This window comes from Rhinoraja longicauda, chromosome 6 (genome assembly GCF_053455715.1).
Source record: "Rhinoraja longicauda isolate Sanriku21f chromosome 6, sRhiLon1.1, whole genome shotgun sequence".
Taxonomy (NCBI): domain Eukaryota; kingdom Metazoa; phylum Chordata; class Chondrichthyes; order Rajiformes; family Arhynchobatidae; genus Rhinoraja; species Rhinoraja longicauda.
In genome coordinates, this window is record NC_135958.1 from 1389878 (window position 1) to 1527964 (window position 138087).

The window sequence follows — 138087 nt, forward strand, 5'->3', positions numbered from 1 at the left end:
GCCGGCAGACGCTGAGCATGCGCAGTAATGCCACTCGGGCTGGGAGGTTGCCGGCAGATTCTGAGCATGCGCAGTAATGCCACTCGTGTGGTGATGCAGCCGGCAGACGCTGAGCATGCGCAGTGGTATTATTTGAAATTAAAATAGGACCCCCTGAAACATCACCAACTTTCATTCTCTGGTCATTTTAAAAGAAAATATTACATCCCTTTGATTTTGTTTCTTACATGGGTTCCACTTTATATTCCATCTTCCATTCTGTTAGTCTGAGGTCACTCTGCATCTTCTCCAGACAGTTCTGTCTCATCAGCAAACTTGGATATATTTCTTTCTTTCCTAATATCTTGCTTCGCCTGCATGTTAGCTTGTAGTGCTTTGTGTATAAGGACAAGGATATCTAGGTCCAGTCTGAAGAAGGGTCTCGGCCTGAAACGTCACCCATTCCTTCTCTCCAGAGTTGCTGCCTGTCCTGCTGAGTTACTCCAGCATATAGTGTCTATCTTCGGTTTAAACCAGCATCTACAGTTCCTTCTTACACATTGGATATATTACACCTCCTGTTTTGGTAATGAGACCAAAATAGTAAACAATACTCCAGATGCATTGTCACTATCTAATTGCAGTAAGACTTTTTTACTCCTGTACTCGTATCCTCTTGCAATGATAGCCAACAACTTTCCTTCCTAATGGATCGAAGGAACTGCAATTGCTGGTTTACAAAATGGGACACAAAGTGCTGGAACTTTCCTAATATCTTGCTTTTCCTGTATGTTAACCTGTAATGCTTTGTGTATAAGGACAAGGATATCTAGATCCTTTTGACTGAAACCTAGCCTAATCTATCATCACTCAGAAAATTGTGAGGTATTGCATTTTGATAACTGACAAACTGCATCACTGAAATAAAATCTTGGCTTCAATCAAATTTCCTCAAACTCAACTGCAACAAATCTGAAATCATCATCATTGGTCAAAAAACGCTCACGAAATCCACCCAAAACTTCATCCTCAATATTGATGGTCTCCCAGTATCAACCTCCCCTCACATCCGGAATCTGGGAATCATCTTCGATCAAACCCTCTCCTTCGACAAACACATCACAAAGACAGCCTTCTTCCACCTCAAAAACATTGCCCGTCTTCGTCCATCCCTCTCCTCCACAGCTGCAGAAACCCTCATCCACGCCTTCATCACCTCCCGTCTGGACTACTGCAACAGTCTCCTCTATGGCTCACCCTCAAAAATCATCAGTAAACTTCAATACATTCAAAACTCCGCTGCCCGTCTACTCACCCACTCCCCGATCCGTGACCATATCACCCCCGTCCTTTACAAACTCCACTGGCTCCCCAGCCCCCAGAGAATCCAGTATAAAATCCTCCTCATGACCTACAAAGCCCTCCATAACCTGGCCCCATCCTACCTGACTGACCTCCTCCGCAGGCACACTCCCACCTGCACCCTCCGCTCTGCTGCTGCCAATCTCCTGTCCCCCCCCCCCATCTGGACCAAACTCAGATCCTGGGGGGACAGGGCTTTCTCCATCGCTGCTCCCACCCTATGGAACTCACTACCCCAAACCGTCAGAGACTCCTCCTCACTCACCACATTCAAAACATCACTGAAGTCCCACCTGTTCAGCACTACCTTCAACCACTGAAGGTCACCTCACCTTCTGTCTCCTTTTTCTGTTTGTTTACTTATTTATCTATTTATTCACTTCTCTATGTTCTAGAAATCCCTGTAAAGCGTCTTTGAGTGTTTGAAAAGCGCTATATAAATGTAATGCATTATTATTATTATTATTATAACTTAAATCAGGGCAGAGCTTGCACAGTAAATGGTAGGCCCCTGGAGAGTGTTACTGAACAGAGACCTAAATGTACAGATATATAGTTCCCTCATAATGGTGGCACAGGTAGACGGGGTGGCAAAGAAAACAAAATACAAAGTGTTGGATCAACTTCTTGGGTCAGGTAGCATCTGTGAATGAGTGAATAATCCACGGAGAATAATCTTACCTGTCAGGATTGAGTTGTCAGGTGCGCACCAGACATAAACTCCAGATCACCTGTAATTTTTAGTGTTAGTAATGCAGTCTTTTAGTCAGTGAAAACAAAAATAGGATGGGATTTAATGCTATTTAATTGACCTGACCTCCCATCTGCCTCATTGGAGATCTTTAATCAGACTATATCTTGCACTAAATGTTGCACACTTTATCCTGTACCTATTCACTGTGGATGGCTTGATCTTAATCATATATTTTAGTTTAGTTTTGAGATACGGTGCAGAAACAGGCCCCTCAGTTCACCGACTCCATGCTGACCAGTGATACATGTGATACATGACCAGTGATACATTTGATACATGACCAGTGATACATGTGATACATGACCAGTGATACATGTACACCAGCATTATCCTGCACACTTGGGACAATTTACAATTTTTACCAAAGCCAACTAAAAGAAGGGTCCCGACCCGAAACGTCATCCATTCCTTCTCTCTAGAGGTGCTGCCTGTCCCACTAAGTTACTCCAGCATTTTGTGTATCTCTTCAATTAACCTACAAACCTGTACGTCTTTGGAGTGTGGGAGGAAACTGGACCTGCCAGAGTAAACTACACACAGTCATGGGCAGAACGTCCAAACTCCATACAGACAGCACCCATGATCAGGATCGAACCTGGGTCTCTGACGTTGCAAGGCAGTAACTATCGTGGTAAAAAATTATAGATTTAAAGTAATAATTTTAGAAATCAGATTTGGCAGTCGAGTAGACCTACTGGAAATTGATGCATTTTTGATTATAAATCGTTGAAAACATTAGTTACGCAGTGGTGCTGGTTTCCGACGGGCACGGTGACGGACACAAATAGATGCAAATAAATAACTAATTTCTCAGAATCTTCTATCATCCAGGTGCTTGCAATTTGACATTGTAAAAAGGAGCTGTAATGATGGGATTGATGGGGATGCTATCCGTTTCATTTCTCCACTTTTATTTAGCTTGTTAATTTATTGTTAAAAGGTTGATAAACTTCCTAATCCTATCATCAAATGTGCATTCCACAACCTCACAACATGTTAAAAAAAGAATCTGTTCCTTTCTGCTTTAAATTTCCTCTTCCCCCAATTTCTTACTTTTTAGTCCCTACATATTTTTACAATTACGTGTGGAGCTTACTTTACTCATAGATTAAAAAGTACATTTCTGTCTGTTCTGTCAATTTATTCCATAGCCACCTCAACTAAGAAGATTATAGCCTGAATATACCCAGTCATTTTATCAAAGGTAGACACAAAATGTTGGAGTAACTCAGCGGGTCAGGCAGCATCTCTGGAGAGAAGGAATGGGTGACGTTTCGGGTTGAGACCTTTCTTCGTCACCCATTCCTTCTCCCCAGAGATGCTGCCTGACCCGCTGAGTTACTCCAGCATTTTGTGTCTACCTTCAATTTAAACCAGCATCTGCAGGTTTTTTTCCGACAGTCATTTTATCATATGGATTAATGTGCTGCATAATTAAATACTCTCCAGGGCAACGGTATCCTCATTAAATAGGGTTGATGATTCTTCAGGGCTATTTTGGACAAGTTTCTGTAACTTCAACAGTTGATTTGTGAGAATGTGGATATATTATTAAACTAAACTTCCATGACCATCTACTGTCTTCATGGCAACTGAGTACTACCATTTGTGCCAGCGCTAAACATTAAGTTCATAACTTCATAAGTTATAGGAGCAGAATTAAGCCATTTAGCCAATCGAGTCTACTCCGCCATTCAATCATGGCTGATCTATCTTTCCCTCTCAACTCCATTCTCCTGCATTCTCCCCGTAACTCCTGAAACCCCTAAGATCAACACCCTGGCGGATTACTTTCATTTCCTGTGCAAATTTAAAAAATGAAAACACACTCTAATTTTGCAACATTTGTTTTTATGTTTTGCAATAAATAAATCCATGAAACCTCAATCATTGGTTGAGGTTCTTCTCCATTACATTTACAATTAAGGTCTTCCATCTATGACCTGTTTGGTAAAAAGGGCTGAGACAATTAAGTACACTGAGGACTCAGTGTTCGCTGTATATTAGCACTTTATTATATAAAATGTCAACAGATGTGGAATGAGCGATGGATTTAGTGTTGGCATGCCAACTATCAATAATGATTAACAATGTTCTGGGACCGATGTGACATTGTTGATGTGTCAGCCAGCTGTGATGCAAAGATGCACAAAAAAGAACATCTTGGTCACTTACCAGTAAGATCACCTGCCTGAATTCAGGAAAATACACATTTAAATTATTAAACATCAGCTCTCCTGACAACGTGACTCCTGTTTCACTAGATATTAAATAAAGTGTCTCACTGCAGGCAACTTCCAAACAACTATGATGAGAAAGAATCAACACAGTAATTAGACAGTTGATGTACATCATTAGTGGGAAGCAAGGATTAATAATTAGAACATAAAACATAGAACCTACAGCATAGGAACATTAAGATCAACTTAATGTTATCATTAAGATTATCTTAATTTCCCGTGTAAATTTAAAAAACAAAACTCTTCAGGGCGTTTGTTTGTGCCGAGTGATGCCAAGTTAACCTACTCTCATCTGCCTGTGTATGATCCACATCCTACTATTTCCTGCACTTCCATCTTCTGTACCTATTTAAAAACCGCTCAAATGCCTCTCAAATCATATTTGTCTTCACCACCACCACCTGTGACACTGCATTCCAGGTCCCCACTATTCTCTGTCTAAAAAACTTGCCCAGCATGTCGCTATTAAACTTTCCCCCACTCACTTTATGCTCTCTGGTATTAGACATATCCACCCTGGGATAAAGGCTCTAACTGTCTCCTATCTGTGCCTCTCACAATATGATATACTTCTATCAAGTCTCCCCTCAACCTCCCACATTCCAGAGAGAACAACCTAAGTTTATCCAGCCTGTCCCCGTAGCTGAAACCCTCTGCTGCCGGCAGCTTCCTGGTAAACCTCCTCTGCACCCACTCCAAACCAGCAACATCTATCCAGCAATGGGACACACAGAACTACAAACTAAATTTCAAATACACGCAATACTCCAAATCCATACTCCAAATTAATTGTAATTATCCTTAATATACACTTAAAGAAAACAGTGGGTGGCCATTCAGCCCATCGGGCCCATGCCTGATTCCAGATGCTCTTATACACATGCCCATCAATTCTTCCTGGATGTTTTTGCTATTAACCTGTACAAAGAGGTAATTAACAATGAACAATTAACCCACCGCTACTTTGAGATACAAGAAAAGACTGGAGCAACTGGAGGAGACCCACATTACAGCAGGAACATGCGATCCCTGCACAGATTGCAGCTCGGGTCAGTATTGAGCCCAGGTCCCTGGAGCAGTGTGGCAGCTGCAGTAACCAGTGCCCACTCATTGGGAAGTTCAGATGGTTGGGCATCTGGCATGGTGGCTATTCCGGACCGTGAGCTGGGTACAGCCTTGCCGTGTGGTTGTGCTCTTCCATGGCATTGCCATCTTCACATCCTCCCCCATCATTGGAAACCATGAACCAGATACATAAAGTGGTCAACCATACAAACACTGTGACTGCCATCGCAAATTAGAATCTGGGCATTCTGTTGGGAGAGACTCCTTCCGAATGAAAAGCATTTCCACTACATTCAAGTCACACGTCAGGAACACGGACTTGCCTGTTTGAGTGCAACTCCGACGACCCACAAGAAGCTCAACGCGAGGCAGACTGCTTTATTGTCACGTCAAGTGCACGTAAGCAAGCAACAAAAGCTGTTCGCTGTACCTCGGTACACGTGACCATAAACTAAACTCAGACTCAAACCTTGATCAGTCTCTGCTCCACCAATGTATGACGTTGTCTACAGGATGCATTGCTGCAGGTTTCTAAAGCTTCTTTGACAGATCCTCTCCCACCCCCTTTAATCTTGAGGCCCCAAACGTTTAGTTGGACCAAGGCATCTAAGGTACAGGAAAACCATCACCTCCAAATTCCCTTCCAAATCACACACCACGCCGATGTAGAAATATATGGGCTTTCCTTTATTGGTAACAGGTTAAAATCCCTAAAACATTGACCAAATAACAGCTTGGGTGCTTCATTTCCATTTAGATCACAGATTCAAAACAGCAGCCCATCACGATCTTCAAATAAGCTACCGGTAATATGGTCCATCCTCATGATGGCCATTTTCCATGTAAGTGCAAGACATAATATTGCAAAAGGTGAATCTGACAAACAATGTTTTCTTTAATGGATTTCATAATTATATGGTAGCTATAGAGTATTTTTTTAAAGATTCTCTTTCATTAAACACTAACTTACAAATCCATATCTTGTCGAAAATGTAATTGCCTCAATTGCATGTCAGAGAAAACAACCTCCTTTTTTAGTTCCAAATGGATTTCTGATCGGATCTTGTTGAACTGTTCAAACAGCAAACGTATATTTCTACAACCTTTGATCAACTAACCTTTTACAGATATACTTCTCTTGAATGAATAAAGTGCACTTACATTGCCATTAATTTGCTCAAGAAATAATCGTCTCCATACAGTTGTAGAGCCGTAGAGTCATACAACATGGAAACGGATCCTTTAGCCCAACCCGTCCATGCCGACCAAGATACCCCTTCTAAGCTAGACACAAAATGCTGGAGTATCTCAGCGGGTCAGGCAGCATCTCTGGAGAGAAGGAATGGGCGACGTTTCGGGTCGAGACCTTTCTTCAGACTGAAAAAGGGTCCCAACCCGAAACGTCACCCATTCCTTCTCTCCGGAGATGCTGCCTGACCCTCTGAGTTACTCCAGCATTTTGTGTCTTCCTTCGCTTTAAAACAGCATCTGCAGTTTCTTTCCTACCCCAGTACAAGATGGCGGCGCCTAACGGCAGCGGCTGATTAGCAGTCTGTCCGTCTTTTTTTTTGTTGTGTGTCGGTGTTGGGATGGTTTTTATATATTTCTTTTGGTTGTGTATGTGTGGGAGGGGGTGGTGGTGTGGGTGTGGGGGGGGGAGGGGGAACTTTTCTCTTCCTCACGGCGCGGGGTGCGGCTCGGCTGCGGGGCCTAACATCGCCCGCTGCGGCTCGGCCGCTGGGCTTAACATCACCCGGTGCGGCTTGGCCGCTGGACTTAACATCACCCGGTGCGGCTCGGCCGCGGGGCTTAACATCACCCGGTGCGGCTCGGCCGCTGGGCTTTACATCGCCCGGTGCGGCTTGGCCGTTGGACTTAACATCACCCGGTGCGGCTCGGCCGCGGGGCTTAACATCGCCCGGTGCGGCTCGGCCGCTGGGCTTTACATCGCCCGGTGCGGCTCGGCCGCTGGGCTTTACATCGCCCGGTGCGGCTCGGCTGCGGGGCTTTTCACCGCTGGTGCGGCTCGACTGCGGGACTTGACATCGCCCGGTGCGGCTCGGCCACGGGACTTAGCTGCGCAAGGCTTGGTCGCGGGCCTTTCATCGCCCGGTTCGGCCGCGAGACGTTTCAGCGCCCGGTGCGGGGACTGTGCGGGTCGGTCGGGGACGAGCTGTCTGTCCGTGGGCGTGGGGAAGAGAGGGGAAGTTTTGTTGCCTCCATCACAGTGAGGGGGTGTTTGGAGTCACTGTGATGGATGTTTGTGTTGGGGTTATGTGTCTTGTATTTTTTTTTTCTTTCTATGACGGTATGTAGTTTCGTTCGGTACTTCGGTACCGAACGACAAATAAAGCTCTGTTATACCTGTTATATCTAAGTTGATCCCGTTTGTCCACATTTAGCCCATGTCCATCTAAACCTTCCCTCTCCATGTACCTGTCCAAATCTCTTTTAAATGCTGTTACCGTACCTGCGTCAACTACCTCCTCTGTCATCTCGTTCCATATACCCACCGCACTCTGATTTTAGTTTCGAGAAATAGCGTGGAAACGAGCGTTTCAGCCCACCGAGTCCACACTGATCATCGATAACCTGTACACAAATTCTACCTTATCCCACTTTCGCATCTGTGGGACAAGAGGCAGTGAGTTCAGCGCATTTACCGGCATAAGTCAATACTGAAGCATTTTCAACCTCCTCCAGTCAGTGAATGGTCCTCCTTGGTTGCCTCGTGAGGTTCCAGAACAAGGGGCCACAGTTTAAGAATAAGGGGTAGGCCATTTAGAACGGAGATGAGGAAAAACTTGTTCATTCAGAGAGTTGTGAATCTGTGGAATTCTCTGCCTCAGAAGGCAGTGGAGGCCAATTCTCTGAATGCATTCAAGAGAGAGCTGGATAGAGCTCTTAAGGATAGCGGAGTCAGTGGGGTATGGGGAGAAGGCAGGAACGGGGTACTGATTGAGAATGATCAGCCATGATCACATTGAATGGTGGTGCTGACTCGAAGGGCCGAATGGCCTCCTCCTGCACCTATTGTTTATTGTTTCCACCAACTGGTGAAGCTAATCTTCAACCAGCTTGTTTCACTCAACGGGATATCAAACATTGTGTGAATGCACTGGTTACAACAAAGACGCGAGTCCTGACCACTTACTGGCTGCAGATCCACTCTCCAGAATTAATTACATCTTTCACCAAACTGCGTGGCATCCAAAACGTTAATTTGTAAACCTGGTCGGGTAAGTGCAATCCACAGGAAATGGAGGCTATGGATTCAGTCATTCATCTTACCCCAGCCCACGCTGGGCGAATGCCCCAACCATTCAGATTGTGCCGTTGAACCACTAGTCACCGGCAAACACTGCTTTACTGCATGATCTATATCACGACCAGCCTCTACAGACCATATATCTGGGTGGATTAGATCCCCTCTTCTCCCAACTGCTATAGTCAGATGTTCAGGTATCACAAAATGCTGGAGTAACTCAGCGGGTCAGGCAGCATCTAGGAGAGAGGGAATGGGTGACGTTTCGGGTCGAGACCCTTCTTCAGACCCTTGGTCAGATGTTCATGTCTCCAAGACCTCGGGCCGTCACCCTCTCTCAACGGATATATTTCACTTTCGGCTAAGGACAAAGTTCCATCTGTTTTTCTTAACAGTGGTGAGTGAGGCATGAATACTTGTCAGGACTCTGGGCCGAGGGCCTCAAACAATCCTGAGACCTAAAAGAGCAAATAGAATTTCAATTAAATGCTCGCACGAGTCTCGCTCTCCACCAGGGTTGTATTGAGGTGAAATGTTGGGACTTTGTGCTAAAACTTCTCGAGTTAGGACTGGAATCTACAGCTTCCGACTGAGAGTGCTATCCATTTAGCAAAGACTGACAATAGCTACGTTAATTGACTTTAAACAAATGTTGCTTGTGGTGAATGTGTGTCCCGCTCAGTGCTGTCGTCAGTGTGACGCTGAAGTTAATTCATCCAAGTCAGTATAAACCAGGACTCCGAGCCCTGCAGGTCAGAGACAGGTGGAAGCTCTGGGCAAACACTGACCAGGGGGAGGAAGAAAGGGTTGCTTCCATTTCATGAGCTGTTCTATTTTGGTAAATTAAGATTATTTCATCAAAGCGTTTCTTAAGTCAAACTTCAGCAGTTGCATTATGTTCTGATGATAGATGAAGTATGGGTATTGTTAATACAAGCAGGTTACTTTTGCAGGGCTGGGTTGCTGCTTCCAGCTGACTGTTGTGCCTCTGTCCTGCAGGTATCATGCATAACACTGCCGTGCTACTGTGCTGCTGGGCTATACAAGTGCTTCTCGCCTCCGGCACCACCAGAGCTGAATTGGATTCCAACGCGGTTGGCAAGGAGGCCGCACACAACAACCTTGCCTTCCTGAGCAGGGACAAAGCCCAGCTCTCCGCCACAGGTGTGTATTAACCATCTCTGCTTAACTCATCACTCTCTGCACTGTTCTTGGTGTGAAGCTCTCCGAATAAGTGTCTGAATCTGCTGATTAAACCACAACTAATTCTGCATTTTATCCATCGCGGGGGGCAGCATAATGAATGGGTTTGCGGCTGGTGGGAAAATTGGAGGTGAGCGTGGGACTGATCCAACAAATATATTATAAATGTTTTTTACCCATGAAGAGAACTGAATCAACGGCTCAGTGCTTTATAGTTAATCATATACACTCTTTCAGTATATGGAGGGAAGTTCTGACAGCAAACTCTTTAAACTATTTTCATTATCTGCCACCATCTCTGATGTCTTCATGGTCAGAGTCTGAAGAAGAGTCCTGACCTGAAACGTCACCCATCCTTTTTCTCCACAGATGCTGCCTGACCCGCTGAGTTACTCCAGCACTCTGTGTCTATCTTTGGTAAAAACGACCATCAGCAGTTGTGTGTTTCCACATAGCTATGTGTAACTTACGTTGGGATATCCCGACCACTTCATCCACAACAAATTCTCATGTGCTGTATCAGCTTCAGAAATAACAATTGCCAAGTTATCCTTCAACTTAATTTTACTGGTGGGTGAGTTTGCGGTGCGGCTCACAGGCGGATGGCGAGACGGTGAATCTTTCCCTTCTCTGTTTGACAACTTTACCCGGTCAGATTTTTAAAAAATGTTGTTGCTTCTCACTAATTCTTTTGGATCTTTTCTTTCATCCCTCATCTCCAAACCTTTTCCTGGAGAATGCTGGTGTTGTACAGCACGATTCCTTTAACTGTGCCTCATTCTTTAAATATGGAACATGGGTAGAGGGAAGGGAGATGGGTGGTTGGTGAGGCAGGTTTTATTTGTAGTTATTTGTATTACGATCAACCACGTTTTGAAAGTTCCGTTTGCACATCCAGCAGGATGGACATTTTATGAATGATATTCCTGTTAATAATCCAGATCCACTGACAGAACCCACACTGGATGAAGCAATAAACTTGTTGAAGGAAGTTCGCAGCTCAGGGAAGATGATGGCCAATCTAGAGGTAAATCAATGTTCATACATCGTGTCAACAGACAACAGACAATAGGTGCAGGAGGAGGCCATTCAGCCCTTCGAGCCAGCACCGCCATTCACTGTGATCATGGCTGATCATCCACAATCAGTACCCCGTTCCTGCCTTCTCCCCACATCCCTTAACTCTACTATCTTTAAGAGCTCTATCTAACTCTCTCTTGAATGCATTCAGAGAATTGGCCCCCACTGCCTTCTGAGGCAGAGAATTCCACAGATTCAGAACTCTCTGAATGAAAAAGTTCTTCCTCATCTCCGTTCTAAATGGCCTACCCCTTATTCTTAAACTGTGGCCCCTGGTTCTGGACTCCCCCAACATTGGGAACATGTTTCCTGCCTCTAATGTGACAAAGACGGCAATGACTGCTGTCTAGTGAACTGGTTTCGTTTTTTAATGACAGGCGATCCTTGCATTACAAGGGGTTGTGTCGCTAGAGAACAGTCCGTATTGCAATTCTCTATAATGCAAAGCAACAGCATTTGAACACGCATCAAGCAATGCGAGTTGTAAACAAATTGCGTTGATTTATTTACGTTTTTTACATAAATTCTGTAAAAGTGAATTTTTATTCCATATCTCAGATATTTGGTGGTGATTTGTGTGTTCCTTAGCAGCATATTTCCATGACCTCCACTAGCATAATGTAAGTGCCTACATGTCCAAAATGTCACTTTTCATATCAAGTGACAGGTTTTTAAATTCCACACAAAATAGCTTTAATGAGCTTTAATAGCTTGAAATTATGTTATCCTCCAATAGAAGTACACCTTCGAATTTAATATTAACATTTCCCTAATATAAATTGGTTTGTTTCAATACAGCTTCCTGGTTAAAATAAAGAAAAACTATAAATTACTCAGTATTTTCAGTGGGGGGGGGGGGGAGCTGGAAGAAGAGATGGGGTGGAGCAAACTCTGCCGAGTGATAGGTGGATAGAGGTGAGGGTTTTTAATTTTGGATGGGCAGGTAGTTGGACAAAGGTCAAAGATGAAGAGGCAACGAACCTACAATCACCCCGCTCCACCCTTCCCTCCCGTTGTCTGCCCTTCCACCTGTGTTCCTTCCTCTGGCTTCACATTTTGCACCGCTTCTATCCCTTACCTCCTTATCTCACACAGTTTGTCTTTTCACCACTGGTCCAGCTTTCTCTGCCCCCCCCCCTCTACAATCAGTCTGAAGAAATGTCCCGATCCGAAACATCGCCCATCCATGTACTCCAGAGATGCTGCCTGACCCCCTGAGTTACTCCAGCCCTTGGTGTCTTTTTTTTGTGAACCATCACTTGCAGTTCCTTGTTTCTGCAATTATCGGGTCAGTTGCCTTTCGTTGCATTGTAAGTGTTTACACAGAGTGATGTCAGACCTCAGTTGGTCAGGCAGCATCTGTGGAGGGATATAGACAGATGACGTTTCGGGTCTAGACCCTTCTGCTGAAGACTGGTCTCGACACGAAACGTCACCTATTCCTTCTCTCCAAAGATGCTGCCTGTCCCGCTGAGTTACTCCAGCATTACATACGGCGAGTTGTTCATATTGCGGTACTGGTGTCATGAATGAATGGTATGTGACTTTGACTTCAATGTTTATTCTTGCAGCTGGTGCCTAATGCAGGGGAGATGGAGAGATCAAAGCGATTGCCCAGGAGGTGTGTGCGTCACTTGGAATCTTGCTTTGGCCATGCACTGCCTTGCTGTGACCCATGTGCCATTTGTTACTGCAGGTTCTTTAATGCGATTTGCTACTGTAGGAAAATTGGCCATGACTGTCACCTGGACAAGAACTAGTTTTGTAGTTGCACTCTCTGCCGATTGAATTTCTGCTTAAGAGGCATGTATACGGATTTATATTGTAGTGCTTTCCACGTGTAACTTGTAATTTTGCTGTTGAAATAAACTTTTAGACCCTACTTGCGAAAAACAAACACGGAATGGTAGTTCCAGCTATTTATTTGTTGCAGGATTCCCCAAAAGTTGAAATGACAATATAGAATATTGTATAAGAAAATAACTGCAGATGCTGGTACAAATCGAAGGTATTTATTCACAAAATGCTGGAGTAACTCAGCGGGTCAGGCAGCATCTCAGGAGAGAAGGAATGGGCGACGTTTCGGGTCGAGACCCTTCTTCAGACTGATGTCAGGGGGACGGGACAAAGGAAGGATATAGGTGGAGACAGGAAGACAGTGGGAGATCTGGGAAGGGGAGGGGAAGAGAGGGACAGAGGAACTATCTAAAGTTGGAGAAGTCAATGTTCATACCACCGGGCTGCAAGCTGCCCAGGCGAAATATGAGGTGCTGTTCCTCCAATTTCCGGTGGACCTCACTATGGCACTGGAGGAGGCCCATGACAGAAAGGTCAGACTGGGAATGTGAGGGGGAGTTGAAGTGCTCGGCCACCGGGAGATCAGTTTGGCCAACGCGGACCGAGCGCAGGTGTTGAGCGAAGCGATCCCCGAGCCTGCGCTTGGTTTCGCCGATGTAAATAAGTTGACATCTGGAGCAGCGGATGCAATAGATGTGGTTGGAGGAGGTGCAGGTGAACCTTTGTCTCAACTGGAAAGACTGTTTGGGTCCTTGGATGGAGTTGAGGGGGGAGGTAAAGGGACAGGTGCTGCATCTCGTGCAGTTTGGGTAGGAAGGGACGAGTGGACCAGGGAGTTACGGAGGGAACGGTCTCTGCGGAACGCAGAGAGGGGAGGGGATGGGAAGATATGGCCAGTGGTGGGGTCCCGTTGTAGGTGACGGAAATGTTGGCGGATGATTTGTTGGATCCGCTGGCTGGTGGGGTGGAAGGTGAGAACGAGGGGGATTCTGTCCTTGTTGCGAGTGGGGGGAGGGGGAGCAAGAGCAGAGCTGCGGGATGTAGAAGAGACCCGAGTGAGAGCCTCATCTATAATGGAGGAGGGGAAGCCCCGTTTCCTGAATAATGAGGACATCTCTGACACCCTAGTGTGAAACATCTCATCTCGGGCGCAGATGCGGCGTAGACGGAGGAATTGGGAGTAGGGGATAGACTTTTAATAGAGATGGTGAGGTCCAGAAACGGGAGGGAGATGTCGGAGATAGTCCAGGTATATTTAAGGGCAGGATGGAAATTGGAAGTGAAGTGTATGAAGTCAGTGAGTTCTGCATGGGTACAAGAGGTAGCACCAATGCAGTCGTCGATGTAGCGGAGATAGAGTTAGGGGATGGGGCCGGTGTACGTCCGGAACAGGGATTGTTCGACGTACCCGACAAAGAGGCAGGCGTAGCTAGGGCCCATGCGAGTGCCCATAGCTACGCCTCTGGTTTGGAGGAAGTGGGAGGAGTCAAAGGAGAAGTTGATAAGGGTAAGAACCAGCTCTGCTAGGTGGAGGAGAGTGTTGGTAGATGGGGATTGGCTGGTTCTACGGTCGAGGAAGAAACGGAGGGCTTCGAGACCATCCTTGTGGGGGATGGAAGTGTAGAGTGACTGGACATCCATGGTAAAGATGAGGGAGTGGGGGCCTGGGAACCAGAAGTTATTGAGGAGGTGGAGAGCCTGTGAGGTGTCTTGGACGTAGGTGGGGAGGGATTTAACCAGGGGGGATAAGATGGAGTCGAGGTAGGTGGAAATAAGTTCGGTGGGACATGAGCAGGCAGAGACAATGGGTCTGCCGGGACAGTTCTGTTTATGGATTTTGGGTAGGAGGTAGAATCGGGCCGTGCGGGGCTGGGGAACTATGAGTTTGGAGGCACTGGAGGGTAGATCGCCGGAAATGGTGAGGTCTGTGATGGTGCTGATGATAAAGGTCTGGTGTTTATCGGTGGGGTCATGGTCCAGGGATAGGTAGGAAGAGGTGTCTGAGAGTTGTCGTCTGGCCTCGGTCCGGTAGAGGTCAGCACGCCAGACTACCACAGCACCTCCCTTGTCAGCGGGTTTGATGATTAAGTCCGGGTTGTTGCTGAGTGAGTGGAGGGCTGCACGTTCAGGAGGGGAGATAATTCTCCACTCCCCTGACTAACTCTAACCTCTCCCCTCCTGAACATGCAGCCCTCCACTCACTCCGCAACAACCCGGACTTAATCATCAAACCTGTGATTGTCTCATGAGTTTAGTATCGTCAGTGTTCCCTTAACAAAGCACCACATCATTTTTGTAGGAAGGAACTGCAGCTGCTGGTTAAAACCAAAGATAGACACAAATGCTGGAGTAGCTGAGCGGGACAGGCAGCATCTCTGGATGTCCCATATTAGCCGGGACATCCCGTATTTTGGGCTAAATTTGTTTGTCCCTTACGGAACCGCCCTTGTCCCGTATTAGGCCCGGGGGGGGGGGCACTATAGGCCCAGGGGCCGCTGTAGGCCCAGACACTGTAGGCCCGGGGGCCACTGTAGGCCCGGACACTGTAGGCCCGGACACTGTAGGCCCGGACACTGTAGGCCCGGGGGGCACTGTAGGCCCGGACACTGTAGGCCCAGACACTGTAGGCCCGGAGGCCGCTGTAAGCCCGGACACTGTAGGCCCGGACACTGTAGGCCCGGGGGCCACTGTAGGCCTGGACACTGTAGGTCCGGACACTGTAGGCCCGGACACTGTAGGCCCGGGGGCCGCTGTAGGCCCGGACACTGTAGGCCCGGGGGCCACTGTAGGCCCGGACAGCGTAGGTCCGGACACTGTAGGCCCGGGGAGCGGGGCGGGCGGGAGCGGGGCCGAGTGTGTTCACCTATCGGAGGTAGCATAGCACGTGGGAGTACGTGGCCGCTGGCTGGGCCAGGTCACATGGGGGCGCGGGCAGTGACGTCACCTTGTCCCGTATTTGGGAGTTAGAAGGTTGGCAACCCCTACCTCTCACCTTGCACCTATGTGCTGTGGTTCTTGAGTCCCGTGGCCTGGGTAACAGACAGTGCACACACCTTATCAATTCCCCTCACCATTCAACAATTTTTAACAAAGTTGGTTTCAAGCCAATAAAGCCCAAGTCTGGGGCCTTACAAGAACAAAGGGCTGATGAGAGGAACCAGGGTCTTATCTTCCGCTATTGTGTCTGGTCTCACTGGACTAATGTACACTTTGTACATAATCGAGAATTGTGCTTATGTACAGTAATAATTTATCGAACTGTATGCAAAAATAGAATGTCACTGTGCCTCTGAACATGTGATAATAAAGAACTATTGAAACATTGAACAACCAGTCTGAGTCATGCATGACACTTTGTGTAGGTGATGTTGTCATCAATAACCTTCTTGCAGTTGTGAGGATGAATTTTAGCCCACGACCAGAGGCACAGCAGTAATTGGAGGTGGGATGTTGAGAGTGAGGACTAGTGTTGAGGAAGTTTAGACTTTAGACTTTAGAGATGCAGTGCGGTTCACCGCCGACCAGCGATCACAGGACACTAGCACTATCCTGCACACCAGGGACAAGTTTTAATTTTACCGAACCCAATTAACCTACCAACCTGTACGACTTTGGAGTGTGGGAGGAAACCGGAGCACCCGGAGGAAACCCAGGCGGTCACAGAGAGAACGTACAAGCTTCGTGCAGACAGCACCCGAAGTCAGGATCGAACCCGGGTCTCTGGCGCTACCACTGCACCACCGTGCCATCCCAACTTAAGCAGCTTAAAGGAAGGTTACTTAAACGGGAGACAATGTTATTGTCTGGCAGCTCAGCCCACGGTCATGGAAACAGGCCCTTCGGCCCTGCTCAGCCATGCTGACCAAGTGAGTGTATGTGTGTCGTGCACACAGAGGACCAGCAACAAATCTGCAACCTGCCATTTGGTGACATCTCATTGCACATCTCTAAACAATGGTGCTTCTGAAACTACTTCAGTCTCATTCACCCTTGAGTCTTTAACCCAAAATATCATTCATCCTCAACTACATTTTCTTATGTTTTTTGGTAATTTTCGTCTTACTCCCTTATGTATAATTTAATATATATTAAGTCATTCACCCTTCATTCACCCCTCTAGTTTAATTCATAGAAACATAGAAACATAGGAAATAGGTGCAGGAGGAGGCCATTTGACCCTTTCAGCCAGCACCGCCATTCATTGTGATCATGGCTGATCATCCACAATCAATAACCCGTGCCTGCCTTCTCCCCATGTCCCTTGATTCCACTAGCCCATGGATCTCTATCTAACTCTCTTTTAAATTCATCCAGTGAATTGGCCTCCACTGCCGACTGTGGCAGTGAATTCCACAAATAATTTTCCCCCCAAAATACTTTTATTCACCCTTGGGTGAATCATTCACCAGTTTAAGAAGCCCTGCTCTGTAGTAGAATTACTAGCTGTCATAGTGAAAGCTTCCAGCAGGTGGTGCAGGGACACCTACTCCCAGAAACTTACTGAAGACCCATTTCTTGTAACAGATTACAAATAACTAGAACAAAGGGGAGTTGAGCAAAAGGTGACTGAATGAAGGTGGGTCTGGATCTTATTCCCCGAAGCCTCGACACAGTTTAACAAATAGCTGAATGAGTACTTGTAATCCAAAACCTGTGTGGTTAATACAAGCAGGTTACTTTTGCAGGGCTGGTCGCTGCTTCCAGCTGACTGTTGTGCCTCTGTCGTGCAGGTACTATGCATAACACTGCCGTGCTACTGTGCTGCTGGGCTATACAAGTGGGCTCTACTGAATTGGATTCCAACGCGGTTAGCAAGGAGGCCGCACACAACGACCTTGCCTTCCTGAGCAGGGACAAAGAAGCCCAGCTCTCCGCCACAGGTGTGTATTAACCATCTCTGTTTAACTATAAGAAAATAACTGCAGATGCTGGTACAAATCGAAGGTATTTATTCACAAAATGCTGGAGTAACTCAGCAGGTCAGGCAGCATCTCAGGAGAGAAGGACTGAAGTTTCTTCAGTCTGAAGAAGGGTCTCGACCCGAAACGTCACCCATTCCTTCTCTCCTGAGATGCTGCCTGACCTGCTGAGTTACTCCAGCATGTTGTGAATACATCTCTGTTTAACTCATCACTCTCTGCGCCGTTCTTGGCGTGAAGCTCTCCGAATGAGTGTCTGAATCTGCTGCTTAAACCACAACTGACCGTTGTCGACACAAAAAGCTGGAGTAACTCAGTGGGACAGGCAGCTTCTCTAGAGAGAAGGAATGGGTGACTTTTCAGGTCGAGACTGAAGAAGGGTCTCGGCCTGAAACGTCACCAACTGAGTTACTCCAGCTTTTTGTGTCTATCTTCGGTATAAACCAGCATCTGCAGTCCCTTCCTACACTGACTGCTGCATTTTATCCGTCGTGGGGCAGCGTGTGGAATATTGGGAGCTGAGCACGTACAGATTCAATACATATATATCTTGGCATCATGTTCAGCACAGACATTGTGGGCCGAGGCAGTGCCGAGGCACTGTTCTGTTCCTGACTTTACCAGCCAACTCTCTAACACCAGTTCTCGGAGAGTGTGCCGGGGAATCCCAGAAGAAACATTCAAACCACCTTTGGCTTTTTCAAACAATCTGCCTTCAACAGACGGGAGAAATATCTCAATTCCGAATTCCAAAATGACAACTTACGGAAGTGAAGTGTAATTTATTCCCAAGTGTAGGAGCATAATAACAGCGATATGCCAGCACAGTTAGATCTGCTGCCTTACAGACAGACAATGCCAGGGACTTGCGTTCCAACTTGTACAGCTTTTGGACGTCCTGCCTGTGACCGCGTGGGTTTTCTCTGGGTGCTCCGTTTCCTCCCACACTCCAAATATGAGCGGGTTGTAGGTTAATTGGCTTCTGTAAATTGCCCCGGGTATGTAGGATAGTGCAAGTGTGCGGGGGTCGCTGGTCGGCGCGGACCCGGTGGGCTGAAGGACCCACTCTGTATCTTTACACTAAACTAAACTAAAGCAATTGTGCTTCACAATTCCTGAAGTCCAAAGCATTGATGTTCCTAAATGCAGAGTGTAAATAGTGCAGTCCCATCTGAAGCCCTGCGGCTGATGCCAACTCGGGCAGAACCAAACCCTGCCTTGTCCTGAACCTATGGAGCACCTGGAACACACAGCCGAACCACAGTGCGGGCACCTGAAGAGGGCAGCGTATCCGTGGCAGTGTAAGGAAATAACTGCAGATGCTGTTACAAATCGTAGGTATTTATTCACAAAATGCTGGAGTAACTCAGCAGGTCAGGCAGCATCTCAGGAGAGAAGGAATGGGTGACGTTTCGGGTCGAGACCCTTCTTCAGTCTGACCCTTTTTCGACCCGAAACAATAGACAATAGGTGCAGGAGGAGGCCATTCGGCCCTTCGAGCCAGCACCGCCATTCAATGTGATAATGGCTGATCATTCTCAATCAGTACCCCGTTCCTGCCTTCTCCCCATACCCCCTGACTCCGCTATCCTTAAGAGCTATATCTAGCTCTCTCTTGAATGCATTCAGAGAATTGGCCTCCACTGCCTTCTGAGGCAGAGAATTCCACAGATTCACAACTCTCTGACTGAAAACGTTTTTCCTCATCTCAGTTTCAAATGGCCTACCCCTTATTCTTAAACTGTGGCCCCTGGTTCAGGACTCCCCAACATTGGGAACATGTTTCCTGCCTCTAACGTGTCCAACCCCTTAATAATCTTATACGTTTCGATAAGATCTCCTCTCATCCTTCTAAATTCCAGTGTATACAAGCATCCTTCTAAATTCCAGTGTATCACCCATTCCTTCTCTCCTGAGATGCTGCCTGACCTGCTGAGTTACTCCAGCATTTTGTGAATAAATATCCGTGGCAGTGAATGAATTTACTGTCTGAGATGGACAGAACAGACTGAAGAAAGGTCCCGACCCGAAACATCACCTATCCATTTTCTCCAGAGATGCTGCCTGGCCCATTGAGTTACTGCAGCATTCTGTGTCGATCTTTGGTATAAATCAGCATCAGTGTGCTGGCATATTGCATCACAGTGTGGTATACCGGCTGTTCAGCAGCAGACAGGAGAGCTCTGCAGAGAGTCATCAAAACTGCCCAGAAAGTCATCATCGGCTGCCCTCTGCCTTCCCTGAAGGACATCTCCAGCTCTCGGTGCTTCTGCAAAGCCAGGAAAATAATCAAAGACCCCGCTCATCCTGAACAGTCCCTGTTCAACCTCCTGCCCTCTGGCAGGCGGCACAGGTGCATCACAAGCCGGACAAACAGACTCTAGAACAGTTTCTTCCCTGGGTCAGCAGAACTCTAAATTCCTCAAATATTCACACGACATGAGAAATGCTGTCATCCATTCCACTATAAAAACAGCACTCAGCAAATATTGCTTTTTTTTCCATTTCTTTTAAAGTGTTTATTACATTTTAAAGTGCAATATTCTCCCAAGTGCAATATTCAACCTAGGTGTGATAAATATATATTCATTTACTACTTTAAGCATTTCAATGACGTATTGGATGTGTTTTTAACTTGTTTCAACTTGTTTCAGTTGCACTGATCAGGAGTATCTCTAAGTACAATGACAATAAAGGCTTATTATTATTATTATTATTATTATTATTATTATTATTATTATTATTATTATTATTATTATTATTATTATTATTATTATTATTATTATTATTATTATTATTATTATTATTATTATTATCTGTACTTCCTTTTTACTAGATTTATCTACTTCATGGGTGACGTAGGAAATGTTGGAAATAAGACCAAGTGTAGGTTTGTAATATGTAAACCCAGGAGCGAACATACTGGGGAAGTGTGATGGGGAAAAGCGGGCAACATAGTGGAGGTAACTTAGAGATCGTCAGGAGAGGCAATAGATATATTTAAGAGGCGATTAGACTATAAGGTATAGCTAGTTGGTAAAGGAAGTGTCTTTAAAAGACAGGAACCATCTAAACTGAGGAAGGACATGTGCGTTTTGCTAATGATCGTAGGAGTGTGGAAGTAACAATTTAGATTATGAAATACATTTGGATATGCTATCAATACTTGAGCACCTGGGAACATGAGCTGAACACAGAGACACAGGTGACCGCAGAGGAGATCAGCGGATGTTGTCCGTGAGGTTGGAGGAGGTGAACTGAACACAGATGCCGGGATATCTCGGTATCAGTCGGGAGGCCATTACCCCGTGTGCGTGGGGCATGAATTGGTCTGGCTGAATCTTGAGCCAATGTCAAACGTGGCAGGAAGCACAACACAAGTATTGTGCAAGAAAGAACTGCTGATGTTGGTTTAAATCGAAGGTAGACGCAAAATGCTGGAGTAACTCAGCGGGTCAGGCAGCATCTCTGCATGGGCGTCGTCAAACATTCCTTCTCTCCACAGATGCTGCCTGTCCCGCTGAGTTACTCCAGCATTTTGCAACAACACAAGTATTGTTGGGTATAAGCCACTTGCATTGGACATCCCCCGACCTTCATGGACGTTTAATTGATCCAGTGCAGATGGTAGTGATGGTATAAACATACAAGAGAACTTCACCCGATGCTTTTTTTAATGACATTTCCAATGAGAAGTTCAGTTGCCTGAGAATGTGCCCTTCACGTGGAAAATTGTCCCCTCGGCAAATAAAAAAGTTGCATTTTAATTCACCAGGAAGTTCCGTGCAGTGGGGTGTCTGGTAGAGCTGTTATATCACAGCGCCGGAGATCAGGTCTCATCCAAACCCCTGGTGCTGTTTGTGTGGAGGTTTACGTTATCCCTGTGATTACATGCGTTTCCCTGCGTGCTCCAGTTCCCACCCATATCCCAAAGACATGCGGGTTTGTAGGTTGATTGGTCCTGCTGTCTTGCCTTGTACACCGCTCCTAGTGTGAAAAACATAGAACTTGTGTCAATGGTTGTTCGGTTGGTCAGTGTGGACTTAGTTCAGCGATACAGCGTGGAAACAGGCCCTTTCGGCCCACCAACCCCACACATTAACACTATCCTACACCCACTAGGGACAATTTTTACATTTACCAAGCCAATTAACCTACAAACCTGTATGTTTTTGAAGTGTGGACCTCGGAGAAAACCCACGCAGGTTATGGGGAGAACGTACAAACTCCGTACAGACAGTACCCGTAGTCGGGATTGAACCCGGGTCTCCGGCATTGCATTTGCTGTCAGGCGGCCACTCTACCGCTGCACCACCGTGCCATGGGCTGGACATGTCCATGCTGTTTTTCTAAACTAAAGATTATTTTCTTCAAGCCTGCTGAGGGCACATCTGTGCAAACATATCTCCGAAGATCAAAAATGCCATTTTCCAAAGATCAAAACAGTGGCACAAGATAATCCCCTCCAACAAACATCATGACCCTGCCTGGCTTGGTGAAAAACTGTCAGCTTCTACGTGGGGCTTATGTTCTTGAAAAGCAGTGAGTAATTCAAAAACGCATAAATTGAACGTGTAGGACCACGTTGGTAGGCGTGAGATGGAGCTCTTTATCCCAAAATTTACCAGCGCGTAAATCAAGCTTTGGTATTAAATGAACAAGCCCGTTATTCCAAAAATATTTGAATACCAATTAAAATAGGACTTAAAGGAAAAGCAAAACTATCAGGAATTAATTTCTTATTTCCTGGATGGGAAAAGATACAATAAGTATCTCAAAGGGTCAACATGGATTTTAAGCAACACTTTGCAGGAAAAATGCTATTGGTTTTGTGTATCATTCATTGTTATCTATGACATTCAGTTGCCATGTCTCGGATGTAGGTCGGAAGCGACTGGACAAGGAGGAGAAGATGGAATCAAGGTATTTGGAGGGGATGTCTGTGGGGAATGTGGAATTCATTACCACAGATGGCTGTGGAGGCCAAGTCAGTGGATATATTTACGGCGGAGATTGGCAGGTTCTTGATTAGTGCGGGTGTCAGGGGTTATGGGGAGAAGGCAGGAGAATGGGGTTGAGAGAAAGACAGATCAGCCATGATTGAATGGTGGAGTAGACTCGATGGGCCAAATGGCCTAATTACACTCCAAGATCTTATGAGGAGCAGGCAGAGACATTGGGTTGGCCGGGGCAGTCCGGGTTGTGGATTTTGGGAAGGTGATAGAAGCGGCAGTATGGGGCAGCGGAACGATGAGTTTGGGGGCAGTGGAGGGCAGGCCACCGTATCAGGAAGCAACCTACATTAGCCCATCACATGTTCACAGAACACCAAAGATGCTAGAACCCTGACCAATTGTGCACAAAAACAGTACGTGTGCAAACAGCACTTGGCTAAATTGGGCACGGTGGCACACGGTGGCACGGTGGCGCAGCGGTAGAGTTGCTGCCTTACAGCTCCAGAGAGCCGGGTTCCATCCTGACCAAGGGTGCTGTCTGCACGGAGTTTGTACGTTCTCCCTGTGACCACGTGGGCTTTCTCCGGGTGCTCCATTTTCCTCCCACACTGCAAAGGCATACAGATTTGTAGGTTAATTGGCTTCGGTAAAATTGTAAAATGATCCCTAGTGTATAGTGTAGTGCTAGTGTGTAGTATGTAGTATGTAGTGTAGTGCTAGTGTGTAGTATGTAGTATCATGCTAGTGTGTAGTATGTAGCATGCAGTATCGTGCTAGTGTGTAGTATGTAGCATGTAGTATCGTGCTAGTGTGTAATATGTAGTATCGTGCTAGTGTGTAGTATGAAGTATCATGCTAGTCTGTAGTATGTAGCATGTAGTATCGTGCTAGTGTGTAGTATGTAGCATGTAGTATCGTGCTGGTGTGTAGTATGTAGTATGTAATATCGTGCTAGTGTGTAGTATGAAGTATCGTGCTAGTGTGTAGTGTGTAGTATGTAGTATAGTGCTAGTGTGTAGTATGTAGCATGTAGTATCGGGCTAGTGTGTAGTATGTAGTATGTAGTATCGTGCTAGTATGTAGTATGTAGCATGTAGTATCGTGCTAGTGTGTAGTATGTAGTATGTAGTATCGTGCTAGTGTGTAGTATGAAGTATCGTGCTAGTGTGTAGTGTGTAGTATGTAGTATAGTGCTAGTGTGAAGTATGTAGTATGTAGTATAGTGCTAGTATGTAGTATGTAGTATGTAGTATAGTTCTAGTGTGTAGTATGTAGTATGTAGTGTAGCGCTAGTGTGTAGTATGTAGTATGTAGTATCGTGCTAGTGTGTAGTGTGTAGTATGTAGTGTAGTGCTAGTGTGTAGTATGTAGTATGTAGTGTAGTGCTAGTGTGTAGTATGTAGTGTAGTGCTAGTGTGTAGTGTGTAGTATGTAGTGTAGTGCTAGTGTGTAGTATGTAGTGTAGTGCTAGTGTGTAGTATGTAGTATCGTGCTAGTGTGTAGTATGAAGTATCGTGCTAGTGTGTAGTGTGTAGTATGTAGTATAGTGCTAGTGTGAAGTATGTAGTATGTAGTATAGTGCTAGTATGTAGTATGTAGTATGTAGTATAGTTCTAGTGTGTAGTATGTAGTATGTAGTGTAGCGCTAGTGTGTAGTATGTAGTATGTAGTATCGTGCTAGTGTGTAGTATGTAGTATGTAGTGTAGTGCTAGTGTGTAGTATGTAGTGTAGTGCTAGTGTGTAGTGTGTAGAATGTAGTGTAGTGCTAGTGTGTAGTATGTAGTGTAGTGCTAGTGTGTAGTATGTAGTATCGTGCTAGTGTGTAGTATGTAGTGTAGTGCTAGTGCACTGTGATCGCTGGTCAGTGCGGACCCGATGGGCCGAAGGTCCTGTTTCTGCGCTGTATCTCTAAACTATACGAAATTCAAGTTTCCAGGACATTCGCCAACTTTCTTCAGATTTGTCATAACCTTGTATTTTTTGTATTTTATTTGTTTACTTTGGAAAGAAAAATAAGCAGCATGTGCACTCATTAATTTGCTGTGATGGTGATTTGCAACTTTGTAAAGAGCGCGCGTTGTTATCTTGTTGTGACTTTGTGAGGTTCATGGCAACCAGACGATATAAAACCAATCACCAATCCCTTGAAACACATTGTCATTTAAACCATGGCGTTCCTCTGGCTTCTCTCCTGCTTCGCCTTCTTTGCAGTCTCTCACGGTAATACTGATAATCTTGATCATTGGAATGGAGGATGTTGTGTTGGATAAGCAGACGTTGTTCATAATATCTAACTGCTTCTTTCTATCGAGGCACAGGTTGTGGAGTTCCAGCCATCGTCCCCGTGGTCACGGGCTACACTCGGATTGTCAATGGTGAACAGGCTACTCCAGGATCCTGGCCCTGGCAGGTTTCCTTGCAGGTCAGCTAATGTTATGGTGCTGGATACAAAAAGGAAATGCATTTAGACCTGTTGAAATTGCTACAATTAACCTTTTTCTACTGCATCATGTAGATTAAGAGCAGAATGTAGATTCAGTGTTAAATCATTCATAGCATCTTTTGAAATTCAGGGCATTTCTTTGAATTCATAGGAATAAATTCATTTTCCACTCTTTATTTGGAAGTCCTTTATTGGTGATCTAATGTTGCCTTTGCTGATTTCTTTGCCTCATTAACTGAGTCATAGAAACATAGAAAATAGGTGCAGGAGGAGGCCATTCGGCCCTTTGAGCCAGCACCGCCATTCATTGTGATCATGGCTGATCATCCACAATCAATAACCCGTGCCTGCCTTCTCCCCATATCCCTTGAGTCCTGGTCCCTTTCATCCAATTTGTAATAGGGCGTCATCACTCCCATCTAGTCCCCTCAGATCTGCTTTCAGTGTGAGGACAGAGGTTAGGGTGGTAATACTGCTTTCAGTACGTTAGGGTGAAGGCAGAGGTTAGGGTGGTAATACCCTGACCATGTTTCTTTGTGTAACAGAGTGGCACCGGTTGGCATTTCTGCGGTGGCTCCTTGATCAATGAAAACTGGGTCGTCACAGCTGCGCATTGTGGTGTGAGGTAAGTCACGTGCAGAACGAGAGGGAAATGCGCTGGTGGGTCATGGCTGATATTATTCCTGAGGAAAGACACACCTTTGGCTGATATTATTTTTCAAAATGAATTCCAAGGCAGCAGGTGGAGACCTGGGTTCAATCCTGATCTCAGGTGCTGTCTGTGTGGAGTTTGCACGTTCTCCCCGTAACTGCATTGGTTTCCTCTGGGTGCTCCGGTTTCCTCCCACATCCCAAAGACGTGCAGGTTTGTCGGTGAATTGGCCGCTGTAAAATTGCCCTGTGTGTGTAGGGAAGGGATGTGAATGTGGAATAACATAGAACTAGTGTGAACGGATGATCGAAGGTTGGCGTGGACTCAGTAGATTAAAGGTATAGGAAGGAACTGCAGATGCACTGAAGAGAGGCACAAAATGCTGGAGTAACTCAGCGGGCAGGCAACATATCATAAAAAAAAGGAATAGGTGAAGTTATGAGTCAAGACCCCTTCTTCAATCTCGCTTCAGTGGGTTGAAGGGCCGGCTTCCATGCTGTAAACTCTAAACTAAAACCTACAGTTGTGGGGAAGAACAGTAATCTCTTGAAGACAGGATCCTCACAGGGATAACTTTTGGGAAAAATACGACAGGAAAATGACTTTGACTAAATGATACCGTTTTCACTTTCCTTCAGAAAGTTGAAGCTTGGAAATGCTGAGGTTTTGCAACAAGCAAACTCTTTTTGTCACTTTTTGTTTTTTCTTTTGTCGTGCGCAGCACTGAAGATTTTGTTATTGTGGGTGCCCATAACAAAAGCACAAAGGCAGAAGCAAACCAAGTGTCCATGTCCATTGCCAAGGTACGTATCCTTCTGTAAAGCAGGATTATGTTGGGGTGTAGCTCACATTTACATTACCATGTTATGAGGATCCAAAACAATGTAGAGTGGTGTGTCACACAAACAGAACACAGCATCCTCATATCAGGTGTCCAACAGTGAAAGGTGTCCCAATCTCCAATACCAATATATATCTAAACATGATAACCATTAAACAAATTAGTATTGGTATCGGTTTATCATTGTCACTTGTACAGAGATACCGTTGAAAGCTTTGTTTGCATGGTACCCAATCAAATGATACAATCAATGAGGATGATCAAGTCATACTCAGGTCATGCAAAGAGAATGGAGATTTATAAGAGAGCAACAATTGAGGTGGTTAGGGTTGCCAACTGTCCCACATTAGCCAGGACATCCTGTATATTGGGCTAAATTTGTTTGTCCCGTACGGGACCGCCCTTGTCCCATATTAGGCCCGGGGAGCGCTGTAGGCCCGGACACTGTAGGCCCGGCCACTGTAGGCCCAGACGCTGGAGGCCCAGACGCTGTAGGCCTGGACAGTGTAGGCTAACGGAGTGTGTTCGGGGGGCGGGGCCGAGTGTGTTCACCTAACAGAGGTTGCGTAGCAACCCACCTCCCGGCCCGGGCGGCCGCCATTGGTGGAGCGGGAGCACGTGGCCGCAGGCTGGGTGAGGGCACGGGGCGATGACGTCACCTTGTCCTTTATTTGGGAGTTAGAAAGTTGGCAACCCTAATGATACATCCTCAGCTGGGACCAGCATGTAAAGAGGCATCTTGGATCCTTGGATAAACGCATTGGTGGGAACTGCAGCATTTTTAATAGTGCTTCAAATGCTTTAAAAAAGATACCATTAGTAATAATACATCACATAGCAATAGACATTGATAGCATGCAGAAGCAAGAATTATTTCAGGTTTTGACGAAGATAATAAAAGTAAAAAGTAAAGGCAAGCACAGATTTTTAACACGTCACATCCATTAGTTCATAAGTTCATAGGTTGTAGGAGAAGAATTGGGCCATTTGACCCATCAGGTCCACTCTGCCATTGAATCATGGCGGATCTACCCCATTTTCCTGCCATAACCCCTGACACCTTTTACTAATCCAGAATCCATCAATCTCCACCTTAAAAATATCCACTGACTTGGCTTCCACAACCTCTGGGGCAATGAATTCCACAGATTCACCACCCTCTGACTGAAGAAACTCCTCCTCATCTTTATAAAGGTACGTTCTTTTATTCTGAGGCTCCGGCCTCTGGTCCTAGACTCTCCCACGAGTGTAAATATCCTCTCCACATCCACTCCATCCAGGCCTATCTATCGCTCAGCCATGAAGGTCCTGATTACAATCCAGTCTAAAAAAGGATCCCAACCTGAAACGTCACCTCTCCACGGGCAAAGGGGTGCTGGCTGACCTGACCCACCGAGTTACTTCAGCACTTTGTGTCCTTTAGTGCAATCCAGTCCAGTTTGACGTGTGCCCTGTAATGCCCACCCATCCTGGCACGCAGACTTTCCAGCAATAAGTATTACTTGTAGAGAATGAAACGACAAGCTCAAAACACATCCATAAATATGAACCCAACAGAATTCGACCTTTCACATTAAAATGTGTGGCCTGTCTGGAAGTGTCAATGTTGAGATATCACTTGGATCAACGCTACACAACCAGAACAAAGTAAAGTAAGTCTCAACATTGTTAAATATTCATAGCTGAGAACCAACTCAATAAACTGCATGTTTATTCTTATCTCACTTCCATCAAGTGAGAAATAACTGGCTGTTCTGGAGTGACTCAGTGGGTCAGGCAGCAACCCTGGAGAACATGGATAGGTGACGTTTCACAGAGTGCTGGAGTAACTCAGCGGGTCAGGCAGCATCTCTGGAGAACATGGATAGGTGACGTTTCAGGTTGAGACACTTCTTCAAACATGTGAATAGCTTTCTCCTGTTAACCAGTAGGCACTTGAACACTACAAAACCCTTCTTCAGAAGGATCTCGACCCGAAGTGTCACCGATCCATGTTCTCCAGAGATGCTGTCAAGAGTGTTTAATGGTCTGTTTGTCATATGTACTGATAACGGAACAATGAAAGGCTTACTTGCAGCAGCATAATAAGTCTGTAAACACAATGGCTGGAGATGCAAGAAAGTGCCAAGCTGAAGTGTGAGTAAGGGGCACGCCCATCATCCTTGCCCCGTTTGTTGCAGGTCTTTACACATCCAAAGTGGAACAGATTCACCATTAATTATGACGTTGCTGTGGTGAAGCTGGCATCTCCTGCTCAGTTCCACAGTCAAGTGTCCCCCATCTGCCTCGCTGCGGCATCAGACAACTATCCCGATGGAATGATGTGCGTCACAACAGGATGGGGAAGGACCATAGCTTACCGTACGTTAGTACCCAGCTTCAGAAACTGTGCTCGTGTTTCTTGCTCTGCTGTAGTTGTGCATGTCTCCGCACACTGACTTTGATGGGGAACAGTGCGGGCGAGTGGGACGATTCCCAAATTGTCAACAGTGTTTAATTGTCGTATGTGCCATGAACAATACAATGAAATTATTACTTACAGCTGCATAACAAACCTGGAAACACAAAAATAACATATAATTAGGCAACATAATTCAAATTAATAACACCAAAAGTAGTGCCGAAAAAACTCAAAGCCCGAAGTGCAACCAAGACAGTTCGTCGTTTGGTTTAGTTTAGTTTAGAGATACAGCGCGGAAACAGGCCCTTCGGCCCACCAAGTCTACCCCGACCGGCGATCCTCATACACGAGCACTATCCTACATACTAGGGCCAGTTTTACAATTTTACCAAAGCAAATTAACCTTCAAACCTGTATGTTTTTGGTGTGTGCGAGGAAATCAGAGTATGTGGGAAAACCCCGCAAAGTCAGAGGGAGAAAATACAGCCTCTGTACAGACAGCACCCGTAGTCAGGATCGAACCCGGGACTCTGGGCTGTAAGGCAGCAAAATTACCGCTGCTCCACCGTGCCGCTCCTGAAATTAGTCAGTGTTAGTGTTTTGCAGTGTTCAAAAACCTGATGGTTGATGGGAAGCAGCTCTTCCTGAATCTGGTGTTCACCGTTTTCAAACTCCTTTACCTTATATTCAATGGTGGGAGTGAAATGAGAGTGGTCTGGGTCTTTGATGATGCTGGCTGCTTTAATGAGGTGGTGCCTCCTGTAGATCCCTCTGATGGTGGGGAGGTCAGCACCCGTGATGGACTGGGCAATGTTCATGACCTTTTTGTAATCCCCTTTGTTCCTTGGCATTCCAGTTGCCAAACTAGGCCGTGATGCAACCAGTCAATGTGGTCTCCACCAGTCAATGTGGTCTCCACCGATCAATGTGGTCTCCACCGGTCAATGTGGTCTCCACCGATCAATGTGGTCTCCACCGGTCAATGTGATCTCCACCGATCAATGTGGTCTCCACCAGTCAATGTGGTCTCCACCGATCAATGTGGTCACCACCAGTCAATGTGGTCTCCACCGATCAATGTGGTCTCCACCGATCAATGTGGTCTCCACCAGTCAATGTGGTCTCCACCGATCAATGTGGTCTCCACCAGTCAATATGGTCTCCACCGGTCAATGTGGTCTCCACCGATCAATGTGGTCTCCACCAGTCAATGTGGTCTCCACCGGTCAATGTGGTCTCCACCGATTAATGTGGTCTCCACCGGTCAATGTGGTCTCCACCAGTGAATGTGGTCTCCACCAGTCAATGTGGTCTCCACCGATCAATGTGGTCTCCACCGGTCAATGTGGTCTCCACCAGTGAATGTGGTCTCCACCAGTCAATGTGGTCTCCACCGGACACCCGAGGGAGAGAGCAATTATATCAACAATGATCGCCCTGGTCACGGAGGATGGTGATCCAACACATCACAGTGACTGTGTGAGCTCTGACACATTTGAGAGGGGACACAAAATGCTGGAGCAACTCAGTGGGTCAGACAACTTTCTACAGAGATGCTGCTTGAGGTACTCCAGCACTTTGTGTCCTTATTAGTAAACCAGCATCTGCAGTTCCTAGTTCCTACAATAAAAGGGGACGGTCCATCTGAATCCTGATTCAATCAGCTGACTCAAGGGTCATTGTAGGTTTGTAGGTTAATTGGCTTCTATAAATTGTAAATTATCCCTAGTGTGTAGGATAGTGCTAATGTACAGGGTGATCGCTGGTCGGCACGGACACAGTGGGCCAAAGCGTCTAATACCACACAGTATCTCTGAAGTCTAAAGGCCAGAATCCTGCTGCCAGTAGCCTGTGGGACAGGGTTCAAATCTTGCAAATGCACAACAACAAAGTAACTGCAGTTAAACCATCACTTTGTCCAGTGACCAACCATCCCTTTTCAGATCCTCTACTTGAACTTTAGCACAGATGTATTTTCCAAAAAATGAACTTAGTAGAAATGTGCTAATGAATTGATTGGTGTAGTAAAAACATTGTTTCTACTGGTTTGCAGAGAACAATATTGTCGGGTTTTTTTGCTTTTTAAAAATCTGTTTAGTGGAATCTTTTGCATCACAGGGAGACTTTAATCCTGACTGACCCATTTACAAAGAGCGGGCACAAGGAACTGCAGATGCTGGTTTACAAAAAAAGACACAAAGTGCTGGAATAACTCAGCAGGTTAGGCAGCTTCCTGGAGAACATGGATAGGTGATGTTTTAGGTTGGAACAGGTATTCAGGCTCAACAGTCTGAAGAAGGGTCCCAACCTGAAATGTCATCTGTCCATGTTCTCCAGGAATGCTGCCTGACCCACTGAGTTACTCCAGCACTTTGTGTCTTATAATGAGGATACATTCTGGGTGTGGAGATCAAAAACTCCTGCATTTTATTAGAAAAATGATCATATCTTGTTTTGCAAGATTTATATAGTAAAGTTTATTTGAGAGATAGAGGGCCCTTTTAACCACCGAGTCCAGGCCAACCAGCCATCGCCCATACACTAGTTCTATCCTGCACACTTGGGACAATTTACAGGAAGTAATCACATACAAACCTTCACGTCTTTAACATGTGGGAAGAAACCGGAGCCCTGGGGGAAAACCCATGCAGTCACAGGGAGAATGTACAAACTCCGTACAGACAAACACCGTATTCAGGATCGAACCCATGTCTCTGGCGCTGTAAGGCAGCAGCTCTGAACCACTCCAGGTGAAGTCTGAAGATGAAATATGTTATTTTATTTTCATTGTAACATGACCGTTAAAGGATTTATTATGGTATCAATATTGAAGGTATCAAGGCAGTTGATACACCTGCTGTCTGATGTTCTGCAGCTGCTGAGCGTCCTGACAGACTGCAACAAGCGGCACTTCCTCTCCTCGCCAATGCTGACTGCAAACACTACTGGGGTAACAAGATCACCGACCTCATGATCTGCGCTGGGGCAGCTGGGGCATCTTCCTGCATGGTATGGGTTGTTCAAACGTCCCCAAACCTTCATCATTTTGTGTGTTCTAGGAGCAGAATTAGGCCATTCGGCCCATCAAGTCTACTCTACCATTCAATCATGGCTGATCTATCTTTCCCTCTCAACCCCATTCTCCTGCCTTCTTCCCATTACCCTGACATCCATGCTAATCAAGAATCTATCTCCACCTATAAAATGTCCATTGACGGCCTCCACAGCCTTCAGTAGATTCCACAGCTTCACCACCCGCTGATGAAAGAAATTCCTCCTCATCTCTTTTCTAAAGGTACATCCTTTTATTCTGAGGCTATGGCTTCTGGTCTTAGACTCTCCCACCAGTGAAAACATTCTAAACATCCACATTCACGCTATCCAGGCCTTCCCTATTCGGTCTGTTTCAGTGAAGTCCCCCCTCATCCTTCAAAACTCCAGCGAGTACAGACCCAGTATCGTCAAACACTCATCATACGTTAACCCAATCATTCATTCTCGTAAATCCCCTATGGACCTTCTCCAATGCCAGCATATCCTTCCTCATCAATGGGGCCCACAACTGCTCACAATACTGCTCAAACGCAGCCTGACCCCGCCCATGCCTTATAAAGCCTCAGCATTATAGGCTTGTATACACTGGAATTTAGAAGGATGAGAGGGGATCTTATCGAAATATATAAGATTATTAAGGGGTTGGACACGTTAGAGGCAGGAAACATGTTCCCAATGTTGGGGGAGTCCAGAACCAGGGGCCACAGTTTAAGAATAAGGGGTACGCCATTTAGAACTGAGATGAGGAAACACTTTTTCAGTCAGAGAGTTGTGAATCTGTGGAATTCTCTGCCTCAGAAGGCAGTGGAGGCCAATTCTCTGAATGCATTCAAGAGAGAGCTGGATAGGGGTCTTAAGGATAGCGGAGTCAGGGGGCATGGGGAGAAGGAAGGAACAGGGTACTGATTGTGGATGATCAGCCATGATCACATTGAATGGTGGTGCTGGCTCGAAGGGCCCAATGGCCTCCTCCTGCACCTATTGTCTATTGTCTATATCCCTTCATTCAATTGTCAAAATGAAATGCAACTAAGTCAGTGGTTGTGATCTGTGTCCAGGGTGACTCTGGTGGCCCGCTCGTCTGTCAGAAGGACAATGTCTGGAACTTGGTCGGCATCGTTTCCTGGGGCAGCCGTTCCTGCTCCACCAAGCAGCCAGGGGTCTACGCCCGTGTGACCGAGCTGCGAAGCTGGATCGACGAGACCGTCGCTGCTAATTAAATGCAAACCCCGAATGTGAACCACAAACAAATACAAATAAATGAGTTCATTCAATCTGCATTTTAAACCTGTGTCATTCTTCACTGCTTCTGGAATTGAATTGAATTGAATTGAGTTGAATAAGTTTATTGGCCAAGTGTGTACACATACAAGGAATGTGCCTTGGTGCTCTGCTCGCAAGTGACAACACGAACATACAGTAGGCAATTGAGAATAAAGCATAAAACATTAAAACATTACAATACAACATTACGGTATAAACATGTGATTGAAATAAAAAAACAGAGCAAAAAGACAGCACAGACTTTTGGTTGTTGAGTAGAGCTACTACTCGACGAAGACAGCTGTTTTTATGTTTGGCTGTGGCTGCTTTGACAGTCTGCAGTCGCCTTCCAGAGGGAAGTGCTTCAAAGAGTTTGTAAAGAGTAAACCAGTTCTGGCTTTTTTAAAGGACTCTCTTTCATAACTTGGGTACCTTTGACCAAGCCCAGCTGACTGCCTCCATTCCTCATTGCACCTGCCACAGGAGCCAGAGAGATAGCATGGAATCAGGCCCTTCCGCCAATCGAGTCAGTGCCGACGCCAAGCACTTTATTTCCCACTAATCCAATCCTAATCTTTACTAGTTTCAGTTTAGTACCAGTTTAGTTTATTGTCATGTGAACCGAGGCAAAGCTTTTTGTTGCGTGCTATCAGGTCAGCAGAAAGACAACACATGATTACTTTACAAAGAATCATGATTCTGGCTTTGTTATTCCCGTCATCGTTATCCCCGCTGCCAGATTCCGCCAGGCATCTTCCCTACCCGCGGTTCACACACAGCTAGCTGTGTAAGACATTTGTTTGGGCTGCTCATGGACTATTCAAGTCACAGGTTAAACAATTGAAATGGCCATTTACCTCACAAAGGTACAACATTGCTCACAGTTCAGGGTCCCTGTGTGGACAACCACATCGGCCACTCTTCATGGGCTGGAAACTAATGTAAGATGCCCAAAGGCTATGCAAGTTCCTCAAGGAATGCGCGTTCTTATCTTCTCTGAGATCTCAGTTTGAAATCAGCTCTCGTCTCAGGAGAAACATCTATTATGACGGGGTGCATCCAAGTAGAAAGATAACTTGGTTAAAACAATCTTAACGATCTTACAAGAAACAAAAGTGCGGCGCGGTGGCGCAGCGGTAGAGTTGCTGCCGTACAGCACCAGTGCCCCGGGTTCCATCCTGACTACGGGTGCTGTCCGTACGGAGTTTGTACGTTCTCCCTGTGACCGCGTGGGTTTTCTCCGGGTGCTCCGGTTTCCTCCCACACTCCAAAGACGTGCAGGTTTGTAGGTTAATTGTCCTTGGTAACATTGCAAATTGTCCCTCGTGTATCAGATTGTGTTGGCGTTCAGTGTGATCGCTGGACGGCGCGGACTTGGTGGGCCGAGGGGCTTGTTTCCACGCTCCATCTCTAACGTCTAAAGTCTAAAGTAAAGTCTAAAATTTAATTAGGTTGGACTTTGTATTGATATTGGCTTCACAAATCGTCCGTTCTTTGGAAACTCAGACCAGTAAGGTTTTTAGAAGTAGTCTTATGCCTGCACTCAAAATCAGACCTGCATTAATACTGGCTGTGAGGTTTAGTACTTACAGAAAAAAGTCGTTCACGAGAAACATAAAATCTTTTTACACTTTAATAGCTGAATAAGTAATGAGCCTCATGTCTGTTTTCATCAAAGATAATTAGTTAATATTTCACTCAACAAAAGGTGAGATAACCTTGTGTCCGACTGTTTGTCTCAGGATACTTCCCACCTATTCCATCGTGTGCAGTTTAAGGGTAAGGGGGAAGTCACAGTTTAAGGGTAAGGGGGAAGTCACAGTTTAAGGACCGAGATGAGAAAGTTTAGGACCGAGATGAGAAAGTTTTTTTTCACACAGAGAGTGGTGAATCTGTGGAATTCTCTGCCACAGAAGGTAGTTGAGGCCAGTTCATTGGCTATATTTAAGAGGGAGTTAGATGTGGCCCTTGTGGCTAAAGGGATCAGGGGGTATGGAGAGAAGGCAGGTATGGGATACTGAGTTGGATGATCAGCCATGATCATATTGAATGGCGGTGCAGACTCGAAGGGCCGAATGGCCTACTCCTGCACCTATTTTCTATGTTTCTATGTGCCTCAGTGCCATTTGCTGCACTGATATCTTCACTCCAACGGTGATCTTCTTGTGCCAGTGAGCTCCGTTTACATTTCATATTTGGAAATGATCAGTGAGTACATTTCACACTTCTAGCGAGCGATGGGAAGTTGTAGCGTGACTCCTCGTGCGCACGTCACGTTTTTGAGCATCTTGAATATAGTGCATGGAACATAGAACAAAACAGAAGAGAGACACATAGTGTTGGAGCAACTCAGTGGGTCAGGCAGCAACTCTGGAGAAAAGGAATAAATGACCTTTCGGGTCGGAACTCTACTTCAGACCTGAAACGTCACCTGTATCTTTTCTCCAGAGATGCTGCCTGGCCCGCTGAGTTGCTCCAGCCGTTTGTGTCTCTCTTCGGTATAAACCAGCATCTGCTGTTCCTTCCTACACGGAGAACAGTACAGCACAGGAACAGCCCTTCAGTCCTGTATGTTCGTGCCGAGCATAATACCAAGTTAAACTAATCTCATCTACATGCACGTGATCCTCCATTCCCTGCATCTACATGTCCCTATCTAGAAGTATCCTCAATCCCACCAATATATCTACCTCCACCAACACCATTGCAACATGTTCCAGGCACCCACCATTCTCCGTGTTAAACAATGAGTACATCTCATTTAACTTTTGCCCCTTTCACTTTTCGACACCAACACCATTGTCAAGTTTGCAGATGACACAACGGTGATCGGGCTAATCACCAATGGTGATGAAACAAACTACAGAGCGGAGGTGCAGAACCTGGCAGACTGGTGCTCTGATAACAACCTGTCCCTAAATATCACCAAGACCAAGGAGATAATCATCAACTTCCGTAGATCACACAACGGGGACGATTCTACCATCGGGCAGACGATTCAAGGCCCGCACCTCCAGACTCAGGAACAGCTTCATCCCCAGGGCCATAGCTGCTATGAACTGGTCCTGCTGAGCCGGATGGTCACATCGCACAGCGAACCAGCACAGACCTACTTGAACTTTATTCTGTTTTAAAGCTATTTCTAATTTTGTTTCACTGGGCTGTCTAAATTTACACTGATTAGCTAATTAATTTATTGCATCGTATGGAAGTCGCATTCCCAATCTCGTTGTACCCTGTACAATGACAATAAAGATATATTGTATTGTATTGTATTGTATGTTCCAGGCACCCACCATTCTCCGTGTTAAACAATGAGTACATCTCATTTAACTTTTGCCCCTTTCACTTTAAAGCCATGCACTCAAGACTTTGATATTTCTACCCTAATCTCTCGTAGTTGTATAAACTTGTAGCAGGTCTCTCCCCAACCTTCACCTTCCCAGAGAAAGCAATCCAAGCTGTCTAACTTTTCCCTGTCCGATAAACTCTAACCGAGGTAGCGTTCCCGTAAACCTCATCTACACCCACTCCAAAACCTCCACATCCTTCCTATAACGGAGCAACCAGAAAATAACCCAAATATGGCCCAACCAAAGTCCCACAAAGTTGTCTCATGACCTCCTGACTCTTATACGCAGTGCTCCAACCAATGAAGGCAAGCCTGACATCTGCCTTCCTACCCAAGTTAAAATGCAGTCTGTAGTCACTCATCTCCCATTACGACCGCCCGCCCGCCCCATGGAATTGGATTATTTGCAGCTTTGTCACTGCTCTCTGTACTCCCTGTGAATCTGCTCCATGTCTCCAGAGTAGATTTGCACAAAGGTACCCCAGATAGAAACTGCAGTTGCATTGAACAACTGCTCAAATGCAGCCCATTGCCAAGTGATTGATGGCCGTGTCAGTCAGCATCTCCATCAGTCATCCACTTCACCAATCACCTCCACAGATGAGGTTTGCCTTCACGTCTGTAGAGAAGAATTATTTATTGGCGATACTGGGTTATGTTTGACAGCCCATGCTGTGTGAAGCATTCCTCCATGGTTACTCTCTACCTCGGCGTCATTGGTTTCCCTGTCCATTGGGCCCTTACACGCAGGGACTTCCCACAGAGGATAAATTCTGCATGCCGTGGATGGGAATGTTCAGTGAATCTTTGTAACTTTGTGAGTGCCAGATACACGGCCACACTTGTGCAGGGCCTCAGCCAGCACTGTAGTGTAATTCTACCGGGTTGTGTGCAAAACAAAGCTTTTCACTGTACCTCGTGCATGTGACAATAAAGTATCATTGAGTGGAATTGAAATTGCAAGTGGCTGAGACCTCTAGTGTTGCTCATCTTCATGGACGTGTCAATCACCTCCACTGTCTTCCATCACGAGGGTTGCCAACTGTCCCGTATTAGCCGGGACATCCCGTATTTTGGGCTAAATTAATTTCTCCCGTGCGGGACCGCCCTTGTCCCGTATTAGTAGGGTTGCCAACTGCCTCACTCCCAAAAACGGGACAAAGGGTGACGTGATTTTTTTTATGTACCGTATCTCCATCTGCACTGCGGCCTAAGATCGAGGAGTTGGCAGCCTTTGCTGGAGACCGACATTTGAGAGATTCACTGTGGGTGCCAACGGGACTTGAACATCGTGGAGCCCATGATCCCTTTGCCGGGGATCGACCTCGGAGCTCCAGTCATGGGTGCTTGCGGACTTAACATCACGGAGGCCACAGTCTCTGGTCAGAGACCGACTTGGGGAAGTCCAAGCCACAGGAGCTTCGACCGCCCCAACGCGGGGACTTCGACCGCCCCGACGAATGTTTCGACTGCCCCGACCGCAGATGGTTCAACTGCCCCGAGCGCGGGAGAATAAAGAGGAAGCAGATTGGTCTTTTTTGCCTTCCATCACAGTGAGGAATGTGGGGAACCCGCTGTGGTGGATGTTTATGGTAACCTTTATGCAGTTGTGTGTCTTGTGTTTTTCGTATGGCTGTATGGTAATTCGCATATCACTGTACCTTAATTGGTACGTGTGACAAAAAAATACCTTTGACCCCGAAGATAGACACAAAATGCTGGAGTAACAGCGGGTCAGGCAGCATCTCTGGAGAGAAGGAATGGGTGATGTTTTGGGTGAAGAGGAATCTCGGCCCGAGACGTCAACCATTCCTTCTCTCCAGAGATGATGCCTGTCCCGCTGAGTTATTCCAACATTTTGTGTCTATATTCAGTAAGTTGCACTTGAGGTAAGATGAGAGGAGAAGGGTGGAGAGGAGGAGAAAGAGGAAGGGGGTTACCTGAAAACGGAGACTCCAATCTCCATATTGGACTATGGACTACCCAGGTGGAATATGAGGTGCTGTTCCACTAGTTTGTGTTTAGACAATAGACAATAGGTGCAGGAGTAGGCCATTCGGCCCATCGAGCCAGCACCGCCATTCAATGTGATCATGGCTGATCATTCTCAATCAGTACCCCGTTCCTGCCTTCTCCCCATACCCCCTGACTCCGCTATCCTTAAGAGCTCTATCTAGCTCTCTCTTGAATGTATTCAGAGAATTGGCCTCCACTGCCCTCTGAGGCAGAGAATTCCACAGATTCACAACTCTCTGACTGAAATGTTTTTTCCTCATCTCTGTTCTAAATGGCCTCCCCCTTATTCTTAAACTGTGGCCCCTGGTTCTGGACTCCCCCAACATTGGGAACATGTTTCCTGCCTCTAATGTGTCCAACCCCTTAATAATCTTATACGTTTCGATAAGATCCCCTCTCATCCTTCTAAATTCCAGTGTATACAAGCCTAGTCGCTCCAGCCTTTCAACATATGATAGTCCCGCCATTCCGGGAATTAACCTAGTAAACCTACGCTGCACGCCCTCAATACCAAGAATATCCAAAACTGCACACAGTACTCCAGGTGCGGTCTCACTAGAGCCCTGTACAACTGCAGAAGGACCTCTTTGCTCCTATACTCAACTCCTCTTGTTATGAAGGCCAACATTCCATTGGCTTTCTTCACTGCCTGCTGTACCTGCATGCTTCCTTTCAGTGACTGATGCACTAGGACACCCAGATCTCGTTGTACGTCCCCTGTTCCTAAGTTGACACCATTCAGATAATACTCTGCCTTCCTATTTTTACCACCAAAGTGGATAACCTCACACTTATCCACATTAAACTGCTTCTGCCATGCATCCGCCCACTCACACAACCTGTCCAAGTCACCCTGCAACCTCATAGTATCTTCCTCACAGTTCACACTACCACCCAGCTTTGCATCATCTGCAAATTTGCTAATGGTACTTTTAATCCCTTCATCCAAGTCATTAACGTATATTGTAAATAGCTGCAGTCCCAGCACCGAGCCTTGCGGTACCCCACTAGTTACTGCCTGCCATTCTGAAAGGGACCCATTCAGGTAGACAATATTACCTCTACTTCGCCAAATGTTCCCTCTCGAGAGATGAAGGTCAAGGTTAGAGTTCCTTCATGCAGTTGCAATATTCGATCCAAAATTCCCTTGAGAGTTTACCTTCAAATCCCACATGTTATGCTTAGGTTTTATCAATCAGAATGTGAAAATTGACAGCTGAAATAATACTGGTGCGTTTGGCCTTCAGGGTAATTTATTCTGATTTGTTTCCTTTACATTGGCCTGTAAACATAGAAAACAGGTGCAGGAGTTGGCCATTCGGCCCTTCCAGCTATTCAATATGAGTATGGCTGATCATCTAAAATCAGTACCCCATTCCTGCTTTTTCCCCATGTCCCTTGATTCCTTTAGCCCTAAGAGCTAAATCTAACTCTCTCTTGAAAACACATCCAGTGAATTGGCCTCCACTGCCTTCTGTGGCAGAGAATTCCACAGATTCACAACTCTCTGGGTGCAAAGGTTTTTCCTCATCTCAGTCCTAAATGGCCTACCCGTTATTCTTAAACTGTGACCCCTGGTTCTGGACTCCCCCAGCATCGGGAACATTTTTCCTCCAATCTTTTATGAATTTTATGTTTGTGTCAGATCCCCTCTCATCTAAATTCCAGTGAATACAAGCCCAGTCGACCCATTCTTTCATCATATGTCAGTCCCACTATCCCGGGAATTAACCTGGTGAACCTATGCTGCACTCCTTCAATAGCAATAATGTCCTTCCTCAAATTGGCCTTGTCCAACTGCAGTAGGACCTCTTTGCTCCTAAACTCAAATCCTCTCGCAATGAAGGCCAACATGCCATTAGCTGTCTTCCAAAATCCAAATCCAAAATCCAAAATAGCTTTATTTGTCATTCGTTCCGAACGAGATTACTTAGCCAGCAGTACACAAAACACAAGACACAACCCGTACACAAACATCCATCACAGTGACTCCAAACACCCCCTCACTGTGATGGAGGCCAAAAACTTCCCCTCTCTCTTCCCCCATGCCCCTCCCACATACAGGCAACTCGACCCCTACCGAGGCGACCGGTAGGGTTGCTTTACCTGCATGCCTACTTCCAGTGACTGATGTACAAGCAAAGTCGACTGTTCCTATAAATAAGAATTACAATTATCTTTTAAGCACATATACATCAACATAGAACCATTGCTTTATGTCCTGTTAAATGCTTTGCAATACAGCAAGATTTTGGGACAGAATTTTCTTTCAGTAGATGAAATTTGCAGATTAGCAAATTTGCAGATGATACAAAGCTGGGTGGCAGTGTGAACTGTGAGGAAGATGCTATGAGGTTGCAGGGTGACTTGGACAGGTTGTGTGAGTGGGCGGATGTTTGGCAGATGCAGTTTAATGTGGATAAGTGTGAGGTTATCCACTTTGGTGGTAAGAATATGAAGGCAGATTATTATCTGAATGGTGTCAAGTTAGGAAAAGGGGACGTACAACGTGATCTGGGTGTCCTAGTGCATCAGTCACTGAAAGGAAGCATGCAGGTACAGCAGGCAGTGAAGAAAGCCAATGGAATGTTGGCCTTCATAACAAGAGGAGTTGAGTATAGGAGCAAAGAATTCTGCAGTTGTACAGGGCCCTGGTGAGACCGCACCTGGAGTACTGTGTGCAGTTTTGGTCTCCAAATTTGAGGAAGGATATTCTTGCTATTGAGGGCGTGCAGCATAGGTTTACTAGGTTAATTCCCGGAATGGCGGGACTGTCATGTGTTGAAAGACTGGAGCGACTAGGCTTGTATACACTGGAATTTAGAAGGATGAGAGGGGATCTTATCGAAACGTATAAGATTATTAAGGGGTTGGACACATTAGAGGCATGAAACATGTTCCCAATGTTGGGGGAGTCCAGAACCAGGGGCCACAGTTTAAGAATAAGGGGTAGGCCATTTAGAACAGAGATGAGGAAAAAAAAATTCAGTCAGAGAGTTGTGAATCTGTGGAAATCTCTGCCTCAGATGGCAGTGGAGGCCAATTCTCTGAATACATTCAAGAGAGAGCTAGATAGAGCTCTTAAGGATAGCGGAGTCAGGGGGTATGGGGAGAAGGCAGGAACGGGGTACTGATTGAGAATGATCAGCCATGATCACATTGAATGGCGGTGCTGGCTCGAAGGGCCGAATGGCCTACTCCTGCACCTATTGTCTATTGTCTATTGATAATAGGGTAAACTTGGAGCAAGTGGTCCAAAAATAACAGTCCTTACTTTCTGTTCTGACTAGCCGGAATGGTGGTTTGTTACCCAGTGTCGGTATATCATATACCATAATAGAATACATGGGGCAAGGTGGTCACTCTGGGCCTAGGTGGACACCCTGACCCGAGGTGGGGTAAGGTGTCCACTCTGGGCCTAGGTGGGGTAATGTGGCCACTCTGGGCCTAGGTGGGGCAAGGTGGGGTAAGGTGGTCACTCTGACCCTAGTTGGGGTAAGGTGGCCACTCTGGGCCAAGATGGGGTAAGTAGAGTTTGATGGAGCAGATTAGTTTCAGAAATAGGCAGAGAACAGGCAGATAGAGTTTAATCCGAGCAAGTGTTGCACTTTGGGAGGTCGAACGTAAAGGGAAAATACACAATTAATGGCAAGGCCTCAATAACATTGTTTTTGGGAGGGACCTTGGGCTCGAGGTCCACAACTCCCTGAAAGTGATAACGCAAGTAGAGTGGTAAAGACGGCATGTGGTATGCTTGCCTTCGTTGGTCGGGGCATTGAATATCATAGTCAGGAAGTCATGATACAGCCTTATAAGACTTTGGTTAGACCACATTTGGAGTAGTGTGTGTAGTTCTGGTCCCCCCCATTACAGGAAGTATGTGGAGGTTTTGGAAAAATTGCAGAGGAGGTTTACTAGAAAGATGCCAGGATTAAGAGAAATGAAGAGGGTGGATAGATTTGGATTGTTTTCCCTGGAAGGGTAGAAGCTGTGGGGAGACCTGATAAAAGTGATTAAAATGATGAGAGCCATTGATCAGGTAGACAGTCAGAACCCCTTTTCCCAGGATGAAAATATCAAATACTAGAAGACATGTCTTTAAGGTGAAAAGAACAAACCTTTAAAGGAGATGTTCGGGGCGATTTACTTTACACCGAGGGTGGTGGGCGCCTGGCACAGAATGCCAATGGTGATGGAGGAGCAAGTTATTTTACACTGAGGATGGTGGGCACCTGGAACACGATGCCAATGGTGACAGAGGAGCCAGATACAATAGTGCCATTTAGGAGACTGTTTGTTAGGCACATGGATACGTGAGGAACAGAGAGATATGGATTATGTACAGGGGTAGAGAAGTTGTTCTTAACATTATATTCGGCACAGATGTTAGGTGCCAAGTGGCCTGTTCCTATGCTGCATTCCATCTTCTATATTCCAACTGAAAATGTATCTCTTTAATCACAATTAAAAATACAGTCAAAATAGTGATTTGACCCACAGGTGGGTGGTCAGTGTTTGACATTTATTTTTCTTACTCAGCATAAAATTGGTTGTGAATTTATTGAATGGTTGATTAGACTCGACGGGTCACATGGCATTATTGTTTCTTGTGTCTTTAGCATTTTTTCAGATCTGAATGAAACCCCCCAGAAAAATGAAAGACATTTTATAAATATAAAGTCTAACTTCTATCAACAATCTGAGTCAAACTCTTTAAAGCTTTTCATGAGAAAAATATCCCTTCGGTCTTTCCTCTGCTTTTTTCTTGACGATATACAATCTGAAAACAATATTTTTTTTACTCCTTCGCTTAACAATTAAGGTTTTCCTAAATTGAAAATTTTGAATTTTCTCAATTCTTTTTCAAAATGGTCATTTGAAGTAAACAAGTTCTTCCGATGAATTTATTTATTGGCCAGTTTGATGGAAACTTGTCAAGGCCGTGAGATTACAAACACATTTGGATATCCATTATCTTTCAAATACCTTTGACTTACAATCAATCATTTATATTCCATATCTGAAACAGCATGAAAGTACCCACAGTTATTTTATCTAAAGATATTTATACTGATCTGTTTTTACACATTGTAATTAATGAGTTTACTTTGAAAAGAAATCCTGCCACATGTAGATAGTTTGAAATGTCATACTTTTACCTGTGAGACATGTCGACTATATAAAGGCTCCAGTACAACTGTTAAACAACAGCAATAGCCATGGCTTTCCTTTGGGTTCTCTCTTGTCTTGCCTTCATTGGCACCGCTTCTGTTCAGAGTAAGTGATGACAGGCATAAAACCCTTTAAGCTTTGTCTGTTTTAATGTGGACTGAGTGTGTGTGATATATCTCTTCATTCATGGGCTGAGTGTGTGTGATATCTTCAATGTTGTGCTGAGTGTGTGTGATATCTTCATTGTTGGGCTGAGTGTGTTTGATATATCTCTTCGTTGTTGGGCTGAGTGTGTGTGATATATCTCTTCGTTGTTGGGCTGAGTGTGTGTGATATATCTCTTCGTTGTTGGGCTGAGTCTGTGTGATATATTTCTTTGTCGTTGGGCTGAGTGTGTGTGATACTAACTCCTCATTGTCGGTTGCCCTCCATCCCAGGTTGTGGTGTCCCGGCCATCAGTCCCGTCATCTCAGGCTATGCGAGGATTGTGAATGGTGAGGCTGCCGTTCCTGGATCATGGCCCTGGCAGGTCTCCATGCAGGTAGGTTGAAGCAAAGTCTCTGTGTAACTCCAAGCACAGTAGCACAGTGGTAGAGTTGCTGCCTCACAGCACCGGAGACTCGGGTTCGACACTATCTATGGGTGCTGTCTGTACACAGTGTGTATGTTTTCTCCGTGACCGCGTTGGGTTTCTACAGCTGCGCCACTCTGCAGCCCTCTATTATCTTTCCTTGTCACGTAAAACCTACTGCTGTCCCATAAACTATTGACCAGATGATTTTATTCAAAACTTATTCCCATGACACGGGGGCGGCACAGCGGTAGAGTTATTGCCTCACAGCGCCAGAGACCCGGGTTCGATCCTGACGACGGCTGCTGCCTGTACGGAGTTTGTACGTTCTCCCCGTGACCACGTGGGTTTTCTCCGGGTACTCTGGTTTCCTCCCACACTCCACAGATATGCGGGTTGGTAGGTTAATTAGCTTCTGTAAATTGTCCCGAGTGTGTTGGGTGGAACCAGGTGCGGGTGGCCGCTTGTCAATGTATACTCGGTGGGCTGAAGGGCCTGTTTCCACACTGCATCTCTAAACCAAACTCTGGCCACAGTCAGTCAGAGACATTCCCTTTGTCCTATCCACCCTTTCCCACCCTCTCTTCAACTTAAAATTAACTTGTTTCCTCTCCTTCATCGTCTGAGCAAGCGGTTTGATCTGAAAGGTGATCGTACGTGTCATTTATGTGTAATTTATGTTTTGACTGAGTTTTTAACGTAATTTATGGGGGTTTTGTGTGTTGTCCCTGTTGCTGCTCCAAGCAAGATTTTCAATCTACCTGTACCTGTCTGTACCTGTGCCTTTGACAATATACTTGATTTTGACTTGACTGTTTATTTTTACACAATGCTGAATGACCTGCTGGGTACTGCCAACACATTCTGTTGTGATTTCAATAACAGCGATTTGAACGTTGTGTTTTCTGGACTTAATAATAGTTTCTCTTGAATTACTAGCAAAAAAATGGCTTTCATTTCTGTGGTGGCTCCCTGATCAATGAAAACTGGGTCATCACCGCAGCCCACTGCACTGTGAGGTAAGGCAACTGAGTGGACATCTTAAAAGCACATCCTCACAGCACAAGTGGTCACCATACTTATAGTGCCCCATGACGGGAAGGATGTGAAGGCTTTGGGATGCGTGCAGAGGTTTACCAAAAGGCAGGCTCGCTTTCCAGAACCAGGGGTCACAGTTTAAGAATCCAGAACCAGGGGTCACAGTTTAAGAATGAGGGGGAGGCCATTTAGGACTGAGATGAGAAAAAAACTCTTTCACCTAGAGAGTTGTGAATCTGTGGAATTCTCTGCCACAAAGGGCAGTGGAGGCCCATTCACTGGGTGTTTTCAAGAGAGAGTTAGATTTAGCTCTTAGGGCTAAAGGAATCAAGGGATAAGGGGAAAAAGCCGGAACGGGGTACTGATTGTGGATGATCAGCCATGATCATACTGAATGGCGGTGCTGGCTTGAAGGGCCAAATGGCCCACTCCTGCACCTATTTTCTATGTTTTTTGGGTATAGCTATAAGTAGGGAGGCACAGGTGGCGCAGCGGTAGAGTTGCTGCCTCACAGTGCCAAGGACCCAGGTTCAATCCTGACTACGGGTGCTGTCTGTACGGAGTTTGTACGTTCTCCTTGTGACTGCGTGGGTTTTCTCCGGGTGCTCCGGTTTCCTCCCACACTCCAAAGACATGTAGGTTTGTAGGTTAATTGGCTTTGGTAAAATTATAAAAATTGTCCTTAGTGTGTAGTATAGTGTTAGAGTTCGGGGTTGTCACTGGTCAGCGTGGGCTCGGTGGTCCGAAGGGATACTTTCCAAGCTACATCTCCAAAGTCTATAGTCTAGAAGCTAGACAAACTTCGATTGGTTACTCTGGAGTGTCGGAGACTGAGGGCAAACCTAATAGAAGTATATACACCGATCAGCCAGAACATTATGACCTGATGAGCCAAAACATTATGACCACCTGCCTAATATGCTGTTGGTCCTCCGTGAGCAGCCCCATACGCAGCACTGTGTGTGTGACACATTCCTCCCGTCAGTGGTCATAATGTTTTGGCTGATCAGTGCATAACTGAGAGAGGCCTAGACAGGGTAGAAAGTCAGAATTGTTGTTCCAGGGAGAAATATCAAAGACTAAGGAGCACAGCTTTAGGATGAGAGGGGAAATGTTTAAAGGAGATAAGCAGGGCAATGTTTTACACAGTGTGGTGGGTGTCTGAAACGTGGTGCCAGGGGGAATGGTGGAGGTAGTACAATTGTGGCATTGAGAGGCTTGTAAACAGGCACATGGACATGCAGGGAATGGAGGGGCATGGATCACGTGCAGACAGAGGGGATTATTTTAACTTGGCATCATGTTTGGCATGGACATTGTGGGCCGAAGGGCCATTTCATGTGCTGTATTGTTCTATGCTCGATGGATGACCGTGATTTCCCTCCTGCAGCTCCCAACATATTGCCGTCATTGGAGATTACAACAAATGCTCCCCGGATGCCAAAGCTCAGTTTATCCCAGTCGCTAAGGTAAGAAAGAGTCCTCTGATCTTTATTCAAGGTTTTACGAGACGGATTTAGGAACTGGATCACCAATAGACTACTACAGAACTGATGAGTGAAGAAAAATGCTCCTGGCACGGTTGTCTTGTTTCTGTCTTGTCCCCCCTGCACTGGTGTTGGATCATCTCTTTACATTGAAGTGTCCCCCTTGCACTGGTGTTGGATCATCTCTTTACATTGAAGTCGGCTTCTGCTCCGGCCTACAGACCTGGGCCCAGTCGCCCTGTTGCATCCTGTGCCTGCATTCGATCCGCAAACTAAAGATGCCAACTTTCCAACTCCCGGGTTGCTACGCAACCTCCGTTAGGGGAACACACTCGACCCCGCTCCCCGAACTCCATTAACGTTAACGAGCTCCGTTAGCCTACACTGTCCGGGCCTACAGTGTCGGGGCCTACAGCGGCCCACGGGCCTAATATGGGACAAGGGCGGTCCCGTACGGGCAAACAAATTTAGCCCAAAATGCGGGCTGTCCCGGCTAGTACGGGTCAGTTGGCAACCCTAGCCCAGACTGAGGCAGCCAGAACCAGTCTCTGCCAATCAGACTGACTGATTGCTTGATTGTTTGATTGATTGAAAGTTACACCAAGGAGCCAGGTCCATTGGCCCTGAGTCCACATTTACCATCGATCACACTGGTTCACATTAGTGACCTGTTCACACGAGTGACCTGTTCACACGAGTGACCTGTTCACACGAGTGACCTGTTCACACGAGTGACCTGTTCACACGAGTGACCTGTTCACACTAGTTCTATGTTATCTCACTTTCTCATCCACTCCCTACACACCAGGGGGGAATTTACAGAGATCAATTAATCTGCAAACCCACATGTCTTTGGGACATGGGAGGAATCTGGAGCACCGGAGGAAACCACACTTAGAAACAGAAAATAAGTTTTCAAAAAATCATCTGATGCCACTTTCCACTTTCTAATTAAAATTAGGCCGAGCAAAACAAACGGGCACTTACTGTTTTAATGAAAGTCAGTGGGACTGGCCTGAACTGGCCAGCCATGGCTGGGGTAAAGCTGTTGTCGGGTGCACCTGGCTCCAGGGCAGGACCTCAGGCAGGCTGCGGGCACAGAAGTCTTTAGGTCATAAGGTCATCAGTGTTAGGAGCAGAATTAGACAATTCGGCCCATCAAGTCTACTCCAATTCAATCATGACTGATCCATCTCTTCCTCCTAACCCCATTCTCCTGCCTTCTCCCCATAACCTCTGACACCCGTACTAATCAAGAATCTATCTATCTCTGCCTTAAAAATATCCACTGACTTGGCCTCCACACCCTTCACCCTTCACAGATTCACCATCCTCTGACGAAAGAAATTCCTCTACATCTCAATAGACAATGGACAATAGGTGCAGGAGGAGGCCATTCGGCCCTTCGAGCCAGCACCACCATTCAATGTGATCATGGCTGATCATTCTCAATCAGTACCCCGTTCCTGCCTTCTCCCCATACCCCCTAACTCCGCTATCCTTAAGAGCTCTATCTAGCTCTCTCTTGAATGCATTCAGAGAATTGGCCTCCACTGCCTCCTACCTAAAAGTACGTTGTTTAATTCTGAGGCTTTGACCAGAAGTCCAGAACACACTGGCATCCATACTGCAGTTGTTAGGCCCTTCTCCACGCAACGTCAGCCAAACCGCAGTGTGATCGGCCCTTCCAAACCCGACTTCCCGTCTCAACCCAAATGCATCGCACCCTTTTATTCTGCATCTCAAATGTACCTTCATTATAGACAAGGTCGGCAATGGAGGGCTGAGGCCTACAATGCAGGAAACAATCAGAGAACAGTCAAAGTGTGCGGGCTTCACAAGGGGAAGGAAAATGATCCCTGAATATGGGACTGGCCTTAACCGCCACCCACAACATCGTGAGATAAAGTCAAAGGCCGTGACATTCAACATCATTGGGGAAAGGCTGTTGGTCTATAAACTGCCCTGAGTGTGAAAGGAGTGAATGTGGAATACATAGAACTACTGTGTATGGGTGATCGATGGTTGCTGTGAACTTGGAGAGCCAAAGGGTCTGTTTCCATGCTGTATCTTTCAATCAATCAATGTTACGCAGGACACAGGAGCAGAATTAGGCCAATGAGTCTACTTCCTCATTCCATTATAGCTGATCTATCTTTCTCTCTCAACCCCATTCTCCTGCCTTCTCCCCGTAACCTTTGATACCCTTACAAATCGAGACATCGGGAAAAGAAGGCTCAAACTACAGAGGATCATCTGGTAAAGTCTAAGAGTCATGTGCAACAAATGGCCACGTACGACGGGATATCATCAGGGAAAGGTCAAAGCCAGGAAAATCGAGCATTAGTAGGAGAACGGGCATGAGTCACGATACAGGGCGTCAACAAGGGAAGGTCAAAGTTCATAATGCAGGAGGCCCCTGAATACGAAGCACTTCTTAAATTACAAACAGTGGCAAGAAGCAGAATAGCAAGAGTGGATCGGGTAACGTTGGAACAATCAGGTAACGTGGACCAGTCAGGTAATATTGGAACAGTCTGAAGGAAGAACTGATCATGACCTTGTGTCTCACAGGCTATTACTCACCCCATGTGGAATCCGAGAACCATCAATAACGACATCATGCTGGTCAAGCTGTCCTCACCTGTTACATTCAGCGCCCAGGTCAGCCCTGTCTGTCTGGCTTCAGCAAAAACGACCTTCAGTCCTGGCAAGATGTGCGTGACCACAGGATGGGGACTAACACGTCACAACGGTACGGTACCCACCTGCTTTAGAGACAGCGATAGTAATGTGGACTGATGGGACTCCATCTCCACTCAGAGAATGAGCAGAGTCCTTGCTTACGTGACATACGTGTCAATGTGCCTGAGATGCATGAAGTTTAACTGCCTTCGACGTGGATGGCAAGTGGAGCAACAGGTAGAGCCACTGCCCCACAGCGCCTGAGACCCAGCTTGGATCTGGACCTCAGGTCCTGTCTGTATGGAGCTTCCTCCCATGTCCCAAAGACGTACGGGTTTGTACATTAATTGGCCTCTGAAAAATTGCTGCTGGTGTGTAAGGTGTGAATGTAAAAGTTGGATAACATAGAACTAGTGTGAACGGGTAGACACAGAGCGCTGGAGTAACTCAGCGGGTCAGGCAGCATTTCTGCAAAAAAAGGATGGATGACGTCTTTGGTCAGACTGTTCAGATCAGTGTGAATAGGTGATTGATGGTCAGCATGGACTCAGTGGGCTGAAGGGTCTGTTTCCATGCTGTACCTCTAAACAAACTAAAATAAGATCAAAGGTAGACACAAAATGCTGGAGTAACTCAGCGGGTCAGGCAGCATCGCTGGAGAACATGGATTGGTGACATTTCGGGTCGAGACCCATTCCTTCTCTCCAGAGATGCTGCCAGTCCCGCTGAGTTACTCCAGCATTTTGTGTCTACCTTCGATTTAAACCAGCATCTGCCGTTTTCTTTCCTAAAATAAGATCAATTAGGTTTGCATTCAAATTGCAGCGAAGGCCCCATACTTTCCCAAGAATACATTTTTTTAATGTAGCCAAATAATATTTGACAGGGTCGGAAAAACTAACAGAACATGTTTTTCTCCTTTCACCACTCCAGCTTTTCAAACACCCTGCATCCTGCAACAGGCCTCACTCCCTCTCCTGAGCAACGCGGAGTGTCAAAGCTTCTGGGGGGACAAGATCTCAGAAGTGATGATTTGTGCAGGTTCCTCGGGGGCATCTTCCTGCATGGTAGGTCGACACTCCCACCGGGAAAACATTCTTCAACTTGGACGGCACAGTGGCCCAGCTTGTAGAGTTGCTGCCTCACGGTCTCAGAGACCCGGGTTACATCCTGACCTCAGGTGCTGTCTGGGTGGAGTTTGCTCGTTCTGCCTGTCACCACGTGGGTTTCCTCCCACATTCCAAAGACTCGTGGGTTCGTAGGTTAATTGACCTCTGTAAATTGCTCGTAGTGTCATAGAGTCATAGAGTGTGGAAACAGGCCCATCAGCCCAACTTGCCCACTCCGACCAATATGCCCCATCTACACTCGTCCCACCTGCCTATGTTTTGCCCATATCTCTCTAACACTAACCTATCCATGGACCTGTCTAAATGTTTTTTTAAGTGTGATAGTACCTGCCTCAACTATCTCCTCTGGCAGCTTGTTCCATATACCCACTACACTTTAGGTAAAATAAGTTGCCCCTCAGGTTCCTATTAAATCTTTTCCTCTTCGCTTTAAGCCTGCCCTCTGGTTTTTGATTCCCTTACTTTGGGTAAAAGACTCTGTGCATTTACCTTATGTATTCCTCTCATGATCTTCTACACACCTCCATAAAATCACCCCTCATCCTCCTGCAATCTAAGGAATAAAGCCCTAGCCTGCTCAACCTCTCCCAAAAGCTCGGGGCCGCGAGTCCTGGCAACATGCTCATAAATCTTCCCTGCACCCTTTCCAGCTAAACATCTTTCCAACATCTTTGGGTGATCAAAACTGAATACAATACTCTAAATGTGGCCTCACCAAATGTATAGGGAATGCATGAGAAAATGGAATAAGATTCAGGAACAGTTTCTTCCCAACTGAATGGTCCTCTCATCAGCTAGAGTTCGGTCCTGCCCTCCCATCTACCTCAGTGAAGACCTTTGAATTATTTTTATTGGGACTTTATCAGACATTAGTGTTCTATCTCTGTACTGAATGTTGTGCCCCTTATCCTTTCTCTATGCACTGTGGACCCGATTGTACTGATGCATAGACTTTTCTTTGACTGGATAGCACGGAAGGAAAAGCTTTTCACTTTACCTCAGTACACATGACAATAATAAACGAAACTAGTGATCGATGGTCGACAAAGGATCTGTTTCCTTGATTGGTTTAATCAACCAATTAAACGTCATCCAGCACAGCCACTGAATCGGATTCTTTTTGTTTCAGGGTGACTCAGGTGGGCCTCTTGTCTGCCAGGATGGGGCATCCTGGTATCTGACAGGAACCGTGTCCTGGGGTAGTAGCAGATGCTCCACAAACATTCCCGGAGTTTACGCCCGTGTGTCTGAACTCCGCAGTTGGATTGATCAGGTACTTGCCAGAAACTAACAAGGAATTTATGCTGTTGTAAACTCTAAATAAAAATCACTGTTCTGCAACTCCTGGTTTGCCTGGCTTTGTCTTTGTGTTCTTCTCAGGTAATGATTATTAAGAATAACTTTCAACAGAAAATTTACTGATGTGAAGCAGGAATGGTGCAGCTGTGTTAGTGTCACCGAGGTACAGTGAAAAGCTGTGTTTCGCATGCTGTACAATCAAATGACATAATGCTACAGTCAGGCACAATTCAAGTACAATAGTCGGAGCAAAGGGGAACATAGAGTGCAGAATATAGTTCTCAGCATTGTGGGGTACCATTTCCATAGACATAGTCCATGGCTGCAATGGGGCAGAGGTGAATTGTACAGAGGGATTATAGATCAGCTGCAGAAATGGATGGAGATAATTGCAGGGAGATTTTTCTGAGCACGTGTGAGGTGTTGCACTTTGAAAAGTTCAATGTAAGGGGAAAGTAAGGAGCTAATGGCAAGACCTTTAACATCATTGATGTACAGAGGGAACCATTGGAGGAGTCCAATCCATAGCTGCATAGCTCCCTGCAAGTGGCAACACGGTAGCGCAGCGGTAGAGTTGCTGCTTTACAGCGAATGCAGCGCCGGAGACTCAGGTTCGATCCTGACTACGGGTGCTGCACTGTAAGGAGTTTGTACGTTCTCCCCGTGACCTGCGTGGGTTTTCTCCGAGATCTTCGGTTTCCTCCCACATTCCAAAGACGTACAGGTATGTAGGTTAATTGGCTGGGTAAATGTAAATGTAAAAATTGTCCCTAGTGGGTGTAGGATAGTGTTAATGTACGGGGATCACTGGGCGGCACGGACTTGGAGGGCCGAAAAGGCCTGTTTCCGGCTGTATATATATGATATGATATGATATGATAAGTAGACAGAGTGGTAAAGAAGGCACATGGTATGCTTGCCTTCATCGATCGAGGCATTGAGTAGAATAGGCAGCGTTATGTTGCAGCTTGATGAGACTTTGATCAGGCTGCATGTGTAGTATTGCGTGCAGTTCTGTTCACCCCATTCCAGGAAGGATGCAGAGACTGAAGAGGATGGGCAGAAGAGGTTTACCAGAATGCTGCCTTGAGTGCAGTGTTTCAGCTATAGGGAGATTGTAGGAAGGAACTGCAAATGCTGGTTTAAACCAAAGATAGACACAAAAAGCCGAAGTAACTCAGCGGGTCGGACAACATCTCTGGAGAAAAGGAATAGGTGACATTTCGAGACCCGAAACGTCACCTATTCCCTTTCTCTAGAGATGCCGTCTGACTCACTGAGTTACTTTGGCTATAGGGAGAGGTTGGATTATACATGTTAAAAGAGATGTGCGGATTTACACAGAGAGTGGTGGGTGGCTGGAATCGGCTGCAGATGGAGGCAGAAACCATAGCGGCATTAAAGTGGCTTGAACATCAGCACAGGGAGGGGTATGGATCAGGTGCGGGCAGAGGTGGTCAGTTCAACTTGGCATTGAGTTTGGAACAGACAATGTGGGATGAAGGGCCTGTTCCGTGCTGTACTGTTCTATGTTATGAGATAAGCATAATCCTGTGCTCAATTCATTTTGTTTATAGTTAAACAAGTTTTATGACAAGTAATAACATGTAGCCTTGCTCAGTGTGATTAATAATGGAAACTGGCAACACCATTCATCAACTGCAGCGGCACGTTTGTTTATTGTTGCAGTCTATGCTATAATCTGATAAAACATTGATAAAAAGTCACAGTCCACACCTACTTTTGTCCTTCATTAACTGGAGCATAGAACACAAGAGCATGGGGGTTACTGCACAAGTTTACACAACATTAGTCAGATGGAGTACTGTACACAGTACTGCACACTACAACAGAACACCACACGCCAGCACACAGAGTCTGAAGAAGGGCCTCGATCAGAAAAGTCACCAATTCCTTTTCATCAGAGATGCTGCCTGACCCACCCCAGTTACTCCAGCATTTTATGTCTATCTTCAGTGTAAGCCAGCATCTGCAGTTCCTTCCTACACAACAAACAAGTTGATGGCTTTGGAGTGGAAGAGATTCACCGGGAATATTGTCTGGAATGGAATGCGGAGAGGTTTGATAACTTAGTTTACAGATAGTGTGGAAATAGGCTCTTAGCCCAGAGCCCACATAACCTACACCAGGGATAATTTACAGAAGCCAATTCTGGTTTAATGGAATAAAATATGCTGTATATCTCGATCCCAAACCTCAACATAATGAATGATCTCTTGCTCTCTTGCTGTCCACTTTGCTGCTGTAACACTGTAAATTTCCCCGGTGTGGGACGAATAAAGGAATATTTATATATTTAATCACAAAATGCTGGAGTAACTCAGCAGGTCAGGCAGCATCTCAAGAGAGAAGGAATGGGTGACGTTTCGGGTCGAGACCCTTCTTCAGACTGAAGAATATATATTTAATATTTACAAACTGCAAGTGTTAAATAAGTGAAAGCTGTTTTGATCTACAGTAGCAACACCAAACTAATGGTTGATTTAAAAAACATTCATTATTATACCAGGAGCAACCCACACATGAAGCATGATTGTAAATTATTTAGACCCTTTAAGAAAGTTAAGGTATTAGCTGTCATAAACGTGTAGACTGTAGCTACTGTAGGGCATTCGCAGGGAAATCTCCACACCCTCGTCAGGTCATGTTCATTCAAATAATCACCACGCCAGGAACAAGTACATAGTTAGAGCTGTGTTAATAATGATGAAAGATTTACCAGTTACTGTACGATGGGAAATTACACAACAGACTTGTATCCTCTGATCCTCTTGTGTCCATTACAAAAGAATTGTAAATATGCATTTTGCATTGAGGCAGAAAACAATATTCCAGTTACTTATTCATGGAAAAATAATGAGATCATGAAACAGAAATTCCATAACTGCAGAGTCAGCAGCCAGCTGCAAATACTTACACTTCCGGGAGGCACCAAATGCTGGAGTAACTCAGCGGATCAGGCAGCGTCTCTGAAGAAGAATAATAGGTGACGTTTTGGGTTGAGACCCTTCTTCAGACTGAGAGTCAGGGGAAAGGGAAACGAGAGGGATGAAAAGGTACAGAACAAATCAGAGCCGGTACCGATGGCCAAGGAGCCCACAATGGTCCTTTGCTGGCTGTGGAGGAGGTGATAACTAAGGAACACAAACAGTGGAACCAGCAGGACCACTCGGGTGGGAGAGAGAAGGAACGCAAGGGTTACTTGAAATTAGGGAAATCAAAAATAATACTGCAGTGTTAAGCTGCCGAAGCGAAATACAAGGTGGTGTTGCTTCAGTCTGCATGTGGCCTCACTCTGACAGTGGAGGAGGCCCAGGTCAGAAAGGTCAGTATGGGAAGGGGAGTTAACATTCTTAGTCACCAGGGGATAGTGATCAGTGTAAGGCACACATTCTCAGTATAGCTTTCTTATTTTGCAACACTGACAATTCATGAGAACGCTCCTGGTAATGAGACATTGAAGTACATCAGAGTCGCAAAAGGCATCATATAAATGCAGGCGGATCATTTCAGTTTAGTTTAGTTTATTGTCACTTGTACTGAGGTGCAGTGAAAAGCTTTTTTTCGCATGCTAACCAGTCAGCAGAAAGACAATACACGATTACAATTGATCCATTTACAGTGTAGAGATACTGTACATGATAAGGGATCAGCATCCTGAGGTATTTGTACAAATTCCGTCAAGTTATCTCAGTACGTTTTCCTGAAATGCCTCTTAATCTATGGGCAGGGAGTAAGAACTCAACCATTTCCCATCTAAATGTACATTCTGTGAACTTATTCATTGGAATCAGGGCACAAGGTTCTGGAGTCACTCAGTGAGTCAGGTAGCATCTCTGAAGAACATGAACGCATGACATTTCAGGTGGTGACCCTTCTTCAAACCAGTCAGGCACCATCTCTGGAGAATGTGGAAAGGTAACGTTTCAGGTCGGGACCCTTCTCCACACCCTGACCCAAAGCATCACCTATCTTAGCATTGACTCCACATTTGAAAGATCTCTACACTCATAAAACTGAAAACTATGCTTTTATTTAAGGTCAGGCATAAAGACCAGATTGCCAATTGTGATTTCTCTTTGTCAACTGCAGAAGTGAGTTGATGGGTTTCCTCAATGGGAATCCGCTACGTTTTCTGGGTAAGGGGAGAGTAGAAGCATGCATGGCAGGGAGGAGCTCTGTATTGCCCCGACTGCACGTCAACGAGTGCAAATTCCTCCAGCCATCACTGGGGCCACACGCATGTCACACTGACCGTTCAAGCCTGGAGTCTGGCACTCAACAAAGCTGCCTTTGCGAGACAACATTTAACTTTTATTTCATCATAAATACAAATGCTAAAGCCTCTTCACTCACAAACATTTCCAGTGTTTTATTTAACAGCCGTTTCATTCTGTGTGTGTTGCTGATACATTGAATGAAGTTTCCAAATGCAGACTTTCTTTCCAATGATCTAATGTAATATATTTTTTAACTGGGTCATATACCACAGGACAACTTACACTGTCAAGAGTCATGTTAACGGAAATTAAATTATGCTAGCTAAATATAGCTTTCAGTGCACTAGAAGATTATATCCACATTACGCATTACGCCTGTGATGGAGTTTAAAGCTGCAAAATGTCTACAGAGTTGTAGGGCGACTTGCAATGGGTGCAAGCATTAGGAGCACGCACTGGAGTGTACAGACCAAACATGTGTCAGTGCACTGCACTGATCTAATGTTATATTGCGAGTTCAATGCTCGCGCTAATGTCTTCACCTCAGACCGTGGTGAATTTCGAGAGGAATAGGATATGACTGGGCTCCACCGCGTGGCAGCGCGGAAACAGGCCCTTTGGCCCACCGAGTCCGCACTGACCAGCAATCCCCACACAATAACACTATCCTACATGCACTAGGGACAATTTACGCTTATTCCAAGCCAATTAACCTACAAACCTGTATGTATTTGGAGTGTGCGAGGAAACCGAAGATCTCGGAGAAAACCCACACGGTCACGGGGAGAACGCACAAACCCCGTACAGACAGCACCCGTAGTCGGGATCGAACCCGGGTCTCTAGCGCTGCAAGGCAGCAACTCTACCGCTGCGCCATCGTGCCGCCCATTGAAAAATATCAGCTCAACCTCTTAAATTAAGCTTAGTGTATAGAAGTTAGCTCCTATATTTTTTTTATTTGTATAATTCAATAATTTAGCACAAGGATAACAAAAATCACTTAGCCTATCAAAGATCCCAACTCTCTCCCTGTGGCATCCACTCTTCATCATATATATTTGTCTCTTCATTATATATATTCCAAATAAAAGTTGAATTTTATTGAGATAGAACGTAACAGAGGATCAGTAAAATGAAAAAGGTATGTTACACGCAACTTTGATCTGCTACAACGATTATGATATGATGACATAATCTCGGAACAAATACCCTCAGGATCTCTTGGCCATTATTTTAATGGAGAAGTGCATCTAGTACAGCATCTGTCTGACAGACCCAGTGATCCGATGTTATAAGAAAATAACTGCAGATGTTGGTACAAATCGAAGGTATTTATTCACAAAATGCTGGAGTAACTCAGCAGGTTAGGCAGCGTCTCAGGAGAGAAGGAATGGGTGACGTTTCGGGTCGAGACCCTTCTTCAGACTGATCCGGTGTGATCGTAATTCCCCAGCAAATGAAACCATCTACCTGCAGGCAGCAAGACCAAGCCACCATTTAGTCATGAACAGATACATGACCTGGCAATGAGCATCGCCAACAAGAGTCTAACCACCCATTTTACAATCATATTACCATTGCCCATTTTTCCATCATCAATATCCTGAGGGGGTGGAATTATCATTGATCAGAAACTGAACTGGAGCAGTTACACAAGTAGCCTTGGCTACAAGAGCAGATTCGGGGGCTGTGTTTCTCAATACCCCAAGGCTATTCCAATACCAAAGCGCAGATCATGAGCACAATGGAGGATCTCACCCCCGAATGTACACAAAAGCATTTCTCAGGACGCTTCATACCATCCAGGACAAAGCAGCCCACTTCATTGGCACCCCAAATCACTCTCTCCAGCACCAGCTTTGAACAGCTGATATATATGCAAACTGCAAATTCAGTTCTCAAACCTGTGACCTCCACGTTCACAACAGTAGATGCCTGGGAATAACACCACTTGCAGGTGCTCATCTGAGTTATGCACCATCCAGACTGGGAAATATTTTGTTCATCCTTTAATCGCTGGATCTAAATCCTGGAACTCAGCCCAACATCACCGCGGGAGAGCCTTTACCAGAAGATTACAGCAATTTAAGGCAGTTCACTGTTACTTTTGAAGTCAATAAGTGATGGCCAGTGGGTGTTGCCAGCAATGTATAAAAACCAGAGAAACTTTCGTCTCAACCTTCAAGGTCATTGACTTAAAACATTGACTGTTTTCTTCTCTTTCCACTGAAGCTAAAATGCTGAATATTTCTAGTATTTTCTTGTTTTAATTAAAAAAACAGAAATCTTTTCTAGAACCTATTGGCACATCTTTGTAAATGGAAAAGATGAATAAGATAATTTTTCATTTCCCTGGACAACAGCCAAAACTGCAGTAAACAAATAAACGCAGAATTGCTGCAAATAGAACATGTGTAATAGAAATGGTTAAAATCATAGTGTTGGTGACTAATACCAAGAACTCAGCATGTTTGTCTAACTCTTGCTCTAGAAGCTGAATGAATGTTTTAATGTTTCCAGACAGTCATGCTGAGACATAGCAAATTAATTAAATATGAAGATTAAAGAACGGACAATCAAGAACAAGATAAGAACGAGGATGAGTAGTATTATCTTTTAATGGACAAATAAGAGGAGATACAAATTTTATTACACAGTAAATCCGTGGATAAAAGGATAGAGTGGATGAAAACTATTGTAATACAATGGAGGCATTTACCAGTACACAGAAATTGACTGAATACATAAAATAAATAATTTCTTCAAAATCTTTAACTTTGAGTTACATTATTAATGCTCAGCAATGATCTACAAATGAAAATATAAACTGATATTTTATATATAAAAAATAACGGAGAAACCACAAAAAGGAATTAAACTGAACAGTGGTTTAAAAATATCAAATTTAAGAACATTGAGAACCAGCACGAGATTGGATTTGGCAAAATGTAGGGCAGATGGCCCAGAGTGTACTACATTGCTACGTCTTAACGTTTGGTTCCAATGAGAGGCTGAGTAGCCCCTTTTTATATATAAACAGTAATTTAAAAAGATGGGCCACTCTAAAGTAACATTTTGTACAGAGTATTCCACCCAAAGTAAAGTTCCTCAAGCGGCAGTAAGACTTATGCAACAACACTGCAAAAATAATTGACACTTCAAGAGTGTTTCTGCGTCATTCATTGGTGTAGATTAACCTGTTACACTGCCCTGTGTTAGTACAGCACTGAGCAGGTCTTGCAGAACTTTTAAACTACTGACCTCACACCCTCACTGCGTCTGCGCAAAGAGAAACATCTGTCTACAGTACTTGCCTTATTTTTCACAAGCTTATTTAAGTAACATTTTAAGTTCTGGAACATTACAGAATACAAACAGCGCAAAGATTTCATTTTAATAATGATTCCGATTAACTAGTGCAAATACAATGCTCCAGTGCAGAATGTCCAAGCCTTGAGCTTCTGTCACTTTTGGGTCAGAAAGGAAGACCAATCTACAACTATTGCACGTGCTGTTATCATGCAAATGCATACATTGCATTTCTGATGCCAATTGCAGAAAGTTCTAACACTCACAGCAGGTCCAAGAGAACACAAGTCTCCTGAGCCTTTGCTAGAATCTGAAGCATCAATGTTCCACCATGTTGGTGTTGCATTTAACTTGCTAGAATTACATATTCATTTTTCCTTGTCTAGCTGTCAACTTCCTTAGCTTTCCCAACTCACAGGTTATCCACCTGACCATCATAACTCCCAATTGTGTTCAAGCATCTCCCTCACAATCAAGTGCCCATCTACACACTCACCTCACCCAAAACATCTCCACTGCAACCCCCCCCCACCACCAATAAGGGTTCTGCCTATGCTCCATCATCTACATGAATTCACATTTCTAACCACCATTTCAGTTACAAACATAACCACGTAACCAGTCCCTTGGTTATCTCCTCCTGATTTTTTCCCTCACAAATTCTCTCGCAATGTCCCTTGCAATGCTGCCAATATACTTGGCCCCCCCACCCCCACTGATCCTCTCTGCAACACCCCAACATGATAGCTGTTTCGTGTGTAGGAAAGAACTGCAGATGCTGGTTTTCACCGAAGATAGACATAAATGATTGATGCTTTCAAGAGAGAGCTAGATAGAGCTCTTGAAGATAGCGGAGTCAGGGGGTATGAGGAGAAGGCAGGAACGGGGTACTGATTGTGAATGATCAGCCATGATCACATTGAATGGTGGTGCTGGCTCGAAGGGCCGAATGGCCTACACCTGCACCTATTGTCTATAAAACCCAGAAGTAACTCAGCAGGTCAGTCAGCATCTCTGGCGAAAAGGAATAGGAGACGTTTTGGGTCTCAACCTGAAATGTCACCTATTCCTTCTCTCCAGAGATGTTGCCTGACCCGCTGAGTTACTCCAGCATTTTGTGTATATGATAGCTGTTTCACTCTTCCTTGGCCCCCTCACACAAATACCGTCTGGTGCTATGTTGTGACGTGAGATCACATGTAGGCATTTTCTACTGCATGTACAAACAACTGTGGTCCTTAAGTTGAGTATAAATGTCTCCTTTTAAATAAACCAAACCAGAATTTGCTAAAGGCCAAAGGTTTGGATGCCCCTTCTCTAGTGTTCTTTCATATTCGGAGAATCGATAGCAATAAATTCTCTGAATTATTCATCTGCAAAGATAATTGAAATTTACACAGAATTAACCAGATTTGGTGAAAGTCCAAACTTTCATTTCACATTCATTTTTTAAATTGTTCAAGTAAGCCACATTGCTGCATGCAAAGCATCACCAGGGGTCGAGGCACGGGATATTTTCATCCCATTTCACAACCCATACAATAATGAAATTCTTCCAAATATGGATGTCTCAAGAATGCATTCTCAGCCTTGCCACATAGGGAATACTGATATTGCAGGTTCAGGCGACATTGCATTGGTTCATGAAATTCTCCTTACAGTGCACTAATACTTAAAGCTAAATAAGCCTTGAAGCGTTAACTATATTACTATTCTGAGCATGAAAAATGTTTAAAAGTAAAATAAAACATACACACATAGAATGAATGTATTGGTACGGAATCTCTTACCTCAATTGCACAAGATACAATATTGATATAACATAATAATGAAAAATAAATTTTGAATAGGTCCAGTTATGAATCAATTTGACAAATACTGGTTCTGTGCAGTTTGATTTGCATTTTCATTCTAAACATGTAGCTACTTGTTCTGGATTATCACTTAAATTAATAATTTTGTATAATGTTAAAATTTCACACAGTTTTTCAGTTATTTTAAACCACAATTCCAGTTTAGGTTAGTTAGCAGGTTTGTAAGATTAAAGATCGACAAGCCAAATGATGAGAAACATGATTCTATACAAACGTATCAGTAAATCAAAAGCTTAAAATAATTTGCAATTAATATGAGATATTAATTTAATCACGAGCATATAATATATATACTGGATGATCTTTAAAAAACATTCATGGAAATTCTGCAGCTTTGAATTCTCTTTAATTTCAAGAAAATCAAACTTTTTTTTAAAATGGCCTAAAGGGCATAGAATCTTATGGATATTTTATATAGCAGAGACAATATACTAAATCATTGATATTCTAAACATTTCAGATCTAGAGCTACAAGATTTCAATAAAGAAAAAAGTAGCAATTTCAAGTTATTTATTCAACAGCTTAATAAACCCATAATCTTTTGGAATACGACCATGAAGTTTAATAAGTGATAACTTGAACTATTGCCTCTTAAGTCACTGTCATATTACCTGTGGTTAATTGGACAGAGTTCATGTATTTTCTTTTTTCGTACATGAAATTAATATTTTCTTGTAATGTGAACATAGAAATTCAGAAGTCAAATTCAAATAATTCCAGTCTGAGGGCTTTGTTATAAATTCAAGTATATCATGGAGCCAGGAGTTAATGTACATCTCCACTCAAAATGTTAGGTACAATTTGCTTAGAGCTTTGTGAAAAGGTCATTAACAAAAATGTAATCTAGGACTGCCTGGGAAACACGGCAGCTTTTCTTTGTGTAAAAATAAAATTCTAGCAGGAAGAATTATACATCTCCCAATAAATTTCATAACACATGGCAGACAAAATGCATTCCCAGAAATAAATGTTCCAAAATTAATGCACTGAACATGCATTGGACGGCACAAGATTGTATCTTGCCTATTAAACTTTGCTGACCACATCTCTTATTTCTTTTTATTTCTTTATCTCTTTTATTCCCAAAAGTCACAAGTTGCATTATTTCCTCATTGGCTAAAATTTAGATCTCAATATACATCAATAGAAGCAATGAAATACCAAAGTTCATCTGAAAAAGTGACAAGAAACTGGTCACATTTAAATTTTCACCTTAATTAGCACAGTTTAGACAGCATAGTACAATTAATATAAAATGTGTTCACAGCCATTCAATTTAGTATTGCCTTTGTATAACCTGACTCCACATGCATGCGATTGTGTCTTCTGCCATTAGCCAACTTTATTTCAATTATCTTAAGCAGCATTTTTGTTTTTGTGATTTACTAGTCTTTAAACTGAACTGAGAAACCGACTGTAAAATGACCCAGTCATAATCAGACCTGCATGTTCCTAATTGCACACCATAAACTACTTATTCATATACAAATCCATACCGTTTATTGTGCTGCCTAACATCTTTGGTAACTGGCAATTAAGAAATATGAAATCATGACATTATAAAACTGGATTTTTTGCAGTGAATTCAGTTTGGAAAACAAAGCAGGCATCAAGATAATTAATTTTAAGCCTTGTGCTCTCTCGCAAGGAGCTAGGTTTTAAATATGAGATCTTATCAAACTTCCGCTAATCCCAACAATTATTCAAGTAGGCAAACAATGTTAATTAACAAGATTGCGAACTAAACAATAATTTCACAGAATTTTTGGTCTCTACTGAAAACTGGTTTTCCATGGTAAGAGAAAGCAAGTCAATAAATGTTAAAAGATGATACATGATATCCACACGGGTCCATTAATCTCTAAGATCTGCAATGCAAATGTATCTTTTTCTGCCATGTTACTACTGATTTATTTAAATTGTCAAGAACACATGGTAGTTTACAAGAATGAGTATTATTATATTTGTGAAAATAGTCAGAAGCTGCTAGTTTCAGTAGACAATAACAATCATGTAGCTGTTAATGGTGGCAGATTATTCGGATATAATAACTGCTCTCCCTTATTTTCAGTGATTAAACAACCATCTACCTTGCCACAACTTTCTTGACTGGAGAAACACGTCTTCGAATAAAATCAATAAATTTCCCTTTTTTAAAGTCTTGCTTTAGAAAATCATTATAGCAGATTCATTAAATGCCAAAAGACACTAACAAACATAAATAAAGAGATACAACCAAAAATATGAGCACACAATTTGCTTAACCAGAAAAATATCAAAACAAAGGACTCCATGTGGCAAATGTACTTCAAAGGGATTCAAGGTATTCAAACAGCATCAGCTACCAGTGCCATTTAGGAGGAAAAAATGCAAGCTGGAGGGTTTTAATGAAGAAAAGCAAGCCTTTATCATTAGTTATTTTCAACAACATGCATTTGTATTGTGGCTCTAACATGAGAACAATTACTCACAGCATTTCAGTGTGCTCAGACAAGAATAGATACCAACAAAAAATGTGGTTAAAATGGTGGGTTGGAAAGAAGAGTTAATTATTGGAAACTTATACTGGACCATTCGCCGAAACAAACAAGTCCCAACACTTTGTAAGCTATCCAATACTCCCACACTCCTGCTCTTTCCTCAAAAATCCACAAACATTTCCATCAACTATGTATCCAATATCCACCTAGAAGATACAATTTATTTTTAACCATTGCATTCCACAATAACACACTGTGTAATCATTAGAATCAGTGATAGAGGCTGACCCTACAGGTTTAGAGGGATTCGAGTACTGTATATGAAAATAGTCAATCGAAGATATTGCTGCCAATGAAAATCAGAGAAATTGTAGACATTGGATATCCAAGGTGTCACAGTGGCACAGCAGTGGAGCTACTGCCTTACAGTACCAGATACCCGGGTTCCATCCCGACCACAGGTGCCGTCTGTATGAAGTTTGTGCGTTCTCCCTTTAACCATGTGGGTTTTCTCCGGGTGCTCGTTTCCTCCCACACTCCAAAGACATACGGGTTTGTAGGTTAAACCTAGATATTAGCACTGAATCACCAACTAAGGAGGAAATTGTACAGCCATTAAGTCCCTTAAAAGTGGAAAAGCCCCATGCCAAGATAACGTCAATGCAGAACTGTTTAAGGCGGACCCAGAACTTGCAGCCGAAGTATTTGTACCACTTTTCACAGCTATTTGGGAAAGAAAGGAGATACCTGACGACTGGTCAGAAGGAGTCATCATTAGGATACCAAAGAAAGGCAACCTAAGAGAGTGTAACAATTGGAGAGGGATCACTCTTCTATCAATTCCAAGCAAGATTCTGGCAAAGATTATAATACAACGTACCTCAGAAGCAGTAGACAAACAGTTCAGGAAAGAGCAGGCAAGATTTTGTGGTGGGAGGGGATGCATTGACCAGATATTTGCCCTGTGAAACATTATAGAACAGTGCATAGAGTGGCAGAGACAGATATACATCAACTTTGTTGATTTCGAGAAAGCATTTGACAGCATCCACCGGGACAGTCTCTGCGGCATATTACGAATGTATGTGATCCCACAGCAAATAGTCGAAGTAATTAAGAGCTTCAACACCAACCTCTCTTGCAGAGTAGGGATTAGTAACCACACATTCGAAGTGAAGACCGGAGTTCGACAAGGGTGTGTGGTGTCAGCGCTACTCTTCAATATTGCTATTGACTGGGTGATGCGTCAGGCAACCGAAGATCAAGCAAGAGGCGTACGATGGACCCTCTTCTCAACATTGGAAGATCTTGATTTTGCTGATGACATAACTCTGGTCTCCCACACTCACAAACACATGCAGGAAAAAACATCCCATCTTAGTGACTTTGCACAACAAATTGGCTTGAAGACAAACCAGAAAAAAATCTGAATTAATGACACTAAACATCCAAAACCCCTTACCAATCCAAGTGAATGAAAACGACCTTCCCATAACTGAGGAGTTTATTTATCTTGGTAGTAAAGTCAGATACGATGGCGGAGCACAAAATGACATTAAGAACTGGCTAAACAAGGCTAGGAATGTTTTCAGAATGCTAATCAATGTATGGAGGTCCCAGCAATACAGCACCAAGACCAAGCTGAAGATATACGGTAGCTGTGTCCTCTCCACCCTCTTATACGGCTCGGAATGCTGGAGAATGACAGCGAGTGATGTCAACCAGCTGTCACTTCCATACTAACAACCTGAGAAGAATCCTTAGAATATTTTGGCCAAACACCATATCCAACCAACATCTCCTTGCTCAATGTCAGCAAGAGAGTATAGATACCATCATCATGAGAAAGCGCTGGAACTGGATTGGCCATATACTGAGAAGAAAAGCAGACAGCATCCCAAGAATAGCCCTGCACTGGACACCAGCAGGGAAAAGGAAAAGAGGGAGACCCAAAACCACATGGCGTCAAACTGTAGAACTATGGAATTGACCTGGGGTAGTGTCCAGAAACTAGCCCAGAACAGACAGGAATGGAGGACCTTCGTTGTTGCCCTACATGCCAGGGGGCATAATGGGCAGTAAGTAAGTAAGTGGCTTTGGTAAAATTAGAAATTGTTTCTAGTGTGTAGGATAGTGTTAGTGCACTGGTCGTTGCGGACTCAGTGGGCCGAAGGGCCTTTTTCCACGGTGTAAAGTAAAGTCAAAATTAATCTGGAAATCCTAGAAATGTAGTCAGTCAGGCAGCATCTACACAAATAGAAACAAAGTTTCAAGTCGAAGACCTTTATCTTTCCACAGATGTTGCCAGATCTTCCAGCATTTTTGTTTTATTTCACAAAGCTGCTGATGGAGATGAATGAATGAGACTTGTCCATAATGTTCCAGAGTCAGAGGGAAAGAAATCAAAAGGAGCCAATAGACAATAGGTGCAGGAGTAGGTCATTCAGCCCTTCAAGCCAGCACCACCATTCAATGTGATCATGGCTGATCATTCTCAATCAGTACCCCGTTCCTGCCTTCTCCCCATACCAAGGGGGTCTGTAGGTCAAAAGAGGCGTGATAAAGAGCTAAGTAAATTAAGCACAAACACACTTTTACTCTGGCTTGAGAACCAAGAGTCAATGTGGTGAGCAAGCTCAGCAAAAAAAGGCGATTAGCAATTGGAATTAATGGTCGTGACCCAAAACGTCACCTATTCTTTTCTCAAGAGATGTTGCCTGACCCACTGAGTTACTCCAGCTTTTTTGTCTATCTTCGTTTTGAACCAGCATCTGCAGTTTCTCCCTACACAAGATTATTAACTACAGGTTTACACGACTGTACTATAGCAGAGACCAGCACCTCAGCAAAAATTTGCACAGTGCAAACTAATATACCATGATACAGAACAAATGATCTTTAAATCAACCATTTTCTCACATTAAAAAAAAGACAAAGTGCTGGAGTAACTCAGCCGGTCAGGCAGCATCTCTGGGGAACATGGATAGGTGACGTTTCGGGTCAGGACCCTTCTTCCCCTCCTCCCGCACCTCAGTTAGTCTAAGGACAAGAGCTCCAACCCAAAACTTCAGCCACATTCTCCAGAGAAACTGCCTGATCTGCATGGTTACTCCAGCACTTTGTGTCTTTTTTGTAAACCAGCATCTGCTGTTCCTTGCATCTCCATTTTGTTCACACACTCGACTACATCTATAACCCTATCACAATGTTGGTATTACTGCCATTGGAGAGGCAAGAACTATTTTATTTCAGTTACGCCAGATTGAAAAAATACATTAGACAATAGGCGCAGGAGTAAGCCATTCAGCCCCTCGAGCCAGCACCACATTGGGCCGACTGTGTTCACAAACCACGAGTTGATTCATGGCAATTGCAGATTGACAACATGTGTTTACCCATTCACCCAAACTGAAAACTGTGTGAAGGTCCAGAGGAAGAAATTAATTTCAGTATTAAAGTCAACATTGAAAATAAAGAAAAAAATAAAGAGTTTGGTCCTACTGTAATTATTGTTTACATATATTTGCCACAAGAACATATCACCATAAAGTTCAGATGTGGTTTCTGTTCATTAACACAGCACCACTTTTCTCTTCCATTCTCAGCCATCTTCCCCACAACATGTATTCTATTAACTAGACTGGGCTCATTCGGAGATAGAATCATTTCACTTCTAATCCTGCTGTTTTCAGCGCACAAATTCCAGATTACTAACTAAATCCATAATTTAAACAGCTGTCCACATCTAGATTAACTGAAATGCACATAAATTTAATGTGTGCAGCAGCTGTGATTTTTGAATTCTGCATAATAATGACTCATTGAATACTTTCCGGAATTTACAGAGAAATAACAAGGAGGCTGTTAGCACTTACCAAAGAGAGGAAGATATTTAAAAACTTACAGGATGAAATAATAAGCAGATTTAAATATGGAAACCCAGGCATTACTATTATTGAATCCCTTCTCCAGTACAATCCATGAACTGAGTAATAATAAGTATTTTTCATGAAAAAAAACTAAAAATGTCACACATTGCTTCCTCGAGGAAGAAGTGAATTTTAAACCACGTTGTGCTGAACCACAACCCTGGCCTCAAAATTGCTGTGTTAACATTTCCTCAAATATACATTTCAAAATTCCATACTGGTTCAAAACAATGGTCATTTTATCTTTTAAATCTTGTTATTTCAACTTCTACCTTGATCTCAAATACATGCAAAAATCTTTGTGCTCTGTAAAAGATAAAACCTGAATTTAAAAAAACTCATATTCACTGCCTTTGAGATTGCCTGCTCAGTCTGCCAGATGAACATCACTATTGCAAGGTGCCAGAATACTCTGAACATTAACCAATTCTGAAAAATGAATTCATATCAGATGTCACTAGACCTTTACTTGAGATCAGCGATGGACACTAGGCCCTAGCTTGTGATGGCAAAATCCGAGACTGCATTGGAACAATGCTGAGCCCTACAAAACGGAAGGGAAGTGGTATTTTCAGTATTTATTGCAAAGAAAGATGTTCAGTAGTATGAGAGTTGATACTGGGGGAAAGCACTTGTGAGTGCTACCTTTGTGTCTGTTTCTTGCGCACCTAGTTCAAGCATTCCAGCAAGAAACTAGGTTTCCATTTGCTGAATCATAATGTTCACTTTACTACATTTCAATTCATTTAAGGCATAAAAGGCTTTCTATTGTAAATGAAACAATTTTACCAGATTACAATATTGAAAAATATTGTACATATCATTTTAATTACAAAGGGGATATTAAAAATTGACTTAATTGGAAGTTGTGAAATATAACAATAAAGAGGTTTGATACTGTATTTCCAGCACTTCAGACAAATTTGAGATTTGCAATCTAATTTTACCCTGTAAAATGGCCAGTACATTTAATTACATACATGCTAATCTAGTTGGAAAACAGTCTTATTGGCTCAATTATTATTCACCACATTTGAACAACACTCAGCATATAACCATTTCTCATGAATTAACAGTGAATTTTGGAAAAGAGATCTGACAGATCTTGTTAAATTGCAAAAGTGGTTTGTCCAATCTCTCCAAGTTAACAAGTCACTGAATCCAAAATAGTCAATGTGCTGCTGAAGGTTATATGAATAGAAAGTGCACAGTGAAAGGCAACATTATGTGAAAAAGCTCCAAGTCTCTTTTCATCCCTCACACTGCTGCTGGTACCGTAAATTTAGCTCTCGCAGTTCCCGCTCTCGTACTTTCCGCGACTTGTTGGATTTCGTGGATCTGCTAGACCTTGTGGACTGGGCGGACTTGGTGCTTTGGCATCGAGATGAAGCTCTCTTCAATAGGTTCTGAGAGATGGAGCGATGCAGATTTTTCATAGACGAGGAGGCTGCCATGCTTACTATCCAAGGATGTTTCAAGGCTTGGCCCACAATCAGCCTATCATTGGGATCCACAGTGAGAAGTCGATCAATAAAATCCTTGGCTAGGTTCGAAACACTGGGCCATGGCTAAGAAAAGAAACAAAATGAATAAACACCAAATATTTGTAAATGCACAATAAGTATTGAGATTGCCAACCATATTCCCAAATCCAACAAAAAACGTAAGCAGCAATAGCATTTTTATAAAATGAAAACAAACCAAGGAAGATGAAAACAAAATAAAGGGGTAAGGGGGCTAACAAAGAAACAAGATGAAGTGAAAGGAGAGGCGACCCCAGGCTTCTGCTTTTCCGCATGGTACAGAACCTTCTAGGAAATGCAGCATTTCAAGGACATTCAGAAGCATTCACTACCTTTGACAAGTTTGAGAGTTAGCCATACCTTCAGTCATGGGTGCGCAAGATGGTTTCTTTTTAAACAATCAGTCAACATTTTGGATTAGGATCACAATCATACTTTATTAACCAAGTATGTTTTGCAACATACGAGGAATGTCATTTGCCATACAGTCAAAACAATAAAAAGCAACAGGATACACAAAATACATTTTAACATGAACATCCACCACAGTGGCTCCTCCTCACTATGATGGAAGGCAAAAAAAAGTTCAATCTCTCCCTTCTTTGTCCTCCAGCAGTCGGGGGCCACTAACCTTCCGTTGACGGGACGATCGTGACTCCCGTAGCTGGCGGCGAGCCTTCTTTGTCGGGGCGATCAAGCTCCTGCATCGGGGGGGGATCTCAGCACCCCCGCGACGGGCGATCGTACCCCGGGTCAGGGCTAGTCATATCTCGTGCAGCTTGGAGCTCCCGACCGGTCTCAACCTGAGACTGCAAGCTCCTTGATGTTAAAAGTCCGCAGGCCGCAGTTTGAACGTCGATCCCGGCAAGGAATCGCACGCTCAGATGGTAAGTTCACGCCCCGCGGGATGGTTTCAGAAAGCAAGTTAACAATGGCAGATTGAAAAATCCAATTATATACTTACCACATGGGTCAGTGGTTATTATGAGCAGCCTGTTGCAGTTAACAAGTTCAACCCCATGAAGTTTAAGGAAACCAGAAGCAAGGACACAAGTAAATATTCATGAATCGGGCAAAGGGGAATGCCTAAGGGAGCAGGTGCTCACATCTGAAATCATTCTTCCCTCCCCAATGTGCCAAATCTTTTCCACAGATTAAACTGCAAAGCTCTCCAGTTTATATTTTGAAGTATTTTCCTTATTTAATGAAATATTTACTGAATATTTAATATTCAGTCTGAAGAAGGGTCTCGACCCGAAATGTCACCCATTCCTTCTCTCCTGAGATGCTGCCTGACCTGCTGAGTTACTCCAGCATTTTATGAAATATTTACTTTATAATCCTCAACACCAAAAGTCACAGATGCAGGTTTCACCCATTCCAATACAAAACAATTAATTTTTGTCATCGCAATTACTAGTGCCTTTTGTAACCTTGTAGGAAAATATACTTAGCACAACCACAATTATAATGTTTTACTGGAGTTTGAAGACCTCGTTGTTAGAGTTGTGATGATATGATGAATAGACATTCTGCATGGAGGTTCCAGGAATTTGGGCTTCACATTTCTCAAGTCAATTATGTAAATGGTAAGGAACTGTCCTTTCCCAAATCATTATTATAGAAGTTTGACTCCATTTGGAGAATCGTTTGTTCACAGTACTGTGACAAAAATGTTGCTTAAATATTTAATTATGGCACAGCAAAACGAATCACAAGTTGTCAGGATTGCACAAAAGCAAAATAGATAAACCTGTCAATGGTTATTTTACACGTTTCAAAACGTTAATTCCCAGAATGGCCGGACTGTCGTATGTTGAAAGACTGGAGCGGCTAGGCTTGTATACAGTGGAATTTAGAAGAATGAGAAGGGATCTTATCGAAACATAAGATTATTAAGGGGTAGGACACGTTAGAGGCAGGAAACATGTTCCCAATGTTGGGGGAGTGTAGAACCAGGGGCCACAGTTTAAGAATAAGGGGTAGGCCATTTAGAACGGAGATGAGGAAAAACTTTTTCAGTCAGAGAGTTGTAAATCTGTGGAATTCACTGCCTCAGAGGGCAGTGGAGGCCAAGTCTCGGAATGCATTCAAGAAAGAGCTAGATAGAGCTCTTAAGGATAGCGGGGTCAGGGGTTATGGGGAGAAGGCAGGAACTAATTGAGAATGATCAGCCATGATCACATTGAATGGTGGTGCTGGCTCGAAGGGCCGAATGGCCTACTCCTGCACCTATTGTCTATTGTATCAAAAAATTCACTCCGTACATCCACATAAGCTTTATGGCATACATAACATGTCTTCAGCAACAATTTATTGTCTCATCAATTTATTGTCTCAAGCATCATAAGATATTGACACAAGGAACTAAGAATGCAAGTATTTGTTTTGCATACATTAACTCTGGAAAAAGTAGTGGAACTTTTCCACGACGCATCAATTCTCTCCAACATTCAGTGAACGTGGACACCGAGTACACAATTTAACCTGAACTTTCAGGAAAAAATATCAATACCAAAAGTAGCCAATTTAGAGGGAGCTTGGGCAGTCACTTTGAGTGTTCGCCCTGGAACAATGTGCAGCACAGGGCAGTGATCAGCTTATCTTGCACATCTCATGTTCTACTTTAGACCATTGATTGTCATCTTCCCATCATGCTCCAGTATTTAGACATAAAATGCTGGAGTAACTCAGCAGGTCAGGCATCATCACTGAAGAAAAGGGAATAGGTGACGTTTTGGGTCAGAATCCTTCTTCAGACTAAAGTATGGTGTCTGAATAAGGGTTCCGACCCAAAACATCACCTATTCCTTTTCTCCAGTGATGATGCCTGACCCACTGAATGACTCCAGCATTTTGTGCCTATCTTTGGTATAAACCAACTTCGGCGGTTCCTTCCTACACACAAAGGCTCCAGTATTTCCTTTGATTAACTCATTTAAGGTTTTGCATCATTGAACAGCTCAATCAATAGCAGACATTTATCAATCTGAAGTAGGACCTTGACCCGAAACATCATCTGTCCAGTTCCCCCAAATAGATACTGCTTAATCCCTGAGTTAATCTAGCAACTTTTGCTGAAGATTCCAGCATCTAGTCGAATGAATGAATAAGTTTATTGGTCAAGTATGTACACATACAAGGAATGTGCCTTGGTGCTCCGCTCGCAAGTAATAACACGAACATACAGTAAACAATTTAGAATAAAGCATAAAACATTACGAATACAACATTACAGTTTTAAACATGAGTGAAATAAACCAGAGCAAAAAGAGACTAACGACTTTTGGTTGTTGAGTAGAGCTACCACTCGCGGAATAAAGCTGTATGTCTGGCTGTGCTTTGACAGTCTGGAGTCGCCTTCCAGAGGGAAGTGCTTCAAAGAGTTTGTGGCCAGGGTGAGAGGGGTCAGGATGATCTTGCCCGCTCGCTTCCTGGCCCTTGCAGTGTACAGTTCGTCAATGGGGGGGAAGGTTGCAGCCAACAACCTTCTCAGCTGATCGAACAATTTGTTGCAGCCTCTGGATGTTGTGCTTGGTGGCTGAGCCAAACCAAACCATGATGGAGAAGGTGAGGACAGACTACGATGGCAGTATAGAATTGGACCATCACTGCCTGTGGCAGATTGTGTTTTCTCAGCTGCCGCAGGAAGTACATCCCTGTGCCTCCTGCCTCAACTGCCTAGTGAAGCAATTTTCTTCATCGCAAAACTTTTATACTTCTCTCCACACATCAAAAGCCAATTTTATACTGATGAATGTGGATATTAGTCTCAAAGAGGTAAAATATATGCACCAAGTAAAAAAGTGGATTTGCACAAATTACACAGCGAACAAAAGTTAAGAAAAATAACTAAAGAATCAGGAAACTGCAGATGCTGACATTTTTAAACAAAACAGAAAATACTGGAAGTATTTCACACTTTGGGCGGCTTCTGTACAGACAGAAACTAATCTTTCAGGCTGATGACCTTTCCACAGCATTTTCTGTCTTCACTTTAGATAATAAGACTGAGGCAAGAAAACTACAGAAATGTGCTTCAAATCTGTCAGGGTTCGATGAAGTTACTCATTCCAAACATAACCAATACATATTGGGCAAAAGTTTGTAAAATGCCTAATTTTTTCCACCCAAAGTATTTCATTTTTTAATCTTTTGCAATAAGATTGTTCAATTAAGAGGGGAGGGGATAAACATTCATAGTCAGCTTCAAAACAAAGCAATATCAATAACTACAAAATGTAATAGACTGCAGTCTCCTGCAAGAGACATCCAAATATGGATTTGCAGGAAGGACAATCCATGCACAAATTTAAGGCGAAGAAAGTTGTTAAGCAGTAACTTGGTAATGCAGTAATAACTCAGTCACACTTCGTTGGAGATGGTGAGACACTGCAGGGGAGCAAAGAATAATTGACAACATCAATTTGTCTCTACAGAGCAAGCCGATTACGTCACTGTTGTTTGCACTTATGGACCTGGTTACGCAAGCTAAACTAGTCCAAACGTGTTCGGCTTTGTGCATATTCCGATAAAATATTCAAAGTTAGGCCGGAATGGGCCCAGCTCACCTAATTCAGGTCAGGATTATTTGTTTACTAAGAAAGTAAAAGTCAAGAAGAGTGTTTTGGGTATATTTACATGTTGATTCACCCACAGATACATTAATAATATATTAGAAACATAGAAAAATAGGTGCAGGAGTAGGCCATTCGACCCAGAACCGCCATTCAATATGATCATGGCTGATCATCAGGTACCCCGTACCTGCTTTTTCCCCATATCCCTTAATTCCTTTAGCCCGAAGAGCTAAATCTAGCTATTGATATTGATATTGTTATACTTATAACAACAGTTGGGAATGTATTAAATTGAATATCATATCATATCATATCATATCATATATATACAGCCGGAAACAGGCCTTTTCGGCCCTCCAAGTCCGTGCCGCCCAGCGATCCCCGCACATTAACACTATCCTACACCCACTAGAGACAATTTTTATATTTACCCAGCCAATTAACCTACATACTTGGGACTCAGGCTGGATGTAGATTGGCTGTGCTGGTGTCAAGTGTACATCAGGGCTTAAATTCTATCCCAAACAAAACTCCATCGTAAATGCCAGGCCAAAGGTTAAAACAAACAACATATCATTCATTTTGAAGTTCATACTCAAATTTCCACTTTCAATATTTAAAGCAGCTTAAATGTCAGATACATCAATGAAGCATTTTGCTAGTTGTGGCCACAAGGATCCAGGTTAAAGTCAGTGGCATTGAGAAAACATTTTTTGGTTAACTGTTATTGCCTATTATAGATATTCAGAAGTTATGTGTAGCACATTAACATTGCTCAGCTGGAGTCAGATACTCTTAGCATAGATCAAGGATTGAATTTGGGAACCCGTTTTATTTCGAGTATGTAATACTGTGCCATGTAGAAGCAAAAATATAAGAGGAACAGAAAAAGAAAAAAAAAACTGATTTACAACTCCAACATGAAATTTTACATTTTCAGTAAACTCAACTTGACTTGCCCCAGATTGAAAGTAGCTTTTATCAAAATTAAAATTACTGCACACCTAGAGATTACAAACAATAATTTTGAATCCACCTTGCTCCTGTCAAACTAAACCGGAATATAAATGTTGAGCATATTTTAAAGGAATCCTTCAGTTTGCAAACTGTGCCAGAGATACTCTTACATTAACATGTGTTTAGTTACAAAACAATAGTGTTTGCACTTATCTGTGAGCATAACATTTTACAAAAGTCAGAGTTTACAACTCTGGTTCTGCATCAACACCCCCTACCCTATTCTTATTTTAAGTGAACATTCAGGAGAACAAGACAAATACAAAAGGTACATAAACATTGGGTGAGAAAATCAAATGAAGGCAGATACCAGGGAAGGAAGGATGGAACACGCTGGTGCAAGTCAAAGGTATGTAAAGGGATTGATTTTCCAGATATTTGTCAGTCATTTACTCTACATTTTGCATCTTTAAATCTGTAGTGCATCCACAATAATCTACTTTCAAAGGAATCATACTTCCAGCGTGGGTGTAGGAAAAGAAGAAAATACATAACTAAAACATAAAGGAGAAAAGGCTTTAGTGATGCAGAGGGGAAGTATAAAGATACTTAGCAACTTAAATACGGCCAACTAATCATGAAAGATGAAGTAAAACATTTTATAATGTTGAACAACTTAAAACCCTTTATTTTAAAAAAGTCAATGACAGTGCATGCATGGTCTGTTTGCTATTTAAATGTGAATCATTTAGTTATGGCGAGAGGTGCACATTTACAACATTAGTACCTATTCTGTGAACAGTAAATCAGCATTTAAAAAGTCACCTTTAGATACACAAGGCACATAGGCCAAATGTTTGTACTAGAAAATAGTCAGCATTTGAGTCATCACTACATACAGGAGACAACAATTTCTGAGAAGTACAAATGGGACAGTCAGTTATATCCACTTCCACCCGAAGAGCTATGAAAATCTTCACAGATTCATAGTTGAAGTCCATGTCTAATTCCCCGGACCACTCCTGTTGTCAACAAACAATCTTCCAAACTGTTAAGCTTTGTTGAATATCAATATAGCTGCATTTTTCTAACGGAGCACTAGGTCTTGATGACTGATCACATCTCTGGCTCGAGAAACCAATTCTATATGGGAACTAATTATGAAAGAACAATCTTAAATTCCACATACTTTAAAATAATCCAAAGAAATATCAAGTTTAAAATTTCCTGTTCAATAACGTGCATGCTCTAATCTTTGCTGTTCACCTTATAAGACGTTCAAAACGTTTTTATGGTGTTTTGGCTGTAAATTTGAAAAAGTCATTCGCTGGTCATTTTGTTTGTTAACAATACTAATTCTGGGTGCCAAAGATCCCCAGCTGCTCGTGCAATGAAAATAATTGCAAGCCAAAAAAGTCCTATAAAACAAAGAGCTGGAAGAACCAGCTGATTAGACAGCATCTGTCAAGGGAATGGAAGGATGACATTTCGGGTCTAACTGAGAATCAGAATTCAGAGCAAGTCTGAAGAAGTGTTCCGACCTAAAACATCACAACCCGAAATGTCATCTGTCAATTCCTTTCACAGACCCGCTGAGTTCCTCTAGCACTGTTTTTTTGCTCAAGATTCCAACATCAGCAGTTTCTTATGTACTGTCTTTGTTAGTACCTTTGAGGGCTAGCAGTTCTAACTGCAAAACCAAGTCATTAGCTGTAATCAGACATTTAGAAACTTGATGGCCAGCTAGCAAATTTCATTAGCTAGTCATTTAATGACCAGGCTTGAGAACAATAACCTCAGCCTACTCTCCAAGTAATTTGCCACATTACTTGGCAGGGAATTTGTAAGCAGTTAATGATATCATGGCAGCTGCTCTTTTCCCAAGTTTGCAGCATTTATAGGATCTTAACTATTGTTTTGTCCAGTTTTGAAATTTGAGATCGTTAAACATTTTTATGCTTAATTCAACTTAAGTGATTGAAGGTGCCATGTACACAGCTGATATTTCACTTGCTTTGCCAAATGCAAACAATTATCAAATGTCCCATTAAAAAAAATCTATTACACACCAAATTTTTCTAACATTTCTCAATGTTTGGTTATATTGTAGAAAATATCATAGTAACCACATTGCGGATTTCAGCAGCAAAAAACAAGGCTAGATTAGCCATGGATATGACTTTTTAAAAATAAAATAGCTGCTGAGTTTCAAATGTAACCGCTTTTTGATTACTGTTGGTTTAAGTTCCAGAAGAGTGAAAGATATGTTCATCTTGGCTCATTTTACCTCAGAGTCAGGTTACGAGCTTAAGCCCTTTGATAGGAAAAAGACTTCTAGTAATTGCAATCAGTGGGGATGTGGTGACACTTGGTGCTGGGATCAAATCAAGCATGTCTGTGGTATGAACATCTGTACGAACAGCTATTGTCAAGTAACTACATATATATTACAATGTTATGCATGAAATAATAGCTGAAACATGCACATAACAAAGTAGAAGCTTTTTATTATTCACATAATTTTAGAATCCATTATATCTTAAAATATTGAATTACGATCAGCATACAATGAGGGGGAGATGCATGAGAGGGCCGGGCAGGAGAACGCAAAGCAAAAGTCAACACACTCCAAACAGAGGTCACTACCAAGGTTCTTCTCCTTACATGTTCAGCCGACAAACTGGTTAAAGTTTTAATTCAGTAGCTGCTTAATTGTATATCCCCTACTAATTTATGATCCTTTCAACCCTACATTTTTTACACTATTCCTTTATGCTGGTTTCTATGACAACCTCCAGTGTTCCAAATTTGTAAAATTTGCTTCAACTTCCATCAAACCATTAAAAAATTAACACTACAAAATGGATGTCAATTGGAAACTACTTTGGCATTAAATGGTGGTCATCTGAAATTCTAGGATTATGCATTAAACAAATGAAAGAGCTTTTAAATAATCAAACTGAAACCCCCAAATTAGTCATGAAGGTAGTGACATTGATCTTTGCTTGTATTAACCATATAAGTATTTATTAACAGAATATTAAAGGACACTAAAACTACTGGAACAGGAGCTCCTGGGAATTCACCAGAGCATTTAAGGAATTTGTCAAAACAAAGTACATGCACGGGCAAACTCGTATGTTTTCCAAGTCAGTAATAGAAATATTAAAAAGTAAACTGAATTGAAACAATTTCTTGATAAAGAAAATTATTTTCTTCGAAGCTTAGAGATTCAGCAAATATTCTACAAACCACCACATGTGCACAGGTGAAGGTATCCTGACTGGTTGCACCATTGACTGGTACAGTCATTCCCATGCATGGGAATGCAGAGAGCCTGCAGAGAGCAGTGGACTCAGCTTGGTCGATCATGGGCACACCCACCCCACCATTAAAAGCATTTTCACAAGGCGCTGTCTCAAAAAGCGTATCTATCATCAAGGATCCTAACCATCTGGACCACGTTTTCTTCTCACTACTGCCATCAGCCAGGAAGTACAGAAGCCTGAAGTCCCACAACACCAGGCGCAGCAACAGCTGCTTTCCTCCAAATATCAGATTTTTGTACCAACCTGCACAACCCTCATCCTACCTCTGCAACAACACTGTAGACCATCTCTTGCACTACCATGGACTTGTTTTTTAATCGTGTATTTTTAGCAGTAATGTCGGGTTTTTTTTGCTCACTTTATTTTCACTGACTTGTAGAATTGATGTGTAATTTGTGTATAATTTGGTTTCTGGAAGATCTGTAGGTGGATTAAGTGTGAAAGCTTTTATTTATACTAAAAGCGTTCACAATTTAGCTCTGTATGTATCATCTGGGTGTCAGAAGATCAGGTTAAGAACATATACCAAAATCTTAACAAGAAATCTATCAAAGCTTCATTCTGACACCTCTGTTGTGCAAAAGTATGCTTGTCTGCCAAAACTACAACACCTAAAAATACACTGAACCAACGCCATCTTCCTGTGGATCAGCTATGAAATGACTGTCATCTAAATGCTACAAGGATATATCTGAAAACAAATTCCTTCTGATAAGGGAATAGGATGGTATTAGAGCCATAGAGTTATACAATACAGAAACAGGCCCTTCAGCCTAACTCGTACATGCCTACAAGAAGTCATTAGCCCCATTTACCCTGTTTGGTCCATATCCCTCCAAACCTATACTCCTGTCCAAAAATCGTTTAAATATTATTGTACTTGCCTTAACTACCTAATCCGGTGGCTCATTCCATATATTCACCATCCTCTGGGAAAAATGTTGCTCCTCAGGTTCCTTTTAAATCTTTCCCCTCTCCCCTTCTTCACACACTATCTACCCGTGACACTGCCTTCAGGAAACTATGTACTTGTGTTCCTATATCCCTCTCCTCTACAACAATCCCCAGGCCCCTACTGTTTACTGTAAAGGTCCTGCCCTGATTTGACTTGCCAAATGCAACACCTCACATTTACCTGAACTGAACTCCATTAACCATTCTTTGGTCCACTTGCCCCTGGTTATCAAGATCCTGCTGTAATTCTTCATAACCATCTTCATCATCTACAAATCCACCTATTTTACCATTATCTGCAAATTTACATCTTACTTTGTACATTTTCATCCAAACCATTGATATAAATGATAAACAGCAATGGACCGCGCAATGGGAGCGGCTGCGACTCGTCTCCGAAGGCTCCGGCGCGGGCCGCCTGGACGTCGGAAGCCCGCAGGCCTCTGGGTGGGGGCCGACATCGGGAGCTCCGGTAGCGGCAGCGACAGCGTCTTCGCCCGCCCCGGATTGCGGGGCTTGGGTCGGCCCGCCACAGACCTTTCACCGTCCGGCGCGGCTTGAAATAGGCCGCGGGATTTTCTCCGCCCGGTGGGGGCTTCAATGTCGGGAGCCACGACTGCCCCTACGTGGCAACTACAACAGCCTGACCACGGGAGAAGAAGGCAGGGAAGAGAAAAATACATTCTGACCTTCCATCACAGTGAGGAGGGGACTGGAGGAGACTCACTGTGATGGATGTTTCTTTTGTTTGGTGTTAGTTTATGATTGTATGTGTTATTGCATTTTTATTGATTATTCTTATTGGTCTTATTGTTGAACTGCGGGTAATGTTTCATTTCACTACACATTTATGTGTATGCGACAAATAAACGACTATTGACAGATCACTGAGGCACACCACTAGTCACAGGCCTCCAATCCGAAAAAACAAACTCCACCATTATTATCTACCTCCTACAACGAGGCCTATTTGCACCCAGTTAGGTAGCTCTCCCTGATTTCCATGTATTTTGGTAATATTAGGATAGATGGATATAAATTTGCTTAATCCTCTTGCAATGCTTAGTTCTAACTAATTGATCTAGCTGCTGTTGCCCAGAACCCACCATTCCTCTACACAAATTCTCTTTCATTACTGTCAACTTTGAGGAGGCTGGTGCCTAAGACTGTTTAGTGTTCAGTTTTTCCATGATCACATAGCACCCAAAGCAAAGGCCTCTCAATCTTTATAAATTGGCAAAAGACCATATTGTTCACATCTGAAACTCACGGGCACAAGAGGCTATCGTCTCCATGACTCACTTGGCAGCAATCTGCATCTAGATTAAATTTCACTCAAGCATGGCAACAACATAATCCAGTATGGAATTTCAATACTTTACTTGAGAGAGTATTAAAAACTGTGGCACTAATTAAAGAAAAAAGTTTCACTCAGCCAAAATCAACGAAATAGAACACCATGTTTGGAAGATTTTTGCCATCTACAATGTCAGCTCTGCGTATACGAAAACTGTCTCCATTTTAAATATTGTATAAAAACAACATACTTTTCCACATATTGAAAACACAAGCTCAAATATGCAACGATGCCATTTTTAAATAATTATACTCGAGAAGCTTTTCATGTATGAACTCTCAACACATTATATGTATGGATAGTTTAGTTTTTATATAGATGAGGTATATGAGAATAATAAATTTATCAGCAGGTCAAGGCAAAGACATTATTTGCACAGGAAAAGTTCATATGACTTGACAACTTCAATACATTCTCCATAATTCCACGCAATACATTCTCTACAACTCCACAACCATGGAACTACATTTGAAACACAATTGCCTTTGCTGGTAAATACAGCACCAAAATCCCAGAAATAACAACAAGGAACTTGATGTTCACTCTGCCTTTATTTCATGAAAATGGAGATGGAAAGGTTGTAAGCAAGTAGGAAAGCTAGACACAAAATGCTGGAGTAACTCAGCGGGACAGATAGCATCTCTGGAGAGAAGGAATGGGTGCTGTTTTGGGACGAGACCCTTCTTCAGACTGGTCAAGTAAGTAACTGAGCAAGTAGGAAATAAAGGATCAGGTTTTCACAAAAAAAGTTGGGGGATGAAGATTCAAGAAAAAACGACTTTAGTTCCCCTGAAGTATAAAAAGGTTGCCCAAATACTGAATATAGAAATATTTGGACCAGACCATTATATATATACAATATTTACTTAGCATCAGTTTTAAACAATGCAGTTTTCATTGGACCAATACTGTAAAAACTCCAAGATCCTACGTCTGACTCACTGTAACAAATGTGATCACTCTAGCACCTGAAGAATGCTTAGTGCTCTGGTGGCAGGGCTATTGAAAGAACCAGATGCCAGGGGAAGCATAATACTGGATCATCCATCTTGGAGACAAATCTTGATATGGTTATGAGGCAAAAGTAGGAAAATGGAGCCGTGGCCAAGATAAGACGAGCCAAGATTTTAATTATGACTAGCATAGCAAAGATTTTACGGGAGAGTTCAATTAATAGATTAGCTGAAACATCAACAAAATGACAAAAAAGGTACTGGCATTATATGAAGTGTGATAATTGTATTAAGAAAGAATTCACCCTCTTATTTGCCCCGAAAATGAGGCAAAGTTACCATTATAGTTCAGGAAGTTTTTCCAACATTCAGCACTTGAAATGAGAAAACTTGCATCGAAGGGGGTTAAACAAACAAAAATAAATCATGCAGTATTGTATATGCACACAACTACAGTACGTACTAGTGGTTTAAAGGATTTTAAAAATCCAACCATAACATTGGAGATATATTTGTGTTGAATCGATTCCATTCCCTTTGTAACACAAAGTTCACTACTCCAAAAATAATTTGATGAATAATCACAGATAAGTTAGCGAGTTATGGAAAAGGACAGACTAATTATTACATGTCAATAAACTTAATCTTTCTATTGATCAGTTATTCTTTTATGTCCCAGACATTAAACTTGATCTCAGCCTTTCTCAATTTTATTTGAACTTGCAAAGCAATGCCTGAAATGGTAAAATGTCCCACGGAGCCTTGACAAAAACGTCAACAAAGTCTGACATTGAGCCGCTCCTAAAGGAGCGCGAAAGTGAAACAGAGGTTTAGAGAGGAAATTCCAACGGTTAAAATCTGGGCAGTTAAAGGAGAGTTGCCAATCGTGAAATAATTAAAATCAGGAACTGTAATAGCCATCATTGGTCCTGAACTGTACAAGTAATCTGGGTACGACCGTTGCAAAACAATCAGGGACTTCAAAAGACAATTCCTGTGCAACCTATAATCCAAGAATAACCACACAGACACCTGTAAATTGTGGCATGAGTGGAATGCTCTAACAGGATAGAAGCCAAGTTGGGCAGAATTGCTGGCAACAACACATCACTCCCCAGCGAGCTCAATGCAATCCGTGCTTGTTTTGAATAGAAAGTTAGCTCACTATGGCAGCCTTGAGGGCACCTGTACCCACAGTCACTGCGGATGTTAGATCTGCCAACCTGAGTGAATGGAGTCCCTGGCCGTGCTGTCTGAATTACATGGACCAGTTGTCAGGACATTTGCAGACATCTTTAACCTCTCTCTACTCCACTCTGAGATTCCCAAATTCCTTAAAACAACCACAATCATTCCCACTGCCAAATAAAAACCAAGGTAGCATGCCTTAATGACAACATTCTCTGATATCCACCATCGTGAAGTATGTCGAGAGGCTGGTCATGGTGCCTTCCTCAATACCATGATCCAGTGCAATTCACTTACCGCCGCAACAGGTCTACAGCAGACACCACTTCCTGGTTCTGCATTCATCCCTGGAACATCTGAATAACACGGATTCCTCCAACGGACTCCTATTTATTAATTATACCACCGCCTTCACCACCATAATTCCAACCAAAGTCCTAGACCCTTGTCTTACAACCCCCCTCTTCAACTGGATTCTTGGTGTTTTGGTCCATAGACTGCAACGCCTCTCTTAGAAGGCAAAAGAGGAGTTCAGCATGTCCCCAACATCCCTCACCAACTTGCACCATGGAAAGCATTTTATCAGGATGCATCACAGCCTGGTTTGGGAACACCCAAGACCGCAAGAAATTGCAGTGTTGTGGACATAGCTTAGACGATCACGCAAACCAACTCCCCTTCCATCGAAGGTAGACACAAAATGCTGGAGTAACTCAGCGGGACAAGCAGCATCTCTGGAGAGAAGGAATGGGTGACATTTCGGGTCGAGACCCTTCTTCAGACCCCCTTCCATCGACTCCATCTACACGTTACGCTGCCTTAGCAAGGCCACCAGCAGAATTAAGGACCAGTCTCACCCCGTACAATTACAAATGAGTGTCAGCTTATAAATTGAAAAGAAAAAATCAAGAAAATGCAAGATGCTTGAAATAGTACATGAAAAAAGAAAATCCTGGAAACCCACAGCAAGTTAGGCAGAATCTGTGGAAGGTGAAACAGAGAATGTTGCGAGATGAAGACCCTTCGTCAGAACTCAAGAGAGAAAACTAGTCAGTTTTAATCTACAGGGAGGGTAGGGAATGAATGGAAAGGACGAAGAAAACATCTTTGATAGGGTGAGGACAGGACTGCTGTGGAGATATGCAAAACAATATGCAGATTGATGGACAAGGTCATTCAATCCATAGATTTATGAAAAAAGGGCGAGGGAGAGCATAAAGGAACACAAAAGCCAAGATCTAGTGACAATTTTGGGTGGCCAATGAATTCACGAATCCACATGTTTTTTTGAGTATGCAAGGATGGACACAAAATGGCGGCGCTGCCCTAGCAGCTGCGGCTCACCTGCGGTCCATTTGTCTTTGTGTTTTTGTTGTTTTTTTGTCTTAATTGTAGTTGTGATGTGGTGTTTTTGTGTTTGTGTATTGTGTGTGTATGTGGGGGGGAGGGGGGGAACTGTAACATTGTAAATAGGTGTCCCTTCCGAACGGAGACCCGACCTTTGTTTTCTGGGCCGTGTCTCCGTTCCTGCTGCGGCCTACCATCGGCCCAACTCCTGGAGCTGTCGGCCTCCAGGGCTCCGGTTCGCAGAGCCCGCGGATCGGACTTACCATCACCGGAGCCGGCCGTCTTCGGAGGCTGCGGGAGCGGCTGCGACTCGCCTTAGGCTCGGGCATCGTGGATGCCGACATCAGGAGCTCCGGCAGCGGCAGCGGGTTCGCCCGCCCCGGATCGCGGGGCTTGGGTCGAGGACATTTCACCGTCCGGCGCGGCCTAAGATATGCCGCGGGATATTTCTCTGCTGGGCGGGGGCTTCAATGTCGGGAGCCACGACCGCCCCGACGTGCAGCAACAGTGGCAGCAGCAGCGTGTTCGCCCGCCCCGGATCGGACTTATCATCGGCGGAGCCGGCCGTCTTCGGAGGCTGCGGGAGCGGCTGCGACTCGCCTTGGGCTTGGCCCGCTGTGGACCGTCCGGTGCGGCCTGCAACCACAACAACCTGACTGCGGGCGAGGACAGCAGGAGAAGGGAAAGACATTGTGGCCTTCCATCACAGTGAGGAGAGGACTGGAGGAGACTCACTGTGATGGATGTTTCTTTGATGGATGTTTCTTTTTTTTGTGTGTTTTTGGGGTTGGGTAATTTGAATGCCTATTTAATGCTTTTATTGTTGGACTGTGTTTTTGGGGGTTTTGGGGTTGTGTAATTTGAATGCCTATTTAATGCTTTTATTGTTGGACTGTGTTTTTTTTTTTTTTTGGGGTTGTGTAATTTTAATGCTTATTTAATGCTTTTATTGTTGGACTGTGGGTGACTGAATTTCGTCCAATATTGGATGACAAATAAAGCTATCTTGAATCTTGAATCTTGAATCTTGAAACCAAGCACCTGGGAGAAACCTATATAGCCACAGAGAAATGCAAACACTACAAAGATAACACCAGTCAGGTTTGAACCCAGGACTAAGCTATGTGGCATCAGCTTTACCAGCTACACTACTGTGCTACCCAAAGTTAATAGTTTTAAATTATTTTTGAACCCCATACTAAACTCCATCTTTCCAGGCACAAAGGAAGATAGATTGCAGTTAGTTAACATTCTAACCTGGGGCTCTTGCTCAAAGCAGGTGTTAATAGATTCAGAAATACTTGGTGGTGAAATGGTACCATAACCCCCCCCACCCCACCCCACCCCTCCCGTCTTACTGTTCAAATTCACTGCAGCTTTTTCTTTTCTGCTTCTCAATTTTCCACGTAATGTTTAAATAATTCTCTAGTTCCCAATCAAAATTGTGTCATGAGCAATTTGGCTTGGATAATGCATTGGCAGCCCACTCAGAGAGTTGTAAATCTGTGGAATTCTCTGCCTCAGAAGGCAGTGGAGGCCAATTCTCCGGATGCTTTCAAGAGAGTTAGATAGAGCTCTCAATGATAGCGGAGTCACAGGGTATGGGGAGAGGGCAGGAACGGGGTACTGATTGTGAACGATCAGCCACGATCACATTGCTGGCTCGAGGGGCCGATGGCCTACTTCGATGATGGGTATGCACAATATAACATTAGAAATAATTATAGATTTTTACTTCCTAATCACCTCTGAAAAATGATCTTGCATTAACATAATTACAAAAATAGGTCAGAATGGAGGAATATAGATACCCACATATCTTGTTCATAATCCTTTAGTCAAAAACTCCATTAGTACCAATTTGAGATAAAGATTGGTTTAATGACTTTCACACAATTCATTCAACCAAATCCAAAATTAAATGAAAATTCTTCCTAATGTTATTTTTCTCCTTTCATGCAGTATGAATTAGACAAAGAGAAGAAATCTGCTTATATATCTGTTCCCATAACGTAGGTTGAAGATGACAAGATCTTTCCCAATGGGTTATTTAACATGGCATGCTAAATTACTGAAAAATAGCACGACATTTACAATACAATAAACGAGAAAACAAATCCATTCACAATATCAAAAACATAATTACACCAGTGTGAAAAAATTGTTTAGAATTTACAGTGTGATGAAACTAATGAACTGAACTTTTTAGTAACAGGATATACGTACAAGTTAGACACAAAATGCTGGAGTAACTCAGCGGGTCAGGCCGCATCTCGGGAGAGAAGGAATGGGTGACGTTTCGGGTCGAGATCCTTTTTCAGACTGAAGAAGGGTCTCGACCCGAAACATCACCCATTCATTCTCATCCGAGATGCTGCCTGACCCGCTGAGTTACTCCAGCATTTTGCGTCTACCTTTGATTCCAATGTTGGGGGAGTCCAGAACAAGGGGCCACAGTTTAAGAATAAGGGGTAGGCCATTTAGAACGGAGATGAGGAAGAACTTTTTCAGTCAGAGAGTGGTGAAGGTGTGGAATTCTCTGCCTCAGAAGGCAGTGGAGGCCAGTTCGTTGGATGCTTTCAAGAGAGAGCTGGATAGAGCTCTTAAGGATAGCGGAGTGAGGGGGTATGGGGAGAAGGCAGGAACGTGGTACTGATTGAGAGTGATCAGCCATGATCGCATTGAATGGCGGTGCTGGCTCGAAGGGCTGAATGGCCTACTCCTGCACCTATTGTCTATTGTCTATTGTCTATCTGCAGTTTTTTTCCTACACAATGAACAAACGTTAGTGGATATCTATAATTCGCCCGACAAACAGAATTATCTACCTACTATTCGGGGGACACAAAACTATTCTGATATTCAACCAAAGCTACACTCATCAATGAATGGTGAAAGATCCGAGTGATTCATGGCAAATACCAAAACAGGTTTCCTGAAAAAACAGCTAATTACATCTTTTGCTTTTATATATTAGCTGTATTGATTACATTATTTTTCTGATATACATGAGTTGAAGAGAACAAGATGCTTAAAGGAAATTCCTTTAAGAACTATTGCACTAATCTCTGAGGCATGCATTGTACTTGGATACAAATAGTCTATTGACTTTAGTATTAAAAGAGCTGAATGTGATACACCGTCCCAACCAAGTCGTGCACCCAACATTCTTGGCATTTTCATCAAAACAATGAAGTGGTGGAGGTTATTGAAAAAACAGTGGTTAGAATACCACATTCTACTAACTATGCCCAACACAGATTTAAGCAATTTGTTTTTTTGTCATAACATGGCCTAAAATTGAATAGCAGGTAATAGATTCATTGTGGAGTTGGTGGGGAGCTTGGTTTTTAAACTCTTTCTCCTAAAGGCCAAAAGAATATTAAAAGATTTCACAGATGAGAGATCTTAGAAATAAGAAATTATATCACATATAGTAATAACATAACTGGAGGTCTTGTTGCTATTAAAAAAAGAAATGCTGAACACAGAGGCTAACCACCCTCCACACTCAAAGCTGCCAACACAAGGATCATAAAATGTTGAGAATAGAAGAAAATTTCTCCCACGGAATGAAGGACAGCCTTCAGTGGATGATGTGATTGATCACACAGAAGTCTTCAATGTACAATTTATTACTCTCATAGTTTGGCACCAATGACAATAGGAACGTTCAGGCTGCTTCATGGAAACGTAGTCAGATTTGGCCAATTGGGCAACTGGACATAAAACTTGGAGGTGCAACATGAGAAGGAAATGGAGTTTGAAGATGAATCACATGGACAATAGACAATAGGTGCAGGAGTAGGCCATTCGGCCCTTCGAGCCAGCACCACCATTCAATGTGATCATGGCTGATCATTCTCAATCAGTACCCCGTTCCTGCCTTTTCCCCATACCCCCTGACTGCGCTATCCTTAAGAGCTCGATCTCGCTCTCTCTTGAATGCATTCAGAGAATTGGCCTCCTCTGCCTTCTGAGGCAGAGAATTCCTCTGAGGCAGACAACATTCAGCCTTGGACCACGTTAACAACACGAACACTAACAACATTTAAAATACATTTGGAGAGCTACATGGATAGCAAAACATTATAGGGATAAGGGGCCAAATGCGGACAGGTGGGACTAGTGTGGAGCATCTTGGTTGGCATAGACAAGTTTCCATGTTGTGTGACTATGAGTACAGCTTAACCTTCAACACCATAATAACAAATAATCTCCTCCCTAAATCCGACACTTTTGCCTTGGGGCTTCCAAATGCAAAGGGCTACTGGATAATAGGCCGGCTGATCTTGGTTAATTAGAATTGGTCATAAAATTTCCTCCACACTAACCCTCAACACTGGTGCTCCTCAGGGTCGTGTGCTCAGTTCACTGCTCCAACCCCTGTACACCCATGACTTCATGAACCAATACATCAAGCTGGATCAACAATGAAAGGGAGCACGAAATGACATTGGGAACATGGTGTTAGGATAACAATCTTGACCTTAACACCAGCACAAAAAAAGTGTTGATTGTCGATCTAAGGATTCCAGGGATGAGGCTGACCACAACATTGCACTCATTGACAAAGCTGTTGTCAACGGCTTCAAGTTCCTTCACACGGGTGCAGTAATCAAGAAATCACATCAGAATCTTTACTTTTTTTAGACATCCAAGATGATTTGGCATGTCCACAAGGATTCTCTTGAACTTCTAAAGATAAGTTACGCAAAGTATTGTTACGTGATGCACCACAGCCTGATATAGCAATTGCTCTGCTTGACTGCCTGAACCTGCACTGCTTCAGACTGCACCACAATCTTTGCAACATTCTGCTGATTTTCCATTTCTCACTGTATTTATTATTGGACCCATCATAATCATGTATACTGTGTAAAGAAAGAACTGCAGATACTGGTTTAAATCAAAGATAGACACAAAATGCTGGAGTAACTCAGTGGGACAGGCAGCATCTCTGGAGAGAAGGAATGGATGCCGTTTCAGGTTTAGACCCTTCTTCAGACTGATGTCAGGGGAGTGCGCAGTACAGAGATAAATTGTAGTCGGGGACAGTAAGACTGGTAGGAGAACTGGGAAGAGGGATGAAGAGAGAGAGAGAGAGATAGCAAGGGCTATTTGAAGTTAGAGTCAATGTTAATACCACTGGGCTGTAAGCTAACCAAACAAAATATGAGGTGCTGTTCCTCCAATTTGTGCTGGGCCTCACTCTGACAATGGAGGAGGCCCAGGACAGAAAGGCCAGTGTGGGAATGGGAGGGGGAGTTAAAGCGTTGAGCAACCGGGAGATCAGGTAGGTTTAGGCAGACTGAGCGGAGGTGTTCAGCGAAACGATCGCCGTGTCTGTGCTTGGTCTCGCCGATATACAGGAGTCCACATCTGGAACAGCAGATACAGTACATGGGTGGGAAGGGACGAGTTGACCAGGGAGTTGCGGAGGGAATGGTCTCTGCGGAAACTGGGAAAATGCGGCCAGTAATGGGATCCCGTTGGAGGTGACGAAAATGTCGGAGGATTACATACTGTGTGCGACGGCTGATGGGGCGGAAGGTGAGGACAAGGGGGACTCTGTCGTTACGAATGGCGGGAGGGGGAGCAAGAGAGGAGCTGCGGGATATCGAGGAGACCCTAGTGAGAGCCTCATCTATAATGGAAGAGGGGAACCCCCGTTCCCTAAAGAATGAGAACATCCCCGATGACCCGGTATGAAACACCTCATCCGGGGCGCAGATGCGGCGTAGAAGGAGGAATTGACTCTCCGTAGAGGGGATAGACTTTACAGGAAACAGGGTAGGAAAAGTGTAGTTTAGATAGCTAAGGAAGTTAATGGGCTTGTAATAGATGACAGTCAATAGTCTGCCTCCTGTGATGGAGATGGTCATGTATATTGTGTACTCTATGAGCTTCATGCAAACAAGGAATTTCATTGGACCTTAGTGTATATAACAATAAACTAATCTGAATATGAAATGGGTTTGTCACATTGCTTTTTATAAACACGGGGGTTGGTGGGTGAGAAGATTATCAGTGAATAGTCAAGAAACTTATCTGAGTGTATCAGGGATTAAACCTTGATAACACCGAGATGATACGTGTCAGGGAACAAGGATGGAGCAGAAAGCAAGCTACTCTGACACGATGGGGTGCAGGTGTGGAATTTGAGGATCTAAATGGTGGGAATGGGGAAGGGAAACAGCGACTAGCTTTTGGAAATAACTAAACAAATTGTTTGGAACTTGTTGCCAAAAATAAACAAGTTCTTCAAATCTGTTACAGAAAAAGGTATACTGGTGTCCAGTGTTACGGAAAAATAATTTAAGATAAAATAGAAAACAGATTTCACAGAACACAGCAAGTACAAGTGGAGCTATGTTAAGACAAGGCTTCTTAGATATGGACTACTATGGATTACTTACCAGCTAAATTGATTTGTCTATCCTAGAGTGGAAAAAATAAGTACAGTATAGGAGGAGAATTGAGGATAGCAGTATGGGTTTTGATTTGGACAGGGTCAATGAAAGCCTCGATCAGAGCTTTTGAATATTTTTAAGTATTTGCAAATTATCAGGTTAGATTGCTTCATTTTAAAGCACAACTCAATCCAACAAATAGAAAGTGACATCACAAATATTTTACATATGGAATTCACATTGCTGTAACCTCATTTGCTTCCATACACTGGAATTAATCAAAGAAATGCTCATGTAACCGCACATCCAAATAATGTAATTGTTTAATTCCAGAAATTGTTCATGCAAAATGACTTTAACTTTAATCACTCACCTCTCCGGAGTAACTATATTTTCCCTTCAGTATTTGCCTGTATAATCGAGCACGATTATCATCTTCAAAGGGCATGGTTCCACTTAATAAAATATAAGAAACTACACCCAATGCCCACATGTCAACAGAATTTGTGTAAGGCTTCCTCCCAAGGATTTCAGGAGCAATATATTCTGGGGTGCCACAGGTCGTTTTCATGAGACAGTCATCACCTTTCTTTCGAGTGCTTGCTAATCCAAAATCTGTGATCATAATTTTAGAATCAGCACCTGGATGATAATACAGCAAGTTCTCAGGTTTCAGGTCTCTATGTGTGATGCCTAGGATGTGCAAATATTTAACGCCATCAAGAACCATTTGCAATACTTTTGTGGCATCACGTTCAGTAAAGGAACCTTTGGCTATGATCCTGTCAAAGAGTTCACCTCCAGTAGCAAGCTCCATTACCATATACACTCGCTCTTGAGTCTCAAATACTTCAATAAGTTGTATAACATTTGTGTGCCTCACTCTCCGGAGGACATTGAGCTCAGACTCACAGACTTCCCTGCCTTCCTTATACTTTGTCTCAATCAGTTTTATTGCATAAGGCTGTTTGGTGCTTTTGTGCTCCACTCTGACAACCCGACTGAAACTTCCTCTCCCAATCAAGGCCTTGATGTCATACTTTGCAGTCACTCTGGGGTCAAATTTGGCACGATATTTTGCCACTTTATTCCTCCGAGGATCATTTTGCTGCTCCCAATGCCCACTCTGTTGGTGGGCATTAGTCTGATGAGGTGGAGGTGCATCATTCTTGTTCCGATTCTTGACGGTATTGTCTTTAATAAAGTGCTTGTATTTATCTCCATTTTGGCCAGTGTATGGCTCCACAGTTTTGACGACATCCAAATGGAAGTTCTTAGTTGGCTCGGGAAGCACTTTGCTTATCCCGCAGCCCATTGCTGTTTACTGAGCCAGGAAATCATTTCATCTCTTCATTCTCATCCGGCTCCTTGTCTACTTGCAACTTGACCCTTCCACTGCAACAAAACAGCATACAAGTTACAAACCTTCAAATAATGTACGTGTAAATGAATTCTCTGAAGAATACAAACTTCTTCCCGGCGAACTTTACAAATAAATGGATTTCATAAAATGACTGCCCTTAAATAATGTATCCAGAGCATAAAACATCAAGCTTAGAAAAGTGCAACACAGAAACAAATACTACGGCTCACAATGTCTGTGCTGAACATGATGCCAAGATAAACTAACCTCATCTGCCTACACATAAACCTCGTCTCCCTCCATTCCCTGCATATCCATGTGTCTACCTAAAAGCCTCCTAAATGCCACTACGATATCAGCCTTCACTCCCCTCCCCTTTCCCTTCCTACCACATTCCTACGCTCTATATTTAAAAAAACTTGTCCCACATAACAGCTTTAAACTACACCCCCCTCACCTTAAAATTGTGCCCTCTAGTCTTTGACATTTCCACCCTGGGAAAATGGTTCTATCTGTCTACCCTATCTTGGCCTCTCATAATTTTATATAGACCTATTAGTTTTCCCTTCGCCTCAATGCTCCAGAGAAAACAATTCCAACCTTGCCCAACCTCGTTTTATAACTAATACCCTCTAATCCAGGCAGCTTTTTAGTAAACCTCTACTGCAATCTCAATACTAGAGGGCATAGCTTTAAGGTGAGAAGGGCAAAGTTTAAAGATATGCAGGGGCATGTTTTTTTTTCCAGAGGGTGGAAGGTGGCTGGAACACAATGCCAGGGTGCTAGCAGAGGCAATTACAATAGTGACATTTAAGAGACTTCGGCACATGGATATGCAGGGGATATGGGAATATATCACTTATGTGCAGGCCGGTAAGTGAACGTCATGGCATCATGTTTGGCTGGCAGACACTGTGGGCCGAAGGGCCTGATCCTGTGTTGTACTATTCCATACACCCTCTTCAAAGCCTCCTCATCCTTCCTGGTAATGGTGCGACCAGAACTGCACACAAAGCTCCAAATGCGGCCTAACCAACGTCTTATAGAGGGGATAGTCAGACCCAAAATGCTGGAGTAAGTCAGTGCAGTGGGACAGGCAGCATCTCTGGATAGAAGACACCGATCAAAAAGTTCTCATTCCCAGCCGAGTGTAGAGGGTTGAAGAGCCGGACACTCGCCCTGTGAAGCCTCTCCCTGCACCAGCTGCCCACTGGCTGCCAGCCCCGCACAGGCCGGGCCTCTCACAAACCCGAGCCCGAGGCCGAACAGACCCCCTCCCTCCCCTCGCCCAGCCACACAACTCCAGCGCAGGCCCCGGCCCACCTGGCAACCGCGGCCAGCCGCTGTCCGTTGTCCGTGCTGCGGTCACCGGCAGCGCCGGGCGCGACATCCCAGACCCGGAGCCGCGGCTTCGGCGACGCTCATCGATCGCCCTCCCGCAGCGCGGCCGTCGCGAACTTTCCCTGAACTCGCCGCTGCGCGCGCTCCCGCTACCGCTCCCCGTGCGCGCGCGCTCCCGCTACCGCTCCCCGTGCGCGCGCGCTCCCGCTACCGCTCCCCGTGCGCGCGCGCTCCCACTCGCGCGTCACTACCTGCCAAAGATACTAGAGGAACAAGATGGACCACTCCTTTGAAATCGCGCGCACTGAAGTGCAGTACGCAAAGCAAAGGCGCCATTTTAGTAAGCAAAACCCGCCGTCCGCTATGGCAGCCTCTCGCAGTTGTTGTGGGTGAACAGTGTGTGTGATGATACCATTAAAATGCAGAATATATCTCATCTATTAACTCACAGGGTTTTTATGTTATTTTTCTTTTTAAATGTTTCTGCAAGTTACTGCCCACTAAAATGGCGCCATGATGTACTACGCCGGTTTTTAGGGTCGAGTGGTCTATCTGGCTCCTCTAGTGTCTTTGCTACCCGCCGCCGCCGCGCGCTCCCCTGGACACCGAGTCCGACCAGCGTGTCCGTGCGCCCAATCCTCCAGCACTGCCGGCAACAGAACAGAAGGTGAATTACCCTGTCAGAAAACAAAAAAAATGATCCTTTTAAATTCCTCAGCTTGCTTGGTTATCATATTGCTCGGTTATTATGAAGAAAAGAGGCACAAAAAGCTGGAGTAACTCAGCGGGACAGGCAGCAGCGTCTCTGGAGAGAAGCAACGAGTGACCGTTTGGACGTCGAGACCCTTCTTCAGACTGAGAGAGTCAGGGTCATAAGGAATAGGAGTATAATTGGGCCATTCGGCCCATCAAGTCTACTCCGCCATTTAATCGTGGCTGATCTATCTCACCCTCCTATCTCTATTGTCCTGCCTTCTCCCCATAACCTCTGACACCCGTACTAGTCAAGAATTTATCTATCTCTGCCTTAAATATACCCACTGACTTGGCCTCTACAGCCTTCTGTGGCAAAGAATTCCACAGATTCACCATCCTCTGACTAAAGACTCATCTCAGGGGAGAGGGGGACTGGCGATATGGAAGGGTAAGGTGTGAAAATGACAGATCAAAGCAGACAATGTTCAAGGAAAATGTAGAATGGTTCATTGTTGCCTGAGGGGAAGGAGACAATGAGGCAATAAAATTAATCAGGAGGACTGAAACTAGTCAAAGGACCAGGATGGAGGAGGGAAGGAGAGAGGGAAAGCAACGCTTACTTGAAGTTAGAAAAATCTATATTCATACCGCTGTGATGTAAGGTGCCCAAGCAAGATATGAGGTGCTATTCCTCCAATTTGCATTGGGCTGTTATATTTTATTAGCAAATGAGAGGTGAAAAAGTATGATTGGGTCATACAGAGAAACTTCCAAGAATACCTACAAACAGTGTAGTCAACTTATCCTTTTCTCCACCTTTTCATTTTCTCCAGAGATGCTGCCCACTGAGTTACTCCAGCATTTTGTGTCTATCTTCAGTTTAAATCAGCATCTGCAGTTCCTTCTTATACAATGTGGTTTCAGGCACTTGCTTGCACGGTTACATGATTGCCCAGGTTTGCCTCAAGCCTGCATGTTTTCATGGACCATAGAACATAGAAATAGAAAATAGGTGCAGGAGTAGGCCTGTAGTTCTTTTCGATGGTGGGGAAGTCAATACCGTGTTGGATAGCAGTGTGCACCACTTTTTGCAATCGACTTCATTCCTGGGCGTTCGAGTTGCCGAACCAGGCCATGCTACATCGGTCAATTTGCTCTTTTCAGTACACCTGTAGAATTTCAGGAGAGTATTGACATATCAAACTGGGTTGGGACCTTTCTTTGGACTGATTGTAGGGGGGGAGGTGGGGGCAAAAAGAAAGTTGGTAGAGAGGAGAGGCAGGGTAAAGCATGGCAGATAATAGGTGGACACCGGCAAAGGGGGAGGGAGGGGGTTGATAGGCAGATGGTTTGAATGGGCTAGAGATTAAAGCAGAGAGTGTGAGGCAGAGGGATCGAAGAACTGCAAATTGTGAAACCAGAGGAGGGAATGGTGGAGGAGAAGGAGGGGATAAATAGGTGTGAGCCCAGATTGGGCATAGGGGAGAAGGTGGAAAAAGGGGATTTATGGGGGTGAAAGGGGATGGGGAGTAGACTTGTTAGAGACTGTAGCCCCTTGTTTCTACAATATTCTCATGAATGCTTTCTGCACCCTTTCCACCTTGATCACCTCCTTCCTAAAGCTGGGTGAGCAGAACTGCGTAGAACAGTCCAAGTGCTATCTCAGCAATATCTTGTACAATGTGACATCCTGACTCAATGCCCCAACTGATGAAGACAAGCTTGCCAAATGCCTTCTTCACCACTCTGTCTATCTGTATCATCACTCTCAGGGAACCATGTACCTGTACCCCAAAGTCGCTCTTTGTGACTGTGTGTACGTCACAGTCACAAAGAAAGCAAGCCAAAAGTCTCGCATATACCAATTATTTGATTTACAAACATTCAAGTTACACATTTTCACTATAATGCCATTGATTCTTTCCATATCTGTATTTGACTTAGAAAACTATTTTTTGATATAGCATACCACTCTTTGGGCATACACTGTGTGAAAATACTCAGTGAATTTCCACCATCAGAAGGCTGCGTCACTGTGCACAGGTGGCACGGTGGCGCAGCGGTAGAACTACTGCCCCACAGCACCAGAGACCTGGGTTAAATCCTGACTACGGGTGTTGCCTGTGCATAACATCCAGCACTTTGTGTTTTGCTCAAGATTCCAGCATCTGCACTTTGCTGTGTCTCCAGAGTTTCTTTGCCATGATTTTCATCCCATTGATTCCAGTGCCTGTTCTAACCAGCAGGTGGCCCTGCTCATACACTAGTCCACTAACTCCTGAGCATTTCATTGAACTGAACCGTAGATGAAAGTCAACATTTGGAAAATGTTAACACATTTAAAGTTGACGAGCAATCGGTGAGGAGCAGTGAGGAGACTACTGGAATAACCAAATCAAGGAACGACCAAGAAATGGACGAGAGGAAGGATGTGCTGGCTGTGGAGAGGGTCCAGAGGATGTTTACAAGAATGATTCCAGGAATGAGTAGGTGAACTTATGATGAGCGGTTATTGTCACTAAGCCTGTACTCACTGGAGTTTAGAAGAATGAGGAGGAGCCTATTGAAACATGCAGTATAGTGAAAGGCTTGGATAGAGGGATGTGATGAGGATGTTTCCACTAGTGGGGGAGTCTAGGATTAGAGGTCATAGCCTCAGAATTAAAGGGTGTTCTTTAAGGAAGGAGAAATTTCTTCAGTCAGAGGGTGGTGAATCTGTGGAATTCCCTGCCGCCAAAGGCTGTGGAGACTATCAGTGGATGTTTTTAAGGCAGAGATAGATAGATTCCTGCTTAGCACAGGTGTCAGAGGTTATGTGGAGAAGGTAGGAGAATGGAGTTAGGAGGGAGAGACAGATCAGCCATGATTGAATGGTGGAGTAGACTTGATGGGCCGAATGGCCTAATTATACTATTCCTTATAAGAGTTGCAGCTGTAGATGGTGCAAAATGATTGTGCTGCCAGAATTGAATAGTTCATCTTTAGAATGGAAGGGCAAAACGGACGCCAGAGTTACTGGACATTTGATGCAATCTTACGGCAGAGACCAGACTGGAGATAGATTGATCTCTGGGGTATTCATTTAAGGCAAGACGAAGAGCAACATTTTTAGTCCTCTGAAGCTGAAGGGCCATCCTGGGCATACAGGCCTTGAACAAGCACAAGTTTAATCCAGAAGCAACAAACTGTAGATGCTGGTTAATAAATAAAAGGACACAAAGTGTTGGAGTATGTCAGACAGAATCTCTGAAGAAAGATCTGAACCTAAATCATCACTTATCCCTGGTCTCCAGAGATGCTGCCTGACCAGCTGAGTTACTCCAGCACTTTGGGTCGTTTTGTCGAAATTCAATTAAATTCCGCCAGTGATGTTGACAAGGGCAGCACATTAGACAACCAAGAGAAATGTGTCAAGGATGGATCTTTACAGATTTTCTCTCCATAAGTTTGCTATTCTTAGACTTTAGATATACAGTGCGGAAACAGGCCCTTCGGCCCACTGAGCCCAAACACTAGCACTAGCACCACACCAGGGACAATTTACAATTTTACCAAAGCCAATTAACCTACAAACCTGCACATCTTTGGACTGTGAGGGGAAACCGGAGCACCCAGAGAAAACCCACGCTGTCACAGGGAGAATGTACAGACTCTGTACAGACAGCAGCCATAGTCAGGATGGAACCTAGGTCTCTGGCGCTGTAAGGTAGCAGCTCTACCTCTGCACCACCGTGTAGTATTTGCGACTTTTTGAATCTGCAGTTTTTCAATGAGAGAAATTCAAAGAGGTTGCTATAGAGATAGAGAGTCCTGGACTGACAAGTCAACCATATGTTGAAGAGCATCACAATAATCCTCAGAAAGAGAAAATAATGCACAAGAAGATTCAAAATAAAAACGGAAAGTGCATAGTCAGCAGGGGTCAGAAAGTTTGTGTGTGTTATTGTGTACCATTGCTGTGAAATAATGAGCTAATGCCACACAGTTCAGACTTATGAGATCACATGGGGATCATTGTCGACTGCGCAGCAGAAGTGGAACATGGAGTGGAGGAGGGGACTGCAGCGTTCACAACACTGCCTATGATAACAACGGGCAACTTGCAGAATTACACAATAAAATGCAAGAAGGGATTCATAAATTATTATCATGAGCAAAAAAATTAATACATTTTAACAAAGATGGATCACAGACAATAGGTCAAGCAAAGAGAGTCCAAGGAACTAAAAGAAAGTTGTTTTACGCACAGATCATTGTACAGCAGCTGGGTGTAGTAAATTATGTCACCACTTCATAATGTAAATTTTCCTTCATTAGTTTTTCTTCACTGCTCAGTTCACCAATTGTGACTCGGGGGAAGGGTAAAGAACAAATGACCACCTGCACCAAGAATTATTCTGATGATCTTCTTGAAGCTTCAACATAAAAGGTGATGAGTAAAACCAAAACCAACTAGCCTTTGGATACACGAAGATGGACCCAACGTGCTTAAGTAACACAGCGGTTCAGGCAGCATTTCCGGAGAAAATGAATGGGTGATGTTTCGGGTTGGAACCCTTCTTTAGACGCTGTGACATGAACAATGGCAATCATTTTGACAGAATTATCTTTAGGTTTAGGTTTAGATTTGTTATCACGTGTAGTGAGGTACAGTGAAAAGCTTTGTTTTACATGCTATCGAAACAGGTCTGATTTTCCATACCTGACTACAATCAGGTTAAACTCAAGTACAGTAGAGCAAAGGAAAGATACAGAATACAGAATATAGTTCTCAGCATTACAGTGCATCATTTCCATGAACAAAGTGCAATGTCCTCAATGCGGTAGAGTTGAATCAGACAGTGACCCAGCTGATACAAGGAGGTTTAGAAGCCTAATAATGGAGGGGAAGAGCTGTTTCTGAGTCTGGTGGTGCACGCTTTCATGCTTCTGTACCTTCTTTCGGGTGGGAGAAGGGAAAAGGAGGAATGACTGGGCCAAGACAAATCTTTGATTATGTTGGCTGCTTTGCCGAGCCATTATGAAGTGTAGATGGAGTCAATGGTGGAAAGTCTGGTGGGTGTAATGGACCGGGCTATATCTACATCTCTCTGCAATTCAATTTGTTTATCATGCTATGTTAAGATATGGGAGGTAAGTCCAAATGTTTGATCAATTTTTGACCGTGGATGAACAAGTTTGGAAGCATCTGCTTTAGAAAGTGGTGGTGAATTGATTCCCTGTGAACAGCTACAACCCTTCCAGTGAAGGTATTAAAACACTGCAGATGTCCAGGATTTAAACTCAGTGACAATGAGGGGAAGATGTATTTCAAAGATAGCACAGTGTGCAAGTTGGTGGAAAATCTATCGGATCTACAGGGGCTGCATAGTGGTGCAGCAGTAGAGCTGCTGCCTGACATCGCCAGAGACCCGGGTTCGATCCTGACCACAGGTGCTGTCTGTACGGAGTTTGCACGTTCTCCCTGTGACCGTGTGGGTTTTCGCTGGTACTCCAGTTTCCTTCCACATTCCAAAGAAGTGCAGGTTAGTAGGTTAATTTGCTTTTGTAAATTGTCCCTCATGTGTAGGATAGAGCTAGAATGGGGTGATCACTGCTCAGTGGGCCGAAGGTGCCATGCTGTATCTCTAAACTAAACTAATCTCCCATCTGCCTTGTCCTTCTCAGAGGTAAAGGTGGGGAGCAGTTTTGACAGGTAGTTGCTATGCATGTTGTAGATGTTGCATACAGCAGCCATCTTCAAAATCCTTCAAACCTTGGCCTTATCTGTTGCTGTATTTTTCAATTCCTAAGCATGAGGATCAACTCAAAACCCTGCAAAAGGCCCCATGAGATTATAAAGGTGTCTTACAAATGTAAACATTTTCGAGAGGCGTATGTGTGTAAACATTTTTCAATGAGAATGGGCACCTTACCAGTTTGCATACAGCACCTGGCATGAGGCACCTGAGACCCCTTCAGGGAGATGAGGTTCAGATCAGGTGTGAAGGAAGTAACAGCCCCTGTAGTTTCTGCAACATGTCTCTGCTGCATCTTTCAGAGAGAAAGAAACATCAGCTACAGGCCATGAAATTAAAAATGCATTCAATTCTATGATTTTCCTGACTTGACTGGCACAAACAAATCCGGATTAATGTGTTCTGGGAAACTAAGATAATATGCTTTTAATCGGTTGTCATATTCTAAACCCACAGCATGAACCGCATAACTCTGTATATCTGAATGGAAGTTTATTATAAAATAGTTTGCACTGAGAAACTGTCCATTCCCATCCATCTATGACTTTCGGATCACAGATTTCACTCACAATCGATGTAAACACTTGCATCTGTTTTCAGTCAACACATTGTTTTGCCTGTTGCTGCAGAGTTAGTATTGATTAAGATTTGAATCTGTACCACATCTTGCATAAATTCACAGCAGGGCTCCAGCTCCTAAAGGATACCTGGTGACTAAAGATCATCAGAGCTGTCAGTTGTTCCTGACGTTTGATGTAATGTTTATGAGACCAAGACTCTGGATACAGTGACAGTAAGTTTGCATTCCTGGTTAGCAGGTGGAGAGGCTGAAGTCACCTGGAGCTGAGATCACGTGGCACTGGCAGGCATTGGCTAGGGTCGTAAATGCCAGGCATAAAGGAGTGCAAGTTGATTGTGCAAGGCAGCAACTGGCAGGCTGGAAGTGGAACCACGTGAGGAGGGAGCTGATGGGCAGATGCAGCCATTTGAGGGATGGGGAGGGCTGGATTGGGAAGACAATGATTGGTGGGTGATAAATGATGATACAAAAGGCTGCAGGTAGAACAGTACAGCACAAGACCCACAAAGTTTGTGCCGAACATGATACCAAGTTAAACTGATCTCATCTGCCTGTACATGATCCATATCTCTCTAATCCCTGCCATTCCATGTGCCTATCTAAAAGCCTCTTAAATGCACTTGTATTTGCCTCCACCACCTCCCCTGATAGTGCATCCAGGCCCCCACCACTTTCAATGTTAAAAAAATCCATTAAACTTTCCCGCTCTCACCTTATCGTTTTGCCCTCTTGTGTTGGACATTTTCACCGTGGGAAAAATGTTCTGACTGTCTATTCCATCTATGTATGTCATAATTTTATACACTTCTATCAAGTCTTTCCCCAACTTCCAGTGACCCAGAGAAAACAATTGACCATTCCTCTGGCTGCACAGATGCTGCCTGACCTGATGCATTCCTCCAGCAATTAATATTTTTGCTCCGCCGGGTGCTGTCGGTGTGGGGCTTGAACGTTCTTCCTGTGGATTTTCTGCCGGTGCTCCAGTATCCTCCCACATTCCGAAGATGTACACGTTCGTAGGTTAATTGGCTTCTGTAAATTGCCCCCAGTGTGTAGGATGTGAGTGGGGTAACATAGAACCAGCACGAGAGTGATCGATGGTCGGCATGGACTCGGTGGGCCAAAGGGCCTGTTTCCACACTGTACCTCTAAACTAAACTAAACTAAATAACATTGTTGTATCTGACAACATTTCCAAGGTTTATTAATCTAGAAAGGAGGACATTATATCTAATCACAGCAGTTTGGGGATTTGAATTCGATTGTAAAGTGAAAGTGGAAAGCCAGATAAAAAGTGACTTTTTTTGATCGAGTTACTAAGATTCATATATTTTTAGAGAAGAAAACTTGTCATTTTTTTCTTGGCCGGAGTTACATAGTGTCATACAACATGGAAAGAGGCCCTTTGGCCCAACTTGCCCACACCAACCAACATGTCCCATCTACCTCTGCCTGCATTTGGCCCATATCTCTCTAACCCTATACTATACATGTACCTGTTTAAATGTTTCTTAAATGTTGCGATCGTACCTGCCTCAACTACCTCCTTCGGCAGCTCATTCAAACACCCACCACCTTTTGTGTTAAAAAGTTACCCCTCAGTTTCCTATTAAATCATTCCCCCCTCACCTTAAACCTATGTCCTCTGGTTCTCGATTCCCCTACTCTGGGCAAGAGACTCTGTAAGTTTACCCAATTTATTCCTCCCATGATTTTGTATACCTTTATAAGATTACCCTTCATCATCCTTCGCTGCAAGGATTATAGTCCTAGCTTTCTCAACCTCTCTCTATAGCTCAGGCCCTCATGTCCTGGCGACATCCTCGTAAAAATCCATATCTTCATCATTTACACTTTCCTGTCCTGTGAAGTGTTCTACCTGGCCCAGCAGCCCCATCAACATGAAACAGTAACTAGCACACTTCAGCAATGCAGTTTAAGACTCTTGTTATTTTCCAACACAGTCAATATCAGCCTTGACACCGAAGTTCACGTCCTCCAAAGATATTTTTTAAAAACATCAATTTACCACAAACTGTGTCCAATTTCCTGTTGTGGGTCTATTACTTTGTGAAATTGTTGAAAGACCAAAAGCTCAGTTCACATTGGAAATAGATGCCAAAGGGAAGAGACTTTCAATTAATTAAAATTCGATGCAAGCTTCAGTTTTAGGATTTGAGAAGATGATATATTATTTCACTGCTGATTTCTTTTCCATGTCAATGGACTCTGATCGATTTGAGTTTTGGATAGAAACCTGCAGAATATCTAAGAACAGTACAATTGTAGGTCAAACTTCTTATAAGGGTGAAACAAGGAACTGCAGATGCTGGAATCTTGAGCAGAACATAAAGTGTTGGAAGAACTCAGCGGGTCAGACAGTATTCGTGGAGGGAATGGACCGACGATATTTCAGATCCCCGCACATTAACACTATTAATTAGCTTGGCTGTGCTCTGCAGCTGCGGCTCACCGGCAGTCTCTCTGGTTTTTTTTGTTGTTTTTTGTCATTGTCGTCGTTAAATGTACGTTTTGTTTTATTTTTAACTCTGTGTATGTGGGGGGGTGGTGGGGGGGTTTGGGGAAACCTTTTTTCAAATCTCCTCCTCAACGGAGATGCGACCTTTACCGTGTCGTATCTCCGTTCGCGCTACGGCCTAACATCGTGGAGTCGGCGGCCTCCAGCTGGGATCGACCTCAAAGACTCCGGTCGCAGGGCCTGGACTTACCATCTCGGAGGCTTCGGCCGTGGGCCCTGCAGACCGCAACATCGGGAGTTCGCAGGTCCCTGGCTGGCGACCGGCTTTCGGGAGCTCCAGCCGTAGCAGCTTCGACCGCCCCGAAGCGCGAGGTATGATCAACCCGCTCGCAGGCCCTTCATCGCCCTGCGTGGCTCGGCCGCGGCACTTTCCATCGCCCGGTGGGGGCTCAGGACTTTCATCGGCCTGCTCGACTCGGCCCTGGGACTTTCCATCGCCCGGTGGGGGCTTCAGAAAGTTGGGAGCCTCGATCACCTCGTGGCACCACGGGAGAAGAACGAGGAGGAGATAAGACTTTGCCTTCCATCACAGTGAGGGTATGCCTAGAGCAATCACTGTGATGGCTGTTTGTGTAAAAAATTATATCTGTGTGTCTTGTGCTTTTTAATGTCTACTGCCGGACCCTGACGTGAGAGGATGCTGGTGTTGAGTATTCGCCGCTTTTCCGTCAGGATAGTTTGTCTGTTTGTTTCTATGTTAATTGTTTTTGTAAAGCGCTTTGAGCATGTGATAAGGCGCTATATAAAATAAATGAATTATTATTATTATTATTATCCTGCACACACTAGGGACAATTTTTACCCAGTCAATTAACCTACATACCTGTACGTCTTTGGAGTGTGGGAGGAAACCGAAGATCTCGGAGAAAACCCATGCAGGTCACGGGGAGAACGTACAAACTCCATACAGACGGCGGCCTTAGTCAGGATCGAACCGGAGTCTCCGGCGCTGCATTCGCTGTAAGGCAGCAACTCTACCGCTGCGCCACCGTGCCGCAATATTTGTCCCACTTTCACATGCACTCCCTACAAATTAAATGCAATTTTACAGAGGCCAATTAATCTATAAACCCGTATATATTTGCGATGTGGGAGGAAACCGGAGCACACGGAGGAAACTTACACGGTCACATGCAAACTCCACGTGGACAGGTCTATATCGGACAGGTCTGAAGAAGGGTTCTGACCCAAAATGTCACCTATTCCTTTTCCCCAGAGATGCTGCCTGACCCGCTGAGTTACTCCAGTATTTTGTGTCTACCTTCAATATTGAAAGTGGGTCTCTGGCGCTACGAGGGAGCAGCTCTACCAGCTGCGCCACTGTAGGTGGGTGGAGAAGAGAGGTGTTGATGGTCATATTCACTGATTGAGTGTTCTTTTTACAGCTTAAGATAGGGTTAGAGAGCCTAATGTCAGACTAACAAACAACAGCCTGAAACTTTCAGACGGTAATCTTATTCATATGACCATAGTATTAATTTGCTGTGGACAGATTAGTTATATTGTTGTGCAAATAGTGGCTTGCATATATTGGTGGAAAGTCAAAATTTAAAAAGGGAAAGTTAAATAGAGAGCAACAATTAAGGGGAATTTTTTCGTAACTGACAAAATTTCAAAGTTTTCAAGGTACAAATGGCACACAGTCCATTGGCCTAGAAAGTCTCGTAAGCCTTAAGGTTGAGTTGGAATTACACTATTTATGGTAGACCAATGATCCTTTTGGCCATTAACTCTTTTCAATGAAGTCCAGCTGCTGCTGGGCCATCAAACACCTGTGTCACTGTGCCAATCGTGTCATTTGGCCCCCATCTAAAGGCCAGGATCAGAGCGTTGAACAGTCCCAATCTTGGAGATAGGGATCTGGTGAACAGTGAGGGTGAGGAGAAACGAGAAGCTCAGTGGGAGTACATGTTGCAAAGGATGTGGCAGGATTAAAGGAACAGGAATTCAGAACTTGAAGGGGCGGAAAGCACCGGGTCCAGATGGGGTGGGGCAATGTTTAGTTTAGTTCAGAAATACAGCATGGAAACAGGCCCTTCGGCTCACCGAGTCCGTGCCGACCAGCGATTCCCCGTACATTAGCACTATCCTACACACCAGGGACAATTTACAATTTACAGAAGCCAATTAACCTACAAACCTGCAAGTCTTTGGAATGTGGGATGAAATCAAAGCACCCGGAGAAAACCCACACGGTCACAGGGAGAATGTACAAACTCCACACAGACAGCACTTGTAGTCAGGTTCAAATCCAGGTCTTTGGCACTGTAAGGTAGCAACTCTGCCACTGCGCCACCATACACTAATCTAAACAGTGCGCTGTTGATGTAGATCAAGGGTCAGGGATGGCTTTATTTACAAACCTCTTGGTTGTTTCTGCAAAGATTTCTGAAACATCTCCAGGTTTGCGGATGACACAAAGCTGGGTGGCAATGTGAGCTGCTAGGAGGATGCTATGAGGCTGCAGGGTGACTTGGATAGGTTGGGTGAGTGGGCAGATACATGGCAGGTGTGGTTAAATGTGAGGTTATCCACTTTGGTGGCAAGAACAGGAAGGCAGATTATTATCTGATCGGTGTCAGATTAGGAAAAGGAGAGGTGCAAAGAGACCTGGGTGTGCTTGTACATCAATCACTGAAAGTAAGCATGCAGGTACAGCAGGCAGTGAAGAAAGCTAATGGCTTTTTCATCCTCATTGTGAGAGGATTTGCGTTTTGGAACAAGGAGGTCCTATTGCAGTTGTACAGGGCCCTGGTGAGACCACACCTGGAATATTGTGTCCAATTTTTGTCTCCTAATTTGAGGAAGGATATTCTTGCTATTGAGGGAGTGCAATGTAGATTTACCAGGTTAATTCCCGGGATGGCAAGACTGACATATGATGAAAGAATGGGTCGACTGGGCTTGTATTCACTGGAATTTAGATGAGAGGGGATTTTATTGAAACATATAAAATTCTTAGAGGATTGGACAGGCTAGATGCGGGAAAAATCTTCCCGATGTTGGGGGGTCCAGAACCAGGGGTCACAGTTTAAGAATAAGGGTAGGCCATTTAGGACTGAAATGAGGAAAAACTTTTTCACCCAGAGAGTTGTGAATCTGTGGAATTCTCTGCCACAGAAGGCAGTGGAGGCCAATTCACTGGATGTGTTTTCAAGAGAGAGATTTAGCTCTTAGGGCTAAGGGAATCAAGGGATATGGGGAAAAACCAGGCACGGGGTACTGATTTTAGATGATCAGCCATGATCATATTGAATGGCGGTGCTGGCTCGAAGGGCCGAATGGCCTATTTTAAAAATGTTTTTCTATGTTTCTATGAAATGCTGGACAATGTGGCCAGTTCTCCAGCAATGCTTCAAGAGGCAATAACATCAACCCGAGGGTCGCTGGGGCAGAATTCTCATTAGGATCAGAAAAGTGGCTCAAGAATGGAAGTGTTCAGTCAATTTTTCCCAGTTACCCAAAATGATCCACATCAAAGATATGGTCGCGCAATTACATTTCCAGGCAATGTGTAGAAACAAAGAACAGCAGATGTTGGTTTATACCAAAGATAGACACAAAGTGCTGGAGTAACTCAATGGGTCAGCCAGCATCTCTGGAGAAAAAGGATGGGTGACATTTCGGGTTGGGACCCTTCTTCAGACTGAAAGTCGGGTGTGGGGGGGGGGTCTTTTCTCATCTCTAGCTCTTCACCCTCCACCCCCCCCCCCCCCCGCCCCAAACACCAGCCTTCTGCCCTCCAAGGAATAAAACCCGCCCAATATCACTCTGTAGTTCAGGCCCGAACGGCTTAAGCTTTGTTCCTTCTGCCTGTTGTTACTTCTGCGTACAGGTGTCAAAGGTGTCAAAATGCATCAGTCATGCAGCCTCCGCAGCCTGTCTCCATGAACAATTTGAAACTGTCATCGCAAACACACTTCCTTTGCATCTGTGGACCAAATGCCAGAAATAGCAGTAATGACAATGCATGAGCAACAAATGAACCCTTAAATGGCGGGTGTATCAAATACCACCTTTTGTTGACACATCTCAAAATTGCAAGACTCAAAACCTCAGCACTTTTCTGCCCATTCAGAACATCCATGTATTTCCAAATCCTTGTACTGTATACTGCTTTATTTCACAACAACTGTCAGGATCAGATCAAAGGATCTTTGGATTATCGACACAAAAAGTTTAGTTCCTGAAGAAGGGTTCTGACCCGAAACATCCCCTATCCATGTTCTCCAGAGATGCTGCATGACCCACTGAGTTACTCCAGCACACTGCGAAATGCCACCTGTCCATGTTCTCCAGAGATGCTGCCTGACCCACTGAGTTACTCCAGCACTTTATATATATTATTTTGCAAAACCAGTACCTGCAGTTCCTTGTGTCTCAGTTTAGATTATGATGTTTACTTCTTCTGACCTTGAGAATAATGAATTATAACTTGACATTGATGTGATACCACACTGTCACTGTGCACAGAAGTACTGTGCTCACCTGCAGGGAGGCCATTGCATGTACATTGACTATATTTAACGAGGGAAATGCTTGCTTCACTTTGCAGGATCTCAGGAGAGCTCACCTCTAACAGAGCCTACTCATTATTCCAGCGTAAGCATGCTGTGTTACTTTACTCTGTCATTGCAACCTTTAAGTCTTGCATTGACATGCAAAATTTAAACTTAATTTTCAACACATGTCTTCTTGAGAAATTCACTTTGTAATTGAGATTTTATTTGGAAATAAGCTAACGTACTGTCCCTGGATAGGAAGCTCACCAAGTTCAAATAGTCTTCAAGCCTCGACCAAGAAAACATTAATGCCAGCATTAGTCACTTAACATAGAATTTGGCGTAAGACCAGATAAAATGTAAATAAAAACCACACTAAATTGAGTCTGAAGAAGAGTCCCAACCCGAAACATCACCTATTTATTTTCTCCGGACATGCTGAGTTACTTCAACACTTTGCATCTATCTTTGGGATGAACTAGAATCCGCAGTTCTTTGTTGCCACATTAAATACAGTTTGTCCAGAAGGCCACTGGGAAAAGGCTGATGATAACCATTTCTCTCATTATCAAACAATTGATAAAATATAGATATCTTCATTTATACTTTACCTTAAGGATTTATTCCATCGGACTGGATGAAATCTTGAGAATAGTCACATTACAGATAAGTGATTCTCTTAGATCCTGACCTTAATACCTTAGAATTCAATGAATAGTGACTGCTTATGGTCCAACACCATTTAAATCACAAGCAAGCAGCAGTCCATTTTATTAGAGAATCATTCAAACGTTATCTGAAATGAGTTCCAATTATTTGATTTCAAAACTGCTTTGAACTACAATTACTGTCAAGATACATGCCCTTGTGACATATGGTATAATATTGGGCTGTTGATGTGTAGGTGAATGTTGTCATTCTGATGAAAAATAAAACATGTTATGGTTATATTCTGATTTTTTTGTTCTATTTTGATTTCCAGAATAGTTTTGAAGAAAAGTCCGGCAGAAAATACAGAAGCATAAAAGTGCACTCCACCCGACTGAGGGGCTGCTTGATCTCCTCTGCTACCAGGCTTCTGAACGGATCTTTTATAAGCAAGGGTAATGTCCTATTCACCTCACCCAATTATGAACATTGGAAGTAATATGCTCCAATGCTGAGAACTCTATTCTGCACTCTTGCTCTTTGCTCTATCTCTTGTACTCGAGTTTGACTTGATTGTAATGTGATGCATTCAGATAAAAATCTTTCCACGGCACATCTGTAGAAGTTGGTGGGAGTTGTTGGGGACATGCCGAACTTCCTAAGGTTTCTAAGGAAGTAAGAGCATTAGGTGGATAAATCCCCAGGGCCTGATGGGATCTATCTCAGGTTATTGAGAGAGGCATGACAAGATATTGCAGGGGACTTGACGAAGATCCTTGTATCTTTTCTAGCCACAGGCAAGGTCATAGGGGACTGGAAAGTGGCCAATGTTGTTAACATGTGCAGACAGAGGCGATTAGTTTAACTTGGCATCATATTTGGCATGGACATTGTGGCTAAAGGGTCTATTCCTATGCTGTACTGTTTTGTGTTCTCTGGTTGCTTTCACTTCCAGCCTAAGGCTGCAGCTCCTATCTCATGAGCGTACAGGTTGTAAATTTAAAAACGAATGCACCAACCTGCAACCACTACAAACAAATCTAGAAAATTAAGCAAATGCAACGTTCCTTTTCAGGATCCATGCTGGCTTGGAATCAATGGAGCCTTATGGTAAGGTGCGGCAGGGAGGCACAGCAGTAGAGTTGCTGCCTTACAGCGCCAGAGGCCTGGGTTCCATCCTAACTATGGGTGCTTGCCTGTACGGAATTTTTACGTTCTCCCCGTGACATGCATGTGTTTTCTCTGGGATCTATGGTTTTCTCCCACACTCCAAAGATGTGCAGATTTGTAGGTTAATTAGCTTGGTATAACTTGTAGATAGTTCCTAGTGTGTGTAGGATAGCATTAGTGTGCAGGGATTGCTGGTTGGCGCGGACTCGGTGGACCAAAGGGCCTGTTTCCGCGTTGTATCTCTAAATTAAACTTACCTTAATTCACTGGAATTTAGAAGGATGAGAGGGGATCTTATAGAAACATATAAAAATCTTAAGGGAATGGACAGTGATGGAGGCAAAATGTTCCCCCATGTTGGGAGAGTCCAGAAACAGGGGTCACAGTTTAAGAATAAGGGGTAGGCCATTTAAGTCTGAGATGAGGAAAAACTTTTTCAGCCAGAGAGTTGTGAATCTGTGGAATTCTCCGCCACAGAAGGCAGTGGGGGCCAAATCACTGGATGTTTTCAAGAGAGAGTTAGATATAGCTCTTCGGGCTAAGGGAATGAAGGGACATGGGGAGGAAGCAGGAACGGGGTATTGATTTTAGATGATCAGCCGTGATCATATTGAATAGTGGTGCTGGCTCGAAAGGCCGAATGACCTACTCCTGCACCTATTTTCTATGTTTCTATATTAAACCATGCCCCACGAAAGCTAAAACACTCACTAACTCATCAATGAAGTTTGTATCTTACCTGTTATTGAAAAACTGATGTCCAATGGTTCTAGCTGATATATTACTGGATTCGAAGGAACTTCAGTGAGATGAGAAATCATGTGTTCAGCCAGCACTAAAATCCTTTAGTGTGGACAGTAATGCTCAGCGAGCAGTTTGTCAACAATCTTGCTGATGTCTTTGTTTAGGTAACCAATGCTTGATTTTAAATTCTTCACACTGCAGGACAATTCAACATCACTCACATTTTCTCACCAAATGAAACATTTAAAAGCTGTGGGGATGAATTTCTATGACTTGAGTTGAGTGGTTGGCAGCAGGATTACTCATCGTTTCAATTAAACCATTATAACTGAGAAATTGTAAACACCAAACTTTTTATAAAAAGCACTTTATCCTTCCTTATTCATGGACACAACAATAATCTTACTGATGATTGTGTTTCAAGGACTGGTGCATCATTATCCATGGCATTATTTATGGTGAGTTGTAAAGTGTACTGGTTTGCAAGGTCAACAGTGCAAGATCGTGTCATGCACAATATATTACTCAAGTAGAGCTGCAATTGACTGATATTACAAATAGGCATAAACAACTGCTGAGGAACTAAGCATATCTAATTAAGTCGTTTATTGTCACATGCACAAGTAGAGTGAGTTACAGATTCAGTAAACTCTCGTTATAAGGACCATCGCAGGGGGTGGGGAATGGTGTCTGTTATTGCCAATTGTCCATTATAACCGAGTAAATTATTATCATTATATAAGTAGTGGAAACAAACAACTGCAGTTGCTGGTTAATGCACAAAAGGACGCAAAGTGCTGGAATAACTCAGCAGTTTAGGCAGCATCTCTGGAGAACATGGATATGTGAGGTTTCAGGTTGAGACCCTTCTTCAGACTCTCGGTCTGGAACTGGGTCTGGAATCCTGGTGAGTTCAAGGCCCCAGCCTGCTGGTGGTCGGGGGAGAGGCAAGGGTCGGCGGAGTCAATGGTCAGTTCAAGAATCTGATGGCTGTTGAAAAGTAGATGTTCTTGACCCAGTGGTGTGGAACATCGGGCTACTGTACCTCCTGCCCAATGGTGGCAGCGAGCCCAACGTGGCCCAGATAGTGGGGATCATTGTGGGAATCATTAATAATAGGTGCTGCCTCCTTGTGACACCACCTGATGTAGATATTGTTAATGGAAGCGAGGGCTGTGCCTGTGATGGACTAGGTTTACTGTCGACAACTATATTGTCCCGCTTGTTTAACCCCCCCCCCCGATGCTGCGTTTCTTCCCTCCGAACCTTGGGTTAAACGTTACCCCCCTCACTCAGTTAGTGCGAACAATGGGGAATACCGTGCAGCGCCCACCTCCCCCTGTGGTCTGTTACAGCAAGGGGTTACTGTACTTTGATATAAATGTAGATGGGTTGATTAGTAAGTTTGCGAACAACACCAAAGTTGGGTGGAACTATTGGAGAGGATCGTTCATGGTAGGATTTACTCTCATATGGAACAGAATGGGCTAATTAGGGACAATCAGCATGGCTTTGCCTGTGGCAGGTCATGTTGTATGAACTTGACTGAGTTTTTTGAGGAGGTGACAAAGGTGATCAATGAGCTTAAAGATGTGGATGTTATTTACATGGATTTTAGTAAAGCATTTGATAAAGTTTCCCATCCTAGGCTGATCGAGAAGATTAAGATGCAGGGGAAATGGACACATATGTTTCTGGTTTGGGATTATTCTTCAGGCTGAGACAGCCAACCACAAACAGTGTGAGAGCCCTTATCTCTGTATCTCCCTCTCCCCAGACTCAGACTGAAGAGGGGACTCAACCCAAAACGTCACCCATTCCTTCTATTCAGAGATGCTACCTATCCCGCTGAGTTACTCCAGCATTTTGTGTCTATCTTCATGTGAGAGCCCATGTTGGGAAACTATGGTCTGTTTCTTCAAACTTATGAACACTCATCTATAAATCCATGCTGTGTCTTCCAATTAAAAAAAACCCTCAGAACCTCTTTCCAATTTTCTTCCGTGCGTTAATATTTTTTGTCAATACATTTATTCTGTGTGAATACAGATAGATGGTCATAGTTCTTTATCCTAAATTTGCTATGCTATATGCATTTAATCCCAGTTAGCTTTCAGTTTTCTACCGTTATTGAAAGTAGGAGATGCCGATGCAACAAAATAATAAAAGAGGTGATTACTGAGGGCAGCATGGTGGCGCAGCGGTAGAGCTGCTGCCTTACAGCGCCAGAGACCCAGGTTCATCCTGACCACGGGTGCTGTCTGTATGGAGTTTGTACGTTCCTCCCGTGACCTGCATGGGTTTTCTTTGTGTGCTCCAGTTACCTCCCACACTCCAAAGACTTTCAGGTTTGTAGGTTACTTCGCTTCAGTAAAATTGTAACTTGTCCCTAGTGTGTGTAGGACAGCGTTGGAGTGTGGGGTCGCTGGTCGGCACGGACTCGGTGGGCCGAAGAGCCTGTTTCCACGCTATATCTCTAGATTAAAACTATACTAAATTTGTAACATGAGCACATGGGCACAAGGGGTTACCTAATTTAAAACTGAGGTAAATCAAATTCTCACTAGCCGAGGCAAAATAATCTGTTGCAGAGTAGAAGGTAAATCTGTACTTAGTTGAACCAATTGACTGTCAAAGGAGTTTATATATGTATCGGCAGAATCTGTTAAGTTATTAGTATAAATTTGTGCATGTCAATTCCAGATGTTTAAATGCAAAATATATTTCAAAGAAATAAATTAATGGCAAACCCATCAACATACAAGTATGATGTACCATGACAATGTGACAGAATCAGAATCAACATATATTTCCTCAGCAATGCTGGAAATAACTGCCAGGATCATTCTGTGTGCAATAAATTGGTTTACTCATGTGTAAAATGTTGGGATATTACTCAGGTCTTATTACAATAACAATCACCAGCGACCACCACTTCATTTGCTCATCTGCCATCTTCCTACACAACAAAAATCATATACATCTGTGTGAGGTAAATTGGTAATTTGGACAATGTTTGTCATAGCGAACAGAGGTGGTAGTGATTTATCATTTCGATTTGAATCTGGCTCAGTAGCTTTCTATTTACATTGCATTTTTCAGGAAATCATCAAATGTTATGGCAGAGAAGGAACTCGTTCTGTGCTGGGACTAATTAGGCTTATTCATGCCCCAGTAATTTGTTCTCCTTCTGCTTATTTATTCCGTGTTTCTTTGAAAAGAAAAAATTGATGATAAATCTGCTTTAACTTCACCATCAGGGAGTGCATTTCAGATCGTGTTAACTTGATGGTTAATAAAAACCCTCCCTTCTTTGCCAGGCTGTGAGAGTCATGGAGTCACGCAGTACAGAAATAGGCTCTTCGGCCCAACTTGTGTATGCTGATCAAATTTTATAACTTAGCCAGTACCATTTGCCTGCATTTAGCCACATCCCTCTAAACTGTGCCTGCCATTGTACCTGTCTAAATGTCTTTTAAATAATGTAATTGCCTCTACAACTTCCTCTGGGAGTTTGCTCCATATACCCACCACCCACTGAGTGAAAACAATTGCCCCTCAGTGCTCTTTCCCCTCCCACATTAAACGAATGCACTCTATTACCTGTACCATAGAAAAAAGGCCATGACCATTCACCATTAGCTATGCTCATCGTTTTGTTTCCCTCTATAAGGTCACTCCTCAGCCTCTTATGATCTAGAGAAAAAAATCCTAGCCCATCCAATTTCTTCTTATAATTCAAGAACTCAAGTTCTGGTATCATCCTGGTGAATCCTTTCTGCACACTTTCCAGCTTAGTGACATATAGCAGTATGACCAAAACTCTAAATGTAATCTCACCAACGTCTTATACAGCTTCAACATGGCATTCCAACGTCTGTACTCAATACCCTCACCGATGATGGTAAGTGAGTTTTTAGTTTTTGTTTTAGAAATGCAGCATGGAAACAGGCCCTTCCTCTCACCGATCCCATGCTGACCAATGATGACTTTACAAGTCGGTCTGTGACCTCCTGAAGTCTGTTCCTGTATTTCTGTTTCCTAGATTGCTAAGATATGTTTATCTTAAAACTTTGAAAATATGCCTCAGTTCCAGGGCTACAAGTTTGCTGATTCCTCTTATGTTTACCTTAGTTTAGTTTACACCTACAGTACGGAAATAGGCCATTCAGCCCACCCCGCCCGTGCTGACCAGCGATCTCTGCACACTAACACTATACACACACTAGGGGCCATTCACAATTTTATCAAAGCCAATTAATCTACAAACCTGTACGTCTTTGGAGTTTTGGAGGAAACTGGAGCTCCCGGAGAAAATCCACACAGGTCACGGGGAGAATGTACAAATTCCCTACAGACAACACCCGTAGTCAGAATTGAACCCGGGTCTCTGGCGCTGTAAGGCAGCAACTCTACCTCTGTGCCACCATGCTGCCGTTGTGATTATGTGATGTTTGATGCACAGCTTTTCAAATTTCACCTGAAATATCAAAACACCATCTTCATCAGCCCTCTTTTACCTTAAACTAGATTAAAATCAGTTAAGCACCATTCATCTTTATAGAACATAGAATAGTACAGTGCAGGGAAAGGCCTTCCAGCCCATCATGACTACACTGAACATGATGCCAAGTTAAACTAATCTCCTCTTCCTGCACATGGTCCATATCACTCCATTCCCAGCAAATCCATGTTCCTATCTAACAAAACAGCACATTCCAGGCATCCACCACTCTCTGTGCAAAAAACCTGCCTCACACATCTCCTTTAAACTTGGTTCCTCTCACCTTAAAGCTATGCCCTTTAGTCTTTGATATATCCACCCTGGGAAAAAGGATCTGACAATCTGGGTGGCACGGTGGCGCAGCGGTACAGTTACTGCCTTATAGTGCCAGAGACCCGGGTTAGATCCTGACTGCGGGTGCTGCCTGTACAGAGTTTGTACGTTCTTCCTGTGACCATGTGGATTTTCTCCGGGTGCTTCGGTTTCTTCCCACACTCGAAAGATGTGCAAGTTAATTGGCTTCGGTAAAACAATTGTAAACTGTCCCAAGTGTATAGAATAGTGCAAATGTATGGGGATAGATGGCCGGTAGGGACACGGTGGGCCAAAGGGCCTGTTTTTTTACTATATCTCTAAACTGAAACTAAACTAAAATCTACTCTATACCTCTCATAATTTTACAATTCTATCAAGTCTCCCCTCAGACACCAACAAATCAATGCAGAATTTCATTTATTAATTCATAATATTACAAAAAACAAATAATTACATCTCTTGATTATTGTTTCTCAATATACCACCAAAACTGACATGTGATGGGTAGGTAGGATTGGATATTTTGGCCAAAGCTTCTATAATCTCCACCTTAGTAACTAATGAAACATCTCCTCTGGACACTCTTACATTTTAATTTGAGAACAATCTATTAAGTGTTTGATCTGTAGCCATTTTTATCTGATCAGGATCTCACTACTTCCCCTCTACTCCGACACTGGTACATCGTTGGATACAAAACACTCCATTTGAGTTTAAACATTCCTCTCCCTCGATGGGAAGTCCCTTTGTACTCTGCACAGCTCCTCCCTCTTTAGACTATTCTTTGCAAATATTATTGATAGATTTTTCATCTTTTTATGTTAGCTACTAATCTATTTTTATACTCTCATCCCCTATGGTAATTTTTTCTTTGTATAAAACCTACAAGGTTATTTGTCTCCTTTATCTCCTTTTTTTAATCTCTGCATCTTCTGAGACCTCTGCCTTTGTCGTAGCTTCTTTTCTTTCTGATCGGAATGAATCTGCACTGCACCCAAACTGTGTCCTCGTGTTCAGAGACAATGTTATCTATCAACCCTTGACTTCAGTCCGCACACCAAATCAACGCACTGACGTGAGCCTACCATGTATAAAAATAAAAAGTTAAATATTTTTTTGTGTAGGAAGGAACTGCAGATACTGGTTTAAACCGAAGATAGACACAAAGTGCTGTAGTAACTCAGCGAGACAGGCAGCATCTCTGGAGAGAAGGAATGGGTGACGTTTCGGGTCGAGACCCTTCTTCAGTGTTTTTTTTGTGTTTGCATGTTCTGTGATTATTCTCAATCTGGTAGCTTTTTCTATCACTGCTCCCAAAAGTGCCTTCCTCTCAGACATGCTGTCTTTCCTCTCTTCAATGTCCAGGCAGATCTGAGTGCCAGAGACCCGGGTTCGACACTGACCTCGGGTGCTGCCTGTGTGGACTTTGCACACTCTTCATGTGACCGCATGGGTTTCCTCTGGATATTCTGGTATCCTCCCACATCCTAAAAAAGTGTGGGTTTATTGGTTAATTGGCCTCTGGAAAATGCCCCTAGTGTGTAAGGAGTGGATGAAAATCTGGATTAACATGGAACTACTGTGAACGGGTAATCAATGGCCAGCGTGGACTCGGTGGACCAATGGCCCTGTTTCTGTGCTGTATCTCTAAAACTAAAACTAAAAAAACTAAAACTAAACTGGGTCCAGCAGTATTTCCTTCCTCATCAAGAAAACTTTCATGTTCAAATTGAAGAATTACTCTCTCTCTTTCTCATTAACAGTGCTTCCCTCTCTGCATTACTGAAATCCTTTGTTATCACTCTGTTCTTGAATCCATCTGTAATTTGCCATCTATAAAGTTACTGGCGTATTTCCTTCCCACGTTCTAGCATCCAACAGTGTGATATCCATAGTTGTCTAATTCTGACCAGTTAGGCTCAGCTTTTACCCACCTCAACTGCACCAAACCTCTCAAGATGATTTAACAGTGTTTGATCAGTAAAGCTGTCCCTCACTCCTCTTCTTCCTTCAGTCTTTCCTGAATAGCATGTAGCAGGGAAAAGTAGACTCCCTTTGGTTGAGTCAGGCATGTAGGTCTCGATCCAAAACTTCACCTCTTCCTTTTCTCCAGAGATGCTGCCTGACCCGCTGAGTTACTCCAGCACTTTATGTCTATATGTAGTTTAGTTTAGTCCAGTTTGATTTAGTTTAGTTTATTGTCACGTGTACCAAGGTACAGTGAAAAGCTGATTGTTGTGTGCAATAAAGTTAGTGAAAAGACTATACATGACTAAAATTGAGTCGCCCACAGTATACAGATACAGGATAAAGCGAAAAACGTTCAATGCAAGATAAAGTCCAGTAAAGTCCGAATAAAGATAGTCTGAGTGTCGATAATGAGGTAGATGGTAGCTCAGGACCGTTCTCTAGTTGTTGACAGGATGGTTCAGTTGCCTGATGACCGCTGGGAAGAAACTGTCCCTGAATCTGGAGGTGTGCTTTTTCACACTTCTATACCTCTTGCCTGATGGGGGAGGGGAGAAGAGGGAGTGGCCAGGATGCGACTCGTACTTGATTATGCTGATGGCCTTGCTGAGGCAGCGTGAGGTGTAAATGGAGTCAATGGATGGGAGTTGGTAAGAGTTGTTGGGGACACGCCAAACTTTCTACGCCTTCTAAGGAAGTAGAGGCATTGCTGTGCCTGGAATTTCTGGCAGCTCTGAAGTTGATGGCATGTTCTTGGTTCTTGGTTCTTGGTCCTTGGTCCTCCAAAATATTCCAAATGGAATTTAAACTGGAGGTGGGATGAGTTATGAATTATCAGGCCAGGTAACAGACTTCAATTGGACTCAGGCACAATATTGTAGCGACCATAGAAAGTGGTCCTAGTTGTCGAACCCTCAGATTGGCCAGCAAGGTCACGTGTGGGTGCGACCGTAGGGATTGGTCCTGAGAGCGACACCGCTGATTGGACAGCGTGGTCATGTGCGCTTTTGGCGCCCAAAAAGAGTCAGTTGGGAGACGTCTTTGAAGAGAACAGTTAGTTTTAATGGTTGTCTGTAATCTTGTTAAGAAAACTTTGTAATCGAATATTGCTGTCGCAATAAACTTCTTCAACAAAGAACAAGTTTCCAGACTCGCCATATTGGTGACCCCGGCGTGATCCAGCCGATCACTTACCATGAGTGAATCAAACGCCTCGTTGTTGGTTCCTACGCCGAGCACACCGGAGCTAAGCGCGGTCAGCGTTCACCTTCCGTCGTTTTGGATACATCAACCACAATCTTGGTTTGTCCATACCGAAACCCAGTTTCACTTAAGAAACATCTCAGCAGACGCAACAAGGTATTACTACCTCGTCAGCGATCTACCGCCGGAGACGACCACGCGGGTGATGCGGTTCATCGTCAATCCTCCGGCAGAAAACAAGTACGAGGCCATGAAGGCACTGTTGTTACGGACCTTCGGGTTCAGCAGGCAGGACCGAGCTAAGCGTCTTATGCACCTACCGGATCTCGGAGATTGGCTGCCGTCCGTTCTCATGGCTGAAATGTTAACGCTAGCAGGTGAACATACGGATTGCCTCATGTTCGAGCAGGCATTCCGAGAGAAGCTTCCCGAAGATGTCAAACTTATGCTCACGGATTGTTCTTTTATGGACCCCGTGGCATATGCAGAAAAAGCTGATGCGCTCATGGCGTCCAAATCGAAAGAAAGAGATTCGATCAACAAGGTCTCGACATCAGCGGCCGCGCCACAGCGACATCAAGATGGCGCCGCGTCTCCCGCCATTTCTCCAAAAGCCCGCCAAAAGGATCCGCACAAGCGCGGCTGGTGCTATTACCATCTACGATGGGGTGGAGAATCCCGCAACTGCCGCTCGCCTCGTACCTTCTCAGGAAATGCCTCGGCCGAGCGTACATAGAGGCAGTTGCGATTGGCCAGAACCGACGCCTCTACGTCCGAGACCGATTCACGGAAACAGAATTTTTGGTTGACAGGGGAGCCATTGTCAGTATCGTACCACCGACCGACCTTGAGACCAGATCGGGTAAGACAGGTCCTACACTCATCGCGGTTAATGGCAGCCCCATCCGCACGTATGGTACGCGGAAAATGTCCCTGGTTTTAGGCCTCCGCATGTATGAATGGCCATTCATTATAGCAGATGTCAGCCAGGCGATCCTAGGCGCAGATTTCCTCAGGGCCTTTTCACTAGTCCCCGATGACCGCGGTAACGACCTCCGACCCTCCGCCAGCAACGATGAGCCCGCCGCTCCGACAACCGCCACTCCGCCCAGCCCGACTGTCCAGGCCGTCGTCGCGGCCCCCGACTCGTATGCTGAGGTCCTGGCGGAGTTTCCAGAGTTGCTCATCCAGCGTTTCGACGCCCCTTCGGCCAAGCACGGCGTGGTCCACCACATCCGCACTGAGGGCTCCCCCGTTTTCGCTCGGGCCCGGAGGCTACCGCCCGACAAGCTGGTGGTGGCGCGGGCGGAATTTAGGAAGATGGAGGAAATGGGCATTGTCCGTCAGTCCGACAGCCCATGGGCCTCGCCGTTGCATATGGTCTCCAAAGCATCTGGGGGGTGGAAACCATGTGGCGATTATCGGCGTCGCAACGTTGTCACCACGGCTGATCGCTACCCCATACCGCACCTGCAGGACTTCTCGTCTGGGCTGGAAGGTGCGGTGGTGTTCTCCAAGATCGATTTGGTGCGGGGATACCACCAGATTCCTGTGCGGCCGCAGGACATACCAAAAACTGCCACGATCACTCCGTTCGGGTTGTTCGAATGGTTGCGCATGCCTTTCGGTTTAAAGAACGCAGCACAGGCTTTCCAGCGACTGATGGACCGTGTGGGTCGGGATTTGCCTTTTGTGTTTATTTATTTAGATGATATCCTGGTCGCCAGCCCCTCAGTGCAGGAACACCGGGCCCACTTGCGAGCCGTATTCGAGCGGCTCCAGGCACGGGCTCGTCATCCAACCCTCCAAGTGTCAATTCGGCCTCCCTTCTCTCGATTTCTTAGGGCACAGAATCACCCCTGCCGGCGCCACCCCTTTGCCCGAGAAGGTGGAGGCTATCCGGGCATTTCCGCGGCCCACCACAGTGAAAGGTCTGCAAGAGTTCGTAGGCATGGTTAACTTCTACCATAGGTTCGTCCCGGCAGCAGCGCGGGTCATGCGCCCGCTCTTCCAGTGCCTTGCGGGTAAACCTGTAGAGTTGATATGGTCCCCGGCCGCGGAGTCGGCCTTTGCAGCAGCTAAGGCGGCTTTGGCAGACACCACCATGTTGGTCCACCCGAGCGCCTCCGCCCCCACGGCCCTGACGGTTGATGCCTCTGACGTGGCGGTGGGTGGGGTTTTGGAGCAGCAGGTGGGTGGCTTTTGGCAGCCCTTGGCGTTTTTCAGCCGGCAGCTGAGTTCGGCTGAGCTGAAATATAGCGCCTTTGACCGAGAGCTTATGGCCCTCTATTTAGCTGTTCGTCACTTCAGGTATTTCCTTGAAGGCCGCCCGTTTGTGGCCTTTACGGACCATAAACCATTAACTTTTCCTTTTTCCAAATTGTCCGACCCATGGTCGGCCCGCCAGCAGCGGCACCTGACTGCCATCTCTGAGTTTACCACCGATGTCCGTCATGTCACTGGTAAGCTTAATGCCGTTGCTGACGCCCTGTCCCGGCCAGCCGTTTCCCCCATTTCAGCGGTGGACTGCGAGGTGGATCCCCAGGAGCTTGCGGAGGCACAGCTTCTGGCGGATACCGCCTCGGTATACCAGTCCACCACTTCGGGGTTGAAGTTGGCTCAGGTGGCCTGCGGGCCGGAAGGCACAAAAGTCTGGTGTGATGTTTCCCTTCCCCGTCCCAGGCCGGTAGTGCCGCCCTCCCTTCAGCGCCGGGTGTTCGATGCCATTCACGGGCTGGCGCACCCGTCCATCCGCTACACCTCTGCCTTAGTAGCCGCTCGGTTTGTGTGGCATGGCCTGCGTAAACAGGTAGCTGTTTGGGCCCGTTCCTGCGTTCCCTGCCAGACCGCTAAAGTCTAACGCCATGTCCAGCCCCCGGTACAGGAGTTTGAGGTCCCAGCGGTCCGTTTTTTCCATATTCACGTGGATTTAGTAGGACCCTTGCCTTCCTCCCGGGGCTACACCCAACTGCTCACGGTGGTGGATCGGTTCACCCGGTGGCCAGAGGCTTTCCCATTGTCAGATACCTCTGCTGCCTCTTGTGCCAGGACCTTGGCCCTCCATTGGGTGGCACGTTTCGGGGTTCCGGCTGTTATTACCACCGACTTCGACCCTCTGGGCCACGCTAGCAGAGCTGTACGGTTCCCGGTTGCAACACACCAGAGCGTACCACCCCCAGGCTAATGGGCTTGTGGAGAGGTTCCACCGACAACTCAAGGCGGCCCTCAGTGCGAGGCTGGAAGGCCCGGACTGGGTAGACCAACTTCCCTGGGTCCTAAGCAGGATCTCGGTGCTTCGTCCACGGAACTAGTATATGGCTCACCACTTCGAGTACCCGGGGGTTTGCTTCCGGACTCCTCCGGCCAGCTGCCTCCAGTTCAGTCAGTCTTAGCATCTCTCCGGCACGCTTGGGTTCCCTGGCCCCGGTTCCGACTTCACGTCATGGGTGTCCCATGGTACACGAACCGCCTGCCCTGCAGGACTGCGAGTTTGTATTTCTGCGTAAGGATGCCCATCGTTCCCCGTTGCAGAGGGTCTATGAAGGGCCGTTCCGGGTTTTGCGTAAGGGGACGGTCACCTTCACCTTAGACGTGGGCGGCAGGAGCGGCTGACTAGCAGTCTGTCCGTCTTTTTTTTCCCCTTTTTTTGTTGTGTGTCGGTGTTGGGATGGTTTTTATATATATTTTTTTGGTTGTGTATGTGTGGGAGGGGGTGGTGGTGTGGGTGTGGGGGGGGTGGGGGGAACTTTTCTCTTCCTCCCTGTGCGGGGTGCGGCTCGGCTGCGGGGCCTAACATCGCCCGCTGCGACTCGGCCGCTGGACTTTACATCACCCGGTGCGGCTTGGCCGCTGGACTTTACATCCCGGTGCGGCTTGGCCGCTGGACTTAACAGTGCCCGGTGCAGCTCGGCTGCGGGGCTTAACAACGCCCGGTGCAGCTCGGCTGCGGGGCTTAACATCGCCCGGTGCAGCTCGGCTGCGGGACTTTACACCGCTGGTGCGGCTCGGCTGCGGGACTTAACATCGCCCGGTGCGGCTCGGCCGCGGGACTTAACATCGCCCGGTGCAGCTCGGCTGCGGGGCTTTTCATCGCTGGTGCGGCTCGGCTGCGGACTTTACATCGCCCGGTGCGGCTCGACCACGGGACTTAGCTGCGCAAGGCTTGGTCGCGGGCCTTTCATCGCCCGGTTCGGCCGCGAGACGTTTCAGCGCCCGGTGCGGGGACTGTGCGGGTCGGTCGGGGACGAGCTGTCTGTCCGTGGGCGTGGGGAAGAGAGTGGAAGTTTTGTTGCCTCCATCACAGTGAGGGGGTGTTTGGAGTCACTGTGATGGACGTTTGTGTTGGGGTTATGTGTCTTGTGTTCTTTTTTTTTTTTTTCTATGACTGCTATGTAGTTTCGTTCGGTACTTCGGTACCGAACGACAAATAAAGCTCTGTTATACCTGTTATACCTGTTATCTCGGTGTCCAGGCTTAAACCTGCGCACTTGGATCCGGACCGCCCGGTCCTGATCGGCCAACCACCTCGGCGAGGTCGGCCTCCTGCAGTTCCGCTCAGTCCAGGACCCCCTACTCCGGTAGTTCCACCAGGTCCGGAATCCCCTGCTCCTGTGGTTCAGGCTGCCCCTCTCCTTACTCGTTCTGGTCGTGAAATCCGGCTCCCTGCTACGTTCCGTACCTCGGGTTCTGGGGGGGGGGGTCATGTAACGACCATAGAAAGTGGTCCTAGTTGTCGAACCCTCAGATTGGCCAGCAAGGTCACATGTGGGTGCGACCGTAGGGATTGGTCCAGAGAGCGACACCGCTGATTGGCGCCCAAAAAGAGTCAGTTGGGAGACGTCTTCGAAGAGAACAGTTAGTTTTAATGGTTGTCTGTAATCTTGTTAAGAAAACTTTGTAATCGAATATTGCTGTCGCAATAAACTTCTTCAACAAAGAACAAGTTTCCAAACTCGCCATAATATAATAATTGAATTAAGTTTGTTTGAGTGGAATTAAGTTAAACAAAAGGTTAAGTAGATCCACTCCAACAACTCACAAGCTGAAATCTTACTTACAAATACTCTCTGCTCTTTCAGCAGCAAATTCCCTTTCATGTTTTGAACAGTGATCTCTGTAACTGGAGTAGACATATGCATGATACAAAATCCCAATGAGCCAAGCTGGTTATGTATCTGGGGGTTTGTAATGATGAAGATTTGCCTCACTTAAAAGTAAGCAGATTCTATTGAATATTTATCAACCTGTGAGCTGTGAGCAAGTAGCCAATGCAAAGAGACTGCTTGCATCCTAATTCCAGTCTGCAGTTAATAAACTCATTTTTAAAAAAATTATGAACATAAAAATGAATAATAAACTAATGAATTAAAGTGGAATTTTGATGCTATTGTCACCCAATTTTCCCTACCTTAGATTTTGTACTTTATATTTAGAAATCCCCTTAGTGGTAGGTTGGCCTTGCAGAGATCTTTGAATGCAAGAAAGCAGACCATTTAGCCTATCAGATTTAGTTTAGCTTAGTTATAGACAATAGGTGCAGGAGGAGGCCATTCGGCCCTTCGAGCCACGCTGACCAACGATTACTCTCACACTAGTTCTATTTTATCCCACTTTCATATTCTACACGCTAGGGGCAATTTACAGAAGCCAATCAACCTATAAACCTGCACGTCTTTGGAATGTGGGAGGAAACCAATGCGGTCACAGTGAGAAGGTACAAACTCTGCGCAGACAACTCTACCGCTGTGATAGTACCTGCTTCAATAAATAAAATCAACAGCCCGAACACCACGTGGCAAAAATCCTCGTTACAACACATCAGTACACCTACAGAGGGAGGAAATGACAGTTAAACATACAAAATAGGTGCAGGAGGAGGCCATTTGGCCCTTTGAGCCAGCACCGCCATTCATTGTGATCATGGCTGATCATCCACAATCAGTAACCTGTGCATGCCTTCTCCCCATATCCCTTGATTCCACTAGCCCCTAGAGCTCCATCTAACTCTTTAAAATTCATCCAGTGAATTGGCCTCCACTGCCTTCTGTGGCAGAGAATTCCACAAATTCACAACTCTCTGGGTGAAACTTGTTGGATTTTTGACCAAATTAATCTACTTGAATGGTATTTTTGTTTCTTATGTTCCAATAGAATTTGAATAAAGAAAAAATAGGTCACTAGTAGTCTCGGATGTGAAGCTATTCGTAAACTTATCCTATGTTAATGAGAAAAAACGAATCATCTGCTACAAAATCTGCTTTGTGTAACCCAGTGTTGGAGTACATACCTTAAAGGTTGGGGTATAAGTCATATTCATGTATTAGTTGCATCTCTCTCTTAGGTGAAATTTCAATTTTTGTGAAAACATCTTCCTTTGGCCTAAAGAAAGGTCCCGACCTGAAACGCATGGACAAGCGGTCACCATTCATTATTGAAATAAGGAAATCTTTTGCCAATCAAAGCACTTTGAATCTTTGCCATTCTGTACTCCAGCGGACTGTGTTGTTGAAAAGTGAACAAACTTTTGGATATTATGAGAATTGAGGATTATGGAAATAGTAGGAGAAGGTAGAATTGAGAAAGAGAAGCAGTCATGATCATATTTATTTGCACAAAGGGCCTGAAAGACCAAATAGTCCATTTTTGCTCTTATTTATTTTACGATTTTGTTAATAACATAGAAAAAATACTGTACATCTTATCTTGGAATAGTCACCCATTTTGTGTGTCTGTGGTGGATACGACCACTTTTAGTGAACTTGTGTAGACTGTCAGGGATTCCAATATTACGTGACTAGATTTTCTTGGAGCATATTCACCGTCTGATTCAAACCTATGGAGTGAATCAACTGTGCCTGACACATAAGGCACAGTTTAGCATCACTATGACTTGGTACAATCATGTGCCAGAGTTCATAAAGGCCGTGACTTTTGAAGATGAGTCAATGTTCTGAAACCCAGAATAGAATGAAAATGCATGTCTTTGGGCGCCTCTTGTTTAGGCAGAGCTGAACGGGCTGACGTTCCCTGTGTAAAATCATCCACAGAAATAAGACAGCTGGTGAATATTAAATATTAATGGGTTGTGGCTGCAGGAAGCAGTAGAAGAATCCGAGAGAAAAATCAATTCAAATTTCCACAGCTGCTGTATATGGAGAAGCAAACAGTTCAGGAAACAATTGACTGAATATTGCATCCAAGAGTCTCGTCAAACTACATAAAAATCGAAGGCATTGACAGATGACAGAAGCAAAATGTAAGAAAGAGAATGATACTGCAAAGTTAGAGTCCTGAGTTAAAAGTTGTGATACTAATGCTAAATGATATTTATGACCATGGAGTGGTTTTGAATTCCACATCAACTACTGATGAATAAAATAGCCGAACAGTGCTGAGACATGGATTGTTGGGTCATATGCAAAACATTATACACATTCTGGTGAACTTAATTTTTTCTGTGTATTTTTGTAAATGTTCTTTTAAGTCAACTGCAGGAAGTATTGACAGCATTGTGGAGAGTTTATTACCATGTTTTACTTAGGCAGTAAAGTAGTAAAGGAGGGGAGAGTTGGGGTCTAGGGCTAATGCATCAGTCCAGGCGCCATCTTGGTGAAGGAGATGAAGTGAGCACTAAGAATCAATGTGTAGGAAGGAACTGCAGATGCAGGTGTAAACGCAAGATAGACACAAAATGCTGGAGTAACTCAGCGGGACAGGCAGCATCTCGGAGAGAAGGAATGGGTGACTGAAGAAACATCCTTCTCTCCAGAGATGCTGCCTGTCTCACTAAGAATCAATGTTGGGCTTCAGTTAAGATAGAGGTTTCCATTTGAATATCTTGCTGACTGTCAGTCAATAGGATGCATGGTATGATCATGCGCTGGTAGATAAGAGATGGTCTTGGCATCATGTTCAGCATGGACATTGTGGGCCGAAGGGCCTTTTCTAGTGCTGTAATTTTCTATGTTGTATATCCTGTGTTCCATTTTCTATGTTCTTGGTGTCAAATCTATCAACTGGTGCCTCTCCTAACAGCAACTGCTTGGGAGTCAAGGAATTTAAGACTTCATAAAACAAAATAAGTTTGCCAAACTATTTTTCTCTTTAAACAGTGGAACAAAAAAAATACCTCTGTGACTCAAAATAACGTTTTCTTACTGGCATTTTCCACTGGACAGCTATCTCAATGGTTCAATGGTATGTTATTATCATATGTAGTTTAGTTCAGAGATACAGCATGGATCTTCACCTCTCCAAGTCCACGCCAACCATTGATCGCCCATTCACACTAGTTCTACATAATCCCACTTTCTAATCCACTCCCTGTACAATAGGGCAATTTCACAGAGGCCAATTAACCTACAAATCCTCAGGTCTTTGGGATGTGGGAGGAAACCAGAGCACCCAGAGGAAACCCACGCGGTCACGGGGAAAACATGTAAACACCACACAGACGTAAGTACCCGAGGTAAGGTTCAAACCCAGGTCTCTGGGAGGAGCCAGCGCTGCCGTCGCAGCTGCGGCTTGCCTGCAGTCCGTCTGTCTTTTGTGTTTTTGTTGTTTTTGTATGAATTGTAGTTTTAATATGGTGTAGTGTTTGTATGTTATGTTTTGGGGGGGGGGGGGTGGGAGGGAACGGGAACTGTAAAATTCTCTCTCCCGAACGGAGACGTGACCTTTGTTTCTGTGTCGTGTCTCCGTTCCCGTTGCGGCCTACCACCGGCCATGCACCTGGGACCACCTGGGGCTCTGGTTTGCAGAGCCCGCGGCCCAGACTCACCACCTGCGGCGCTGGCTGCCTGCGGATGCTGCGGGAGCGGCTGCGACTCGTCTCCGGAGGCTCCGGCGCGGGCCGCGTGGACGTCGGAAGCCCGCAGACCCCTGGATGGGGGCCGACATCGGGAGCTCCGGCAGCGGCAGAGGCAACGTGTTCGCCCGCCCCGAATCACGGGGCTTGGGTCGGCCCGCCACGGACCTTTCACCGTCCGGCGCGGCCTGAAATAGGCCGTTGACCTTTCACCGCCCAGCGGCGGCTTCAATATCGGGAGCCCCGACCGCCCCGACGTGGCAACTCCAACAGCCTGACCGTGGGACAAGACGGCAGGGAAGAGAAAAAGACATTTTTGGCCTTCCATCACAGTGAGGAGGGACTGGAGGAGACTCACTGTGATGGATGTTTCTTTTTGTTTGGTGTTAGTTGTGATTGTATGTGTTATTGCATTTTTATTGATTATTCTTATTGGTCTTATTGTTTAACTGCGGGTAATGTTTCATTTCACTACACATTTATGTGTATGTGACAAATAAACGACTATTGACTATTGACTATTGATGTGAGGCTGCAGCTCTACCAGCTCTGCCACTGTGCCTGCCTGCATGGCAGCAAGGTGCAGTGAAATTCCCTTTCTTGCATTGATACAGCAATAAAAATCTTACTGTACATAAGCACAATCATACTTAAGTACAAGCGTGTAAAATTAATAGATTACACTGAGGCAGTGCACAAACGTCACCACGTTTCTGGCGCCACCTTGTATCAATCATGTTTTAAAGTGTTAAAAGCGTAGAGTCTTAACTTGGTCATAAAGGCCCGTTGTCCTGGCGACAACACTTGACTTGGGTACATGGTTGAAACCTCTGAACACTGCGTCACTACTGTGAATTATAACAGTGTGTAAAATAACATTGTGTAGATTCACATGACATTGGTTCAGTGTTTGGAATATACTGAAAGTCCAAGGAGAAACAAGCACATTCCACCGTTGCCATTGCACCTCACTATTTGACTGCATGACCAGTGTCCTTTTGAGAAGGGAGAGGCCTGTATAGTGGAAGAGGGGAAACAGGAATACTTTTTCAGTGTATGACCCAAACTCATCTGGCTCAGTGCTGACATTGCTCTGTTAAATCCAATGTGTCTCCATTCAATAAAAGAACATAATAGCTCAGTCAATGTAAAAATGGGTTATTCAGTAGACATGACCAAAGAAATATCACGTATAGTCTTTTTGATGACTGGATAGCACTCAACAAAAAAGCTTTTCACTGTACCTCAGCATATGTGACCATAAAATATACTAAAACTTAATTAGTTAAATAAAACATAATTAACTTAAAACTTAAATTAAAGCAGCACTGTGTAGCAGCAGTAGAGTTGATATCTTACAGCACCAGGGACCCGGGTTAGATCCTGACTATGGGTGCAGTCTGTACGGAGTTTGTACGTTCTCCCCGTGACCTACGTGGGTTTTCTCCGGTTTCCTCCCACATTTCAAACCTGTATGTAGATTCATTGGCTTCGGTAAAATTGTAAATTGTGACTAGTGTGTGTAGAATAGTGTTAGTGTGCGGAGATCACTGGTCGGCGCAGACTTGGTGGACTGACGGGCCTGTTTCCACGATGTATCTCTAAACTAAAACTAAACTGTGGAATTCTCTGCCTCAGAAGGCAGTGGAGGTCAATTCTCTGAATGCATTCAAGAGAGAGCTAGATAGAGCTCTTAAGGATAGCGGAGTCAGGGGGTATGGGGAGAAGGCAGGAACGAGGTACTGGTTGAGAATGATCAGCCATGATCACATTGAATGGTGGTGCTGGCTCGAAGGGCCGAATGGCCTACTCCTGCACCTATTGTCTAAAGTTAGACAAGGAGTAAACTCTTACACAATCATAATCCTTACCACAAAAGACAACACTCAAGAATAATTATACAACTAGATTTATTCTAAAAATGCAACTTGTTTTTGTTTACATTTACCAAGGTAATGCACCATAAATCCGAAAATACAATTAAAATGAGAATATGAACTAAAATTAATTTCACAACATGCTACTCAATAATACAGTGGTATTGTTTAAAGTGTTTCCCGACAACACCAACATCTTGTTCCTTTTTCAGCAATTTTCACACTTGCAGAAAATTGGTTTTGACTTTATAATTTGTTCTGTGAATTATTAATATTGCGATGCAAATATGTTTAACCAGAAAATATTTCTTGTTATGAATGTATCTGGGTGTCGTATTATGGTCTTTTTGCATTGTAAAATCTGCTTATTTATACAGAAACTGCTTGAATCTCAATAGAAAATCCTTAACTTGATAGCACTGCACTTCATCATTGTATTTTCCTACACAAACCATTAAGATTTTCTATTGTTTTATTGATCTTTGAATCTTCCTGAGTAAAATTTAAACACACACACATGGAAAGAGATTATCAGAGACAGAAATCGTAGTAGTGTTCACCTTTAACAACAGCTCAAGCTGATTATTTCAATGTGATCAATGGCTTCAGTCCCCTGACAATAGGACTATGAACCTCTGCAATGAAGCAAGCGACTGCCATTAAGCACTGGTCAATGTCTATGCTTCCCTTTACTGAGCCATCAGGGACCAGAAACTAGTTAAAGGAGGAGTCTGCTTCTTGACCAATAATAACTGGTGTAATCCTGGAAATATTAAGACGCTTTCTCGTTCCTACTCGCCGGACCTGGAACATCTAACTATCTCATGCCGACCATTCTACCTACCCCGGGAGTTCAGCTCGGTGATCATCACAGCCGTCTATATCCCACCGCATGCGGACACCGACTTGGCACTGTCGACCCTACACGATGTGTTGTGTCAACACCAAAACAAGAACCCTGATGCGGCTGTGCTGGTGGCTGGAGACTTCAATAGGGGAAATCTCAAAAAGGTCATGCCCAACTTCTACCAACACATCACGTGTGTCACCAGGGGGGAAAGAACTTTGGACCACTGCTACACGCCGTTCAGGAAAGGCTACAAGGCCGTTTCTCTCCCTCCTTTTGGAAAATCTGACCACGCTGCCATTTTCCTGCTGCCGGAGTACAAACAACGGATAGTACGGGAAGCGACAGTGACGAGGGACGTAAAGCGGTGGTCTGACAATTCAGAGGCCATGCTGCAGGATGCACTGAGCGAAGTCGACTGGAACATGTTCCAAGCAAGTTCCAGAGACGTAAATGCGTTTGCGGAAGCGGTTACGGACTTCATTGCCACAATAGCCGATACCATCATCCCCACGGTAAGGGTCAGTATCTTCCCTAACCAAAAACCCTGGGTGGACAGGTCTATTCGCGTGGCCTTGAATGCTCGCACCGCTGCTTACAACTCCGGCCTGGCATCCGGCAACATGGACGACTACAAGGGAGAGTCCTACCGACTGCGAAGGGCAGTGAAGGATGCAAAAAGGAGGTACCGGGACAAGATGGAGTCACAGATGGAGCAGCAGGACACCAGGCGCCTTTGGCAGGGGCTACGGACTATAACTAGCTACAGGTCCAGTACCCCCTCAACCGGAAGTGCCGGCTCCTCCTTAGCTGATGACCTGAACTCTATATACGCACGGTTTGAGACGGGTAACACCACCAGCTCGCCGTCTAAAAACAGCACCGAAGGGGCGCTGGCTAGCGAGGCTGGAGGGGGATCCACCGCCGGGGATGTGCACACATTCTCGGTGTCCGAGCATGAGGTGAGGTGGGCTCTGACGCGTGTGAACACGAGGAAAGCTGGAGGCCCAGATGGTATATCTGGGCGAGTACTAAAGTCTTGTGCTACTCAGCTTGCTCCAGTGCTCACCGCAATATTCAACCTCTCCTTGGCAAAGTCCGTGGTCCCTGCATGCTTCAAAAGATCCATCATTGTACCGGTGCCAAAGAATGCCTCTCCAGCGTGTTTAAATGACTACCGACCGGTGGCCCTCACCTCGGTTGTCATGAAATGCTTTGAGAGGCTAGTCAAGAGGCACATCTGCGCCCTCCTTCCTCGCAACATGGACCCACTACAGTTCGCATACCGTCCGAACAGGTCCACGGATGATGCGGTCTCCCAGGTTCTACACACCGCTCTCTCTCATCTGGACAGCCAGGGGGGCTATGTGAGGATGCTGTTCATTGACTTTAGTTCAGCATTCAACACAATAGTCCCCAGCAGACTGGTTGAGAAGCTGCTGGAACTGGGGCTTAGCACCCCTCTGTGTGCCTGGGTCCTGGACTTTCTCACTGCCAGGCCCCAAATGGTCAGGATGGGGGAACACACATCTAGCTCCCTCACCCTGAACATAGGATCCCCCCAGGGCTGCGTCCTTAGCCCCCTACTGTACTCCCTGTACACACATGACTGTGGGGCCAGGTTCAGCTCAAACTCCATCATCAAGTTTGCTGATGACACTGTGGTGGTGGGCCAGATCTCCAACAACGATGAGAAGGCCTACCGGGAGGAGGTGGCTGATCTGGCACTCTGGTGTCAGGACAATAGCCTCCTCTTGAATGTCACTAAAACAAAGGAGCTGATTGTGGACTTCAGAAGGGCTAAACATCCAAGGACGTGCACGCCACTTGAGATAAATGGGTCTATTGTGGATAGGGTGAGCAGTTTTAAATACTTGGGAGTCCGCATCAAAGAGGATCTGACGTGGGCAACGCACATTGCCGCACTGGTGGGTAAGGCTAAGCAGCGCCTTTACCACCTTAGACAACTGAGGAAATTCAGAGTGTCTCTGAGGATCCTTCATTGCTTCTACTCTGGGGCTGTAGAGAGCATCCTGTCCGGCAACATTACAGTCTGGTTTGGGAACAGCTCTGCCCAGGACAGGATGGCCCTGCAGAGAGTAGTGCGTTCGGCAGAACGCACCATGGGAACTACACTCGTCCCCCTGCAGGACCTATACATCAGGAGGTGCAGATCCAGAGCAAGCAAGATCATGAGGGACCCCTGCCACCCCAGTAATGGACTGTTCCAGATGCTACGATCAGGCAAACGCCTCCGCTGTCACGCTGCGAAAATGGAGAGGATGAGACGGAGCTTCTTCCCACAGGCCATCAGGACTGTCAACTTTTATAACCCCAGAGACTAAATTTTTGTCGACACTAATAGTAACTTATTAACTTATTTATATGCTGTAACTGTAATTCTTTTTTGTGCACAACCCGCAGGCATTGCCACTTTCATTTCACTGCACATCGTGTATGTGTATGTGACAAATAAATTTGACTTGACTTGACTTGACTTGAACACTACATCTTCCCTCAAGTATATCTGTTATACAACGGTAGAGCCTCATTATATTGAATGCCGTGCCCATTTTTCTTATGATGTACATATTTTAATAAATGGTTCAGTCTCTTCTCTGAATTATTAGATTATTCTGTGAATTATTAGCCTCTTGACTCAGGAGGCACCTGTTAGAGATGTCTAGGATTATTAGAACCATGGATAGGGTAGACAATCAGAACCCTTTCTCCAGCATGGAAATATCAAATACCCGAGGGCATAGCTTTAAGGTGAGAGGAGCAAAGTTTAAGGGAGATGTGGGGCAATTTGTGTTTTACACAGTAGGTGCGTGGAACACCTGGAGGGGGGGGGGGGGGGAGACGATGGAAGCTGATACGATAGTGGCATTAAAATGACATTTGGACAGGCACATAGATATGCAGGGAGTGGAGGGATATGGATTATTTGCAGGCAGGTTAGAGTTGGTCTTGGCATCATTTTCAGCACAGACATTGTCGGCTGAAGGGCCTGTTCCTGTGCTGTAATGTTCCATGTCCTATGTTTAATTCCAACGATGGTTCAATGTTTATCTTTCCTTGATATTGCTGACATCAACATAATGAGCAAACATAGAAACATAGAAAATAGGTGCAGGAGGAGGCCATTTGGCCCTTCGAGCCAGCACCACCATTCATTATGATCATGGCTGATCATCCACAATCAGTAACCTGTGCCTGCCTTCTCCCCATATCCCTTGATTCCGCTAGCCACTAGAGCTCTATCTAACTCTCTTTTAAATTCATCCAGTGAATTGGCCTCCACTGCCCTCTGTGGCAGAGAATTACACAAATTCACAACTCTCTGGGTGAAAAAGTGACTTCTCACCTCAGTTTTAAATGGCCTCCCCTTTATTCTTAGACTGTGGCCTCTGGTTCTGGACTCCCCCAACATTGGGAACATTTTTCCTGCATCTAGCTTGTCCAGTCCTTTTATGTCTCTATAAGGTCCCCTCTCATCCTTGCAAACTCCAGTGAATACAAGGTGCGTGCCTTCCCTCTGCACAACCAACCACTTGCATCGGTTGTTATCACCTTCTCCACAGCCAACAATGAATGGACTATTGGTTCCACCTTTCCTTCATCATCTTTGCTGGCTTTGATTTGCATACCTTTTATTTTTGCTTTTGCATACCTTTTATTCATTTGTTCTTTGTACCTTTTCATATCTCTAGTTTCCCTCTCACGTCACTCTGTCTGAAGAAGGGTCTCGACCCGAAACGTCACCCATTCCTTCTCTCCAGAGATGCTGCCTGACCCGTTGAGTTACTCCAGCATTTTGCGTCTATCAACCAGTCCAGTCCCAGCTGTGCAGAATAAGCATCCCTTTGATCCTTCGAACATGCCAGTGGAATGGATTCTATTTGAATGGATATCTTTCCTCACAGTGACGTTATGAGAATGGCAGCAACAAGTACTCAGGAAATTATTATGTCTGTGCTGTGTAGCTGATAGTTCCCATCACTGACATGAATAATAGCCACTGATGTACTTTCAAATGCTGGCAGAGAGACGTAAAGGGTAATTCCATAGTCTTGCATTGTTAGGAGAAAGGTACCCATTCAGCCGACACAGCTCGGACATTAATGGCGATGGTCCTTCACACTTTTACCCACGGAGAGTGTGGTAGAGTAATAGGATGCTTGCAGCTTCATCCACTGCAAACAAAGCTTTAAACCCAAAATCCATTCAGGCTGAAGAGCCAGACTGCTCATCTGGTAACGAATCAAGACAGGAGGTGCTCTCAGACTTTAGACTGAGATACAGCCTGGAAATGAATCCAGTCACCACATACACTAGCACAATCTTACACACTAGGGACAATTTTACTGAAGCCAATTAACCTACAAACCTGTATGTCTTTGGAGTGTGGGAGAAAACCGGAGTATCCGGAGAAAACCGGTGTCTCTGGCACTGTGACATTACCGTTATGACACTGTCGCTTTCTTTGTTAATTTTCTTACATTGTTTAGTTTAATTTATTTTGGTACAGTTTAGTTTAGTTTAGAGATACAGCATGGAAGCAGGCTCTTCGGCCCACCTGACCATCGATCACCCGTTCATACTCGTTCGACATTATCCCACTTTCTCAACTACTCCAGCGACATCACAGCAACGTTTACAGAGGCCAATTAGCCTACGAACCCACACGTCATTGGGATGTGAGAGGAAATGGGAACACCTGGAGGAAACCCACCGAGTCACAGGGAGAACGTGCAAACTCCAAACAGACAGCACCGGAGGTCAAGAACAAACCCGGTTCTCTAGCACAATGAGGTAGTGGCTCTACCAGTTGTGTTGCTGTGCCACCCTGTAGTTATTCTATAGTTGTGAGTGAGGCTAGATGAGTGTGTTTCAACATCCGTCTGGTTAATGGGAGAGGAGGAGCAGTGGTAGAGAAGGAACTTAGACCTGACGAGATTCCTGGAGTCCTCTGCAGTGCTCAGTAATAGCACATAACACTGCAAATGTATTTCCCAAGGTCACCGTTTCATGCTCCTGCAGTGATCAGCCCTCAGTGAAAAGAGAACGGCCTGTTTTGTTACTCATTTTATTGTTTGGTAAACTAAAACTGCACAATTGTCAGGGGGCTCCAGCTTTTGATCTGTCTTTTACTGAAAAATTCAATGCATCTCTCTGTAAACTGTCTGAAACTAAAAACGGCTAAAAAGAAATAAAAAAATAACTGTGGTCCCATTCCGTTAATAAATAAATACTGTCATTTTTTGCATTATTGTTCATCTGACTTTCTGAAAACCAACTGCAGCCCAATATTCATGTGGCTAGACACAAAAAGCTGCAGTAACTCAGCGGGTCAGGCAGCATCTCTGGAGAAAGGAAGAGGTAAAATATTGGATCAAAACTATTCTTCAGACTGAAACGTCACCTATTCCTTTTCTCCAGAGATGCTGTCTGACCCACTGAATTACTCCAGCATTTTGTGTCCATCTTTGGTGTAAACCAGCATCTGCAGTTTCTTCCTACTCATTCACATGGCTGTTGGACAGTGGATCTAAAGAAGGGTCCCGACCTGAAACGTCACCTATCCATGTTCTCCAGAGATGCTGCCTGATCCGCCAAGTTACTCCAGCACTTTGTATCCTCTTGCGAACCAAGGCAATGGTGGGCTGAGCTGTCAAATCAAGAGAGAGCTAGATAGAGCTCTTAAGGATAGCGGAGTCAGGGGGTATGGGGAGAAGGCAGGAACGGGGTACTGATTGAGAATGATCAGCCATGATCACATTGAATGGCGGTGCTGGCCCGAAGGGCTGAATGGCCTACTCCTGCACCTATTGTCTAAATCCCAAACCAAATACAGCAATGCTTTTCTGGTCCACAGGAGAATTCAGATGGAATCTTGAATTAAGAGCTGAATATTTGAGGAACAATCAAATTCCACTTCAGCTTCTTGTTCTTCACGTTCACTTTGCTGCTATAGATTTAACATCTCATTGAGGACAGAGACTTTAGAGATGGTTGAAAGCTTCTAGTTTCTAGGAGTAAATATCACCCCCAACTTGTCCTGGACTAGCCATAACAAAGCAACAGCTAAGAAAGCATGCCAATGCCTCTCCTCCCTCAGAATGCTTAAGAGGTTCGGCATGTCCCCAACCAACTTCTACAGATGCGCCAGAGAAAGCATTTTATCAGGATGCATCAAAGTATGGATTGGGAACAGCTCCATCCAAGACTGCAAAAAAAATGCAGAGAATTGTAGATGCAGTCCAGACCATCACACAAACCAACCTCCCTTCCATTGACTGCATCTATTCCACGCTGCCTCGGCAAGGCCACCAGCATAATCAAGGACGAGTCGCACCCTGGTCATTCCCTCTGGTCCCCTTTCCCACAGGCAAAGGTACAGAAGTGTGAAAACGCACACCTCCAGAGTCAGGGACAGTTTCTTTGCAGCCGTTATCAGGCAACTGAAACATCCTACCGACAACCAGAGAGTGATCCTGAGCTACTATCTACTCATTGGAGATCCTCGGACTCCCTTTAATCAGAGTTTACTGGACTTTATATTGCACTAAACGTTATCCTGTATCTGTACACTGTGGACGGCTCGCTTATAATCATGTACAGTCTTTCCACTGACTGGAGAGCATGCGACCAAAAACCTTTTCACTGTAACTCGGTGCACATGACAATAAACTAACCCAAGCTCAACTGATGTCTCAGATATAATGCTGTTTCCACTGTGCCTGCATATTACAGATACATGCAAAATTAGTTCCATTTAATGAAATCTCCCACATTTGCCCTCCAGCTTGCATGAAAGTATCAATAATAATTGCCCAAAGTGTAATCTTCACAATGCCAACCAATCCCTCTATGGTTAATTAGGAAGCATCAGTTAACGTGGACTTAATGCTACCTCTTCCAACCTCAACTTTAATGTCAACTTTAAGTGTTATCATGGATTCAGCTCAACAATTTGTTTGACAGTCTCCTGCCATTATATTTAAGATCTGTGCCCCTGTTTAATTTTCTACAATCATATCATTTCTGTGACATACTTTTGCAAGAAATTAAAAGCAGCTAAAAAAAAATACCTACTGTCTCATTCTGTTAATATTTCTTTTAAATGCGGTTGTAGCATCTTCACAACCACCTTTGGCAGCTTGTTCCATATACACACCACCCACCATAGCATACCATCAATGCCCGTAAAGCAGTTAAGTGTGGTTTTATTTATTTAGTTTAGTTATGTTTAGAGATACAGCATGAAAACAGGCCCTTCAGCACACCGAGTCTGCACCAACCAGCAATCCCCGTTGCAATAGCACACAATACACATCAGGGACAATTTACAATTTAGCCAATTAACCTACAAATCTGCATGTCTCTGCAGTGTGGGGGGAAACCGGAGCACCTGGAGAAATCCCACGCAGTCACGGGGAGAACGTACAAACTCCTTACAGACGGCGCCCCCAGTCAGGATCGAACCCGGGTCTCTGGTGCTGTAAGGCAGCAGCTCTACCACTGTGCCACAGTGACGCCACACCGCTCATTACTAACCGTGTACATTGCTGGCAAGGTCGACACTTATTGCCCATCCCACATTGGTGCAACTACATGCCATGCCTGGCTACTTCAGAGTGCCTCATCTTGGTGGGTCTGGAGTCAAACAGAATAGATCAGGGGTAGACACAAAATGCTAGAGTAGCTCAGCGGGTCAGGCAGCATCTCTGGAGAGAAGGAATGGGTGACGTTTCGGGTCGAGACCCTTCTACAATCTCGATCCGAAATGTCACCCATTCCTTCTCTCCAGAGATGCTGCCTAACCCGCTGAGTTACTCCAGCATCTTGTGTCTACTTTTGATTTAAACCAGCATCTGCAGTTTTCTTTCCTACAGAATAGATCAGGAAAGGATGGCAGATCCTGTTCTCTCTGGACATCAGTGAACTAGGTGGAATTTTAGGACATTGCAAAGCAATAGTTTTATGCCCATCATTGCAACTATTTTATTTAAAAATTCCAAATTAAGCAGTCACACTGGGATTTGAACTCAGGACTCCAAAGTGATATTCTAGACATCTGCGTTACTAGTGCGGGAAGCTAACCATCGCACCATTCATCAGTGCATTACTAGTGCGGGAAGCTAACCATTGCACCATTCATCAGTATGAAATTCTACAGGAACCATGAAATGTCTACACTTGCATCCTACGTGCATTACTTCACACTGGATTTAATCAGCACAGTGGCGCAGCAGTAAAGTTGCTGCCATACAGCGCCAGAGACCCGGGTACAATTCTGACTACTGAATTGCTGTCTATTCAGAGTTTGTACATTCTTCCCGTGACCACGTGGGTTTTCTCCGGGTGCTCCAGTTTCCTCTCACACTTCAAAAGATGTAGGTTAATTTGGCTTCGGTAAAATTGTAAATTGTCCCGAGTGTGTAGGATAGTAGTCGTGTAACGGCGATCGTTGGTCGGCGCGGACTCGGTGGGCCGAAGGGCCTGTTTCCACTCTGTAACTCTAAAAACTAAATCTAAAGCTTGCTGAACCACGGGTCGCTCGGTAAGGAGTGCATGCTGACATTTGCCAGCCGCTGCATGTTGTGCTGCGGAAAGGTCATTCTCACTTGTGACATTTCTATTCAAGGACGAAGCAGACCGCAACTCGTGAGGTTTGTAAACTGCAAGCTGTCGCCCTTTAAGCTTCCTTCATCCCCTCTCTCCTTGTCTCTCTGACGCAGCCTCCTTCCTTCCTCGGTCCCTCCCATTGCTTCACTTTATCCC

General features: G+C 44.4%; 3 protein-coding genes across 3 annotated transcripts; 2 read left to right on the top strand and 1 right to left on the bottom strand.

Annotated features, from left to right (window-relative positions):
- Positions 1 to 24788: 24788 nt before the first annotated feature.
- On the top strand, positions 24789 to 33231 carry LOC144594166 (chymotrypsinogen 2-like). The gene is made up of 7 exons (XM_078400327.1): positions 24789 to 24840; positions 24939 to 25042; positions 25609 to 25688; positions 26437 to 26518; positions 28737 to 28917; positions 31833 to 31966; positions 33070 to 33231. Exons 1-7 carry the CDS (start codon positions 24789 to 24791, stop codon positions 33229 to 33231), a joined length of 795 nt encoding a protein of 264 aa, XP_078256453.1.
- A 10630-nt stretch (positions 33232 to 43861) lies between these two features.
- LOC144594167 (chymotrypsin B-like) lies at positions 43862 to 52016 on the top strand. Its single transcript, XM_078400328.1, has 7 exons — positions 43862 to 43919; positions 44252 to 44355; positions 45325 to 45404; positions 46814 to 46892; positions 49485 to 49665; positions 50529 to 50662; positions 51855 to 52016. Exons 1-7 carry the CDS (start codon positions 43862 to 43864, stop codon positions 52014 to 52016), a joined length of 798 nt encoding a protein of 265 aa, XP_078256454.1.
- A 6937-nt stretch (positions 52017 to 58953) lies between these two features.
- Positions 58954 to 93282, bottom strand: pskh1 (protein serine kinase H1). Its single transcript, XM_078400323.1, has 3 exons — positions 93146 to 93282; positions 90833 to 91854; positions 58954 to 69426 (listed from the first exon to the last, which is right to left on the bottom strand). Exons 2-3 carry the CDS (start codon positions 91772 to 91774, stop codon positions 69109 to 69111), a joined length of 1260 nt encoding a protein of 419 aa, XP_078256449.1. The 5' UTR covers positions 91775 to 91854; positions 93146 to 93282; the 3' UTR covers positions 58954 to 69108.
- Between the last annotated feature and the right edge of the window lie 44805 nt (positions 93283 to 138087).

What these genes read in the sequence shown, in the direction of transcription:
- LOC144594166 (XM_078400327.1), top strand. Translation starts at nt 24,789, where the DNA reads ATGGCGTTCCTCTGGCTTCTCTCCTGCTTCGCCTTCTTTGCAGTCTCT. An exon ending in TGTCCATGTCCATTGCCAAG is followed by an intron (nt 26,519 to 28,736) that starts GTACGTATCCTT and finishes CGTTTGTTGCAG; the next exon opens with GTCTTTACACATCCAAAGTG. An exon ending in CTGGGGCATCTTCCTGCATG is followed by an intron (nt 31,967 to 33,069) that starts GTATGGGTTGTT and finishes ATCTGTGTCCAG; the next exon opens with GGTGACTCTGGTGGCCCGCT.
- LOC144594167 (XM_078400328.1), top strand. Translation starts at nt 43,862, where the DNA reads ATGGCTTTCCTTTGGGTTCTCTCTTGTCTTGCCTTCATTGGCACCGCT. An exon ending in CCTGGCAGGTCTCCATGCAG is followed by an intron (nt 44,356 to 45,324) that starts GTAGGTTGAAGC and finishes TTGAATTACTAG; the next exon opens with CAAAAAAATGGCTTTCATTT. An exon ending in GGGACTAACACGTCACAACG is followed by an intron (nt 49,666 to 50,528) that starts GTACGGTACCCA and finishes TCACCACTCCAG; the next exon opens with CTTTTCAAACACCCTGCATC.
- pskh1 (XM_078400323.1), bottom strand. Translation starts at nt 91,774, where the DNA reads ATGGGCTGCGGGATAAGCAAAGTGCTTCCCGAGCCAACTAAGAACTTC. An exon ending in AATATAGTTACTCCGGAGAG is followed by an intron (nt 69,427 to 90,832) that starts GTGAGTGATTAA and finishes TTCTTTTCTTAG; the next exon opens with CCATGGCCCAGTGTTTCGAA.